At 50.2% G+C, this 142,227-nt stretch overlaps 2 protein-coding genes and 1 long non-coding RNA gene across 5 annotated transcripts; 1 reads left to right on the top strand and 2 right to left on the bottom strand.

Moving 5' to 3' along the window:
- Window positions 1-12,363: 12,363 nt before the first annotated feature.
- Window positions 12,364-17,777, bottom strand: LOC133077329 (uncharacterized). The gene is made up of 3 exons (XR_009697699.1): window positions 17,564-17,777; window positions 13,431-13,526; window positions 12,364-13,219 (listed from the first exon to the last, which is right to left on the bottom strand). It is a non-coding gene; the product is annotated as an uncharacterized LOC133077329 (long non-coding RNA).
- Window positions 17,778-32,003: 14,226 nt separating this feature from the next.
- On the top strand, window positions 32,004-89,071 carry NDRG1 (N-myc downstream regulated 1). 2 transcript variants are annotated; one of them, XM_061172240.1, is made up of 17 exons: window positions 32,004-32,140; window positions 34,628-34,791; window positions 45,012-45,092; window positions 48,441-48,476; window positions 62,192-62,297; window positions 64,268-64,388; window positions 67,831-67,893; window positions 68,681-68,741; window positions 69,833-69,919; window positions 72,214-72,270; window positions 75,053-75,156; window positions 76,709-76,765; window positions 77,589-77,640; window positions 78,872-78,919; window positions 80,039-80,074; window positions 84,045-84,096; window positions 87,076-89,071. In XM_061172240.1, the coding sequence occupies exons 3-17, from the start codon at window positions 45,030-45,032 to the stop codon at window positions 87,255-87,257; spliced, it is 1,125 nt and encodes a 374-aa protein (XP_061028223.1). In that variant the 5' UTR covers window positions 32,004-32,140; window positions 34,628-34,791; window positions 45,012-45,029; the 3' UTR covers window positions 87,258-89,071. The 2 variants fall into 2 exon arrangements, with proteins under 2 accessions (XP_061028223.1, XP_061028222.1); XM_061172239.1 differs by lacking the exon at window positions 34,628-34,791.
- Window positions 89,072-96,285: 7,214 nt separating this feature from the next.
- Window positions 96,286-127,147, bottom strand: CCN4 (cellular communication network factor 4). 2 transcript variants are annotated; one of them, XM_061171687.1, is made up of 5 exons: window positions 126,904-127,147; window positions 110,287-110,566; window positions 103,575-103,835; window positions 100,246-100,439; window positions 96,286-98,513 (listed from the first exon to the last, which is right to left on the bottom strand). In XM_061171687.1, exons 1-5 carry the CDS (start codon window positions 126,973-126,975, stop codon window positions 98,214-98,216), a joined length of 1,107 nt encoding a protein of 368 aa, XP_061027670.1. In that variant the 5' UTR covers window positions 126,976-127,147; the 3' UTR covers window positions 96,286-98,213. The 2 variants fall into 2 exon arrangements, with proteins under 2 accessions (XP_061027670.1, XP_061027671.1); XM_061171688.1 differs by lacking the exon at window positions 103,575-103,835.
- Between the last annotated feature and the right edge of the window lie 15,080 nt (window positions 127,148-142,227).

The following is a 142,227-nucleotide window of genomic DNA, read 5'->3' as shown; positions in this document are numbered from 1 at the left end:
TGTTTGATTTATTTTGCTATTGATCCTACAACTGGACGGGGCTTGGCACGGCTGGCTCCTCTCAGCTCTGCATGTCTGCTCATCAGCGAGCAGTGGGTGGAATGGGCTGCAGGACCCACTCCCAAGGTGGCCACTCACGCGGCTGGCTGCCAGGAGCCAAGCCAGAGCTGTTGGCTGGAGCCTCAGTTTTCTACCTCGAGGCTTGTCCATATGGCTAGACTGGGCCTCTGACAGTACGGTGGCGTCATGGTGGTAGGACTAGATGCCTGGCAACTGGCTTCCAAGAGAGCCAAAGCAGAAGCTGCTAAGGTCTCTGAAGGCTGAGCCCTGAAACTGTCCCAGTGTTACTTCTGCCTCATTCTATCAGTGGAAGCAGGTCACCAGAGGAGCCCAGGTTCAAGGGGGAAGGGAGCAAAGGCATGAATACCAGGAGACATGGCTCATTGGAAACACCAAAGTAACCTTCGGCCACAATGAGAAATTAAACAAAATCCCAACAGAAAAACTGACAATGGATGAGAACAAATAATTCACATAAGAAATACCAATTGCCAACACATGTATAAAAATATATTCAACCCAACATAATTGAAGAAATACACATTTAAACTTCACCTAATTTTTTCCCACCCAAGAATGGAAGCGAGTATTGCCAAGACTCATAGACCATTGTTGGAATAAAAATTTTCTGTAAATTTCCCGGTGGGAAATTTTGATAAGATGGAACAAAAATCTCTAAAAATAATGAATCTTTTGATTCAGCAATTCCACATTTAGGATTTCCCAGAACTTTTTGGTAAGGAAATACTCAGAAAAGCATACAGTGTTGTTTAGATAGTAAAAGATTGAAAGGAAGTTGACTATCCATTAATCATGGACCAAGTAAATAGTTGCATTGATTTAGTGGAACACAATGCAGTAAATATCTTAACGAATTTGGTGTTTATGCCACTGACCTGGCGTCAGAAAATATTTGCCAACCTTTCCTACCTCACGTCATCCAGACCTGACCATTCAGACATTCAATTACTCATTCATTCCACAAACGTATTGAGTGAACATGGGGAACAGCAATTATGCAAGATACAGCCCCTGCCTTAAAAGCATTTTCACAGTCTTTGGAGAAAATGTACAGACATATTAATTGTTAAGTATAACACAGTGTAAATGGCATGGATAAATATACATTGACAACCCCACCTCTTTTATTCAGAAGTTGACCAGAGAGGTCCAAAAATGAGTTAAATAGTACCTAGTGCTACTGAAGGTGAAGGAAAACAGGCCCTAGTCGTGAGCATATTAATTGGCATATCACCCTCATCTTCTGATAGAAACTCGGTTAAATAAATTATTACGTATCCGTCAAATGGAACTCTATATAACTCTGAATAGAGACTGACGTATCTCCATAATATTGTTATAAGAAATAAAAAGATTTTATTTTATTTTGTTTTGTTTTATTTATTTCTTCTAATTGAACAACTTGTATACCATGTCCTCAGTTATGTAACACATATAAAAGGGAAATTTCTAAAAATATAAAAAACCGTTTTATGGGTTGGAACACCTGGGGAGTGGTCTTAGGAGGTGGAAAAAAAGACTCACTTTTCATGTGACACCCTTGGGCACCGTATGGACTGAATGTTTGTGTCATATATTGAGATCCTAACCCCCAATGTGATGGTATTCGGAGGTGGGGTCTTTGGGAGATGATTAGGTCATGAGGTGAAGCCCTGGTGAATGAGATTAGTGCCCGCATAAAAAAGACCCCAGAGGGCTTCCTCACCCTCTTCCACCACATGAAGACACAGTGAGAAGTTGGCCGTCTACCAACAAGGAAGTGAGCTTTCACCTGCCAGGGCCTTGATCTTGGACTCCACAGCCTCCAGAAGTGTAAGAAACAGGTGTTTGTTGTTGAAGTCACCCAGTCTATGGTATTTTTGTTCCAGTAGCCTGAACGAACTGAAACGGGCACTACAGGATTTTTTTGGATCCAGTATGTGGGTTTTATAAAAATATTGTAATAAAATATTTAAAATGTATCAAAGACAGTGTTTTCATTACAGTATCTTACTATTGTCCTTTAAATTCACGCATGGTTTGATCCCTTTGTTCATTGATTCATTCAACAATTTGGTGGCAGTCACATCCCAGGTGGGAAGATACAAAGGAGAGAACACTCAGAGTCTAGGTAGGGGAGACCCCTCAGGAATGGGTGCCAGGAGGGGTCACATCAGGGCTGCAGGAGGGCTCCAGAGGCAGTGATCTCCTCAGTCAGCCAAGGGCATGTTTTAGGGGCCATGGAGCCGGCAAGCAGGGGGTGGGGGGCTTCAAGGAGAAGGGGACATCTGAGTCGGGCTCTGAAGTGTGTGTGAACTTGAGCCAGGTGAGGAAGGCCAGGCAGGAACCTTGGCATCCAACAGCACAAACAATTAATGTTTCCAGTTCAACTGACCTATTTAGCAGTAATGAGAAATTCACAAGCCAAAGGGAAGAGAGAAGAGAGGAGAGGCATCCAGATTGGGAGAACATGTCAGGCATTTTATAACTTATCACACAAGGAACCACACCTCACTTTGTTTTGTTCCGTTTTGTTTTCGTTTGTTTGTTTTTAACAACGAGAACAAGAAGCTTCTCTCACCATCCCCAGTCACCATGGTAACCAAAGACCCTTCCGCTCAGAGTGATGGCTTTGTGTCTTCTCTCCCAGGATAGGTCGGGAGGCTCACAATGCCATGACATCCAGGCAGCGTTCCCATGAGGACAACCCACACCCTTCCTTAGATGCTGAAACACATTTCAGTGTCACAGTGGCAGACAACCAAGAGTTCCGGGAGGGCCTTTCAAAATTCTGTCCTTCAGGGTCCCAGTTAATAAGCAGATGTAATCATGGCTTGGTTCCTGGAGGTGTGACCTTGAGCAAGTCACTTTCTCTCTCTGAAGAACAAATATCCCAGGACCAACCAACTCTCAGGATTGGTCCAAAGATTCGTGTGACATTGTCCCACGTCAGGTGCCACCCATCTAAAACTCATCATCATCTTGTATCTCAGATCCTCAGCTTTGTCCTTTACACCTCTGGGCAAATTTTCTCTGCCTGGGGACCTGCTGGTGATAGCCACTCAGGCTGCACTCTGGTCACTCTGTTCTCTTTAGCATCTTTCAGCCCCGTCTCCTCTTAATGATTCCCATGGCCGCAGCCTCAGTTCAGTTTCCATGGTCTCTCCCTTTATAACCATCACCCACTCTCTCCCTGCTCTGTGCTTCCACTACACAATGGAAGACATCAAGCCCTTTTGAAAACACAAATCTATGTCCTCTCCTGCTTGCAGACCTTCAGTGGTTCCCAGCTGCCCAAAGGGCAATCAAAATTCCTTATGAGGAACTTCCCTGGTGGTCTAGTGGTTAAGACTCTGTGCTCCCAATGCAGGGGGAGCAGGTTCGATCCCTGGTCGGGAGCTAAGATTCCGCATGCTGCCAGGCATGGCCAAAAAAAAAAAAATCCTTATGAGAGTCTACAAGGGCCTTCCTGGCTGGCCCCCATCTACCCAATTAAACTCAATTCTAGATTTTCCAACCCCCATATTATGCCCAATAAATCTATTACTAATCAGTCTTAAACACGCCACATTTTCTCGTGCCTCCATGCCTTTGCTCTTCCCACTGCCTGGAACCGCCGTGCCTTCTAATCCTTCTCTCTGTCTAAAAATGTTATCTCGTGTGGTGCTTCTTGAGCACCTTCCCTAACACCTGCACCCCCTGTGCTCACGTCACTTTGGAGGCTACCTCAGTCATCCAGTGGGCACACAAGCCTGTGCTGAGTTTTCTCTGTACCCGTCTCCTCACTGACCTGGAGCAACCCGAGGGGCCTGGCTGGGAGAAGGTGCTCGTCAAATGAAAGACAGATGGTCCCGGGCTGACCCGGTGTCCGAGGAGGGAAAGACTTTTGCTCACAGCTCAGACACAGGAGTCCTGTCTGGGAGCTGGCACAGCACGTGGAAGTGACCGTCATCACCCTCCTCCCTGGAAGTCACTTTTCCTCCTGAGGCTATTTCTAGACATGTGGAACGTTTGGGGTTTAGCTTCTTTGCTTTATTAGAATAGAGATTATTTTTTCTGAGTAAATGTATGTCCCCTTTCCGTGAACAAATTTAACCTTAAATTAATCTCATGGGACTTTCGTGGGCAAATGAGCCTTAGGAAACATCTGGTGAGTGGGTTCTGTGCCTGCTTTGCGGATGGGGAAGCTGAAGGTAAGTCTGGCAGACCTGGGGTGGCAGTGCCGACGGGGGCGGGAGCAGGGGATGGGGAGGGGTGGTCAGAGGGGATCTGGAGGCCTTCTCAGCATGCCTCACTCTCCAGGGCGTCCTGACTCACACCCCGCAGTGCCTGGGGCCCCAGCCTCCAGGGCAAGCTGCCCTGTGCTCACGGGACCCTTTACAGATCCCCAACACTGCCCCCTCGGAGATGGGACTATCATTCTTGCTTTTACAGATGGGGAAACAGAAGCTCAGAGAAGTACAGGGTCCCTAGGTTAGCCGCACAAGGGAACTCAAACTGAGGACTTCTGCCTCCCAGCCGGGCCCCTTGCCCTGTAAAAGACAAATACATGCAACCCGTATCCTGAAGAGCAAAAACCCTTAATTATTTCTAAAGCCATTTAAGGGCAAAGACACATGGATATTGCTGGTGTTTTAAAGACCAGAAGAAAGTGCAGCCTAGAGGCCGGGGAGGAATTACTGGAGGAGCATCAAGTAACTTCCCTAAGTGATGTTTACATGCCTCAAATTCCACCATGACCCTCTACCAAGGCACTTCCTCTTCCTGACCTACTTATCTCCTAGCAAAAATGAGCGACCCCATGCCCCCCTTTAAAAGTAATCCTGTAGTATCTTGAAATCAAAATCATAGTATAACCTGCTTTTACATATGATATTTTTTCTTTAAAAAAAATTTTTGTTTTATATTGGAGCATAGTTGATGTATGATTTTAAGAAAATATATATGATGCTCTAACTTTAATACAAAGGAGGAATAAGAGGAAAATGTTTTGCAATACACTGATACATATTTTGATATGTAAATGCTCGGGCAAGACTGTACTGGAAAACATAACGAAGCAGTCAGATTGCCTACACCTATAAATAAAAAAATCACCATGAATAGTTACAGATACAGACCAACCTGGGTGTGTTCTATTGGTGAGGAAAAGCACTTCTGGGAGTGATGTGATTTTCCAAAACAGTGAACAACTCTTAAAAAGACCCCAGAGCCAACAAAGCACAAATTTCCCTCAATTTACATGGTAGCTGCATCCTAGAAAATTCAGGGAATATTAACTCTATGCAAAAACCCCTTCAAGTGTCTATGCAAAAGAGAAATGGGTTCCAGGCTCAGACCATTATGAAAGACTGTTTTACTTGTGTGGATGTCCAGTGGGAGATTTTTAAGTGGGGTTATCTTTGTTGTACAATAAACCGCGCAGGGTATGATAGCATTTCTAGGTGACTCACATTAGCCAGATCATGATGTATGCGGGAGTGAGAGTGAAGGGGAGAGGTAAATAATGATAAATAATGATAATAAAACTAATCACCACAACTTGATAATTTTTATTAGGTGTCGAGGCCTGTTCTAAACTCACTGAATCCTCACAACAACTCTATGAGGTTGGTCCCGGTATCACGCCCATTTTACAGATGCGCAATCTGAGACATGGAGCTGTTACTGGACTTCCTTGAGGTCACACAGGTAAATGGTGTTTAGTTCAGCACAACAAATGCCCACGAGCATCTACTGCATACAAGGGCCAAGCTAGGCAGGGAGAGTGTGGAAATTAATCAGGCTCAGAGCTCACAGCAGAGGGAACTAATGTTTACTGAGCACCTATTATGTGCCAGGGTCTGGGCTGGATAGCATACCAGTAACACCTCCAAAACGCATCTCGGCTCTGTCCCTTCCCTCCACGTGACCTGCCCACCCTAGGCTGGGACCTGGCACTGTCACCTCTCACCAGGACAGCTGCGGTGGTTTCCTCCTGATCTCTGCATATCCAACCTTGCCCCACACCTGCACACAGCAGTCAAATCATCTCCTGGCTCCCCTGCCGAGGACCTCCGGGCCTCCCCTCACCCTGGAAGGAAACCTGAGCTCCTGGGCACACCCACCAGCTTGGGGAGCCTCCCTCTCAACCCATTCAGCCCCTCCTGCCTGCACTCCAGCCCGCCCGCTGCCTTCCTTTCTCTCCTTTACCAGAACCTTCCTTTGTTCCACCCCATCTGCAGGGGACGTTTCTTGTCTTTCAGGTCTTCTCAGCATCTCCTGGATGGTGCTTCCAACCACCCCCTCTCACTCTGTTTACCTTTTAGCTCACCTGGCTCTCCGGGTCATCTTGTGATACCACCCATCTCCTCCCGCTGGTAAGCTCCACCAGGGCGAGCACATGTTTTCCGAGGCTCCGTTGGAGTCTTCGTGCCTGACAAATGGTCGGCCTCAATGCAATGGGCAAAATGGATGAAGTAATAATTGAAAAATAAATGAATCCATGCATTTAATCTCCGTACAAGCCCTGCAAGGGCCTTTTAAAGATGGGTGCCCGTGGCTGCCGCAGATCACCTCCACTGGGACTGGATTCTGAACCAACCCAGCTTTTCGGAGTGGTCCTCCTGCTTCCCTTCCCCAGCCTTGGGTGGTGCGAAGGGACTTTCGTAGGAGCAGGGGGGCACCCACATGTGCACGATGCTGGCAGCCAGGTGGGGAGGCCCCTGGGGGTGCCACCTGGACCCCTTCTCAAAGTAGATTCCCCAAGCTTGACTCACCTTCTTCCCACGAAAGTTGAGGAACCGCCTTCAGAAAGCTCTGCAGACTCTACCACGTCCTTGAGCAGCAGAGCGGGCCTGCTTTATCTTTGCCTGTGAGAGGCAGCCCTGCAAGAAGAGATGATTTCTAGCTTAACTTTACGACTTAATAAAACCCCCTTGGTTAATCCCCGTGATGCTTCGTTAAGCTAAATCTGACTTCTTGGGGCCCATTATTTCTTTAGCTAAAATCTGGGATTTGCCTAATTTCAGCCAGAGGGCAACACCCACAAGCCCAGAGTAGAGAGTGAAGTCATCAGCTGGGAAAGGGAATGGGGAGACAGGACAGATGAAGCAGGAGGGAGTGTGGAATCAGACTGCCCAGCTCCCATCACCTCTCTGCCGAGAACCTTTCCGGAAGGTGCTGGCTCCTCTGACCTCGGTGTACCTCACTGGGAAATGCAGTGGCCAGGGTGTGCCCATCACTGTCATGTCCCTGGATTGCTGTGCAATTAGAAGACAGGATGGCATGAAGCAGCCACCCCTCCCTATGCTAAGTCTTTCCTACATTATGAGACCCTGGAATTTCTTCCTAAACTGGGAACATTTATAAGCACAAATGGGATTGTTTCTTGTTCACCGAAGGAGCAAGCTTGAACCTTGTTCTGCCTCATCTTAGGAGGGCAGCCTGTTGGTCCAGGGCTCGGGAAGGGGACTTAAATATTCCCTAGAGGTTAAGACCGGGAAGCAGGCACAGGAGAGGGAGGAGAGGGGAGGAAGCAGGGGCTTGCATATTTTTCCCAGATTTTACTGTTTGCAGAGTGCTTTCACATCCTGGGCCTCATATTAAGTCTATTATGTGCTTAAAGACACAGAGGCACAGAGGGTTTAGGTCACTTGCTCCAGGACACGGTTATCAGGAATCCAATCCAGGTCTTCTGATTCCAATTCCAGGCTGTTCCCTCCTGCTCCAAGCATGTTCCAAGATCATTTGGCATCTTAGCTGGGGATGGACTATGGGTGTAGCCAAGAGCGTGGGTTTTGACAACACAGGACTTGATTTGAGTCCTGACCCTGCTCCATTCATGACCTTGGTCCGGCCACTTCACCTCCACGAGCCTCAGCTCCCATCTGGAGAATGGGGTGATAATGCATACTCACAGGCTGCTTGTGACGATTAAATGACACAAATGTCTGAGCCTGGCACATACTCAGCGCTCTGTATGAAGCAACTGTCTTCCAACCCTGTTCTCTTCCTCGAATGATGGACGGTTTAGATCACTCATCTTTCTCCTGCTGAAACCCACCAGAGCGGTGACGATAACAGTGATTTGCTCCTGAGAGGGAATCTCAGTTCTGCCCAAGTCTTATCAAAGAAGCTGTCGCTATACCCCTTTCTCTTCTTTTAAGATGCAGGTGTGCAGTAGAATAACGTCTTATTACCAGCTCACCTGGAGTGAACACGCTTCCATTCCCACGAGCTGTCTAATGAAGTGGTCCAGTGAGTGCTAACAGCAGGCTGCCTGTTCCTCTCCTAGCCAGCCACGGAGAGAAAGTTCTTTAACTTCATTCTCCCTGGTTGAGTCAGCTGTACATGGGGATCATGATCTGACCCACCTCATAGGGCTTCAGTGAGGAGTAGGAAAGTTAACACATGTGTTTCATAAAACAATTCTTGTTATCCGCCCCCAAAGCAGAAAGCATTTTACATTCCCACTGTTATTAGTGATACCATTATAACATACAGACACTAATGATAACACCCGTGGCAGAAGACGTTAATGCCCACCCCATATCTACCTGATCTTTTCTACTTACTTTGGGACCCTCTATCTGTTTCTGGTCAATGGACTATGAGAAAAAGTGACTTGTGTCAGTTTCAGGTTATCACACCTGCTCCCTTTTTTCCTGCCATGGCAACCTTGCCTGCCACGTGCTCCCGAAGGCACAGGTGCACACAAAGAGACAAGTCTCACTAACAGATGTCAATGCAAAACTTTTAAATAATACATTAACAAATGAAATCTAGCAACACATTAAAAGAATGGTGACCAGGTAAAATTTATCCAAAAATTTTAGAACGTGTTAAATATTATAAAATCCCTTAATATAATGTATTACATTAATTGATCTAGAAGAAAACATCATAAGATTATGTTTATAGAAACGGAAAATCCATTTGAAAAATCCAACAACAATTTGAATTTTTTTAAAGTAATAAGAATGGGTGGATATTTCTCTAACATGGTAAAACGTGTCTCTCTCTACTCAAGAGGAAACATAGATGCAATCCTATTAAAGGCAACATTAACAAGGATATTCACAATCACCGATTTTATTTAACATCTTTTTTTTTTTGCTTTTAAACAAAAATTGATTATTAACTCTCACGACTCTGTTGTATTTGTCTTAATTGAGGTACAAGGCAATTAATTACACAATTAACATTTCTAAAAGAAAGATAGAGGGAGAAATTTTGGAAAGGAAAAAGTAAAAGAATGACTGAAGAAAATATGATTGTATATCTGGAAAATTAAGACATTCGGATGAACCACTACTACAAATATTATGAAGATTCAGTAAAGTAGTCAGGTAAAAATTAATATAAAATTAATAATTTTATACATACCTATATACTTTTGAGAAAACCTTTCTTTCTTAGTCCCACTCCTCCCTTCTATAGGATGTTCTGAACACTGGGGGCTAGAAGACCAAAAACTACGTTTTCCAGGCTCCCTTAGCAGCCTAGTTCCTATTAGGTTCTGTCAATAGGAGGCTTTAGCAGGAGATTGGAGTTGTCGGGGCGGGAGAGACATGACAGCGGCTTGGATGGGGCAGATGAGAACTTAAGGGACCACACTGCATGGCCCTCACTGGGGGTCTAGCACAGGCAGCGCATGGTCTCCAGTACAAGAGGCAGGGCAGGTTCTGAGCTCCAGCCTTTATGTTAACAGCTTCCTGAGCTCAAGGTAAAACTTTTTCTCTCTTGCTTTTCGACACATCCAGTAATTTTGAATCTAATTCCCGTATGAAATCCCTTCAAACCAAAATACCTAACAGAATTTCTTTTTCCTGACTGACTAATCCTGACCCATAAAATAGATATAGGAGAAGAAAAAAAAAAATCCACGAGCAATCACAATAAAAAGATAAAATATCTAGTAATAAACTTGAAAAGAAATAAGCAAGACCTGTTATGGAGGTAAGTATAAAACTCCACTGAAAGACACAAAGGTTGACTTCAACAAATGAAAAGACATACTCTGTCCTTGGTCGGGTAGATTTCCTTTCACAATGATGGCAATTCTCTCTAGGTTGACTTCTAAATTTAATGTAATCTCAATAAAAATGCCAAATTTTTGTTTTAGTTTGAGAGGTAGACTAGATGATTCTAAAGCTCATAATGAAGGGGACTTCCCTGGTGCAGTGGTTAATAATCCCCCTGCCAGTGCAGGGGACACGGGTTCGAGCCCTGGTCCGGGAAGATCCCACATGCTGTGGAGCAACTAAGCCCGTGTGCCACAACTACTGAGCCCGCGCATCACAACTGCTGAAGCCCTAGCGCCTAGAGCCCATGATCTGCAAACAGAGAAGCCACCACAATGAGAAGCCCGTGCACAGCAAGGAAGAGTAGCCCCTGCTCACCGCAACTAGAGAAAGCCCGCGCACAGCAACGAAGACCCAAGGCAGCCAAAATAAAAATAATAATAATAAAGAAAGAAAGAAAGTTCATAATGAAAACAAACAAGGAAAAATCTGGTTAAAAAATAAGAACAATGAGGGAGGTCCAGCCCTATCAGATATTAAAACATGCTATGAAGCTCAATAATCAATTACTTTAATTATTGTTAATTAAATTAGCATGGCACTGATACATAAATAGTCAATCCAATTGAACAGGATAGAAAGTTGAAAAATAGAACCAAATATATTCTGTACCTTAGTATAAGACAAGATAAAGGTGGCCTCTTAAATCAGCAGAGAAAGATAGTATAAGGGATAGTGAGACAACTGGGCATCTTCCTAAGCATACCTTACTTCATACACTATCATAAACTCAAAATGGATAAAATACTTAATAGTAAAATTGTAAACCATAATAGCACCAGAAGAAGATATGGAGTAAGCTGGCTTATTTAACTACGGTTCAAAATCCAAGGTTCATAAAATAATCAATTGATAAATGTTACTATATAAAATCTTTTAAAATTTCTACATAGCAAAACAAAAACCCTTAGCAAAATCAAAAGACAAAATAAAACAAAACAAAAAACAAAAAACAAACCCAAACTGGGCAAAATATTTGCAACTTATGTTGTAGACTAAGCTTTTAATTTTTTAAAAAAGTAAAGAGCTCTGAAATAAACAAGAAAAAGACTAAAACCCCCCAAATGGGTAAAAGATACGAATAGAAAGTTCATAGTAAAAAACATAAATGGTTTTTGTTTTGGTTTGGTTTTTGGTTTTTGGTTTTTGGTTTTTTTGTCTGTGCAGCATGCAGAATATTAATTCCCGGACCAGGGAAAGAGCCCTCACCCCCTGCAGTGGAAGCACAGAGTCTTAACAACTGGGCCACTAGGGAAGTCCCTAAATGGCTTTTAAAAATATTAAAAAGATGTAGAGCTTGACACAAAATAAAAGATAATTAAATTAAAATAATACTGAGACACTATTTTCACCTGTCAGATTTACTTAAAAATTTAAATATTTATAATACATTCTATTAGTGAGATTGGATGGAAACTGGTTCATTGCTGGTGAGTGTGTAAATTGGCACAAACTTTATGAAGGGCTATTTGGCAATACTAGCAAAGTTATAAAAGCATGTACCCTTTGAACCGACAATCCCACTTCCGAGAATTCATCCAACTGATAAACTCACTCAGTTACTATGTGACATGTATTACTGCAGCATTATTTACAGTAAAAATTTGGAAATGTACCTGATATCTATCAAGTGAAGACTAATCAAATACTCTAGTTATCCATTCGATAGAATTTATGCAATGTCAAAAAGAACAAGGACTTTTTTTTAATGTTTTATAAAGAAAGAGCTTCAGGATATATTGTTACTTGAAATAAACAAGGTCTAAGGTGATATATACAATATGCTAACTTCTGCCTAGTAGAAGTGGGGTGATAAACATATATGTTCAGATATGAGAGTGTTTTCTCTAGGAAACTAGGAAAGACTTGCACAAAGGTAACAAAACTGGTTGTTACGGTGGAGGGGAGGGAACTCAATGGTTGGGACAGGAGCGGGAATAAGAAATTTTCATCTGTACCTTTTTATATTGCTTATTTTGTTAAGCTATTAAAATTTATTCCCTATTCAAAGTTACTTAACATGAAAACATTTGCGAAATTAGCACAAAGGCAATACAAAGAAGAAGGGGTGCAGGTGAGGGGGAGCGACGTCTCCTATGCTCCCACGAAGAGCCTGCTTTGGCCCCCCAGATGCTTGGCCCACAGGCGAGAAGCTGGTGGAGAGAACACAGGTATTAACCCTCCCAGTTCTGCTGGAATAAGCAACATGCACCATCCAGGCAGCCCTGAGTCAGCATCTGGCCCTGCCTCTGCATGCAGAGAAATGACTTTCAAAGGTGAGTCCATGGAGGACGTGCTTCTGGCCCAAGCGGAACTGTCTGGGACAAAACACAGGCATTTCCCAACCCCTGGAAGAACCACCCCATTGTCTGGTGAAAGCCAAGGCTGTGTCCCAGAGTCAAAGCCAAATGGAGACCAAGAGGTTGCCTGGGTAACTCTGTGAGGCCCGAGGAAAAGAGAGCTTCTGTAATGGTCTAGTTGGAGGGTCCACTCCTTTGCCCCATGGGAACACAGTGTGGCTGAAAGGAAGATTCCAGCTGTGCCACTTAACAATTCAGTACACTTCTGGCAAGTCACTTAAACTCTCAGAAACTCGATTTCCTAATCTGTAAAATGGGTATCCTCTTGCCTCGCTGCAGAGTTGTTGGGGGGATCAGAAACAATGTGTGTGAAATGCTTAGTCTTCTGTGCTCAGTTCTGGATAACTTAACACAGCATCCATGTATCAATGTATCTTTCACTTCCAGCTCTGCCTGGAGAAGGCCTTCACCAAGGGAAGGTCTCTGAGCTACTACCTAGCTATTACCTAGCTTCATGAGGTTTAACCAGATGATAGGAAGGGACTAACCCAGGGATGGAAAATACCCCGACATGTGTATATGGTCACATTTCTACCCTATGCCCAGGGCAGACATCACTAGTTGACATGAAGGGCAGACATCACTAGTTGCTATGACGGGAGAATTCTTAACTCAGTGCACTCCAGGCAGCCGTTTCTCATCCACCGCCATGCAGGAGAGGTGAAATCCATTTATCCATTCTAGACAGATCTCCGAAGTCCCGTTACAATCTTGCTATCTCTGATATCTCAGATTCTATCAGAAATTAAAATATAAAATAATTTAAATATTTAATTAAAAAATGAAAAGATATTGCCACTTCCAAATTACTTAACATTTAATTCACATTCAAACATTTCTCTTTGGTGTGATGTGGACCAGGGCAGGGAGCAGAGCTTTCCTGCAAGGCACTGCTGCACCTGGACGTGCTGTCACTTGGCCTGAGCTCTGCCCCTGTCTGGCTCACCTGTGGTCAGAAGATCACGTAGGACAGATACACATCCTTCTCCACTTGCGCTCTTGAAATAAATTCTGTGTCCTCTAGGGGCCCACTATTGTGGCCCTGAGGGGGTGGGTAAGGGAAGGAACAGAGAATATTTATTAAGTACCTACTGTTTGACAGAAAATTGTATTTTATATCTTAGCAACATTTTGAGGTAGGTATTACTATCCCCATTGCACACGTGACAAAATCAAGGCTCAACGAGTTAAAATGGCTTCTTCCCCAAGGTTCCAGGGCAGGTAAACCAAGTGAATGAATTTCCCACCTGTTTAAATAACAGATACGAGACAGGACAAACCCTTCCAAACTAAAACTGTCTGAGCCAGACTTCTTTTTGTCCCTATAACTTAAAGTATTGGACAGTTTGGGGGCATAGAGTGGTAAAAATTTTTTATTTGAATGCACATGGTTTCATGGTTAGAGGTTGTGGTGTTCTGATTCCTGCGGTGTGGGGGAACAGTCAGCCCAGTTCCCCCTAGGCCCACCCACATTTCCAGAGAATTCTCTGAGCTGGCAAAGGCTGGAAAGTCAAGGGAATTCCCCCAGGTGCCTTTTCCTGCCTGGCAGCTCTCTGCCCCCTTTGATGAAGGCTCAGCCAAGAGCCCTGGGCTGTCCCATGGTCCAGGCCAGGCTGACTCATGGTCACCTATGACAGAAAGGAAAGCATCATCATTATCATCATTATCTGACAAAAGCTGATCCTGTGTCCATGCTGGGGCCTGGGTGCTCAGGGCAGGATCTCTACAGGAATATTCCACTGCCTGGACCTCACAGTGAGCTGTGTGCTAAGTACTTTATATGATATATCTCACTTAATCTGCACACCAACCTTATGGGGTAGAAGTTATTACTAACCCTGAACTGAGATTCTAGAAGGTAGAGTAACTGGTACAAGGTGATCCTTTAGAAAGTACATCTAAATCTATAGCCTTAGCTTTTGACTAATTCTCCATGTGGCCTCTCTGCTAAATAGGTTTCTCTACTAGAGACTTGGAATAGTTTTGTCTAATTCTGAGTAATAGAAAAAAAAAAACCCCAAATAACAGTAGTTTAAGCAATATAGAAATTTAATTCTCTCTCATGTCCAAGGTGTCCAGAGGAGCTGTTCAGGGCTGGTATGGTGCCCCATGATATCAATAACCCAGGTTCCTTCTCTCATGTTCTATGCTACATTTCATTCCTAAGGTTACTTCACGGTCCACCATGGCTGCTGGAGCTCCAGCCATTGCATTTCATTCTTGCCATCATTAAGGAGGAAGCAAATTAATTTGTGCATGCTTTCTCCCTTTAAACATATTCCTTAGATTTCAACTACTTCTACTTAAAACTTAGTATTGCTCCAAACTTAGTCACATACAAGAGAAATGGAAATATATTTATTTTGGATGGTTTTGTGTTAAAAACTGGTGTTCTAGGATGGAGAGAGATGAAGAGAATGGATAGAACCCATTCTCTCTGGAGTGGAATGGGGCAGAACAAGCAAACAAGCTTGGGCTAGGAATTAATTTATTCACTGTTCATTCATTCTTCAAACAAATATGCACAAATACGTCCAAAAGGCTTACTTTCTGCTCATTTGGTTTTCCATCCAGGGGATTCGGGGTGACTGAGGCAGACCGCATCCCTGCCCTATAGGCTCACAGTCCAGTTGGGTGTCCTAGCTACGACTTTTGAGCCAGTTTTATGGCTTCAGTAAACCACATCCCTTCTCTGATTCTCAGTCGATCCTCGGCTATAGAATTCTTGAATCCTGTAGCTCATATAAACCTCCCAGTTAGAATATTTTCTGACGTGATGTCTCTGAGACGTGGGAAAAGGTAGGACCACAAAGAACCTGGCTTCCATTTTCCATTTTCACCCACTTGCAGGGTTATTGTTTGAGTTGAATGGGTCCTGAGGGGAAGCACCCAGCAGGGTGTCTGGTGGAGAGCAGGGACTTTTCTTCTGTTTACATGTCTGTCGCTCTGCTGCAGGGGAAGAGAGGTTCCATGGCCTTGTAAGGAGGTCCTCTTGGAGCCTGAGAACTCCCAGGGAACGTGGGGTACCAGGCTTTGGAGAGCTGTGGTGAGGGGGCTTGCAGGACACCAGCCATCAGTCCCTCACACTGCCTCCTGGTGCCCCCTACTTTGGGACTCCTCCAGCCTCAGGTTAGGGGACCTCTGTGGCTCCGTCATCCACAGTGGCAATTCTCTGTAAGGGGCAGTACTTGGCCCAAGCACATGGATTCTGGAGCTGCCTGCCTAGGTTCAAATCCTGACTCTGCCACTGTGGCCCCCAAAATTCATGTGGTGAAGTCCTAGCCTCCAGGACTTCAACATGGGACTGTATTTGGAGACAGGGTCTTTAAAGAGGTAATTAAGTTAAAATGAGGTTATTAGGGTGGACCCTAATCCAATATGATTGGTGTCCTTAAAAGAAGAGACATGTATATGTATGGCTGAGTCCCTTTGCTGTGCACTTGAAACTGTCACAACATTGTTTATTGGCTATATTCCAATACAAAATAAAAAAATAAAAATAAAAATGAATAAGATAAAAAAAAAAAGAAGAGAAGATTAGGACAAGGAGATACACAAATGGAAGACCATGTAAGGACACAGGGAGAAGACAGCCATCTCTAAGCCAAGGAGAGAAGACTTAAGAAATCAATCCTACCACACCTTGATCTTAGACTTTCAACCTCCAGGACTGAGAAAATACATTTCTGCTGCTTAGGCCTCCCAGTCTGTGTTCCTTTGCCATGGCAGCCCTAGCAAACTAATACAAGCGGTGTGACATCTTTTCACATAAATTCTGTGTCCATTTCCCTCATTTATAAAATTGGGGTTACAATAGGATCTCCCTCATAAGAATGTTTTGAGGCTTTAAACACAGAATATATTTAGAACAGGGCCTGACACAGAATTAGCACTCAGTAAGTAAATCTATAATTATGATGATGATTACCTGTCCCCCTGCCCCACCAGATTTCCAGGGCAGAGATCCCCTACCCATTTCCCAATGTCTAGCACTCAGTGGAATACAGAATACTCTCCTCCTAGAAGGGAATAGTGTTGGACAAATGGGTGAATGAATGAATGCCCTTTCAAATGCTTCTTGGAAGAAGGCAGGACTAAAATTGTTTTCAGTTGTTCTCTCTCTATTATCTAGACGGAAATGCTTAAAAACAAAGTCAGTGCCCAAGTGTCAAAATGGGGGATTTCTGTATTTGGGGGAAAGGAGAGGCAGTGACACTCAGTCACCGCTGCCCAGCAGGTGACCTTTACCAGACATACCTGGGCCTGGGCCAGAGGCTTACCTGCATCTTGTGAGGCTGACGCAGAGTGCATGGGGGATGTGACCAACGAGCAGGACATGACCAAGCATGCGAGCAGGGTGAGGATGTCAGAGAAACAGGCGAGACACCCTTCCAGCTGGGCTGCCTGTTAGCACAGCGGCCGGCACCTGCCCTGGGCAGACACAAGGGCCTGTCCTCTCCAAATGCCCTGCATCCATCTTTCTCCTTCTTTTTTGCGTATTGAGTTTCGACCCCCCCCCCCCGCCCGCCAGACCCTCCCCATTTTCTGGTCGCTGATCTCTCTGCCCTTTTACCTGTAATCCCAAAGCCAGTTCTGTGAACCTAAGAAAGCAATGGGGAAATCTTGGATTCCTACAGAGAGCAATTCTGCCTCTTAAATACCTATGATTCTGCCCAGAGTTGGAGGCTGTAGTTGGCAGAAATTTCTGGGAGATAATGAGATTTAAATACAATTATATCAGACATTAAAGCCAGCCACCCCAAGCCAGCCTGCCATCCGGCAATGCATGCATCCTTCCATCAACGTTTATTAAGTGTCTTCTCTGTGCCAGCCAGGCTCTGGATGTTGGGGACACACTGGTCACCAGGAGAGTTTTCTCAAAAAGCTAGCCCCACAAAAGGAGAGACAGCCCTGCAAACAAAACATTCAGGCTTCATTGCAATGTTGCCATCACAGAAAACCTCCTTTAGGGGTGCCATGGGGGGACATGGCAATGGCGACCTTCCGGATGGCATCCCGGAAGGTCTGAGAAGGAGGAACCCACAGATGTGTCTCAGAGAACAAAATGACCACAAATACCTTCGCAGGCCAGGTAGAGACTGTTTGTATGAACGCTTCCTCCTCGTAAATTTTAATTGTCTCCCATGCTTCTTCTAAGCCTCTTCTTCCATGTTGATAGTTGGAAATTATTAAAACTGTCCCTGAAAAGGGCGGAGGGCTTCACCTGCCATCAGGCAGAGTAGAGAAAGTTGTTTCCCAGGGAATTGTCCAGATCAGCGGCGCCCAGTAGAACTTCCTGTTATGATGGAAACACTTGCTGTCTGGTGCAGCAGCCACTGGGTCACGTGGGGCTATCATAAGCCCTTGAAATGTAGCTAATCTTTCACTTCATTTCATTGCAATTAATTTTAAAATAGCCACACATGGCTACTGGCTATTATATTAGAAAGCGCAGGGCTGGGCATCAAGGAAGCTGCCTCCTCAGACCTGCATCCACCCTGTTTCCTAAGGCACACTCTCTCCAGGAGCGCTTCATGCCCTGGTGCTGTGTCTCCTGCGGGGATGCGGGCACCCGGCTGCAGGTGTGGTGTTGACATCTCTGGCCGCACACTCAGGCGCACAGGAAAAGTCCATTTCCTTATTTTCTTTTTTTTTTTTTTAAATTTTATTTATATAAGCACATATATCTTTTTTTTTTTTTAAGGGACGTGGTTATTTTAATTAATTAATTAATTTATTTTTGGCTGTGTTGGGTCTTCGTTTCTGTGCGAGGGCTTTCTCTAGTTGCGGCAAGTGGGGGCCACTCTTCATCGCGGTGCGCGGGCCTCTCACTATCGTGGCCTCTCTTGTTGTGGAGCACAGGCTCCAGACGCGCAGGCTCAGTAGTTGTGGCTCACAGGCCCAGTTGCTCCGCGGCACGTGGGATCCTCCCAGACCAGGGCTCGAACCCACGTCCCCTGCATTAGCAGGCAGATTCTCAACCACTGCGCCACCAGGGAAGCCCTCCTTATTTTCTTTAAGTCAGATAAAACCTGACTGGCAGTTGCCTTTTTGCCAGCTCCGGGGGAAGTTCAGTCTCAGCCCTGAGTGGGCACCCAGCTCTCCCACACCTGTGCCACAGCAAGGTTCCAGGGCTGGGTTATGCAGCAGCCAGACACTGGGTAACCCAAGCTTCCTTCCGGCAGGGGATGCCTCCTGGGCACCAGGACCCTCTGGAGAGGGTGGGTTGAGGATACTGCGGCCCCTCCCCCTCCTTAAGACATGGGGTCAAAGGTCCCGGCTGCTAATAGAACCCTAGACTCTGCCTGCACCCCAGACAGAGAGATCTTCCCCCTCTACCTTCTAGCTTCTCTCCTTCCCTTCTGGTATTCTTAGCCAGAATCAAAATTTTACTCGCTTCAGGCTTTACCAAAAAAAAACCAGCAGGGGTTGTGTCTTGCTTTGAGCCCAGTAACCCCAACTCTGGGTCAAGAAGGCACAAAATGGCCAGGTTTTGTTCCCTAGAACCCTACTGAAAAAACTTTAAAAGAACCCCACTGTTTAATATTGCAATTAATTACACTTCTTCATAAAACTGTGATGCCCCACAAGGAGAAGAAAGCGAGAGGCCAGGAAAAGACATTCACAGCACAGGGAACAGCACGTGCAAAGGGACAGAGGCCCTTAAGCTCCGCGGCAACCAGATTCCAGTGGGGCAGCCTCAGGGTAGTTCATCTGAATGGTGGCAGCTCACTGAGTGTCTGCTATGTGATTATTCCCGCCAATCCTCGCGACTTAGATGTCGTCGTGCCCATTTCAAAGATGAGGAAACTGAGGTTCCAAGAGGTCAGACGATTTGGCCAAGGTCTCCCAGGGTCTAAACCCAGGTCTCACGGACTAGAAGCTTCAGGTCCTGCAGTCAGCCTGGGAACGGACGAGGTAGGCGAGGAGCAAGGCGGAAGGTGAGACAGCAGTTTGCCTTGGGAACGGGGTGTCCCAGTGGGGAGAGGCCCAGCCCTCAGCCAGGGGGCGCGTCAAGGGAGACGGCCTAAAATCTGAATCACCCAGGTGATGCCAGAAACCGCTGGCCCGTCGGTGAGTGTGCCCACCTTCCCCAGCTTCTATTAATAATCAGCCACAGGAAGCCACCCACGGTTATGCACTTAATGATTAAACACGTTGTCACCCCTTCCCAGAGTGCAGCCCTACTGCCCCGGAGCAGGCAGGAGTGACATCACCGGCAAAACCCTCCCTCCCTTTGAGAAGAGGTGGTGTTGGCTGGGATTGTGGGAAGACTGGATTCAGAGTCACAGGGCCTGGGGCCCGATGTACTCTCTCTGATTGTCAGGTCCTCCATCTACAGAGAGAAAGTGTTGGCTCCAAGCATCTCCCCACCAACATTACATACAAGAGTGTTTGTAGAGCCTCTTGCATTTAGAAGGCACTTGGTGGTTTAAGAGAAAGAATGTGGGTTCGGGGACCCTCCAGACGCAGTGGTTAGGGACAAATTTGGGAGCCAGACCGCCTGGGTTTGAATCCCAGCTCTACTATGTACTAGCTGGGCCGTCTTCGGCAAATTACTTAATTTTTTCTGCCTTGGTGTTTCCATTTATGAAGTAGAGATGACAAAAATGGTACCCTAAGTCTTAGAGATGTGGTGAAGATTATGATTATCACATGCAAATGATTTATAACAGTCCCCAGTACCTTGTGCTTAACAGGTATCAGCTATTCACCTTAGCCATGAATCCTTGGCCCAGGATTTTATCTGTTTGAGGCTCAGCTTCCCCATCTGCAAAATGGAGACAACCCCTACTCTGAGGTTAGACTGCTAATTGTAGGAGATGATGTATGTAAAGACCCTGGTGTAGAATTGACATTTAGTCACCGAAAGCCCCTTCCCCTCATTTTTTTCCTTCTAAGAATCATCAGGTTAGACATTCTGAGTTTCCATCAGGGAGAGCCTTCTGGACAGGTGTGAAGCAGTCTCTCCATCAGCTTGGATGTGGCACCAAGCAGCAATGGTACCACTGCAGGAGAAGAGTGACATTCTCCAAGAAGATTCCCAGATCGAGACATAATATTTCCCAGATGCCACTTAAGAGTGATGGTCATTCCGTGTACTGGAAAGAGTTGCTGATGGTGCCAGGCCCTCCAGAGACAGCAGGTTCTTGGGAATCAGCCACACTGGTTAGTCTTCCTAGCTGTGTGTCCTTGGGCAAGTCACCTCCCCTCTCTGAGCCTCAGTTTCCTCGAGTGTAAAATGGGGATTATAATACTTGCTTTGCAGTTTGCTGTAAAAACTAGAAATAAAATGCGTAGTGTCTAATGCGGTACCTGGTATATAATAGGTGTTCAATAAGTAGTCTCTAAAAAAAAAAAATAGAGTTCAAATTCTTTTCCACTTTGATTGTTCTCTCACTTGCTGATTGATTTGGTTGTTCTCTCCTCTTGTCTGCCGAGGATCATGAGGCTCAGAGATGGGGGTGGCAGCCTGGCTCTCACAGCTCTTTGTTAGAGCCAAAGACTTTGTCTAAAGTAATCATACAGAGTTTGGCTTCAAGCCTGGGAGCTGAAAAATGGCTCTGGACGTGGGGTAAGAGAGAGGAGGGGTGAGATGGGATTTTTATTTCTTAGGGATGAATACAGAGATGGGACAAACTCTTGAGATGACATGTCTTAATAATAGGACCTCTCACTTCTAATTCTGGGAGGCCAAGTATAAATACATAAAATAAATGACATCATTCGGCCTCATCAGCAAACAAAGATGTGCAAATGCGTTGAGACAATGAGGTGCCAGCTTTCACCTATCAGATGGGCAAACAGTCCCGGGGCGGGGATGTGCCCATGCACGACTGCTGGGACCCCACCTCACACTGCCTATCGGAAGGTGGTTTGCAACACTGTATCAAAAGCCTTGAAAAAATATATATAAAATACATATTTTATATATATAATAATTATTTATATAATATATAAAATATATATTATAATTATATACATATATACACACACACACATATACATATATATACATATATATATATATATGTATATATATACCCGTTGGCCCAGAGATTTTGCTCTATAGCTTTATACAATGATGGGTTTGGGGAAGCATATACAGGGATAGTCATCCCAGCAGAAAACTGGAAACACCCAAAATGTCCATCAATCTGGGACATGTTTAATGAAGTGTGGTCCATCCATGTAATGGAATAAATACTATGTGTCACTAGGGAGGATCTTATAGCCTCGTGGATGGCGGTGATGGTAGTGGGGAAACAATCCAGGGGGTGGCCATGGTCCCTGTCTTACGCCGGGCGGCTGTCATATTCATGGGTGTTCACTTTATAATTATTCTAGTCTACTGTACACTTACATTTGATGCATTTTCTGTTTTATGATGTTGCATTTTATAAGAAGAAAGTAAAAAGATGTATGTACCGATTTTTTTTTTAATTAATTAATTAATTAATTAATTTTTGGCTGTGTTGGGTCTTCATTTCTGCGCAAGGGCTTTCTCTAGTTGTGGCAAGCGGGGGCCACTCTTCATTGCGGTGCGCGGGCCTCTCACTATCGCGGCCTCTCTTGTTGGGAGCACAGGCTCCAGACGCGCAGGCTCAGTAGTTGTGGCTCACGGGCCTAGTTGCTCCGCGGCATGTGGGATCCTCCCAGACCAGGGCTCGAACCCGTGTCCCCTGCATTGGCAGGCAGATTCTCAACCACTGCACCACCAGGGAAGCCCTGGACCAATTTTTTTAAAATGCAAAGGTGTCTATCATGTATGGCTTTGTAAAAAAAAAGCAGATTATAAACATATTTATCTTTATATATAAAACATATAAAAATATAGTATGATAGCATTTTTAAATGCTGTCATCAAAATATCTATTTGCAATTAAATGTTATCCTACGATTGTAAATATACATTTACCCACACATACCCATAGGAAAATGTCTGGAAGGACAAGCACTAAAATATTAATAGAGATTATTTCTGGGGGGTGGTTTGTTTACTGAATTTTCTGTACTTTTTTTTTGGTTGTATGTATATATGTATTTAGCGCTCCTCTGAATTTTCTAATACTTCTACAGGGGGCGTTAGTTTCTGAAACGTTTTTTGTTTCTTACTATGGAGTAACACCCATTCTATAGCACTCCCTGGTTCATAACAGGCTCAGTCCACTGCCACGGTCCACTGCCACTGGTGCTCACATGCCGAAGGTTAAGTCAGCATCTGCCTGGACAAACATGCATTTGGACTTGATATAAACAAGGGCTTGTTTGTCTGTTGTGGGTGGACTGAGCCACTCAGGCTCCATCCCCCGCCCCCGCCCCGACATGGCTCTGGGGGCTCTGTCCCCTGCTTCCCTGGAAGGCTGGGGGACTGTGGTAGCCACTTTTTCTCCTCTCCGGACACTCCCCGGCTGTCTTCCTCCTCGGAGACAATCTGCTCAGGTCACCGGCTCCCTGTCCAGCAACCATGCAGCCTGCGGGTCACCAGGGCCACCTTCTCAGGCCTAGGCCAAGAGTTGGATTGCTTTGTGCTATCAGCCCAGTCTGGGACTCAGCTTCCTCATCTGTGAAATGGGGCTAAAAGCGCCCACACTGCCCACAGAACAAGTGGCACTTCCCTCTGATAAGTCTGTGCTCTGCACTTGTAGAAAGAATACTAGGTACAAACCTGTCCACCTGCTCAGGTGAACCTGGTTGGTTTTTTTTTATTAATTAATTAATTTATTTATTTATTTATTTTTGGCTGTGTTGGGTCTTTGTTGCTGTGTGCGGGCTTTCTCTAGCTGTGGCGAGCGGGGGCTACTCTTTGTTGAGGTGCGCGGGCTTCTCATTGCGGTGGCTTCTCTTGCTGTGGAGCATGGGCTCTAGGTGCACAGGCTTCAGTAGTTGTGGTCCACAGGCTCAGTAGTTGTGGCTCGTGGGCTCTAGAGCGCAGGCTCAGTAGTTGTGGCGCACGGTCTTAATTGCTCCCCGGCATGTGGGATCTTCCCGGAACAGGGCTCAAACCCGTGTCCCCTGCATTGGCAGGCGGATTCTTAACCACTGCACCACCAGGGAAGCCCCGAACCTGGTTGGGTTTTAAGTAAAGACTTGTTTGTTTTCCCGCCACATCCCTCTGTCCTTTGCTTAGGAACAGGGCAGCTATGCCTTGTCTGCCTTGTACCTTGAAAATGACCTAACTTCTCCTGCTCCAGCCCGCTCTGCCCTGTACATGCTCACGTCTGTCGTCTGGTTCCTTGTAGCTTGCAGGGGGAATGTCTGCACCTTGTTCCTCCGGGTGCATTGCAGAGCCCCCTCCTCTTGCACGTGATCCTGATGGTGGTCAAGGGCACACGTTGCTTGAATGCTTGGGTGGGGTGAAAATTTCTGTCTCTGTCCAGAAAGAGGGAGCCACAGGCCCCCTGCAGAATCAGGGCTGCGCTGAGCTGTGCTTTTGGACGCTCCCAGCAAGCGGTGAAGCTAAGAATCATTCAGGTTTAGCTTCAGAAAGCACTGTGAGGGGGGAAGAAGGCAGTAAACTCCCTTTCCTAATTGTAATAACACTGGGCCTGGCAGGATAATTTTTTGCCGCTAGGTCCAGGAAAGGGGGGTGGTGGTGGCTGAGATTTAATTTAACAAAAGGAATGCAAAGTCATGTGATACTCCTTCTCTAATCTGGCTGGGAAGTAAAATTCATGGTTGCTACCCAAAAAAAATCCTTTTGCATTTCTTGACCTGGTCCCAGGTGATGGTAGGTGGGGAGCTGTCAGCCAGGAGCCCCCAGGGACACCTATCAGACTCTGGTCTAACTTCCTACCAACTAAGACAATCTAAAGTTTTGCCCAGAACATCAGCGAGCACCTGCAGAGATAAGGTAAATGCAGACTCGGAGGCAAAAAGAGCAGATTAAAGTTTAGGAAATGCCAAAGAACCATCGTATCTCCTGAAGCTGGATGATTAGTGGTTGTGTTACTGTACTCAGGTTCAGCTGCTCGTGGCTCAAGAATCCAAAACTGAGAGATAAGTGTTGAGTAAAAGAAAAGATTGCTTTGTTGAGGAAGCCTGCAATTCTGGGGAGGAGGTGGACTCATGTCCCCCTCAAACCAACTCCCCGCTTCCCAGGTTTTGCTCAGAGATTATACAGGGAAAAGAGTAAAAGGGCTACATGCTAAGGAGAGGTTGTAGGGTATGTGATCAGCTCGGGGACATTCTTCTGATGGGTTGGTGGGGAGGTAATTGGGAGTCGGCATCATCAACCTTCCGGTTCCGACCTGTGTGGGTCTACGTGCTTGTGGGCAGCATATGGTTAACTTCTTCCACCTGGCGGGGGTTTCAGTATCTGCAAAACAGCTCAAAGGATATGGCTCAGAATATTATCTATAGCCCTTGAGGAGGAACTAAAAGTCCTTGACTTTGTTTAATGGGTAAACTATTACTATTGGGTCTTGCTGGATTGCTTTCCTTTGCTTTTTCTTGTTTCTCTGATTAAATTTATGCTTTGGCTAAAGTTTTCCTACAGACAAGAGGCAGGTGGAGGACAAGGGTGGCGGGTGACTGTCCTGGGAAGGCCCCATAGTGTCCTGCTTGGTTACAGTAGTTTTAAGTCGACTGTCTGTACATAAGTTCAAATCTTCTTCCTCCTTTCCTCCTTCCTTCTGTTCAATTAGCAAATATTACTTAAGTTTTGCCTGCCCTGTACAAAGTAGTGTGGTCCCAAGACAGAGAATCTGCTGCTCCTTTTTGCAGGGAGCTCTGCCTACAGAGGTACAAGCAAAGCACAGAGGATGAAGGAGCCAGAACGGCTGGGCGGGGCAGGCAGGCAGGTTAGGCTGGAAAGTGCAGTTGGAGGTGGTGGTGGAGACAGACGGTCAAGCCAGGAAGGTGGGTGGAGAGTGAAGGGTCAGCAACTTCAGGATGAGTGGCTGCCAAACATACATGCAGGCTCTTCAAAGCTCCCATGATCTCTCAGAGAAAATAGGGGAAGTTTCCCAGGGTTCTGTCCTCCTCAGAGTTTAGGAGTTCTCTAACGAACTGACCTAAAATTAACTGACAGCCTTCTGATTTACTCTAGAAAGGACCCATCTGAGAACAAAGCCACCTGGAGTAAAACTGATCTGGGAGATACTGAGAGCTAGAGAGACAGAGATCTGGTGACACCAGGCCCTGGATCCAGCCATGCCTGAAGCTAACACTCCTCTGGCTATTACTGCTACATGAGCCCATAAGTATGTCCCCCTTTTATTGCTTAAGCCATTTGAAATTATGTTTATGCCACCTATACACTGACAAGAAAGGAAAACGCACAATGCTCTGGGGGCAGAAGGTGGTAAGAGCATGCTTATCCGTGCCTAGTCTAATGGCTGCCTGCTTCAAATACCCCTTTTTCAGGAGGGTTTTTCTAAAACCTTGAGAGTAGGTGAGATCTCGGGTCATATAGTCTTCTAAGACTCTGTGTTCTTAACAACATTTGTAACAATTCCAATTATAGAGTCATGCCGTTTTCATCTCTTTATTGCTAGCACTTCACATAGCGCCTGATGGATTTTAAATGCTAGACCAACTACGTATTGAATTTTTTTTTAACATCTTTATTGGAGTATAATTGCTTTACAATGGTCAGTTTCTGCTTTATAACAAAGTGAATCAGTTATACATATACATATGTCCCCATATCTCTTCCCTCTTGGGTCTCCCTCCCTCCCACCCTCCCTATCCCACCCCTCTAGGTGGTCACAAAGCACAGAGCTGATCTCCCTGGGCTATGCGGCTGCTTCCCACTAGCTATCTATTTTATGTTTGGCAGTGTATATATGTCCATGCCACTCTCTCACTTTGTCACAGCTTACCCTTCCCCCTCCCCATATCCTCAAGTCCATTCTCTAGTAGGTCTGTGTCTTAATTCCCGTCTTACCCCTAGGTTCTTCATGACCTTTTTTTTTTTCTTAGATTTCATATGTATGTGTTAGCATACTGTATTTGTTTTTCTCTTTCTGACTTACTTCACTCTGTATGACAGATTCTAGGTCCATCCACCTCACTACAAATAACTCAATTTCGTTTCCTTTTATGGCTGAGTAATATTCCATTGTATATATGTGCCACATCTTCTCTATCCATTCATCTGATGATGGACACTTAGGTTGCTTCCATGTCCTGAAGTTTTAAAAAAAGTGAATCTAGTTGGAGAAGAACAAGAGAGGTTTACTGGAGAAGCTGATATTTGCCATAGCCTTGGAGGACGGTGACCCTGTCAGGATGGGCTGTGTTGGGCTGCAGTGACAAACACCAGTCAGGATGGGCTGTGTTGGGCTGCAGTGACAAACACCCTCAGAATGCTAGTGGCACGTGGCAACAGGGTTTATTTCTTCTCCTTGTCACACGTCCACTTTGGTCAGCTGGGGACTCTGCTCTGAGTCTCCTCCTTCCAGGGCCCAGGGGATGGAGCTTCTACCATCTGGAGTAGTCAGTGTGGCTGGGCGAAGAATGACCAGGACAGGAGGTGGATTACAGGCTGGCTGTTAAAGTCCCCATCTGGAAGGGACACAAGTCACTTCCACTCCCTGTTCACTGACAGTGAAAACCATACCTATGTGCCTAATTTCAGGGACGGTGGAAGAGCTGAAATGGGGGTGACCAATCTGGTGGCATCTCAGCTCTCAGCATCTCCCAGATCAGTCTGCTCCACACTAGCTTTGTCCTCAGGCAGGTCCTTTCCAGATTAAATCAGTGTTTTCCCCAGATGAGTGACAACGCCAGAGAAGGGGGTGTAGGAGGGCTTTCTAGAAGGAGAAAAGAGCTTGGCCAAAGGTTCAGAGGTGAAGGCGTGACGGTCTACTCAAGGGAAAGAGGTGAGTAACCCAGTGACTGAAGGACGGAGAGAAAAATGCGGACATGTCGGGGGACATCTCCGTTGACACACGGGGGGAGGGGTGGTGAACTTGGCAGGCAGCGAGAGCAAGAGAAGGTTTAATTAGGCAGGACCTATGATTTAGGTTATTCAAGATGCCAGCCAAGCATGGGATGAAGGGAATGGAGAGGGTAGATGACAGAAGTGGGGCGGCTGGTGGGAAGCCGGGCAAGAACCACTGCAGGATCATCCCAGAGTAGCTTCATCAGGGCTGCCCCGAGCCGGCAGGTAAGTAGGTCTCTCTGCAAATACATGAAAAATATTTGTTAAATACATATTAACCGTGTACTGGGTTGAATCCTGTCACCGCTGCCCCACCCCACCCACCAAATTCATTTCCACCCCTCAGAATGTGACCTCATTTGGAAATACGGTCTTTGCAGAGGTAATCAGTTAGGTTCAGATGAGGTCATGTTGCATTAGGGTGGGCCCCTCAGCCAATATGACTGGTGTCCTCATAAGAAGAGGAGAGATACAGAGACAGAGACACAAGGGAAGAAGGCCATGTGATGACAGAGGCAGAGATCAGAGTGATGCAGCTATGGGCCAGGGAACACCAAAGATTGCCTGCAAGCACCAGGAGCTGGAAGAGGCAGGGAAGGATTCTACCCCGGAGGCTTCAGAGGGAGCAAGGCCCTGCTGACACCGTGATTTTGGACTTCTGGCCTCCAAAACTGTGAAACAATACATTTCTCTTATTTTAAGCCGCCCAGTTTGTGGTAGTTTGTTACAGCATCCCTGACAAACTATTACAAACCAGGAGCAAAGAGACCCTGATTTTTATGGGCCAAAAGTTGTATACCTCTTCATTTCTGTTCAAAGTAAAAGATTCATTACATACCCTGAACATAGGCTAACACCTACCCTCTTTTGGAATTGTTTTCCTTTTGCAGATTTTCCCCATTGCTCACAACCGGACATTATATGTCAAGGATGCTCTCAGAGGACTGGGAGAATGTACATAGGTCCCCAGATAGAGATCCTTCCACTTGGGCTCCTGAAGCAAGTAGAGAGATCCCTTCCCCTCCCAACAAAGTTTCCAAGCAAGGCTGCATAAAGTAAGGAGAGTTCAGGAATAAACATTTGCATTCACTCATTCGACCAATATTTACTGGATTTCTGTATGAATCAGGTACTTTGCAAGATGTCAGGAGAGGTGAGATGAGATGATGATGGTGATGATGATGATAGTGATGGTGATGATGATGAGGATAATGATGGTGATGATTATGAGGATGATGATGATGGTGGTGACTAACATTCTCTCAAGGGCTTTCTATGTGCCAGGCACTGTTCTAGGACTTTTCACAGGTCCTTTACATGTAGTAACTCATATTTCTTACGACAACCCTAGAAATTAACTCTGTCATTATGAGTACATCTTCTCGATGAGGAGGCTGAGGCAGGAAATTATAGAACTTGCCCAGGGGTGGAAAGCTGGTGAGTGGCAGAGATGAGATACAAATGATCTGCAAAGAGATGAAAGTACTGGCTTCTGAGGAGGAGGGGGAAGTAAGAAAGTTGGGGGGTGGGGTGTGGAGGCGGAGAAGGCTACTGTTTTTCCTAACAAGCTTTGTAGAATTGTTAAGCCAGGACTGACCCGTGAGCAACTTGATAAATTAAACACTAAAAAGTTAAAGGAAGGGGAGATGAGAAAGTGGAGACTATGTGGATGGGCATCTATTTACAGAAGTTTGGGGAGGAAGAGGGAGAGGTTAAGGCTACGGTAACGGTAACCTGGGGTAAGAGAGGATTGTTAGGATGGGTCAGTGACTGCCGTGAATGTGTACTTGTTGATTAGAACGACCCACAAGAGAGGGAGATATGGATTCTGGAGAAGCTCGAAGATGGGGGGCGGAGCCCAATACTAGAGCTGGGGGATGCTGGGTTTTCAGGGACACTTTCTCATCTTAACGGGAGGGGAAAATATGGAACTGCAGCAGTGGGCTCATAAAATGTGGTCAGAAGGTCTGACGGCTCCTCTTACCCAGAGGAGACGCAGAGAGAGGCAGGGTAACTGCCCAAGGTACCACAGCTCCTGGGTGTTGAAATCAGGCATTCTTCCCCTGAACTCCAGCTTTCTCTTGGGTCTCTCTCAACCCTGAGTACCCATGAACTCCAAGAAAGAAGGCCGGGAATGAATGATGCCTATGGTCCTTTTAGTTAGAATAGTCTATGAAAAAAATTTTGGTGTTGCTAACTAGAAATTTCCAGGGACATTAGTCCAGAAAATCCAGTCTCATTCTGTGATGGCTTTGCAGCACACGTGCATTTACTAAGCAAACCTAATTCTACTGCTGACCAGTGAGAAAGAGAAATAATTTAAACAGTTCAATACAATTGCACCCGCATTTGGCTCTGAGAGCTTCTGCTGTCTCAGCTGGCCTGGGCTGGGGGATGCGGAGGTGCAGGAAGCTCTCAGTTCCCTGGGGCTGCTTCACAGGATGAGCATCTTCTACCCCTGTGTGTGCAGCCAGGGTTGCCCCCAAGTCAGTCCTTCCTACAGCGAAACGCAAGAAAACTGCTTCATCTGGTACTCAGCGCATCGCAGAAACAACAATGCACTGCAGCACTGAAGGAAAAAGTGGCTGTGTTGGACCCATGAGAGGGAGTCTGGGACCCAAACGACACCTACATCAGAACTTTTCCAAGCTGATTTGGACTCTGCAACGATCTCCTTTCACCCTGGTCGAAGAACGCCAGCCCTCTCGGAAAACTCTACTCCCCTGTAGAATTCTTCTTTTCTCCTCTCTTTGCCTCTGGTACCTTGGCTCCTCTGTCCTCTCACTTGTTCTCTGCTCATTGTCTTGCAGAAGGCTGGGGCTCCTAAGCACAAGCCTAGCCTCCCATTGGGCAAATCTGGCTGCAGGTCTGGGCTGTGCTGTGTGCCCCACCCCCAAGTCTTCCTCAAAGTTTCCACTTGTTAATGAAGGAGTAGGCAGCCTATTCCACTTTTGAACTTGACCTTCTATATTTTTGCCAGGTAATAAACCATAGGGGCTCAATAAATGTGTGTTCAAAGTCAAAATGGGGGAGGTAAGGGAAAATGGATGTATGTGAGTGGGGTAAAAGAACGCTGGCCTGCAGACTGCTAGACCAGGGAGGCTGTTCCTACAGCAGGGCGGATCTGGAAGAGGCAAACTTTTTGTTCATTACCATGTCCCCAGAGCCTAGAACAGAGCCTGGACAGAGCAGGTGCTCAATCCAGTTACCCAGTGAATGAGCTCAGCTTAACCTTCTCCTTGTGCAGATGGAGAAAATGAGCCTTGGGGCTCCTGTGCTATGAACCCCAGGGAAAGGACCTTGCCTTTTCACTCCTTTTCCCAGAAGCTGAGCACAGGACCTGGCTCACAGCAGCGGCTCAATAAATATTTGTGGAATGACAGAATAGGTAAATATCAGGGCCCATGCAGGCAAATGGGACGCACAGAGGAGACGCAGGCCCCTGCCCTGAGCAAAGCCTGGGCTGGTGGAGGGAAGAGGTTTACCACCGGCAGGCAGACGGAGGGGGAGGGGCGCAGGTCCCTGCAAACACAAGTCTGGGCAAGGGGCCTGGGGACAAGGACAGGGTCTTTTCTTCACCCATAAAATGATGCTCTCTCAGTGCAGTGATTCTCACCGGGGCTGCACAGTAGAACCATCTGGGAAGCTCTTAAAAGACGTCTGGTCTGCCATCCTTGAGATTCTAATCAAACTGTCCTGGGGTGGAGCCCTGGCACGTACCTTATAAAAAAGAGTTCCACCGGCATTCTGATCTGCAGAGCGGCTTGAGAACACGGAGGCAAAAACCAGAGAGCAGACAAGGCAGCTAAGCGTGGAAAGGGTGCTCAGTACAAGTTCTGGGATCCAGGAGAGGAAAGAGTGAGAATCCTCCCTTCCAGCCAGGGTCCTGGGGGCGGGGAGAAGGACGCCGGGGTGGGAAAGGGCGGGTGGGCTCGGAACTCGGGAGGCGGATAGGAAGCGGTACGGGGGGCGGGGGCGGGGCGGTGTCCAGGCTGTAGGATGGGCTGAGCAAGACGGACGTGACTAAATGGGAGCGTGCATTTCAGCGGAGAGCTGATGCAACACGGCAGGGGCATGGGGTGAGAGTCGCGGGGAGCGGGTCTCCGGGAAGCAAAGGAGGCAGCTAAATGGGGTTCGGGAGCTAAGACCTGGAGGAAGTGGGGAGTCGCCCGTAAGGGATGTCAGGGCGTGGCGCGACGGGACTCGGAAGAAGAAACTCTGAGATGGAGATGGTCACACAGAGACACACGGAAGTCCGCATGCACACGCACGAGCGCGCACAGGCACACGCACCCGCGCACAAACGCATCCCCGGTGCACACACGCCCGCTGCACACGCCGAGGCCCCGGCCTTCCGGACGAAGGAAGGGACAGCAGAGCCTAACGGCCGCCGGGACCGGAGGCCCCTCCCCGCCGCGCCCCTACTCGGGCTTGCGCAACAGGCGGCGGCTCCGGCGGGCGCCCGCCGCGCGCTGCCCCAGCACGGCCAGGGGCGCCCAAGGGAGCAGGAGGAGCGCCCGCTAGGAGGGAGCGGCGAGGGGTGTGTCCCCGCTGCGAGCTGGGCCCGGGAGGGCGGGGGCGGGGCGAGGCGCGGGGGGGCGGGGCCGCAGCGCCTATAAAGTCGCCCTCCTCCGGGGCATAAACAAACCTCCCCTGGCTCCCAGCTCCGGCTCGGGAGCGCAAGCCTCTCGTCGCCGCTCTCCTCGCTCCCTCTGGGCGCCGCCAGCCTAGCTCCGGCTCTTTTTGCTTTTCTCTCTCAACCTCAGGTAAGCCTGACGCCCTCTTTCCGCCGGGCGGGGAGGGATCGGTCGCCCGTGGGTGCTGCTGCAGCTCCTGGACCGCCCTTTGTGGCCCCGCGGAGCTGCAAGTGCTCGGCTTCCCCGTGGCGCGAGGGCGAGAGCGAGCGGGGGCTTTGGGGGCGCGGGCACTGCCGGAGTGAGGGGTTTCGATTCGGCTACAAGAGGGAAAAAAGGTCCCCGTTCACCTTTCCCCTAGCTGAGGAAGTGGGATCCTGGGGGTCGGGGTCGGGGGTGGAGAGGCTCGGGGCACACCTTGACCGCGCTCCCGGGGCCCTCCCAGATCACAGCTGGCGCCGCGGGCCGGGGGGCGAGCTGGAGCTGGGAGCAGGAGGAGGGACCAAGAGTGCGTGTGTCGGGGGCGGGGTGGCGTTTGTCCCTGCAGTGGGGTGTCTGGGGAAGGAGGGGTTGAGTGCGCGTGTGTAGAAAGGCGGTGGGCAGGGGTGAGCGGCGATGGGTTTGAGGCGGGAGAAGGGGGCGTGGGTGTGCCCAGAGTCAGGGTGCGTCCGAGGGGCGGGGACCCATTCAGCCTGGAAGCCGGGGTGGGGCGCGCTTGTGTGTGTGTGTGTGTGTGTGTGTGTGCGTGGTGGGGTGGGTCCGAGGTGTGTCACAGCGCGTGTGACACGGGCGGGAGCGAGGGTGGCAGGGTGCGCCCCCCGAGGTGGCCCGGGGTGGGCACTGTGGCGTCGCGGAAGAGGTGGCCTGGGCCGGAGGGGTCGCTTGGGCATCTGGCGGCCCTGCGTCGGCCGGGGCTTCGAGTGGCGTCATTTTCGCCTCCGCCCACCCTCCCCCGCTTCGCCTCTCCCCTGCCTCCCGGGCCCGCCTCTCCTGCCCTCCAGGAGGAGAGCAGCTGGAGGCGCTCGGACGCTCCTCGGCCATCCGCCGCGGTCCCCGGTTCAGCCGCGGGCAGGGCGTGTGCAAAGCGGTGGGCTCCGGGGCAAACGCGCGGTCACCGCTTGGGCCACGTTAGTGGCTCTTTTCCTTACCCCTCCCCCCCACCCCAGCCCACCAGTCCCACCAGTCCCACTCGCCCGTCTGTCGCCTCTGCTGTCAGACGTCCCTGTGGGTCCGGGGCAGCACCGATTTGTGGCTTGGAAGGGGGAGGTGCCTGGCAGCTGGTGGGGGAGGGAGATCTGGTGGCGGAGGGCCCGGTTGTCTTGTGCCGGAGACCAACTCTTCTTCGCAGATGTCCTGGGCGCTTCAGTTTGAAGTTTGTTTGGTTCCTTTGAGTTACTGGGAGAGATGAAAGATTCAAAGAGAGTTCAGCCAGTGGCCACGAAGGAGGGCTTTAGCCTCCTCCTAATGGCCATTAGCCATACTTCACCTTCTCCTAAAGAGCAAAATATCTAAACACAAACCGAGTTCTTGCTATGAAAAGTGCAGTTTCAAGGCACACCTTCCAGCACAGCCTCCTCCTGTATAGAAATTCTGGAATCATTACTGAGTTTCACAAACGTGAACTGAAATAAGCAAGGTACAGAGAGTGCCAACCCCGGCACCTGCCTTCAAGGGGCTCACCAAGTAGGGGAGAAATGCAGGTGCGGGTGCAGCCCCCAGCCCTCTGTGGTGGTAACTGCTGGAGCGGAGTGGCACAGGGTGGGAGTCAGGGGAGGAGGGGAGGTAGAGGTGGTCCGGAAGTGCTGGGAAACCTCCAAAGGGACAGTGCTCTGGTGTAAGGATCCAAGCCTGGGATGTCCCTTCTTAGCTTTGAGGGACCTTGTCTCTCATTAGAGAGTGAGAAGGAAGGCGTTGCCTGCCTCACCCCATCACTTGGCACCTGGCCCAGGGCCAGGCCCTTGGGCGGGGATCAAATACAGACGCTGAATGAATTGAATGGCTCCTTCCCTTCTGCCCCACTCCCCGATGATCCCACGGGTAGCCAGCATCCCACGGAGGCAGTAGACCTTTTGGTGGTAGCATGTGCCTGGGCTTTCCAAGGAGACCTTGGAGCATCTCTTGGGGTCTCCTCTGCTGAGAAGCAAATCCAGGATTACTATCCATTGGTTTGATAATTTGGACTGGAATTAAAAACTCACACAAGTTACTGGTCCAACTTCTACCCATTTTACAGATGGAAACTGAGACAGGGAACGACTTACCAAGGATAAGCCGAAACTGGGAATCGGCTCTCCAAGACCCTTTCCAGGGGTCTCCTGGCTGGGATTGAAGGTGGTGAAAGGGGGTCTCAGTCTTGAGAGATTTATTTTCTGCTGTCAGAGGGGCAAAAATAAATTGGATATTCACTGAGTTTCTGGTGAGGAAACTTTCCAGACAGAATGTGGGTGATTGATTGATTGATTTTCAGTGTGAATTGTGTGTTCTTGAGAGATTAGCAGACTCAGTCTAGTGAGAAAGGGCTGCAGCCCCGCTAAGCAGTGGTTGATGGGTTTTGGGCTGCCTCCTCCAGCTTGGACCCCAGATCTAAACAGAGCTGGACCCCCCTTTCCCTCCCCTCAGTGCATTGAAATCTGGCTTGAGCTGCCTCAGCAAGGATGGGGAAGAAAGATCGCATTGTGTTTTTCTGATGGCCTGAAGCTGCAGTTCTTCCTTGGGACCCAACTCCAGAGAATCCCATCCAAGGCGTGACTCAGAAGGCCCTGTGCTTCAGAAAGGAAGCCAAGGTGATGACTCAGCATCTGAGATTCTAGCAAGGAGGGGGCCTGACTCAGGCGGAGGGGGCCGGGGAGGGACAAGGCCTCTCTCTCTTCAGATCAGTGGCTGTATCCTCGCATCCCCTCTCGTCCTTGCAAGAGCTCTGCTTGGGCTGTCTTGGCTCCATTGAATGGCTGAGAAAACCAAGGCCAAGAATGTTTAAGGGACTTGCCTGTGGGCCACGTGACTGAAAGTGAGAGAACCAGACTTAGAACCCAGAGAGTCAGACTTGAAAGCCTTTGTTCTTTTTCATGATAGCATGTTGGGGTGATTGCGTAAGGGCTTGAATGAAAAGTACAGAGACGCAATCAGGAGCTCTGGGCCTCAGTTTCCTCCCCTGAAAAATGAGAATAACAGACACTGTCTCACTAGGATGTGTAAATATTAATTGAGTTAATCCATGGAAGGAACTGAGAACAGTACTCGCCTGTGAGGACACCATGAGGGACTTTGCTGTCAATCAATTCCACAAATGAAAAGGCATTTCCTTGGCAATCAGTGGCAGGAACCTTTGTTCTAAACTTACCCAGACCAGTGGGAGCGCCTGCAAATGCTGGACTCATGTTTTGCTTCTTGAGGTTTTTCCAAAAAGCTAGGCTTGGGCTTCCCTGGTGGTGCAGTGGTTAAGAATCCGCCTGCCAATGCAGGCGACACGGGTTCAAGCCCTGGTCTGGGAAGATCCCACATTGCCGCGGAGCAGCTAAGCCCGTGCGCCACAACTACTGAGCCTGCGCTCTGGAGCCTGCGAGCCACAACTACTGAGCCTGTGAGCCACAACTACTGAAGCCTGCGCGCCTAGAGCCCATGCTCCGCAACAAGAGAAGCTGCCGCAATGAGAGGCCCGCGCACTGCAACAAAGAGTGGCCACTGCTCGTCTCAGCTAGAGAAAGCCCGCGCACAGCAACGAAGACCCAACGCAGCCAAAAATAAATAAATAAAATAAATAAATTTATTAAAAAAAAAAAAAAGCTAGGCTTATGCTGAACGCATAAAAATGTAATGGGAACCTTGTCTGAAATGCAGATTTCCAGGCCTAGTAGGTCTGGGATATGCCAGGAATCTGCATTGTTTCAAAGCTCCCTGGGCTGGGCTGGGGGTAGGGTGTACTGAAGGCAGCCAGAGTTGAGGATACCTGCTCCAGAATAATGGGTAGGGGGAGAGGAAAAGAAAGGGGTGGCCACATTTCTCATACTCCAGGGTCTGGGGACACAGTACTCAGTAAGTAGTTCTTATCTGGCTAACGTGACTTGCGATTTCAGGGCATCGCCCGGTTCAGTTGAGATAGGAGACATCCTTGCCATTTCTCAGGTCAGAAAACTGAGGCTTGCGCAGGTCACTTGCTTGTCCAGAATCAAGTGATGGGGTTCTGTTCCACGTGAGCTGCCCTGGACCTTTCCCTGTCCAGATCCTTCTGGACCTGTCTTTAGAACTTGAACTTTGTTTCTTGGATTCATTTCAGGCGGCCCTTCCTGCCTCCCTGATCTCAGTCTGGTTCCAGCCCTGCCCTTCTACTTGCTCTTTCTCTTTATGTTTGGAGACAGAGAGAGGTGGGTTGGCCATTTCTGCTGCAGAGCCTGGGGAGGTTAAATTCCCTGGACACTCACTTGGCCCCCTGCTGCGCCAGCCCAGGCATGTCGGAGGGGGGGTGGGCAGGAGGGGTGGGAGGCTCTGATCAGGTGTGCATGGAGCCCAGCTCTCCAGGGTGGGCGCCTTGTGAGAAGAGACCTGGGTAACCCTGGGAATCTGACTTGGCACTGCAGAACAGACCAGATTACAGAATTCGGGTCCACACATAGGTCTCTCTTTGACCCAATCTTTGACTTCATCATTTACTGAAGACCTGCCAACCCCTGCTCACCTGGGCTCCATCTCCAGGCGTTTCCATTCCAGCAGGGCTGTTCCTCCAACAGGTGGTAGGAAATGGGGCTCATTAGCAATCTGGGGGCCTTATCTTTTATAGAATTTTTTTCCTCCTTAAACCTGTGGAAACCTCTGTACCTATAAATTTTACGCCCATGTGCAGCTCTGCTTAAAGAGGTGGATGGGGACCGGGGTTCCATCCTGTTCCCCCATCTTGACCCCCGATTCCACCCTGTTGGCTTTGAGGAGGTTCTGGGCAGCCCTCTCTGAATGTGGGTGTGAGAGGCATTCTTAAGAGGCAGGTAATTCTGAGGACTCTCTTAGCTGGGAGCCCTCACCTCCTTTCCCCTCTCCTTATTAATCATTGAACTTGTCTCTTTTCTTCAGAAAGCCCTCCCTGGCCTTCCCCTCCAGGCAGGCAGGCTGGGTTAGGTACCCTTCTTGGATCATTCTGGGCTGTCTCCTTATTCACCCTTTTCCCTGTAGACCTGAGAGCCTGGCACTTAGTAGGCACTCAATTAATGTTGGTCCAAAGGAAACCCCCACTTATTAAGGAAATAACTTGGGCCCTCTTGTGTAGGAAAGGTCGGAAGGCCATCCAGAGGGTAGAAGCAGAAAGACCAGTTCGGGGAAGGATCCCGTCAGTGTGGCACTCGTCCCATCTCGGGGACAAAGGGTTTTGTAGGAAGAAACTACATCCACATCCAATGCGAACACTGGCTCCGTCTGTGTGCTTTCCACAAATTATCTCACAGACCATCCAGTGCCGCCCATGCTTGCCCCGCAGATTCTCAGAAAAATCCTCTAACCCACCCAGCATCCTCCTTTGGACTTCCGTTATTCTGCTCATCCCTGCAGACGGTCTGATCTTCTCTCTGCCAAACACGTAGCTGGGCTGCCAAAACTCCGCTGAGAACCTACAGGAAGATCCTGGGTGGTGTTGCAGGGAAGGGGGTGGGCGAGGACCAAGTGCTGGCCCCTCCCTCTTCCTGCTATTGTGTCCCAGACACACTCCCTGACCTTCTTGCTAGTTCTGTGCTCTGGCCGAACACAGACAAGTTCCGTTTCAGTTCTAGACTGGTACCCGGGGAATGCACGCAGCTGGGGTGTGTCTTCTCTTTAGTGATTCCTTTTTTATTCTTTCAATATCAGACAGTTCGTTGAATGCTGCTGAGGTTCAACCCCCATGCAAAGCACCAGGGGCCTCGAGGAATTCTGATTGTCTGATCTTCTTTTCCGCAATTGTGTTGTCACTGTTTTATTGACTTCCGAAAGCCCTATTTTTGACTTCCCTTCCCCTCAACTGGGGAACTTTCTTGAAGGTCCAGTGAGTCCAGCCATATTTTTTACTAGGTTTATTACTTAAGAAAAACATTGAGAGTTAAGGCCACCAAGTTCCTCACCCTCCCCAGAGCCTTGGATTTCGAAAGGTCCAGAAAACATCAAGAGAACCCACGAACTGCCTGGTAGCTTGGCGTCAAAATCTCTTTGGCAAAGAAGGGACCAAAGAACGCGTTCACAGTAAGGCAGAGAGAGGCAAGGCATACCCCAAGGCTACTTTCCTTGAGGTTAATGCAGACGGGGGACTGTTCTCTGGCACCTTCTGGGGATCCCTGTATTCGGGGAAGATGTTATGGCGACAGCAGCACCCATTGATCCGCCCGCCCCCCTTTTAAATTCTGTTCTATAAAGAGCCCAGTGTGCTGGAAAACACACCGCTTTCATGTGGCTTGGAAACCAGGCGTGTTCTGGAGCAGACAAAATCTGGACCACTTGCTGACCATCACAATCGATGCAAACTTATCAACAGTCGCTCCTGGGCCCTCTCTCTCTGCTTCACTGAAGGACTCCAGGAGGCTGTGGTCTGCCCGCCCCTGCCCTGCACACCTGCACCCACGTCGAAGGATGGAGCCTAGGCCTTAAGGGAGTCACATGGGCCTTGGCGTTTGAGCCTCAGGTGACCCATCTGTAAGCTGGGATGATCAGATCCACATTCTCCCAGGGACCTCCTTGAGGAACAGGTAGAACAATGCAGTGAACCCTTTTTCAAAGTATTGGATTTGCCATGTCAGGAAGGCACTCTGGGGAAAAGCTAAACACAGAAGCCCTTCTGGGTATTGTGACGGGAGAATAGAAAAGTCTAAGGCGTGGACTGGCCCTCTTGTGGTGGCTCAGGGGGGCTGAGAACCTACAGGAAGATCCCGGGTGGCATTGCAGGGAAGGGGGCCTCTCGTGGTGGCTCAGAGGGGCTGAGAACCTACAGGAAGATCCCGGGTGGCATTGCAGGGAAGGGGGCCTCTCGTGGTGGCTCTGGGGGGCTGAGAACCTACAGGAAGATCGCGGGTGGCATTGCAGGGAAGGGGGCCTCTCGTGGTGGCTCAGGGGGGCTGAGAACCTACAGGAAGATCGCGGGTGGCATTGCAGGGAAGGGGGCCTCTCGTGGTGGCTCAGGGGGGCTGAGAACCTACAGGAAGATCCCGGGTGGTATTGCAGGGAAGGGGGCCTCTCGTGGTGGCTCAGGGGGGCTGAGAACCTACAGGAAGATCCCGGGTGGCATTGCAGGGAAGGGGGCCTCTCGTGGTGGCTCAGGGGGGCTGAGAACCTACAGGAAGATCCCGGGTGGTATTGCAGGGAAGGGGGCCTCTCGTGGTGGCTCAGGGGGGCTGAGAACCTACAGGAAGATCCCGGGTGGCATTGCAGGGAAGGGGGCCTCTCGTGGTGGCTCTGGGGGACTGCTCATGGTAGAGGGAGAAACACATGACTCCCCCAGCTGATCCACACAGGAGAAGCCTCTTGGGCACACATATAGCCCATCCTCAGCACATCCTTACCCTGGGGCTGGGTGCACGGTATGTGTGTCTATTTAGAGCAAGCTGGTGTCATGGTCAACTGTCCCCTTTAAGGTTGCTTTAAGCTGTGCCATCTTGATGCTTGGTGACTTGGGGTACATTTCATAATCTCTCTGTGCTTCCATTTCCCTGTCAGACTGTTCACGATAAGGTCCACCTTCTAGGGTTGCTGGAAAGCTCAAAGGAGGGACAGAGTTTGGAGCCCAGGAGGTGCCATAGAAGTTCTTGTTGCTGTGATCCTGCTGTGTTTGTGCAGGGTTTTGACCACTCTTGCTGAGATGGGTGCATCTTGGGGCTCCCAGAGCACATCCTGGATGTTTGTCTGCTGGACACCCCCGCCCTGCCTCGGGGAATTCTAGGGGCCCAGCAGAGCTTGCAGATAGGTCCCCCTGTGTGGCTTGCTAGAAGAGTGCCAGAGCTGGAGGGAGACTCCTGTTTTACGGACAGGGAGGGGTCGAGGCCGGGAGGAGAGGTTCTTCCAGGTTCCCAGGGCCGATGGATCCAGGCAGAGCCAAGCTGCATGGGGCCCTGGTAGGACCCCAGGGTGCACGGCCCTTTTGTCTGTGTGCAGCACCCTCCCGCCTAGGCTCCCATCCATCCTGAGTTTTGGGGACCATGTGCTGTCCATAGAACACACGCCACATATTTTGTAGATGGGAAGCCAAGGCCCAGGGAGGGGATGAATGACTTGGGGAAAGTCATGTGGCAGGGTTCCCATGCCCCGACTCCTAAGCAGTGTTCCTGCTGCACTACCAGGGTTTTTGAGAATCCCAGGCTCTGTGTCCCCTCGCTCTCCCGGTGACTGGTTAACAGCTCTCACGTGACCTCATTGCCTGAGATGCCTCTGCCCGCTGCCTTCCCAGTCCCCGAGGTCACCTACTTCCCTCCTCTGGACAAATCTCAGTCTTGGCTTCCCTGGAACCCATGAAGTCCAGCTAATTGCTGACTGACTCCTGCGTCTGTTGAACTGGAAAGGTATTTGCCCGCCCCCCTTGGGCCTTTGTTACTCATTGACCCGCGTGATGGTGCATTGGGTCTGATTGCTGGAAACCGATGTGGCACCTGCTGAAGGTCTTCTCTGTGTCCCCTGCTTGCTGGGCCGCTCGGGGACTAAGAATGTAAAAAAACATAGACTATGTCCCCACAGATGTCCGCGGTCTCTGAGGCCACCAGAAAAGTGCACTGATTAATTAAGCAGCTATTTGCCAGATTCTGTGTGCCATAGTTTCATTTAAGCCCCGCTGCTACTCGCTGGGAACAGGAGTTGTTATGCCCTTTTTATGGATGAGCAGACTGAGGCTCAGAGGTTAGATCACAGAGCCAATCAATGGTGATGCCCAGGTCTGACCCTCAAGTCTCCCCGCCTAGCTCCTGGCTACCTTTCACTTCTGCGATGTTGGTTTTCTCAGAATTCCTTCTGGGCAAGTAGGTGGGAAAGGAAAATGTGGTATAAACCAGTCTGGCAGCTGGCGTTGTGACCTGGAGCCCTGTTTTGGGCACGGAGTGGGGTTTTAGCAGAAGGAGGCCTGTCCCAACCTCATTTCCTGTCTGGAGCGGCTTCCTTCTGTGCTGAGACACAGCTGGCAGGTACGGCCCCATCTCCATGCTACAGGCTGGAGCAGAGGGCCGGGAGTCGGACTCCTGGGCTCCCACCCCTGTGCCCTGTGCGGCCTGGCCCTGTCACCCCCTGTCCATTGCATGATTGCCTCAGCCCTTTTCAGTCTGACACTCTGCGCTGGGACTTTTCAGGAGGCCGTGGAGAAGGGCAGGGACGGGCATCCAGCGCTCGGCCTCAAGTGCAGGGAGAGAGCTTGCTGAGCCAAGTGGGGCCTCAGGTCGGCTGCGGGGAGTGACCCTGGGTGTGACCCTCCGAGTGGCACCTGGAGGGGGCGGGGACACCAGCCAGAGCACCCAAATCAGGTCACCTCCCATTGGTCCCTGACTTGTCACATAGTAGAGTTGTCAATGGAGCTATCAGGGGTCCTTTCTCTCTTTGCTCAGTGCCTGTCGCATGAGAACCTACTGTACGGGAAAGCCACGTCCGAGTAAATCGCCGTACAGTCCACGCTTCTTGGAACTCAGATGGTCTTTGAGGGCTAGTCTTGCCAGGGGGCGGTGGCAGATGATAGGAAGGGGGAGCACGAGGGGCTGCTGGGAGATGTCCCTGGCTTCACCCAAAGCATGTCAGCTTTCTTCTGAAAAACAATCAATTTTTATGTACTGAACTTCCTTATAAGGTTTCCTTGAGGCAAACAGCTTCTGAACCAAAAGTTTGCGAAGTTTTTGGATTGAGGCAACAGAGACAGGGTAAGGGCTGGCCTCAAGTGGCCTAAGTCGGCAGAGCTGGGTGGCAAGCAGGCTGTCTTCTTGCTCCTCTAGTAGCTCAGGGAGGGCGGTGGGGGGAGGGGGAAGGTTCAAGATGCACCTTCTGCAGTGCATTTGGGCAGCCTTGGTTATTGCGGGCAGTGACCTAGATGGAGGTCCTGGCCAGCTCTTCCTGTCGGGACAATTGCAGTTACGGTTATCAGCTACAGGCTGCCCCGGGCCTGCAGGCACCCCCTGCCCCGGACAAGGAGAACTGGAGCGTCCCTCTGCTTTATCTGGTCTCCCTGCAGACTTCAGGGTCCTGGGGACCTCACTAGCTGCTTCTTGGTCTAGGCCAGGGTGTCTCAGCCTCTTCCCTACTGGGACCAGATAATTCTGCTGCGGGAGCGTCTTGTGCGCTGTGGAATGATTAGCAGCTGCCCTGGCCTCCACCCACTAGATGCCAGTAGCATCGCCCAGTCATGACGATCAAGAATGTCTCCAGACAGCGCCAAATGGGGGGGGAAAGAATCACCCTCGTTTAGACAAACACCGGGCTACCTCTCTGTGGGCTCCGCCCTGAGCCTCCCCAAGGCCCTGAGCACATGGCGGGTGGGGCTCCGGGAGGCCCCATCACCCAACCCTCCCAAAGCAGCGATTCTCAAATGCTGATGTTTAAGGGATTCGTGCCAGTTTTCAACCCACTGTCTCTTGGGGTCTGGGAAGCTGGGTTGTCGGAAGGAAATGAAGGTGTGGAGTAAAGAGATTTCTCTGGGAGCATGTTTGGGAAGCCAGGAAGGCTGGACTTGAACTATTTCTTGTTCTGAAAGAGGATGAGGGGGCAGGTGGAGGCCAACACTCTAGTGGAGTCACGGCATCTGGCAGCCAAGGAGACCTGAGCACACCGGGCTGAACTGCAGCCTGGGATGAGCCCTTATAAATGTAGACCTGTTTTCAAAGCGGTTCACTCCTGTGGTCTAGTGATCGTGTAGGAGTGAATTTACGTACAAACATTGTTCTGAAGCTGCACAAAAGCCGTTCATCTATCTATTCAACAAGCGAGTTGAGGCCTGACTTTGCACCTGGCTGTGATGCTAGGAGCTACAAGTAGGGAAGGGAACGGGCCGGGTAGGCTACCTGTCCTAAGGAGCTCGCACATGGGGCTGAAGGAGGCCTGCCTGGGCCCGCCCAGGGGGTAGCGGGAGACCCCGACTTCATCCCTGGCTTCTGAAGGAGCCCCTGTGAAATGTAAAGTCCTTTCCCTCTGAGCACGAAGGGTGGCATTGCCAGAGCCCCGGGCTTCTGGAAGTCTCCCTGGGCTGTGTAGGCGAGGTGTCCCACGGCCAGGGTCTCGGGACCACGAACACGCTGAGTTAGCAAGGCCGACAGACCTTGGCTTTTCATGCCTCCTGCTTCCAAGCTGGCAGCTACCCAGCAGTGTTCACAAATATAAAACCGACTTTGTTTTCAGAATGTTCTGGAGCCTGGACTCCAAAGGCTGCATAAAGGCATTCTTGTGGGGCTGGTTATCTACTGGGGAAAATCGTGCCGGGGCCCCGGACCCGAGCGTCCCAGGGGATCTGCCCACGGAATGCCATGTACTGGTGGCGCAGGGCTGGGTGCCGGGCGGCCCCGGCTCTGTCGTCCGCTGACCTCTGAGAGGTGTGTCACAAAGAGGGCTCTTCTGGGTTCGGGGAGCTGGATCTTCAGAGGAGCCCCGGGCTGGAAGTTCAGAGACTTGCATTCTCTCTCTGGCCGCTAACATCTGTGGGGAGCTTGGGGCGAGGTCCCCATGCTGGAAAGGAGCAGCATGAGGGCCGAGATCAGGCGGCTTTTCACCAAGTACCCAATTTGGAAGGTCTGGGTCTGTGACCTGAGGGTCCCTGGCCTCCTCCTGTCACTTATTCTTCACCCCATCTCGTCGGCCTCTGCCTGCAGCACGGAACCCTCATTCTGGGCTCTTTGTGCCTCACCCCGGTACTGGTGGGCGCTTTGTTCTCCCAGTTTGACTATTCATCCGTAACAAGAAACGTTTATGCCACCAGGTCCTTGATTAGGCACCCAGGTGTGTGCTCAGTAACTGTCACCACCCAAGCCTCGCTCCCCAGGGAGTCGATTATGGTGACATTTCCACCGCCCGAACTCTGCTCAGCTGAGCTCTTCTGGTTCTTCTGCACTTGCCTGGGTGTCAGAGCCAAGGAGGACCGCTTCTGCCCCGCCCCGATCTCTGCCCCCATCCCTGCCCTCCCCACCCCTGCTCTCCCACCTCCGCTCTGGCTCGTGAAGTGCTTTTTGCCTCGAAAGTCCTTTTTCTTTCAAAATCCTCTTGGGTGTTCAGTGTCAGACCCCTTGGCTTGAGGTGTTCCCTGCCCCCTGCCCCTCTTCCCCCCAGCAAGGAGCAGAGTGCCCTGCACAGGGGTGGACGCGGGGGCATCTGCGTGGCCGCCCCTCTGTTGGGGCCCCTCTAGTTTGAGGAGGAAGCTAGTGCCACGCCTGCCTGTGGCGGGCCTCCGCGACCTTCTGTCCCCTTTTGGTCGTCAAGCTGGGGCTGCCTGACTTTGGGCTCGGCGATGTGGGTCTCCTTCTAAAATGCAGGGAGGGCTTCCCTGGTGGCGCAGTGGTTGAGAATCTGCCTGCCAATGCAGGGGACACGGGTTCGTGCCCCGGTCTGGGAAGATCCCACATGCCGCGGAGCGACTGGGCCCGTGAGCCACAACTACTGAGCCTGCGCGTCTGGAGCCTGTGCTCCGCAACAAGAGAGGCCGCGATAGTGAGAGGCCCGTGCACCGCGATGAAGAGTGGCCCCCGCCTGCCACAACTAGAGAAAGCCCTCGCACAGAAACAAAGACCCAACACAGCCATAAATAAATAAACAACTAAATAAATAAAATTTAAAATGCAGGGAGAAACGTCCTCGGTGTGGTGGGTGGTCCTGGACTGGGTGTGAGGGCCTGGTTTTGAGTGTAGATGCGTCCGTAAGCCTCAGTTTCCCATCCTAGGAAATCTACTCCCCTGGGTCCCCAGGGGCGAGAGTGGGATGGGATGGGGCGGTGGGTAGGAGGTAGGAGCTGCTGGGCTGTGCAAGAGAAGGCTTGCTCCCTGGCCTCAGATTTGCCCCTTTCCGAAAACATCTGTCAGCAGGAAGCGCTAACCTCCTACTCTCTGTTCCTTTGTAGGCAGGTGACAGCAGGGACATGTCTCGGGAGCTGCAGGACGTGGACCTCGCTGAGGTGAAGCCTTTGGTGGAGAAAGGGGAGGTGAGTGGAGATGCCCCTGGCTAACCCCATCCCGTGCCCACTCGTACACGGGCATACGTGTGTGCACGATAGGAACACGCATGCATGTACACTGCCACGTGTGTATACATGCACACACGCACACATGTCCACTGCTTCCTGGTTTCCACAGGTCACCTTGTCCCGGAATGCAAAGGGACAAGCAGTACCAGTTCAAGTCCCAGCTTGGCTCCCGAGGGCTAAGGCACTGTGGCCAGGCCTCTCGCCCGCCGCTGGCTTTTCTGCCCTCGCCTCACTGATCTCATCTGTGAAGTAAGGACATCGAACCAGAGTTCCTCTAAGCACCTCCACCTCTGGCATCCTGTGGTTCTAGAACCTGCAGCATGAAGCCCATTGTCCATCGACTCTGTCTGCCCCATAGTTTAGAGGTTAAGGCCACATACACTGGGACCAGACTATCTGGGTTTAGATCCTGCCTGGGACACCCTGCAGCTTTGTGACCACTTGCAAATCCTTCAAACTCTTTGTGCTCCAGGCCCCCAACTTTAAAAAACAGTGACACTAGGACTTATGTCTTGGGGCCAGGGTGAGGATAGAGTGGGTTAATTCACGTGGAGCCGTTAGAAACCTGTCCGCCCTGAAGGGGACCAGCTTTGCTCATGAGCTTTTGTTGCTACAATTATTACCATCTTTTTGGCCAAACCTTTCAGGTCTACAAGGCCTCCCTGTTGGAAACAGAAGCCCCTGCCCTACAGCCCAGCCTGGCATGATCCATCCTGGACCGGCTGTGGATGGATGTGAAAAGCCTTTTCATTTACATAGTTGACACTGTACTTTTAAACTATGTTCATGTCCCAGTTCTCACAGAGCCTCATAACTGCCGGTGATGAGACACCTTTTTTAAAATGTAAAGCTCAGGTTCAAAAGTACAGTTACTCTAAGGTCAATTAAATGCTTTTGAAAGTAATAATTAGCATGCATGAGCCACGTCCTGTGTGCCTGTCTCTGGGCCAGTCATACTTCATGGATTTTCTCCTGCTAAACGGAAGGATAAGGCTGTGGTTGATTAGAGACTAGATTCATTGCTTGTTCCCATTTTACAGAAGAGGAAGCTGAGTCTCCAGGAGGTTAATTTGTCCTCTTCGGTCGGTCACATGGTTACAAAATGTGGGGCATGGAGCCAAGCTCAGGCCAGCTGCCCCTGGAATGGGCTTATTTAATTCCTTTATGACGCTGCTAGTGGCTGCTCTGTTTTAGGTCCATTATTTCATGAACTTTTCATTATGAAGGTGGGAGGCAACTTTCTATTTCTCATTATATAGATAAGGAAACTGGTCTTGTTGGGAAGGGAATTGCCCAAGTTCATTTGGGTAGGTGACACAGCTAGTATTAGAAGCCAGGCCAGGCGAAGCTGCAGAATGCTTGAGATCATTCCCATGCTAGGGGTCTGCAAACATCTGCTATAAAGGGCCAGATGGTAATATCTTAGGCTTTGAGGACCACATGGTCTCTGTTGTAACTACTCAGTTTTACAGTTAAGGCATGAAAGCAGCCCTAGACAATATGTAAGCAAATGGGCTTGCTGTGTTCCAATAAAACTTTATTTACAAAAAAAAAGGTGGAGGAATGGGGAGGGCCATAGTTTGCCAACTATAATACTATTCACTATTCATGCTCCAAATCCATTTCCTCTTCTGTCTGAATCTTTGACACAGTATTGAAAAGCAAACAAACATACAAAAAAAAAACCCCCTAGGTGATACAAATACATATCAACATATTCTTATCCCTTTTGAAAAACCATATGAAATAGTATACCATGCTTTGCTTTATTTATTTAACCACTTATGTTGGAGACCTTTCCAACATCAGTCCATAGAGCACTTGCTTCTCTCTTTCCAATGTCACAGTGTTCCACCACGTTTATTTGACCAGTGCCCTGTACGTGGACACTTGGGTCCACGTTACCATTACCAACAGTGCTGCAGGATGTTCATACACTCGTTGGATCTTACATGTACATCATTTCATACACATGCAGGTGCAGCGCTAAGGTAAACTCCCAGGTGGCATCGCTGAGTGCAAGGGTAAATGCATTTTTAAACACAGCATTTATATATTTTAGGCAGCACAGTGCTACCCTTGGAAAATTTTACTTCTCAAACATCTAAAAGATTATCAACTCCAGGTTACATGTCAGTCTGTCTCTAAGTAGATATTGACCCTTTCTTTCAAGGTTTAGATCGAAGTAAACCTTCCAATTCCTTAGATTGACTCAGCAAAGCGTTTTTAATTAGGTTTGCTATTGGGAAGTTCTTCCCGATGTCTGTCCTCAATCTGGATGACCTCTGCACTCTTGTTAACATATTGAAGGTTAGGGTTGTTCAGAATAGTTTTCTACTCCCTCTTAGCAACACACACACACACACACACACACACACACACACACACACACACACACACAAAGTACTGTTGGCCACATTTGCTTCCACCTGAATTTATCAAGCTCCCTAATGTTCTTAACCCCAGCCCCAGGGGGTGTGAAGCTATTTTAATCTCCCTCAGCAGGCGGCTGTTACAATCTTATCTTCCAACCCCTGGCTGTCCCAAGGGGTCCTCCTTCCCCTTCCGTCACCTCTTTTGCCTTTTGCTCTGCTGGGCTGTTTTCTTTCATGGTGGGTAGTGGTGGGTCTAGCTGGGCCTCCGCTTTCAGGGGGTGTTTGAACTCCATCTCTGAGCTGAGAGGAAAGCATGCCAGTAACATCTCTTGGAAACTTTGGCCCAGGGTGGCTCCAGCTCCAACTCTGAGCTGTACTTTCACTGCTACCCAGGGGACAAGGGCCCCTTTCCTGTCTTCCTGGGCTTGGCCTGCCACTGTCAGCTCTGGTGAAAGATGGAATTTGGGCTGGACACTCAGAATTGTTGGATTGAGGGAAATGCTCTGTTCTCCTCTTCCACCCATGAGAGATTGGATTTTAATCTAGATGATGGGCTGTCGTGGAAGAAATTTAAAGGCAGTAACATGGTCAGGTTTGAGCTTTAAAAGTGTAGCACATAGGTGGAGACAGAGAGATCAGTTAATAGACAATTACAGTCCTGTATCTCTCAAGCTTGTGGTCAGCTTAGACCTTCAGGTCTTTTTTCACTAAGGCTGTAGTCAAAAAGGAATCCATCTACTGTGTCTACTTTTCTGCTAGACTGCTATTCTTTGAGATGAAATGTCTCTCTCTGTAAGGCATTAGAGAGGCCCCACAGAGGACATAGGGTAGATATAACAGACTCAGGGCATGGAGAGGTCCGTGTGTTCTGACATTATTTCTCTGCCCCGGGAAACTGATGAAACTGACCGTCTCTCTTGTCTTTCCACAGACCATCACTGGCCTCCTGCAAGAGTTTGATGTTCAGGCAAGTAGAAGATGTGGCTTCCCTTCCCCCTTTCCTACTCTGTCTTCTCTCTTTTCCTCTTTCTCCCATTGGTTAGATCAGTGTTCAGATGTTAGGGGTAAGGGGAGAGAAGGAAGTGGCCTCAGCTGATTCCCCACCCTCAGTTTCTCTCCCCGGATAGAAGCGCGTTTGAGTTCTGGCCATGGGAGTAGGAGCCAGTTACCCCCTGTGAAAGCAGGACAGATATCCAGCCCCCTTCAACCCTGCAGAGCTGGGCAGAGCTGTGGGGCATGTGTGGAGGAAATGGCAAGACACTGAGTGGGCTTGGGACCCTGCGATGGGAGGGAATGGAGGAAGCAGAGGCTTGATGTTCTGGGCTCTGACTGGGAAAGTGAAACCAGCCTTCTCTGTGGTTTTCTGGCTCCATCTCTGCTCCAGGTTGACATGAGAGCAAGGTGGGAGGTGCATCTGAAGGTTTGTCCAAGAAAAAGTTTTGGGGAGAATGGGTTGGCCTCTCATGGCCCAGGGGCGGGTCAGAACCTCAGGAACTGTAAATCCTGGACTCATTATCCCAAAGCTGCATGGGCCCCATGCTGTGCCAGGTCCTGGGGGTGGAGCCGGAAGCCTGAGCACATCCGGGTCTTGTGGGCTTCCCGGAGAAGATAGGACCAAAGACAGACCAGATGCAGGCCGTTGCGCTCACCTGGACCTCTGCCTGCACATCACGCAGGTGCCCCGGCTTCCGGCCCATTCTGAGCCCTGCGTCTCCATCGTACCTTTCACCCCCTTCCCCCCCAAATAGCTCACTCATCCTCCTGAATCTCGTATTTCGACGATCGGCCCACCATCCACCAGAGGCTGGGAATCTTGGCGTTGTCTTTGGAAGGAAGGGGAAAGAGGGAGAGGGGTTGGAAACGTTGGCTGGTGTGAAATCAGGGAGGTGAACGTGCGAAGAGCACACTCAAGGTGTGTGGGCCTTGGTGCACTTACGCGTCATCCTGGCTATACCTGGAGACCACCCTGACCCGCGCCCGTGGAACCCACGGGGTGTGTCCGAGGTGTTGGTTTCCGTCTGGCCGTTTGTTCTCTGAGGCCAACACATCCTACTGTGTAACATTGACTTGTTCAGAGCGCACTTATTACACCACCACTGTGCACCAGGCCCTGGACATCCAGACGTGTGGCACCTGAACTCTGCAGGGGACACCCCACTGAACCCCAGCAGCGCTATGCAGTCGGGATTGCTGTCTCCATTCTTAAAGCTGGGGAAACAGGCCCAGAGGTTAAGCGTGCCTGGCCCTCAGTTGCACGGCTAGCACAGTGCCCTGTGTGATTTGACCGTGAAACCTGCTTTTACAGCCTTCTAGCAGCGTCTGTGTCAGGGCCAAGAGCAGGCAGCCTGAGCAAGGGTTAGCAGCCTTCACGTGCCATTTACTTAAGAGCGGTGCTGGCTTGGCTTGAAGGCGACTCTGTGAGCTGGCAGGGATGCCGCCTGCCCGAGGGAGGCCCTTCCAGCCTGGGGCCCTCTCGCCTCCCTCGCTGTCAGTGGGCGTCTGGGGCAGGCTGCAGGGACAGCTTGGGCTGGGACAGGTCATTTCCACCCCAGGGGTTTGTGATTAAAAGCAGCTGAGCCTGGAGATGCCCTCTCACCCCCCAGGAGCAGCTCTCTGACTCATCAGCCCTGGGTTTATAGCATCACTGCTGTCCCAGCCTCTCGGTGCATCTGCAGTGGATGAACTCAGATCAGGGCTGCCATCTCCCCATTTTATGAATGAAGAAACTGAGCCACCCAGACGGTGAAACTTGCCACAGTCAGGCCACAGCTGAGATGTCATGGCATCTTGAACAAAAGCATCTTTTTTTCCCTCTTTTTTGAGTCAGGCCAACCGGATTTAATTCTAGCTGACCCTTTCAAGGTTTGTGCCCTTGAACAAGTTACTCAACTCTTCTGAGCCTCCCTTACCCTCCATCTGTAAAATTAATAAAACAGTAAGAATGATTTTGAGCCCTTACTATGTGCCAGGCGCTGTTCTAAGCATGCTGCCTTTAATTTAATTTAATTTAATTTAATTTAATTTAATTAAGTTCGCTCATTTACTCTTTGCAAGAGCCCTGGGTGTGGGTTCTGGTATCATCTTATTACAGATGAGTGGTGCCTCCAGGTCATGCAGCCAGGGAGGCCCCCCCAGACTTCAGGGCGCCCTCCCTGTCTCTCCCGGCTGTAACTCAGACACCAGTGCTGTTCACAGCGGCGCTTAATACTCAGAAAGCAGAGGCCACACTCTCTGCAAGAATGCAGGTTATAGGCATGGATGGACATGTGGAAGTGAGCCTTAGACTCCGGGGTCTGGGAACCCCCTGAGCCACCAGCTCCCCCCTGCACATGTCCCCGGCGGTGGGAGGAAATGTGGTCAGACCTCCAGGCACACTTTCTCCTCTGGGGTCACTGCTGGTGGGGGGTCAGCGGGGTGGTCTTGACTGAGTCTGCAGAGCTGGAAGCCAGGCCACCCGGTGGGCTCAGCCCACCTTTGTGCAGAGGAACAGAGAGGGACCTGGGATGGGTAGGACGGCTCCCTGGGTCTAAGACTGAGCCAGGAGGGGGGGCTGTGAGTAGCTCAGGCCCCAGGACAATGGCTAGCCACTCAGCCCCACCCATCACCGACCGTGTCTGGTTCGTTTGTCCCACTGTGACTCAGACTGTCAGCTCCCTGCACCTTCTAGGCCATCAAAGGATGGGGGGACCCGAACCCATCACTTCACTGGCTGCATCGGCACCCAGAACACAGACCTTGGTCTTCAAGGAGCGCTTGGTCTCATGGGACATGGCCTCTGGTTCTACTCTTTGTTATACGTGTTTAAGAGGAAGAGAGTCAGGGTTCGGAAGTCACTTGCCTGAGGTCCCCTGCAGTGACAGGAAGGTGGCACCAGACCCCGGGCCTTCCCTCTTCCAGCCCTGAGAGCTTCCCGTTCTGCCCGCGCCTGATGAGGCTGGTTTAACGGTGCTTCCTGCGAGCCAGGCCCTGTGCTAAGGGCTTCCCAGCCAATATCTCATTTAACTCCTCAACAACAGCGTAAGCAGAGGTACCGTTATCTTCATCGTTCAGATGGGAAAACTGAGGCCGGAGGCTGGGACTGGACATCACACGCAGGTCTGTCTGAGCGGGAAGGAAGCCCGTGCTCTTACTGTGCCGTTCACGGGCCGAGGTCTCTGCCTGTCCCGTCCCCGGGCCAGAGCTCCGCCCGCTGGTCTCTTGTCTCACAGGACACTGGGTACATCGGGGTGCTCTGGGAAAGTGGGAGGTGAATAGGTTGTCTCCAGGGGTCCCAGGTTTGGCTCACCCAGCCCCACAGTTTACAGCTGGGGAAACTGAAGGGCAGAGAAAGAGGGGAATTCTTTGTCCAGGGTTGTGAGTGCGGGGAGCTGAGGGTGATGGCATCTGATCCTCTGTCTGACCGTTTCCCACCCTCGTGAGAACAGGGAGAGACGAGTGACAGGGCAGTAGAGCTGCAAAGATGCAGCAGCTGTGGCAGCCACGGCCCTGGCTGTTTGATGGGCTCTGGGGGCTGTGAAGCTTGAGTGGCAGCCCCAGGGGCTGGCTGATCATTCGGGGCTGGGCTGGGCGGGGCCCCGGGCAGGGAGACTAACGTACTTTCTCTGTCACTGAAATGTCAGCTCTTGGTCCGCTCCCGCCACCGAAGCAGGTATCCCCTCTGTGGTTTTGTCTTCCTGCAGCAGCCTTGTGATGTCCCTCTTCCCCAAGGTCAAGGCCACAGATTCACCCAGACTCGAGAGCCGGGTTTGCCCTTTCTTGGCTATTTGACCCAGAGCAAGATGCTTTACCTCCCTTCAGCCTCAAGTTTCCTCATCTGTGAAATGGGGAAAGTCGCTCCAGCCTTGTGTAGAGAGGACAGTGACGGAGGGGAACCCTGATGTGATGTTTCCCAATCAGTATTGGTCCAATAACACACCCGGCCTGCCAACTGTATCATGAAGTTTTTCCAATTTTTATTTTTGTGTGTGTGGTGAAACACATACAACATAAAAGTTACCATCCTAACCATTTTTAAGTGTCCACACTTCAGTGGCATGAAGTACATTCATAATATAGTGCAACCATTACTTCCATCCATCTCAGAACTCTTCCTTTTTTAAAAAAATTTTTAAAATTAATATTTTATTGAAGTATAGTTGATTTACAATATTGCATTAATTTCTGCTGCACAGCAAAGAGACTCAGTTATACAAGTTTATACACTCCCTTATTATATTCTTTTCCATTATGGTTTATCCTGGGATATTGAATAGAGTTCCCTGTGCTGTACAGTAGGACCTTGTTGTTTATCCATTCTACATGTAATAGTTTGCATCTACTAACCCCAAACTCCCAGTCCCTCCCTCCCCCACCCCCTTCCCCTTGGCAACCTCCAGAACTCTTTCCATCTTGCAAAACTGTAACTCTGTCCCCATGAAACACTAATTCCCCATTCCCCTCCCCCCAGCCTCTGGCAACCACCATTCTACTTTCCGTTTCTAAGAATTTAATGACTCTAAGTGGCTCACGTAAGTGGCATCGCACAGTGTTCGTCCTTTTGTGATTGGCTTATTTCACCTAATGTCATGTGAGATAAGTTTCATCCACGCTGTAGCCTGTGTCAGAATGTCTTTCCTTTTTAAGGCTGAATAATACTCCTCTATATGTCTAGACCGAGTTTTAATTATCCTTTCGTCCACCAGTGGACACTTGGGTTGCTTCCACCCTTCTGCTGCTATGACTAGTGCTGCTGTGATCATGGGTGTGCAACATCTGTCCAAGACCCTGCTTTCAGTCCTTTTGGGTACGTACCCAGAAGTGGAATTGTTGGGTCCTATGGTTATTGTAGATTTCTAAAATTTTGGTCATTCAAGAACCCTGGAAAACGTAGTTTATCTCTTCTCTGTGAAGATAATTCCTCGCTTTTGTGTCACTCTTGACAGTTTGCCAAGCACTGTTATGCGCTCCCTTCTCCAGGCACGGGTAGTAGGAAGAGCAGGGAACAGGGATTTGGGCCCTGCGCAGGCGAACTTGAAGGTGGCCAAGGCCGGGGTGGGCGGGCTGCCACATCCTCTCAACATCAGCAGAGCGGCAACCTGAAGACCACAGAGGTTAGCCTTGGCGAGGGGCTGGGGAGGCAGGATACGACTCATCAACATCATGCCCCAGCCTGGGCTGAGCCCTCCCAGTGAATCCCAGAGCTGTCCTGGGAGGTGGATGCATTTTCCCAATTGTGCATTCCTTTGTTCCTTGAACAAATGCCTGCTCTGTGCCTGGCATTGTCTTAGGTGCTGGGGATACTGGAGTGAGCCTGACAGGCAGTGAGCCCTCTTTCCAGGGGCTTCAGTTCTAAACGAGTAGCTCAGCACCGTTCCCAGTGTGTTGCCCGGTTTTGCTTTCCTACTGCTCACAACGAACTCTGTCTTCAGCTGACAGATGGAGAGCCTGAGCGCAGAGAGGTTCAGTCGCTTGCCTGAGGTCACGGGGTGGGAGGGGGGTAGGGCTAGGATTGCACCCAGCCTCCCGGCTCCCTAGAAGGGGGAGGCAACGCACATAAAGGATTCAACAAAATGACAACCCCAGCTACTGTAGGGGCTTGGAGGACGATGGTGCAGGTTGATGAGATGGGGCAGGTCTTCGGTTAAGGGGTCGGGAAAGGCTTTTGGATGAGGTGACATTGGACTGAGACCTGAGTGATTGTGAAGTCATATGACAGGAGAAGATTAGGGACCGATCACCCATGCAGAGGCATTGGCACATGCAGAGGTCCCTCTGGCTTGGATTCTGAGTCCTCCAAGGGCGAAATGAATTCTTCCTGTAAGCTGTTAATAGGATCCATCTCACAATTGAATCACAATATTTGAGCTGCATCCGAGTGCCGAGTGACACTTTGTCATGGTTGTTTCCAAAAAGATCTTTGGATAAAACTATATTCATTTGGATTTGGCTATTAGATCTGGTTGACTCATGATATCTATGAAGGTTTCCTCCAGATTTCCAGCAGTCTCTAAAATCGTGGGCGTGGGTCGCTGAAGGATGTCCTTCAGAAGATGCAGTGCACCGTGATGGCTGATGTTCTCGGGGTCACAGGGCCGGGAGCAGAGACTGACAGCACCTTGGTCAAGGGTGGCTGCAGAGCGTACCAGCCCAGAGACTCGCCCACACACCCTGACCTTGGATTCACGCGGGAGCTCCTGCAAAATGACGGTCTCCTGCCTGCTGTGGGCTTCAGCTTCTCTGATCAGCCAGGCGAGGGCCCAGGCCTTCCTAGGGGCTTTTGTTGAATCTTTTAGGACTTTGTACCCTCATGCCCGCTTGACAGATGAGGAAACTGAGGCTTTCCCATGGCCAGCGACTGTGCAGAGGCCCCATCGAACCCAACTCTGCCCCAGATCAGCTCTTTCAACCACGACATGTACTGCAGTGCTAGATTCTAGGTCACCTTTGCAATTTCTATCAAAAAAGATCTGGCCAGGTAGATAGTCTGAACAGTGCTATGGTGGGTTTATGTTCAAGCCCTTGAGGGGAAGCTGCTCTAAGGACCCGAGAACTGACATGCCTCAACGGCAGCCCACTTTCATCTGTTCATTTAGTTGGTCCTTACGGCTCATGGAATCAGGGCCCTGTCTGGGCAGCGCTTTGGGAGTTGAGTTTAAGGAGGCTGAGCTGCCTCACTGTGTGTGTCCAAAAGCAGCCAATGTTATTTTTCCAGGAGTATTTGGTGCTTCAGCATTTGACTAAATCGGGCAGACTCATTTCCTTTCCCAAAGTGGTCAAGAATTTTTTTTTTTTTTTTTTTTTTGCATGTATCAAAATACACAGTTAGCCCAGAGGTCCTCAGTGAGAAGCAGCTCCAGAGCTGCTGTCTTAGGAGACAGCTTAGCTGCCAGAGCAGATGGCATCTCGGCCTTATCTCTTCCGGCCTGACGTCACCTTAGGATGGGCAGCTCTCGAGACCCTACTTTGTCCCCCCTTGGAGAGGCTCTGGAGCCCTCAGAGCACGGAGCTGGGTGGGCAGCTGGCCTGAGGTGCTGGGGCTGCAGGAAGGAAGTGGTTTGATCTGACTCTGCAGAGAAGGTTCTGGCATCAGACTAGGCAGTTGTGTTTGCAAATCTGATGAGTGGGGAAAGTGGGAGTATTTTGGGTTCTGGTTTATTTTCTTTGGCTAGAATTCTAGAATCCAAGAATATCAGAGCTGGCAGATGCTTTATTATCCAGCCCTACGCCTTCTGCTCCAGGTGGGGAGGCTTTGTGGAAGGCCACTGAGGGGAGGGAAGAGGTGGGAAGGGAGCAAATGGGTATTTGCATGCCCACCCATTGTCTCAGGGCTTCCCTGCCAAGGTGGGAAATGATACTCTCCTTAGCAGATGAGAGACCAGTTTGGAGATCTTAAGAAACTCGTCAAAGGGTACTATTGAGATAGTCCTAAATTTGGTCCATCTGACTGTTAGATACATACTAACCGTGGGAGTCGTAAGAGCTGATGTATCTTGAGCGTTAGCTGTGTGTCAGAAACCGTGCTGCCCTCTCTTCCTGCATCATCTCATTTAATCCTCAAAACAACCCTTTAAAAGAGGTTTTGTTGCCAACCGTGCTGAGGAGACGAGGGTTTAAGGGACTTGCCCATTGTCACACGATGATGAGATAGATGGCAACACTTGACTCAGTGTGGAGCCAAAGGCCATATAACTGGGGGGGTGGGGGGTGGGTAGGGCAGTGTGGGGACAGCAGAGTTGAGTCCACTGCTTGTCACTCCCCGCTCAGGGGCTGGGTAACTTCCTTTGGCCCCAGATCTCCTCTCCTGGTGGATTTACTATTTCTAATTCCTTCCACCGGGGTCTTTAGTTATTTGGATGGTTTGATTTGATTTGGTTTCCATGGGAATCTGTGTTTGTGTGCTCACCAGGGATCTCCGGGCAATGAGCTGATGTTACCCACAGGGCCTCCGGGTGGAGGGGATAGAGGGGGCCGGGGCAGGAGGGGCAGTGCGCTGGAGGGTCTCCTGGGGTCTGGCTCCTGCTCTGGAGCTCCCAGTCTGGTGGAGCTGGGCCAGAGGGGGGACGTCTGATCCCCATTGTGTGGCTGCTGATTTTCTTTTCCCGTCTCTTGGAAGCAGATCAGCTCACAGGGAAAATGGAAATGGTGACCTTTTACGAATTTCTTTCTTTGCACACGATTGCTTCTGGTTTTCCTGCCCCCTGACTGAAGGTGGGCAGAACTCGGGGGCTTGGAAATCCTCAACCCACCATTTCCCATCCCCACCTGCCCCCAGCCTCACTTCTGAGAAAGCCGTTGGGACTGAGAGCAAACTCCGAGTGACAGATGGCAGTGGCACGCATCTGGGTCAGTGCCAAGGGAGGCTTTGCCTCTTCTGCCCTCCTCTGTGGGCTTCCTGGGAATGCCCTCCTGGTGGAGGGGACGGAGCACCTCGCCCAACAGCATCCCCGTGATGGGGCTCCGATGGGCTTCCCAGGTCGGTCCAGCCCAGGCCATCAGGCTGACCTAGTGTAGACGCCCATCTCCTGGTGTTGCAAAATAGATACAGTGGACAGAAGCGGGTTCAGATCAGCTTTCCCTCTGCTAGCCCTGCGTTCTTGGCTAGTCACCTGACTTCCTAGGGGCTTAGTCTTCTACTCTGTAAAAATGGCGGTAGTAGCACCGTCCCCAGGGTGTCACGATTGTGCCATAAACACAGCATCAGACTCAGCATACAGGCCTCCTTTGCCTCCCTCCGCTCCGTGGATGGCCCTGCTTTCCCTCTTCCTCTTTTCCCTAATCCAAGAGAGACTTTCCTCCTGATTCTTTCTTGCTTGGAGAATCGCCGTCCTCACGTGGGTTCCAGCTTCCCGCTGTATTCCCAGGCTGGCACCCTTTCCCCCGCTACAGATCATTTCCTGACTATAACTTTTCTGTTTCTCGATGTGATGACAACATTAAAGAAAGCTGAGAAACGGAGGGAGCTTGACCTCTTTGAGATCTTCTTCTCTTCTAGGTGTCCCAGTGGGCCAGGTATCAGGACTCAGAGGCCCAAGGGCCTGTCCAGAATCTTAACTCTGTTACATGCAGCTGTGTACCTTTGGGTGCTAGGCTTCAGCCCTGGAGGCTGGCTTTTGCCATCTGTGAAATGGCTGTCCTGAGAGCACCGGGGCCAGACCTGGCTTTATGGTGTTTGTCCGGTAAGGGGATGGCTGCCCTTCTATGCAAATACGATCGTGCTCCTTCCACACACGTACCCTCCCCTGTCAGTCTTCATAACCCATGTGCTCCTTACTGAATGGTCAGGACAAGATCAGTGGCTCAGCCAGGCCTCCCCTCCCCCACTGCGGGCACAGGAGATGGACCAGGAAGATGGGGGGAGGGGTTATTTCACATAAAGCTGGTGATGGGGCAAGCCCCTGGCATTTTCTCTGGAGCCTCTGTTCTCATGATTTGCCTTGCTTGCCTCAGCAAGCCTTGACTTAATGCTACGTCTGATGAGCCTAAATCAGCTTTCTTTGCCTGCTGTTCCAAAGGGTGCCCTCCGCCCTCAGGCTGTGCCTTGACCAAGGCTTGCTAGACTGAGGGGAGGGGCGGCCCAGCGCGCCAGCTGACTTAGAGCCTGGGTAAGTGTGTCATCCTCTTAGAGTCCAAAGCGTTCAGCATCTCCCTAGGGCCTGCTGGGCAGGCGGATTATGGAGGGAGGTGCAGCAGCTGGTCTCAGAGCTCTCCTAGATCATCCAACCAGTGGACTTAAACCCTGGGGACTGGTCCCTGTGGCTTCACGGTAATCGTCTCTGGGGTGGGCATCTGTAACAGCCAGCATGGAGGGAAACGCTGCAATTTCCAAAACACTTTCCGGTCCCTACTAAAAGTCTTGGGAGCACCTCCACAAGCGGAAGGGTTTGTTACTGACCTCAGTTTACAGCTGAGGGAAGGAATTCTCAGAGAAGTCTGGTAACTTGGCCAAGGTCCCATGGTGGGTGTATCATTAGAATTAATATCACCCAACAAACAGTGCCCTAAACAAGGAAATGGTTGATATTTTCGCTGACCCAGAAGGCCTAGTACAGCAGGCTGTGAATGTCACCCAGTCTCAGACTCCTTTCAGCTTCCTGCTCTGCCACCCTGAGCATGTAGCTTTTGTCCTCATGCTCGTAAGATGGCTGCTGAATCCCTGGGCATCTCACCCATGTTCCAGGTAGTAAGCAGGTGGAAGGGTGAAAAAGAAAAATTAAAAGGCCAAGTTTGAATTCTCCTCAAAGCTGCAGCAAATTCTGCTGACATCTCATTGGCCTGAACTGAATCTTCTGACCATCCTTGGCTACAAGGGAGATGGGGAAGGAGAGAATTTCATCAGGCACATTGCTGGGAATTTTGTCATAAAGAAGAGGACAACGAATGTCTGGGAGGCCCACCGACATAGTCTGCCGTAGCTCACAAAGCTCCCAAGCCAGAATTGAAAGCCGAAGAGCTGAAATCTTTGAGGACTACTTAGTGGTAGGTTCTGTTTTCACCACCTGCCAGCTTACAGGCAGTGTAGACAGTAGGCATCGGTGCCATTTCACAACTTACCGGCTTACAGGTGGTGTAGACTGCGTAAATCTCTAAGCACCTCCTCCAGGGCAGAGCAAGCCTTTCTCCCTGGGAATCTGCAGTCAGGTTGGGGAGACGGCTAAGAAACAGATACATGCCATTGTGGTAGATGCTACAAGGAAGAGGACAAGAGCCATGTGTCCTGTGTACAGTGGGTGGCAGGAAGGGCCACCCCGAGGAAGTGACGTTTGTGCCGAGGCTGTTCCAAGTCAGACACGCCTGCTGTACATTCCTGCAGTTTGGGGGCAGATGTGTATTTGGGGAGGGTGGGAGGAGCAGGTGTTATTTCTCTGTTCTATGTACCAGCGTATCCCAGCACCCGCCCCGTGGATTACTGGGTTTTGGAGATGCTGGGGAGATAAAAAGCAATCTACAGTCACATCCATGGGGACCTGACTTCCTGCGTCCCTCTTTAGAGAGTCACCGTGCACGTTGCCTATTAAAGGTTTTCTTTCTTCACGGGGCACCTGGCACACAGAGTGTTAAAACGGAGACAGCAAAGAGCGCAGGCTTTGGACTTGGACGGTCTCGGGTTCAGATCCTGCTGCACTGTTCCAGCTGTGTGACCTCGAGCAAATTCCCCTCAGTCTCCTCATCTGTGAAATGTGGGCAGTTGTTACCCAGCGGGGTTGTTGTGTGGATTCAACGGGAGAGCGCGTGTAAAATCCTCAGAGCAGGGCCAGATGCAATGATTATTGCCGTCATACTGCCCTCCCCTCTGCACCCTGAGAGAGTGGCTTTCTAGACTCTTCCAGAGGAGGTGAGAGGAAAATCCAGGCAGCCTGGCCTTCTCTTTCTTGCATGCCCCTGGCTGGATCAGACCCCTGTGAGCCCGGACTTTTGAGATCTGGCTCTGAACTTGGAAGAGCCCAGGATGGCGGTCTGGATGGTGGAGGGGTTCTGTGAGTGTTTCCAGCCACTGTTCTAGCCAGACGGGGGACCCCTGAGGAGCCCTGAGACAGGGCTTTCCCCTCTCAGGACAGGGAGTGGACCGTGCAGTTCTGGGTCCCTCAGTGCCCTCTCTTTGGGAGAACGTGGGGGACACGGGTGGGTTCCTCCCTCCAGGACACTGGGTGATTCATCCCCACGGAGACAGAAGGGCAGAATATTCCTTTGGGACTGCAGAGGACAAAGGGACGTGTCTGTGAGAGTTTTAATTCCTCCATCCAATCTCAGACCCAGCCTTCTTGGTTTGGGCCAGCGGAGAGAGAGCCCCAGGGTCGGCTGAGAACCTTGTGCGTGTGCGCGGGTGACTTAAGGAGTGGGTCTCAGGCACGGGGAAGGTCACACTTGCCTTCCCTCCTCCTCCCCGTGTGGACAGAACTCAGAGGAGGGCTGATGGGGGCCAACACCCGCATGAGGGCCCAGCGGACGTGGGTTGTAATCCTGGTTCACACTACAAGCTGTGTGCTCTTGTGGGGGGGGTCACCTCGATTTCTTCATCTGGAAAATGGGTTTGCTCAGCTCACCTGGCTCTTGGTGGGCACTTAGCGAATGTTATCCCTGCATCTCGGCGACCTTGCCACACCGGTCCACCTACACCAGGCCATTTCCAGCTTCTGAGACTGGGTTCTGTATCCTTCCAGATAAGGATAACCACAGCTGATGCCTCTTCTGCGGCACAGGCTGAAGTCTGCAGTGGTGTGAGGCCGCGGGCCACGGTCACAGCACTTCTGTGGTGCCTCGTGGGGGTGAAGCGTTAGTGGTCCGTGGGGCTCGTGCCAATCCTGGGAGACTTCACACCCGTCCTGGGAATTCTGTGGGGAGAGAGCTTGCCGAAAGGGGCAGAGTGGAGCCTGAACCCAAAATAGGTCAATGGACTCCCTAGAGAAGCTATGTTCACCATGATCATGCGAGTGTCAGGTCTTTATCCAGCAGATCCTGAGCTGTCCCAGGGCCTGAGGACGTCACAGTAAACAGGACAGAGGCAGCTTCTTCCTTCTTGGACAAATTTAGCTCTGGTCCCACGGCTTTATAATTTTAAGGCCTTCAAAGAGATCGACCAGCATCTGTTACCCATTCCCACCCCTGGGGGCTGCTAGACACATTCTGGGTGCCAGCCAGGGCTGGACGTCCCACACCTTGCCACCAAGGTGGTGCTCAGGCACCTCATTAACCCCTCTGCCCCCGCGTCCCCAGCAGCCCCATCTCGCCGGGGACTGTATTCCTCCCCAGGCTTATCTCCTCTGCTGAGGAACCCGGGGTGGTCAGCTCCCTCCCGTCTTACAGATGGGGCTCCGGGGGCTCAGAGGGCTTGGGGAAGGCAGAGCTTGGATTTGAACCCTGATGCCCCAGGCCGGTGGGGACATTGCCCAGCCTGGCCTATTTTTAGAGGGCGCCTTGTGGGTCAGCTGAGGAGACAATGGAGAATGCGGTCCCCACAGTGAACCATTGTTCCCACGGTGGCTTCAGGGCCAGGGCTCGGCCCAGCAGATGATCTGTGGTCCCCCCTGGGGGCTGGACCATTGCCCCACTGTCTGCGGATTTTTCCAGCGTTTGTATATATAGGCAGGAGTGAACAGGCACTCAGAGGAAGAGAGAGAGGGCTGGGGAGATGGGGGCTCTGTGTTCAGGGCACTCATTTTGTTGGGGGGATAAGGCAGGTGGCCCAGGAGGACCCCTGTGCTGGGGATGGGCCTGGGCACTAAGCACTCACCCTTCCCCCTGAGGTTCCATTATTCTTCCCATTTCACAGAAGCACGACGGCCACCTGGGAGATGCTTCAGGGGTCTTCAAAGAGGATGCCTGGAAGCCCCAGCATCTCTCAGCCTGGGATGGAGAAGGGAGAGGGTTTTTGTTCAAAGCGCAGATACTGAGTTTTCCCGCTCTCAAGGTGGAACCTAAAAATTGGGGTGTATTTATTTTTGAGCCAAGTTCTTCAGATTGGCAACCACTGACCTCAACGGATGGCGGGGTGCTTCCTTGGTCCCCCTTCCCCTTTCGTCTCTGCTTCTCGGAGTGGCTTCTCTGGCCAGAGAGAGCTGCCCCCCGAAGCCCAGTGCTCCCACGACCAAATTAGGAGCTTTCCTCCAACCGCAGTGAGACGCGCGCTGGGTGTCTGCAGGCTGTAATTCCAGCCACACCGTGACTGCGGGTCCCACATGACAGGCCCGTCTGTCTGTCTCTCCCCAGGAGCAGGACATCGAGACTTTGCATGGCTCCATTCACGTCACACTGTGTGGGACCCCCAAGGGGAACCGACCCGTCATCCTCACCTACCACGACATTGGCATGAACCGTAAGTTCCGAGGAGCCGCGTGTCCTGGGCGAGCCGGTTCCTGCCGGGGTTGGAGGAGACGACAGCTAGGAAGGGCGGGTGGCTGGGAGTCCGCCTCATCCTCTTTTGCCGGGACTTCCTGGAGCTGTTCTGGGGAGAACTCTTGCCACAGACTGGACGAGCCCGGAATGCACTGCCTGGGGGCTGGGAGATGCTGGGGACTCAGGAGTCCTCCACCATCAGTCTGTGTGACGGTGACTGCCTTTAATGAAGGCCTACAGTGGTTTTTAGTGTTTTCACAGGATTGTGCAACCTTCAGCACAATCCATTTTAGAACATTTTTATTATTCTGAAAAGAAGTTCTGTCCTCTTATCTATCGCCCCACAATCTCCCATACCCCCCAGCCCCGGGCCACTACTAGTCTACTTTCTGTCTCTAAGATCTGCCCATTCTGGACATTTTTTATCAATGGAATCACACAATGTGTGGTCTTTCGTGACTGGCTTCTTTTGTAATGTTTTCAAGGTACGTCCGCATTGTGCCATATATCAGGACTTTATTCTCTTTTGCTGAATGATATTCCATTGTACGGATACACCGCATTTTATTTGTCTATCCTCGTTTAATGGGCATTTGGATTTCCCACCTCTCGACTATTCTGAATACTGCTGCTATGGATGTTTAGATTGCGAATTCTTAAGATTACCAGGAAGTGTTCCCAAATGTGGGTTTTTCACAGATGGGACTGGAATAAGATCTACTTAGTATTACAGTTACACAGAACAGAAATGCTTCTGTGATGATTCAGAAGGCACTTATGGCCCTTCCTGGTCCAGTGCGTACTGCAAGCTGGATGCTTGCTTGATTTTTGATTAACAGATGGACTGAATGACATTGTTTTTCCAACAGCTTATTAATACCTCGAGGCTGTGAATGATGTCAGTCACTGAAAACCATTTTTCTCCCTCACTCTCACTTCTCTTTTCTCTCTCTTTTCCCCCCATATGCCCCCTTGTAACCATTATGTACCAGATCCGATGCTAGGTACTTTGATATATACCACCTTATTCCACTGACTCTGATGAGGACATGGAATTGCATTTGGTGGTGTTACTCCTCCATTGTTAGAGTGCAGTAAGTGCTGTAACAAAAGACCCAAGGCCTCTGTGGCTTAACATGATATATGTTTAGTTCTCACTCATGTAACAACTCAGTGGACATTCTGTGGGACACCTTCCATGTGGTGATTCAGGGACCCAGGCTCTTTCTAGCTGTGACTCCACCATCCCCTGGAGCCTCCGAGGCTTCCGTTGGCTCCTCCACACCTAGCAGTGACGAAAGAAAGAGGAGAGAAACCTAGAGGATTGGGTGGCAGGTGTTATGAGGAAATGGGGAGCCTCACATGCTATTGGCTAGAATCTGATCACATGACTGCCTCTGATTGCAAGGGAGGCTGGGAAATGTAGTCCAGAAGTGTGTCCTGGAAGAAAAGGGAAGTGTTTTGGTGACCAGCTGGCCATCTTTGCCTCAGCAATTAGGAGGCTCATCCAAGCCCACATAAGAGTGGTCCTCCTTGTTTGAAAATCCTGTGTGCCCTGGCCAGTATCCCTGAGGTGAGGGTTTAGGAGACCTAGAGAGAAAGAGAGTGTCAGTGGGGCAACCCCACCTCATACGAGGACCATCACGGCCACGACTGTGGGGGAAGAAGCAGGAGCTGGAATGGGATCCCCTCCCAGCGCTGCCTGGAAGTTTATGTCATCCACCAGCATAGGCAGGAGAGTCTACTGACCGTCTCCACTTCCACACCCACTCCCTTGCCCCATGACTTATTCTTGCCTTTTACCACCAGAGGAAAGTGGGAAAGAAAATGTAGCCATTCTTTCTTGAAAGTTCCTTCCCCCTGCTGTGTAGGCATGAAACCAACAGAATGAATACAGACTTTATTCTCTCCTAACTTCTTCCTCTTCTCTCTCCCCTGCCTGTTCTCCAGACAAAACCTGCTATAACCCCCTCTTCAACTTCGAGGACATGCAGGAGATCACCCAGCACTTTGCTGTCTGCCACGTGGACGCCCCCGGCCAGCAGGACAGTGCTGCCTCCTTCCCCACGGGGTAAGAGGAGGGAGCCTCGGGCCCCAGGACAGGGAAAGGAGAGCCATGCAGGGTGGGAACAGGTGGTGGGAGGAGGCATTAGTCAGGCTTTTAATGTTTCTTTTTTAACTGTGATAAAATATATATAACCTAAAGTTTACTGTTTTTAACCATTTGTAAGTGTATGGTTCACTGACATTAAGTACATTCACATTGTGGTGCAGCCATCACCACCATTATCTCCAGGACCTTTTAATTAGCCTAAACGGAACCCCCATAACCATCCATCAATAGCTCCCCGACCCTCACCCTCCAGACACCCTGTCCCCACCCCACCACAGCAGCCCAGCTAGGCTGGCTTTTTACTAGGGTTACATGGCCCGGATGGGACTGAAGTGGAAGAGGGTCTTGACAAGATGAAATAGTTAGGAGAAAGATCTAGAAAGTTGGGAAGAAAAATAGAGACCATAATTGGAAATGATATTGATGAAGTACGTCCTATGGGCCAGACTTAATCATCTTTATTTACAAATGTTATTTGTATTTAATCCTTACATGGCTGATGCTGGTAGCTCCATTCTCTAGATGGAAAAACTGAGGCGTGGAGGGGTTAACTGCCTTGCTCAAGCTCGCACAGCTGGTTTAATTGGGGTGGGGGTCGGGTTTCAGCCCAGTCTGCTGGCTCTAAGACTCAAACTCCTTTTGGAACATCAGGCTGCCTTGATCCCGGGTGTCTACACTGCCTGCTCCTCCCCAGTGCGTGGCTGATGTGGGCTTTCAGCTCTCGTTGTGAGGCTGGGGCAGGCTTACTGAGTGCACTGGACAGTCAGGCTTACATGGGGGAGGCAGACCTCTCGGAGGCCCCTCACCGTGCTGTGATTCAGCCCAGGTGGGACCAGGTTCTTGGGTTTAAAGTCTGCCAAAGAGGCCTTCTTGGTATCACAAAGAGATCTTTTTTGTTAGGGTTCTGAATCATCCTTAATCATTAACCTTTATCCGAGAGGAAGGGAAGGGATGCCCAGACATACGTTAAAAGAGTTAAAAGCTTCGTAATACAGCAGCAGATTAAGCGTCTGTCAGTATATCCATCTTTGCTTGGACAAATTGTTTGAAAGACTTGGGGTAACCCAGTGACTCTCAGCTCCCCACGGGGAGATTTTAAAAATATTCTGAAACCTGGGCCCCACTCTCAGGAATTTTCGTTCAGTTGACCCGGAGGCCAAGGCGCAGGGTATTTGTTCCCCTAAGTTACCAGGCGATTCCAGCGTGTGGCTGGTGGGACCCACTGTCTGAGTGGGGTCTGGCGTGGTCAGGGGTCTCCTAGGCCCTCCAGGGTGCACCCCCCTCATCCTGGGGCTGAGACGGCAAAGCAGGGATAGGGGCCCCTGGCCGGGTCACTCCCGGCTCTGGAGTCAGCTTTCTACACATGGGGCCTCGTGAGTAGAATCCTGTTGCCTGCTGGCTGTGTACCCACCCCCCAAGAGCAGTGAGGAAAGAAGCCGTGGAGTTACGTGTCTCCCCAGCTCTCACCGTTTGGGGGCTGCTGGCTCCAAACCGAGCCGTGGCCATTTCAGAAAGAAAACGGCTTCATTGATGTGTAGCCCCGCCAACCGGGGTCTTTCTGGCTCTTTCCCTTTTGCACATGCTGGTCCCCCTGCCTAGAATGTTCCCTACACTCTTCAGTCCTCAAGCTCTCCCCAACCCGTGTCCCCTTCAATGGCACTTCTTCCAAGAAGCCCTCCCTGACCACTTGGTCAGGACAGATCTCGCTGTTTCAGCCTCCCGCTCTCAGCACCTTCCCCTCCCCAGTGGTCGCCACTGTCATGAGTTACGCATATTTGTTTCTGCTGACTCGCCCCCCGGCTCCTGCATGGGACCGTGTCTGCTTTGCTCACATGGGTTCCCGTTGCCTTGCCAGGAGCCTGGCATGAGAAAGGTCCAACAACTCCTCTGTTGAAGGGACTCCTTCCTGCCTGCTCTGATTCCTGAGCCCCGAAGTCGGCATTGTGGAATGCCTTCTAGTGGGTGTCAGCCCCCCTCCCCCCAGCACCTAGACCGAGTGGGTCTTGTGAGGCATCTTGACGGCTCCCCCAGGGACCTGCCTCCAGGACCACGGGACATTCGGAGGAGCTGGCTCCTAACACAGCGTGCCGTGTGGACTCACTTTCCATAAAACGGGCCAGACTCGTGATGACAGCCAAGACCTTGGTGAAAAGGACAAACCTTTGAGTTCCTTCCAGGGAGATGGGGAAGAAAATGTGCGGGAACTCTGGCTAGGGTTGTAGGCACCTGGCCGGGCAAAGGCTCTAGGGATTCCTTCTGGAAATTCAAGGGAGGTGAACATACACTTGCTTCTGGGGAGGCAGAGGGAACAGCATGTGCAAAGGCCAAGAGGAGAGCCAGTCTAGAAATGGTAGATACTCTGGAAGGAGAACCTGCTGGCCGAGAAGGAGCCACCCTGGGAGGTGGCTTCGTGTGGTGCCAGAGGTTGGCCTCTGGTGTTAATTAATTCAAGATTAAGTCCCCATTGGAAAGGTGGGCACAGTGGGAACAAGAGACCCTTTCCAGGCCCTGCTAAGGAGTTGATGATGGGAAACTGTTGTTTCCTGCATCCAGCAAAGGGGAAGCCCTCGCCTTAATGTACAGACCCAGGCAGCCTGCAGGCTCCCTGATCACCCAATGTGAGTCCTCACCGCTGTCATCCTCCTCGGTACCTGCTGTCATGGGCCAGTTTTGAACAGAGAGGAGCTCCCCCAGCCCTCTGTTAACAGGAGGAGTGGTCCCGGAAGATGTGTGAGTCAAGACATCCCTGTGCCTTAAAATCGCCCTGGGTATCCATTTCCCGAAGCCACTGTGTCGAGCCAATCAGGGTGGCTTGCCTTCTCTGCCTTGTCTCCCAGGCTTCTTCTCAAGCATCTCTTGGGGAGAGGAGATGAGAGGGAGGGGCTTCCCCAAGGTCAGGAGGGCTTCACGGGAGGGCTGCCAGGAGACCTCCTTTGGGAAGGTAAGTGAGTACATGGGCCTTGAAATCCTGAGAGCTCCAAATCCCTGCTTGTCTGTGAAGCCAAGTCACTTATCTCTTAGCCTTAATGATATTTACAATCTTTATATGAGGGAAATCATAGCAACCTCATAGACTAGTTGTAAAGATTAAATGAGCTTACAGTGCTCATCAAATGCTTGTTGTGGGACCTGGAACATAGGAAGCGGTTTGTAAAGGGTCACTTTACAAAGTAAAAGGTGGGGGAAATAGGATGGAGAGCATCCTTGCTCAGAGGAGCAGGCTGTGTACACGGTGGGGTGCTTGGAATGGGGGCCACGGGAGGGGACTAGACTGGGGGGTCTGGGCGTACAGGGCGGTTTGTTGCACGGTCCCTGCCTATCAAGTGTGTTTTCGTTTGCACTGTTCATTTCCGCCGGGGTCCCGGCTCTTGTTAACTGCCTCTGCATGGCCTCTCCCAAGGTACATGTACCCCTCCATGGACCAGCTGGCGGAAATGCTGCCCGGAGTCCTTCACCAGTTTGGGTAAGAGTGAGGGATCCACTCCCCCACCAGCTTGCAGAGAAGGGTGATCTCTAGCTTCTGCCTCTCCTGGGGTCTTGATCTGGCCCCAGCACTGAAATCTAGGTTAATGTTTAAAGATCAGGGAAGAAATCAGCTTGTTATACTCTGCAGACACTGTTTTTCATGCAGTCTCTTTACTCCCATCTGCCTCTTGCAAGTCGGGCTTTTCTCCTTGAGTCAATCCATCACCCGATGACAGCCACCCCACCCATCCTTTCCTCGCCTCTCTTCTTTTATTGCTTTCTCTTTCCCATGGAACATTCTGGAATAGGGTTGCCTGAACCCTCAACGTCTCCCTCCAGGCCTTTATTTCTTCAGGGCTCAAGGAAACCTCTTAGTGGAGCCTTTTGTACGATGATAACACCTCCAAGTTCTTGCCCAATTCATTTTCATTCCAAGTTTTAGAATCCAAAATAAAGCTGAAGAGCGGGAAGAAGCAGTTTGGTAAATAGGCCTTCCCGTAAATGACAGCGGGGCTGTCAGAGCCTGGCCGCGGTCGGGAGAGGAGTGAGGGAAAGGCATGAGTCTTTCCAAGGTCAAGGTCTTCTGTCCAGACATAAAGCATGATGCATTGCAGATCCTGCAGGGCACGTATGGCAGCGTGGTCCCACTTTGTCTAGCCTGCCAGCCACCCTCAGCGATGCCCACGACACACCCTTGGGGAGATGAGAGGGGCGGGGAAGATTTTCAAAGGGCGCTTCCCATCGCTCACTCCTTCTGGGACATGAATTTTTATTTCTCCTTCCAGACTGAAAAGCATCATTGGCATGGGAACCGGAGCGGGCGCCTACGTCCTCACTCGATTTGCTGTGAGTTCTTTCATTAAAAAAAAAAAAAAATTCTCTCTCTCTCTATATGCACAATATATATGTTTTAAATAAAATTAATTCAAGATTAAGGAAGAAAATTAGAAAAGCACCAAAAAAACTCCCCAAAAGGAAAAAGAAATGAGCCATAATTCCATTTCCCAAAGGAGAACCACAGTGCACTTCGGGGTGTGTGGTCCAGAGTTACGTATGCACGTGGGGTGTGTGGGTGCGCACTCACGTACACACCAGCAGCTCTTTCCCTTCACTGAAATGCCGCACGAGACATGTTCCTTGATCATCATCTTCGCTCGCTTCGCAGTGATTGTGGCCAGGTCCTCACGTCACTGAGTACTCTGCTGTGCTACTTCTTTGTGATAGCTGCACGGTTTTTGTAGTCAGGGAACTCTTGGACCCTGACTAATTCTAAACTAATCAGAGATATCTGTGTTAACATGACAGATGTCACTTATGTTACTAGGGGTCCAGGTCAGGTGCTGCTGGGTCCTTTGTATCCTTACCAAACAGTTGTTTCAAAATGCAGTGATGCTCATTTTATTCAACCATATGTCATCTGATGGCCTATTATTTGCTGGACTTTGCTAGAGGTTAGGCATGCTGGCACGAATACAAAATGGTCTGGCTGTCTAGGCTCTGAGCAGATAAAATAAGGTCTCAACTGTATCTTAGGTCTCTACCTCCACATCTCTGAGAAGTAATAGAATTCTTACTGATTACTGAAGAGCTGATTAGCTTGTCTGATTCATGAGGTCCATGGTATGATGTACCCATTTCACAGCTAGGGAAGCTGAGGGGCAGCAGGGTGAAGTGACTTGTCCCACGTAGGTCTGCCAAGCACATGTGCTCCTACTTCTCCTATGGTTTCCTCTTTCCGTTCTCTCAGGAACCCCATTTAGTGTCTACTAGGCTGGAACCTCAGTTTTGGAAGGGGGGCAGTGTTGAGAGCAGCAGCCTGCTCTGGGGGTCCACACGGGTCCTCTTCTGGTACTTTTCTCAGTCTTTGGTTTGACTTTAAAGTTCACAGTCTCTCAGATGGCTAGGTTGTCTCTCTCACTCCGTGTCTCCAATTGCAGCTGAACAACCCCGAGATGGTGGAGGGCCTCGTCCTCATCAACGTGAACCCTTGTGCGGAAGGCTGGATGGACTGGGCCGCCTCTAAGGTGAGGCTGGGGGCCTGGGTCGGGCAGGGGGTGTCCCAGTCTGCAGAGGGGCAGGTGTGCCTGACTCTGCCTGGAAGACAAAATGCAAGAGACCTCTCCTAGCCCCACCCCTTCACCACCCCCAGCAAAGAAAGCAGCTTTCCTCTGCTTGGCTTTGAATAGTGAACATGACCTCAGCCATGTGCCATTCAGATTTCAATAGGACACTGTCCTATGTCCAAGCCAGCGATATCAGTGGGACATGGGTCCCGAGCCAGCTTTTATAAGGACAACCTGGGTTAAGAAGTGTTCGCTGGGGACTTAGCATATGTTGGGCTTAGATCAAGATGCTGAGAATAAAAAGATGAACAAGACAAATGCCTGTCACCCCAGTCACCTACATATTATTAATGAAAAAGAAATACATATCTGGTACTGATTCTATGCCACTTAACTTTACAATAATAATAATTAGCTAACAAGTGTTGAATGTTTATCAGGTTCTCTTTATTAGCTAACAAGTGTTGAATGTTTATCGAGTTCTCTTTCTACTCTCCATGGCTATATCTGCATGACCTCATTCCATCCTCAGTCACTCCAGGAGTGGGGATTGTTATAACCACTTTACAGAGGAGGAAACTGAGGGTCACAGGGGTTAGGAAGCTGTCTAGGGCCGCACAGAGCCAGGCAGTGGGAGAACTGGGGCCGAACAAGATCCCTTGGAGTCTGTGGTCCTTGGAATCACCTCTGAGCTGGGCTCACCGCCGGCCCCATCTCTCCATCAGCAGGTGTCAAATGCCCGCCGAGACCCAAGCACCGCAGGTCTCGGAATGCAGAGCTAGCAGGACACATCCCTGCCTGGGGAAAGGGCCCGAGCTGTCTCAGGAAGCTGTGCTCTGGCTGGGTTCCTTGTTTATCTTTTAAAAAGATTATTGTTTTTTTTTCATAAAGGTCCCAGTATTTGCCAAGGAGAGGGGGAAACCATTCCAACTCTAACAGGACAAAGACTTTCAAGCCAGGGTGATCCTGGCCTCTCATTTTGAAAGTGTGTTTTTGCCAAGTTTGGGATGGCTGTTGGGGACAGGGGGTTTGAAGGTTTGAAGGGGTCCCCCCTCCCCCTACTTCCCACCCCATCCTGGCCACTGTGATATTTCATTTCTTCCTGGAACATTCCACCAGGATGAGGGGGCCCTTTCCTCCCACCGGCGTGATATTCAGGAGCGGAACACATTCCCTGTTTTTTATTTTGTTTTCCAGCAAAGGGAATGGCACTGCAGTCGGCCAGTTTGGCTTCTTGGTAGCTGTTCTGAGCCAGACATGGGGGCTGGGACGTTGACCACTGGCTAGAGTGGAGCCCGAGGGCTGTTTGGGGGGTTTTAGTATTTGCACCGTATCCTTCCTTTCCAGCCGCAGCCCTGGAAGAGGAAGACCTCTCCTGGGGGTCTAGTGTGTGTCAGGCACTGGGGTCTGATCCTGTGACATGTGTAGTTGCCATGTGTAACCCTCACCTTGGCCTTGTGACTCTGAAGCTCCTGGCATCCTGGTTACAGATGAGAGGGCTGAGGTCCAGTGGCTCTGCTACCCTCCCAGGGCCACACAGCTAGGAGGTGGCAGACGGGTCAACCTAGGTCCCCCAGGTCTAGAGCTTCTCTCCCCTATGGGTTCCTGCCTGACACTGAAGTTGGTCCACACACATTTATGGAGCTTCTGCTGTATGCCTAGCATTTACAGAGCTCTCACTGTGTACCTAGCATTTATGGAGCTTCTGCTGCACACCTAGCATTTATGGAGCTCCTGCTGTATGCCAAGCATTTATGGAGCTCCTGCTGTATACCTAGCATTGTCGGTGGGAGCAGGTAGAGAAGGTCAGTATATTCAGAGAGAGGAAACTGGCTTAAGAGGGAAAATCTAGAGGATGATACAGAAAGGATAGTTTGAGGTAAGCAGATCCTGGCGTGTAGACTGGGAGCTCAGTGTGTGTTTAGAAGTCATGGACAGGCCCCCTTTACTGAGGACTTGGTGAGCTGAGGCCTGACAAAAGCTGGGAGGACGTGGAGTCTTTGTTCAGACGCATTTTCCCCGCATCTCCTGTGCCCCGGGCTCTGAGAGTAAGGAATTGATGACCCTGCCTTCCAGGGCCCCAGGTCCAGTAAGTAACTGGAGACAGGTAACCGCCTTCCCATCCAGGGGGCGTCCTCAGACCTGAGTGCCAGGGAGCCCACACTGCGGCTCCGCCCCCAGGGCAGTGGGATTGGCCTGACCTTGTCCGGCTACTGTGAACGCCGGCTTTCTAATCCCTGTTTCTGTCCTCCCAGATCTCCGGATGGACCCAAGCCCTTCCAGACATGGTGATGTCTCACCTCTTCGGGAAGGTGAGCAGCGTGGCCTGGCGTTGTGTTGTTCAGTCCTGTGCTGCCAGGCATGTAGAGCGCGGAGATGGCCCAGGCACAGCAAGGGGCCGCTCCGTGTGACCCTCCTGAAATAGCCCATCGTTACTCATTCACAGTCGTCACGCCATTCCTTCTCTCTTGCTCTCCCTTTAACAGAAGTCTTTTTTTAACAGCTTTGTTGAAGTACAATACACTGCACATATTGCAATTTGACAATTTTGACAAATTTTGACATTCTGAAAACCATCACTGAAGCCATCACAGATGACTAACAAAATACCATAACCCCCAGAACTTCCTCTGTGATGCCTGGTAATCCTTCTCTCCCAGGTGACCTCTGATCTGCTTTGGGTCACTGTAGATTCATTTGCATTTCCTAGATTTTTATGTAAACAGTATCAGTACGCGCTCTTTTATTTTTAAATCTGGCTTCTTTCACTCACCGTTAAATTACTTTGCGATCCATCCATGTCACTGGGCGAATCAAGAGTTCGTCCCTTTCAGTGCTGAGTGGTGTTCTGTGGTATGGGTGTACCAGAGGCTGCCTCTCCATTCACCTGTCGATGGACATTTGGGTTCTTTCCAATTCTGGGCTATAACAAAGCCTACAGCAAACACATCCGTGCAATTTGCTGTGTGTCAGCCTTGGTCCTAAGGACTCTATGACCCGTATGAGAAGGACCTTTTATTCCTAGTTATGGATCTATTTTTTTTCCCAGTTGTACATGAGGAAGCTGAGACCAGAGAGGTTGAGTGAGCTGTGTGAGGTCTCACAGCCAGAGAGAGGGGCTGGGATTGGAGCCTATGAGTCTGGCTCCAGTGTGGGTCCCGTAACCATCTGTGCCTCTGCTGGTACCTGGCTCTCAGACGGGCTGTGGTGCACTTATCCCCACTGAGCATCGGCTGAGCCAAGCCCCTGGCAGCATGCGAGTGGTGTGTGGTTCTACCCTGTCACCCGGCCAGCGTGGCCCCTGACTCTGGCTTTGTACCTCCTGCTGGGCTGGAGGATGTACTGCTCTGATGCACGGGTCTGATGTGGCCCTCAAGTTGCCCAGCTTGAGGTGACTTGCTCTGTTCACCGTGTGTGGCGCACACACCACTGTTTGCTCCTTAGCTGAAGAGTGTGACCGTCTGGCCTGTGACCATATGACACCCAGGGAAGCAGAGGTTTTGCTGGGTTGCTGAAGTGTACACTGTGTTTGGTCCTTGTGTTAGTTTCCTGTGGCTGCTCTAACAAAGTACTACAAACCGGGTGGCTTAAAACAACCGAAATATATCCTCTCTCAGTTCTGGGGGCCAGAAGTCTGAAACCGAGTGTTGGCCGGGCCATACTCCTCCAGTGGTACTAGGGGAGGATCCTTCCTTGCTTCTTCCGGCTTCTGGTAGCCTCAGCCTTCCTCGGCTTGTGGTTTCTCACTCCAGTCTATGCCTCCATCTTTGCATGGCTTTCTCTGTGTCTGTTTCAAATCTCCCTCTGCCTTTCTCTTACAAGGACACTTGTCACTGGATTTAGAACCTACCGGCATAATGCAGGATGACCTCATCTCTGGATCCTTAACTTAAATTACGTCTGCAAAGTCCTTTTTTCCAAATAACATTCGCAGAGTCCAGGAATTTGATGTGCAACATGTCCTTGGGGCCATCTTGTAGCCCACTAGAGTCCTCTTTCCTTTTTCATGCTTCCTTTCACGGTTTGCAATACATTTTCTCCACCCTGAGTGTATAATCTGAATCTGATAGCAATATGGGAAAGCTCAGAGCCAGCATCTGTATTTTCTTGGAAGAGGGGTGTCAAGCATAGAGTGAGAACTTTGCCTGACTGTACCCCAAATTACCTGGGGTATCTGTTGGTACCCCTGAGTTGCTGCAGCTGTGTTTCAATCTGTAACCCCAGCACAATTCCTCGGACTATTTTTTTCCTGACGTTTTTTGAGGAAAAGCTGGTCTCTCTGTTGCTTCAGTGACCGTGGACTGTCTTGACGCAGCTCAGGGAGACGTGGGCCCCCCTTTCTCCCTCTCGCTCCTGATCTGGTCGTTGTCAATCGCATCAGGCCCTTTCGTGAAACCTGTAGCATCCGCTGTTGCACAAATGAGAAACAGAGCAAGCTCATAACTTGTTTGTTTGTCCCAAATCACATTCCAAAAGGAACCAGGGAGAGGGAAGGCTGAGGCCAGCCTTCTGCAGGGGTCTGGTTGGCCCTCGTGGGAATCAAGATTGCCCTTCATTCCGGCAACTTCCTGTCGCATGAGTTGGTTTTGTTTTGCAAACATGAAAAACTTCTTTTCACCTCTCCCCATTAAAAAGAAAATAATAGTAATTGCTAACAGTCGCCTCGATGTGAGCTTTCCGGAGTGGCCAACCTCTGATAAATCCTACAGCTTGATGAAGTGGGTCATGTCATCCCCACTCTTTTTTTTAAAAGGGAGCTGAGGCTCAGAGAGGCGAAGCACTCGCCCAATTAAGGGGCAGTGACGGAGCCAAGAGGACTGACTTCAGATCAAAACTACTGAAGTCTGAGCCCAGAAGGGCGTGCTTGCCCCTCCAGCTTTGCGTTCCCTCTGCTGCCAGCTGATATTCAGACATCAGTCTGCATCTGGGTGCGGCTTCCGCTTTCCCGAAGGTTCCCTCAGGCTCCATAGCAGGCTCACGGAATGGGCATTACTGCCTTCACTACGTAGCTGAATAACCTGAAGACTGGTGAGGGTAGTGACCGGCCCGTGGCCGCAGTTCCCACGAACGACATTCTCCCCTCTGTCAATGCAGGAGGAAATGCAGAATAACGTGGAGGTCGTCCACACCTGCCGCCAGCACATCGTGAACGACATGAACCCCGGCAACCTGCACCTGTTCATCAACGTCTACAACAGGTACCAGGATGCCGCTGGGCCACACGATGGCCGCTTGTCAGGCTCCTTTTGTAGGTCCGGAACAAACATGGGGCAAGAGAGGAGGGATTATAAAATTAATATAAGATGCAGCCCCTGAGCAAATAGATGAACAGAACAAGCGTGCCCAGTAAGGGACCCTGGGAAGTCAGGTGCCTCCTGGAGTTTTGAGTGCTTTGCAAGGAGCTGAACTTCTACTCTAGACCACCAGGGGCGCACGCAGGAGTGGGAACAGTCATATCACAAAGGGTTTGCGTCCACGCCTGTGCCAGCGCTGACCCTAAGGAAGGTCTGGATGTGGGGAGAGCTGAGAGGGAGGGTGGCAGAGCACTGGGGGAGGACGGGAAGAATCCAGGGAGGCTGCTGGGAGGCGAAGGAGTCACTCCAAGGATAAGGACACCTGAGCATGGCCTTTGGCGAGGGTGCAGCCCTCTTAAGGATACCTGAGTGCTGGTCTGGGGCTCAGCTAGGGGAGGGGACAGCTCGGGGCCACTGGGAGCAGCCAGGGGTTCTGGAATCTCCAGGGAACTCAGCCTGCCGCTTCCACAGAGGGGGCAGGAATAAGCCTCCTGGGCTCTGTGTCGCTCACATGTTAATAACTTGACTTCATGAAGGGCATTCGTGTCCCTTTCCTCTTACCCTCCACCCAGCCTCAGTGCAGGGGGGACTGGTAATGGCCCCAGCGTGTAACCAAAGACACGGAGGCTGAGTGCTCATTTTTTCAGCAAGCGCTAAGCGAGGACTGGAGTGGGCAGGCTTTCGGCTGGGCAGTGGGCACCCAGAGGAGACGCGCAACAACCCCTCGCAGCCCCACATGCTGCGGGGACGAACTGGTGCCTCTGAAAAACCCTATGACGAGGGTGCTCTCACCGTCATTTCCTGCTGAGGAAGCGAAGGCACAGAGAGGTTCGACCTCCTGCCCAAGGTCACACAGCTAGGAAGCAGAGGCGTGTGATTTGAATGCAGCCGGGCTGGCTCCGGGCTGTGAGCTGGGAAAGGGTGTCTCATGGTAGGAGCTGCCAGGCAGGGAGAGGCTGGTGTCCGTCTACAGGGGAGAGTAATGGAGCCACACTGGGTACAGTGGGAGACCATGGGAGGGTTTAAAATGAGGGAGTGAAAGGATCAGGTCTGAGTTCTAAAGAGTTGGTTTGGTTACTATGTAGAGGACTCCGAGTTGGGGGCGAGAGTGAGAGTGAGGCTAAGAGAAGAGGCTGGACACCATTTGGGAGGTAGAGGCTCCTACTAGGGGGGAACGGGAAGCAGGGACCCTCTGTAGAGGAGGATGCGATTTGTACATAAAAGGAAAAAAGCAGATGGGGGACAATGAGGGGGGGGTCCATGAGTCCCGCTGTCTCTGAAGCCACTTCTATGGACCCAGAGAGGCTGGGGTGGGACTTCACACAGCTTGGGATGTAGGTGGCTGTTTGCCAGAGCGACCAGTGCAGGAGCTCCTGGGATTGGCTCGGTGGGAGGGGCTTCCTCCAGGGGAGGGTCTGCTGACGTAAAGGTATGTTTGTTTGTTGTTTGTCTGTAGCCGGCGGGACCTGGAGATCGAGCGGCCGATGCCCGGAACCCACACGGTCACCCTGCAGTGAGTTGCCCTTCTCTCCTGCAGCATCTCTTTAGCTGTGCTCACCGTTGCCGGCAGCGCCTTAGTTCTGAGTTTGGCAGGACTGCCCCCCTTGTGCTAGGACAGCCCAGTCAGCGAGAACTGCGTGGATTCTGCCCAGGGACTGGGCACGGCCCAGCCTCACTCGCCTTCTCCTTGTGCAGGAATTTGGTTTGTAGGGTGTCCCTGAGAGCTTGGTGGGGGAGCCTTGGATCTCAAACAAGGAATGCTAATAACCACAACTGGACAGAATTTATGAAGCACCTACTCTATGCCCAATACTGTGTGAGGCTTTGCTTCACAGAGCCTGGAGATGAATAAGACATAGGACCCACCCTGAAGTGCCCTATAAAGCTAGAAGGAAAAGACAGTCGTGGGTACAGCCACCTGGATTCCAACAGTAACAACTATGTCTTTTTATAGTTCCTTAAGTGAACCATATTATTTGACACCTGAACTTGGCACATGCCATTTTCTTTGTCAGGCATGTCATTTTCATCTCTGTTTTTGATTGCTGGCAAAGTCCTACTCATCCTTCCTTGCGGAGAGGGTGCTTGAAAATAAAACATCAGGGCATAGAAATTCTCTGGCTGAAATTCATACTAAGGTGTAAATGACTACTAACCCATTTTTTCCTAAGAATAAAGCAGAGGCTAGAGAATGAAGGTAGTAAAAGAGCCAAAGGTACTGGGGAAAACAAAGTATTTTTTTTTTTTAGAATTCTGGCCCCAGCCTGGCAGGGCTGGGAGCATGAGAATCTTTCAGTGAACCTTGTGTTAACTCCCCCTTGTCTCCCTGCCCCCAGGTGTCCTGCTTTGTTGGTGGTTGGGGACAGTTCTCCTGCTGTGGACGCTGTGGTATGTAGAAATCAACCACTGGTTTCTGTGCTTAACTCAACGGTCCAATTCTGGTTACCTTGGTATGAAGTCTCCCTGCCCACCCTCTTCCCCTCCTCTGCTCCCATCAGGGCAAGTGACATCTTCTAGATGCCATATTGGCCTTTGGTCAGAGGGCCCAGCCACCAGCCTCCTTCCCTGGTGACTGCCAGCCCTAGTTGCTTGGCAGTGGGGCCTCTGTCTCCTCTCCCAGGCCCCCTCACCTGCCGATCTGCCTCCCACTGGCTTGTTTATATGGGCGTGTTTCCGCTTGGCTTCCTGGCCAGGAGACTGTCTGCGCGTTTGGGAATCAGGTGGAGCTTTCAGACCTGGTTGGAGCCTGACCATCTGGTGGGGCAGACAGGCATCTGTGGAGCGGGGCTTAGGAAAGGTTTTCTGGCTCATTTCACCCCTTAATTCCCACCTGTGATGTGGCGGAGGCAAAACAGGACTCCATCTTTCCAACACCCCCATAGCCGAGGACACGGGAGACTTGGGGGCTAGTGGGCGGAGTCCTAGAGTAGTGACATGCCTTGTGCAGTAGGCTAGAGCAGGGTCAGCAAATGTTCAGTTAGTAAAGACCTGGGGTATCCAAATGAACCATGAATTTCTTGCAATCTAGTCCACTGGACGTAATCATAAGATGCATCAATAAAGATATATTGTTTACGTTAAAGGAGGTGATAATTCTACCGTAGGCATTTTGAACATCACAGGTTACGGGTGGGTATTTTGCCCACTTCTGGATGCACTTTTAAGAGGGTCATTGACAAATTGAAGAAAGAAACCATCTTGGTGGATATGATTTCATTTGAAGAATGGTTGTCGGGACTGGGGATGTTGAATCTAAAGAATTACTGGCAGCAGCTGGTTAAACAAGCCCATTCATTTAGCAGCTGTTTCTGGAGCACCTTCTACATTTTAGCTAATCTTCACAACAGCCCTTTGAAAAAGATATAATCCCCATTTTATTGATGAGGAAACTGAGGCTCAAAGAAGTTAAGTAACTTGTCCAAGGTCACACAGCTAGTGATGGTAGGGCTGGAATTTAAAGCCACCTCTGTTGAATCCTAAAGCCCACATTCTTTCTTCCATGACAGTAGGAATACTGGAGCTCCTGATGATGGTGGCAGAGTGGCAGGGAGGGGGGAAAATTTATGACTTTGGCTCCAGGTAGACAATTTGCAAATTTCTTCTCCCTCTTCTTGTCTAGGTGGAGTGCAACTCGAAACTGGACCCAACGAAGACCACTCTTCTCAAGGTACAGGGAAAATGATGGAGGGTTACGTTTGTTCTTTCTCAGAAATCCCTAAGTTTCCTGCAGAATTGAGTTGTGCCTGATTATGGCAAAGCTGGTGGTCAGAAATCACAGAAATGGTGAATTAATGTGTCTGTTCACAAACATCTATTGGGCGCTGGCTGGTAACCCAAGGCTGCAAAGATGAGGGGATCCCTCTCTGGCACCCCAGGAGTTTACGGGCTGCCGGCCATGGTGCTCTGAAGAGGGATGGATAGGAATTGTGTGGGCGGGGCCTGATTCTAGACAGACTCTCCCCACTGCACCACCCCGCCCTGCTGAATGGGCCCCTGGAGTTCTGTCACTGCGTTCCCGTTGGGCTGAAGGCTGCCCCAAGTTAGCTGACCTTGAGGCTAGCCCTTGGGATTTAGTCTTGAGACTCTGGGCTATAGGCTGGCCACAGCCCCACTCACTCTCACCAAGACCTTCCAGTCCTATTTCCCCATCCTCACCTCGCTGCCCAAGTGCTCCAGAGCCCTGGGCTTTGGATAAATATTCACACGTGCCTGGAATGGCTTTACGCAGTGATGGCTTTGGGTTTGGTGTTTTACTAGCAACTCTGGAAATTATAGCATTTACCAAGGGTGGCCAACCAGGAGCCCCATCAGGCCTGAAGCCTTGAATCTTGCAGTTTCCTTCTGAGGGGTCTTTAAAGAGATTGTGTGTCCAGGGCCTCATGCAGTGAATTCTTTTTGGTCAGACAGACCCTGGCCAGAACTTTGCAAGTTCCTCAAGTTCTCTCTGGCACAGTTTCTGCCTCTAAAGTAGGACAGTCGTCCCTTCCAGGGTTTTTGGGGAGCAGAGTGAAATCATCTACAGGGCCTAGCACAGCGCCTCGCCTGTTGTAAGCTGCAAGTAATGGTTGCCAAGAAGGCAGAGTTTAATGCCGAGACGGATAGTAACCAAAGCAGGCGTGCCAGGTGAGGTGGGTGTTTCCCCACCTGTAACATGTCCAGGCCCCCCTCAGCAAGGCAGGCCTGGGGCAGGGCAGCAGGCAGAGTGGATGCCCATTTGGAGCTGGTCCACAGAGCCAGCATCCCCTCCACTGAGGCCTTTGGCACTAACCAGCTTTCTTTCTCCCAGATGGCGGATTGTGGCGGCCTCCCACAGATCTCCCAGGTGAGTTACACCTGTCCCCACTCCCCAGGTGGAGGGCATGTGCCTCTGTGACCTGTTACCCCCCTTTCCCTCACTGCCTGCTGGCCGCCCACCTTGCTATTACCTCTGATGACACATTTGGACCTGTTACCGTTTATAAAAGGCGCTTGCACGTCAGGACTTACTTGGTCCTCCCCCAGAAGCCCCTGTGGAGTAGTTGATGCTGGCGTTCACAGGGGTGAAGGGATTTGCCAAGTGGACACAGCTTGGCAGTCATGCACCAGAATCTAGGTATGCCTGACCCCAAAGACCACAGGCTTCCGCTGGAGCCACAGGCTCCTGGAGCCCAGGGCCAAAGCAGGGAGCGCAGAGAGGAGATGGACCAAAGGGTGTGTTTCTGTGTTTGTGTCTGTGTGTGTCTGTGTGTGTGCATGCACATGTGTATATGTGTGTATGTGAGTATGTATATGTATACATGTATGCATATGTGTGTATGTGAGTATGTATATGTATACATGTATGCATATGTGTGTATGTGAGTATGTATATGTATGCATATGTGTGTATGTATATGTATACATGTATGCACATGTGTGTATGTGAGTATGTATATGTATACATGTATGCATATGTGTGTATGTGAGTATGTATATGTATACATGTATGCATATGTGTGTATGTGAGTATGTATATGTATACATGTATGCATATGTGTGTATGTGAGTATGTATATGTATACATGTATGCATATGTGTGTATGTGAGTATGTATATGTATACATGTATGCATATGTGTGTATGTGAGTATGTATATGTATGCATATGTGTGTGTATGTATATGTATACATGTATGCACATGTGTGTATGTGAGTATGTATATGTATACATGTATGCACATGTGTGTATGTGAGTATGTATATGTATACATGTATGCATATGTGTGTATGTGAATATGTATACATGTATGCATATGTGTGTATGTATATGTATACATGTATGCATATGTGTGTATGTGAATATGTATACATGTATGCATGTGTGTGTATACATGTATGCATATGTGTGTATGTGAGTATGTATATGTATGCATATGTGTGTGTATGTATACATGTATGCACATGTGTGTATGTGAGTATGTATATGTATACATGTATGCATATGTGTGTATGTGAGTATGTATATGTATACATGTATGCATATGTGTGTGAGAGTATGTATATGTATACATGTATGCATATGTGTGTGAGAATGTATATGTATACATGTATGCATATGTGTGTATGTGAGTATGTATATGTATACATGTATGCATATGTGTGTGAGTATGTATATGTATACATGTATGCATATGTGTGTATGTGAGTATGTATATGTATGCATATGTGTGTGTATGTATATGTATACATGTATGCACATGTGTGTATGTGAGTATGTATATGTATACATGTATGCATATGTGTGTATGTATATGTATACATGTATGCATATGTGTGTATGTGAGTATGTATATGTATACATGTATGCATGTGTGTGAGTATGTATATGTATACATGTATGCATATGTGTGTTTGTGAGTATGTATATGTATACATGTATGCATATGTGTGTATGTGAGTATGTATATGTATACATGTATGCATATGTGTGTATGTGAGTATGTATATGTATACATGTATGCATATGTGTGTATGTATGTATATGTATACATGTATGCATATGTGTGTACGCACATATAAACATATCAATCATTGTAGTGCGTTTGCTGCACGATAACTGTCCCCTCCAAGTCTCCACCCATAAATACCACACCCCAACCTAACAAGTGAATGAATTTTTTATCTCTTCTTATAATTTTCTATCATTACAGTTTTGTACTCTATCTTACAATGAAATACTTTGCGCATTTTGGGTTGTCTTTTCCACCAAACTGTGCCCTGCCCCTCTTTCTCCCTCCAGTCCTGAAAGGGACTTCAGAGCTTCGGTAATCCAGCGATTTCTCAATCGGATGTGTGCCTTCTTCTAGCTCTAGGTGCCCCCCAAGTCCTGACACGTCCCCCTGAGCTCCCTGGGAGCCTCCCTTCCAGAGTGAGCACGCACAGTGGCCTTGGATGGCTCTCTTAATTTCTGTTTCCAGTGTCTCTCTCTGCTCCCACTGGCAAAGAACAAAATATTTTCAACTTTTTAACTGCTGTTGTGTTTTGCCCGTTTGATAGCTGGAGTAGCCAGAGAAGGATGGGATGTCTCAGTTTCTGGAGGGAACAGATGGGTTTCCAGTAGAGCCCTGCTTAGATGTAAACAGGAATTAATACCTGCACACTAGTGACGGAGCCGTTTATCCACCCAGCCTGCTTGACACTCCTACTGAGACAGTGCAGCTTAAGTTGGCTGCAGAGAAGGGGCGCCATTTTTCTTTCCACCTATACTCCCTTCCTTCCTCTCTCCTTTCCTTCCTTTATTCTTTCTCTACTTGAAATGAGAAAAATCTAACTCTATCCATAGTTAAAACACGTTTTCTATGTCATGGCAGGAGCTGAGCTAGCCCAGGTTCCCAGGAGAGCAGCCCAGTGGGGACCAATAGCTGTGTAATCCCTCCTCCTCCTGCCCTTGCAAGTTGGGTGTGTTTTTACAAAGGGCGTTCCCATCCTTCATTCCATTCAATCCTTGCAACAGTCTTTAGAGGGTGGAAGAGCATGCCTTCTATCACAGTCACAGAAGGGGAAACTGAGGCTAACTGATGGGAGAGATTGCCCTTGATCAACCAAGGGGAGCCGAGTTTGGGCCCAGATATTCTTTTCCAAGCCTGTCCTCTTGTTTCTGTCCGCCATGTTGAACACAGATGTCCCTGCAACTCTCGTCCCCTTCTTACAATCATCACGTGACCCCCAGAGGCCAATTGCAGCACAGTCTCTTCTTTAAATGTCATTTGGCTCTTTGAGAACAGTGGCAGGAGTTGGTGGAGGTGGGCAGGGACACTCCCTCCCCGATGACTGCTCACCAGTGAAATGAGAGGGTGTGAGAATAGACCCAGGACATTGCATTTAAGAGTTGGAATTAATTAGCCTGCGAATATGGCCTTCACCTCCCGTTTAGATTAAATTAAATTTTTGAGATTAATTGGTAGAACTGGGTGTGTTCTCAGCATTCCCAACTCATTTTACTTAAAGTAGCCCAGTTGATTGATTGATTTGTCTGTCCACCTATCCATCTATCCATCCATCCATTCATCCATTCATCTATTCTTCCTTCTTTCCATCTTTTTCTTTCCTTCCATCCATACAGCCTTTCTTCTTTATGTCCATCCATCCTTTCTTTTCATTAATCTATCCATCGTCCTTCCTTCCTTCCTCCCTCCCTTCCTTCTTTCCTTCCTTCCTTCCTTCCTTCTTTCCATCCATTTTTTTTGTTTTCATCTATCCATTTATCCACCATCCTTTCATCCAGCCAGCCAGCCAGCCAGCCTGCTATTGAGGCTGAGAGTAAACTGTTATGGGGTTTGGAAAGCCCTGGGTTAATATACAAGACCACTGATTAATCATAAGACCTTGGACGGATTATTTATCTCTCCAAGTCTGCTCAGCTGTGAAATGTATGTGAAGATGGTACTAACCTTGTAAGGTTGTTGTCGGGAAGATGAGATAATGCTGCAAAGCCCTTAGCACAGTGAGTGGCTATTACATTCTAGACCCTGAGTTGGACACATCACTTTATCCAATGATGTCTTCTTTAGAGAAGCCCTCAGGAGTAGGTGTGGCACTCTGCCCATATTTTATAGGTGAGAAAACTGGCTCAGACAGGTCATGTAACTTCTGGTCAAAGCTAATTTTGGTCTCCATAATTATCCCATAGTCTTCCCTTTACTTTTGTGTTTTGTCCTATCAACCTGAGGTGGGCTTCTGTCTTGGACCAAGCTCTTTAATGAAGGTGGCCACAGGCACAGCTGCATGATCTGGACCTCTGGTGACTGACCGCACTTTCCCTCTTTTCTCTTGCAGCCGGCCAAGCTTGCTGAGGCCTTCAAGTACTTCGTGCAGGGCATGGGATACAGTGAGTATGGCCTTTCCTAGCAGGCGGTGGGTTGAAGGGCAGGTGTGGGAATTGGAACCAGGTTGGGATGAGTACAGTATTCTGTGTCACCTTGGCCAGCTTCAGCTTTTTTGCAAACTGGGCAGGTCAGGGAAGAAGTATTTAGGTGTGTGGAGGATGGGCAGCAGGGCAGGGGTTCTAGTATCTCCTCATACCATAGGGCCTCATTCCCCCTCCATTGTTGAACAGAAGCTGTTTCACACCAGGGAATGTTTTAAGGTTTAGGTGAGGATTATCCCTCTGAGCACCAAGAAGACAACAAACAATGAGACCATGAAAATCTTTTTAATTTTGATTACATACTTTCTAAGAGACTTGTAGTGATGATGGCGATGCTGGTAATGGCAATGATGATCATGATGATGGTGGTAATGGTGGTGGTGGTGATGATGGTGGTGATAATGATGATGGTAATGATGATGGTGATGATGGTGGTAGTGATGGTGGTGATGATGGTGGTGACGATGGTGGTAGTGATGGTGGTGATGATGAAAGATTAATAAATCCTTTATTTTTTTCTTATGTAATCATCACAATAATCCTGGGAGATACTCTTATCCTCATTTACAAATGATGAAACTGAGGCTTTGAGAGATTAAGTAAGGAGCAGAGTGGAGATCTGTGAAAGTTCTTTGAAAACTGTAAAGCTCTGAATAAGTGGGTGATAAAGTCACTGACATTCAAGGCAGAGCATGTCTTTGCTAAATCATTAGATTTGGGAATTGAAGGATAAATAGAAGCACAATTAAAGAACTTGGAGCTTCTTGCGTTATGATTATAGTTTATTTACAGACATTTATTCACAGACACATTTTCAGAAATGCAGTCCCATGACCAGGACAGACAACACCAAGTGTAAGCACACGGCCGGGCAGCAGCCACCGTTGGTGTATGTTGGTGTGTCAGCCACGGTTCCAGCCCTGATGTGGTTCTTTGGGTTCTTTCTGTCTGCTGCCTGGAATTATAATTCATGTGCCCACCTTAACAAGGAAGTCTGAGCGTCTAATCACTTCCCCCTGTTTTTTTTTGCTGAGGCTTAAACTGTTTGCTCATTTAAAATAGTAATGTTATGTTTGGTCAACGGACTGCAGTCTTAAGGTTGGCCTCAGCCGTGTTTAGTTTCTAGAGTGGCCGAGCCTGATTTACATGCTTCGGACAGGATCCCTGTCCCAACGTGCCCTCTTCCAACAGAAAACATCTGCTTGTGGGTCTCCTGCCTTTCCAGCCTCTCTCCCTCCGAGAAAGTGTGCAGGCAAAGGCAGTAACTAGAGAAGGCCTTCATTTACCTTGCAGCCATGAATGGCAACTCGTTTGTCTTGGACCTGCCCTGGGTTTAGATTTCTGCTTTGAAAGTGCTTTCTGGGGAGAAAGGAAGTGAAAGGCAGGCCTTGTTTTTCCCCCCACATAAGCTTCTATTTCCAGAAAGCCGAAGCATCCTGCAGGTCGTAGGGAAAGACAACAGAGAGAGCTGGAGGCATCAACCAAAGACAAAGTAATCATTCATTTGCTGAGTGCCTGCTCACGGCAGTGGGCCAGTATGATGAGCCCTCAGCATCCATGACACCATGCTAGGGTCACCAGAGCCCTGCCAGGTCAGTAAGCCCCCAGATCTGGGGTCAAGAAATAGGGGCTCAGAGAAAATATGTGAGCAACAGATGTAGGGTTGATCCCGATTTTTTTTCTGGATTCAACAACTAGCTCTGTAAGAAGAGGATTCAGTACAGCAAGAATGAATTCTGTCTGTGGGTGTCTGCCACAGAAAGCCAACACCTATGCCCACTGAGCGAATAATGTAACCCCTACATGCCTGTGTATTTATCAACTGCCTCAGTGTGTGATATCCATTATTCAATATGGCCTTGGCAATGATGCTTCAGTTGGGTGGTGTAGTAGTTTCCCAGGGCTGCCATAACAAATCCCCACCAACTGGGTGGCTTAAAACAACAGAAATTTATTCTCTCACAGTGCTACAGTTCTAGAGGCTAGAAGGCCAAAATCAAGATGTAGGCAGGGCCATGCTCCCTCCAAAGATCCTAAGAAGAATCCTTCCTTGCCTGGTCCCAGCTTCTGGTGGTTGCCAGCAGTCCTTGGCTTGTAGCTGCATCACTCTGATCTCTGCCCTGTCTTCACATGCCTTCTCCCCGTGTGTACGTGTGTCTCCTCTTCTTAAGAGGAAACCAGCCATGGTATTAAGAGTTCACCCCAACCCAGGGTGACCTCTTCGTATCTAAATAGATCTGAAAAGACCCTATTTCCAAAGAAGGTTACAGTCTGGGGTTCCGGTGGACATGAATTTGGGGGGATGCTTCCACCCAGTACAGGGATTTTTTGTCTTCATTCCACCTTTTAAGCCACCTGCTGTGTTCAAGGGCATTTTAGATCCTTTGGAATGGCCAGTGCCGTTGACAGTACCTGGGAGCTCACAGGTTTCCTGAAGGAAGAGATGACAGCTGACCCCTCTATGTGGCCTTGGTTTCCAGCCTGTGGTGTGCAGGGATTAGCCTGGCCAACCTTGACCGTCCTCCCCGCTCTGGCAATTGTTGACCTTACAGGGTGGTGGGCACACACCCCGGCGCTGCTACCAGGGGGTCAGGGGTAGTATTCCCATTTTATAGCGGGGGCTGGGGGCTCAGAGAGGGACACTCCCAAAGTCCCAGAGCTGGGATTCAAGTAGCAGGTAGCAGACAGAGCTGGGATTCAGACCATTTGTGGGTTCACGCCGCCGTGGGATCGCAGCAAGTCCTCACTCCCCCTGGGTCTTGCGCTCTACCTCTGTGGGCAGACACAGAAACTATGGGGAGCCCAGCAGCCGGATGGCTGCGAGGATGGACAGGAGCAAAGGTGCCCAGGTGGGCGGGGCACACAGCAGGCAGCATCCCCGGCGTGCAGGTGCCTCCAGCGCTGGCCCATCCCCTCACGGGTCTCTCTCCTCTCTCCCAGTGCCCTCCGCCAGCATGACACGCCTGATGAGGTCCCGCACAGCCTCGGGCTCCAGCGTCACGTCCCTGGAGGGCGCCCGCAGCCGCTCCCACACCAGCGAGGGCGCCCGGCTGGACATCGTCCCCAACTCCGGCGGCACCGGGAGCAGCGCAGGGCCCAACTCCACGGAGGTGTCCTGCTAGGTGGCCTTGGGGACGGCCGCCCCTGGACTCTGGGATCAGTCGCTGTAGCTGCCCCTCCTCCGGCCCCTCCCCGCCCCTGCCTGCCAACCACATGTAGCTCGGTATTAATCCAAAGCTTATTTTGTACGACAAAGTGAGATTGGGTTTGTGGAGGGCTCCCTTTCCGGCGAGGGCGGGGCGGGGTGGACCAAAGGGAAAGAAGCATCTCAGTGTCCTGTTTCCACTAGCGAGCGGCCTAGAGGCCACTCTCTTACCCTCCCTCAGAGACACCAAACTGCCAAAAACAAGAAACACAGAGCAAACACTTGATCAATCCAAGGCTAGGCTGACCTGAGCATCCTGCCGCGAAGGGACGTTTTGTTGGAAGCCCAGCCCACCTACTTCCTGTTTCCTTTCCAACTAAAGAAAAAACAGACCCAGATTCTGGAAACCAAACCCTTTCTGATTTGGAGAGGGGGAGTGCAGGGAATGGTGGCGAGCTCTTTTAACAAAGCCAAACAGGAAGCTGGGAAAGAGGTGGAATTTATGCGGAGGCTCGGAAGTGTTTGGAAGAGCAAATCTCTGTAGTGAACTTGAAGAAGTAGATTTTTTTTTTTTTTTAAACATCTTTATTGGAGTATAATTGCTTTACAATGGTGTGTTAGGTGGATGGAGTTAGAGTCTGTCATACAGAGTGAAGTAAGTCAGAAAGAGAAAAACAAATACAGTATGCTAACACATATATATGGAATCTAAGGGAAAAAAAAAAAAGAAAAAGTAGATTTTTAACGTCTGTGCATATACACACACTTTTTAGTGCCGATGCCAGAAGACTGTTTTTCTGGCATTTTTTTAATGGACAACAGAAGCAGGCGACAAAATCTCCCAGTTTTTCAAAGAAACGGTCTTGGCAAACGTTTGGTATCGGGGGTTTGAGGCTTTGATTCTGCTGCCTGCCTCTTCCTCCACGTCGCCTACTTCCTATCCCAAATACATGGACGGGTGATTATTTCACTCATGGGGAAGATCATGTAGATTTGTAGTTGCTTCTTTGAAATGGAGGGCTGTGCCTGGCTGTGATGCGTCTCCATGCAGTGGCCGGGGGAGGGGGGCAGGGGCATTGGGGTGGGGTGGTATTTTTGGTTATTAGATGTACAGGATTCCTCGTGGTCATGATGGAATCCAGTGCAGTTGTGATTTCAGTTGATCCCATCTGGTTCCCAGGAGTCATGTGTGATTGAGTTAAATCTAGCTTCCAATCTTTTGACAACCCGGGTTGAATCTGAACTTGACTGCCAAACATTTCTGACCTGGTGACCTTCCGGGATCTTCAGATAGAACTCTTTGCTCTTGTAGGGGGTGGGGATTCCCTTGGGGAGTGGTGGCCCAGAAGATGCAAGGATTCTGGAATGTGTATTCCATGGGATTTCCTTCCCTCTCCTGCCTTCCCCTCTTCCCTGCCCCTCTAACCTCTTGCTGAACGGGGTGGCACCACTGACATTTCTGGGCAACGTCAGCGTAGCTGTCAAGTTCCTGTACTACTTACTGCCTTTTGATTTTGACTTTGGCTAACCGTGGATCTTCTTATAGGAAGTTTGATCAGAGTGAAAGGAACATTGTGACTCAGCCGCCGGGGCCTAGTGGTTACTGGGAGGAATAGTCAAGCCTTCTAGGTAGCTTGGGGGGATAATGGCTCAGTTTATCTGCGACCTACCCCCTGGGAGGCAGAAATGGCTGAATCAGAACAAGAAACTGTTGTGTACAAGTCTTTCCAGAGGAGTTTCTTAATGAGATATTTGTATTTATTTCCAGACCAATAAATTTGTAACTTTGCAGTGGCTTGTGTCTTTTTCCTCCGCCTGAGAGGTCGTGCATTGGGATGGGTCTTACCTTACCTGGGGCTTCCTACCACATGTCCCTCCCCTTTGGAATTCTTTGCTTTAGAGAATCCCTGTCCAGTAAACATATAATACGAACCACAGATGTAACTTCAAATTTTCAAGTAGCCACATTAAAAAAGGTAGAGACAAGTGAAATTAACTTTAATAATTTAACCCAACATATCCAAAATGTTATCATTTCAACATAGGATCAATATAATTATTAAGGTATCATGCATTCTCTTCTTCCTCCTAAGAAATCCAGGGTGTGTTTTACATCACAGCACATCTCAATTCAGACCAGCCCTGTTTCAAGCGCTCAATAGCTGAATAATACAGTGACAAAGGGATCAAGCTTTTCAACCTATAATTAGAAGGAAACATCTTTTTTTACATTTTATTTTTATTATAGAAAAGCATGTGGAAAGACCACCCAGTGACAATCCCTGTAATGCTTCTGGCCCTTGTATTTTTTTAAAAAATGTAGACACAACAGGTTTCAGTACAACCTCCCATTTCTATTTAAAATTAGTTTAAAATTTACAAAACAGTTGCAAAGATAGTACAGAGAGTTTCCATATACCCCACCTCCAGTTTCCCCTATTATTATTAGCATCTTATGTCACTACAGTGCATTGGTCACAACTAAGAAATCAACATTGATAGATTACTATTAACTAAGCTCCATACTTTCTTGGGATTTCACTAGTTTTTCCCTGTTGTCCTTTTTCTGTCCCAGGATCCCGTCCAGATACCAGGTTACATTTCGTCATCATGCCTGCTTTGCTTCCTCTGGCCTGTAAGAGATTCTCAGACTATCCTTGCTTTTGATGACCTTGACGGTTTTGAGAAGCCCTGGTGGGGCGTTTTGTAGAACGGCCTTCAATTGAGGTTTGCGTATATGGCTTTCTCATGGTTCAGCTGGGGTTCTGAGGTTTTGGAATGAAGACCCCAGAGGCTCAGTGCCATTCTCATCACCTCGTGCTGTCAGCATGATGGGGCAACGTGATTTAACACGGATGAGGTTGACCTTGATCGCCTGGCTGAGGTCGTGTTTGCCAGGTGTCTCAACTGTTAAGTTACTTTTTCTGCTTTTCCATACTTGTTCTTTTGAAGCAAGTCCCTAAATGCAGCCCACACTTAACACCCCCCTCCTTTTTAAACAACTATCTTACTGTTTATTATATTGTTTTTTTCTTCACGTACCTTGAAGAGTTTCTTAGTGTAAGTAGCTGTAAACACTTTTGCAGCCCGCATCATCGTGCAGCAAGTGCCTGGGCAGGAAAGAATGAGGTGACCGTGTGTGGTGTGCAGGTCAGGAAGGGAAGCAGGAAGGGTTTTAACGCATAAAATACAGCACATAATATTGCCAAAGAAACCACTGATAGTGAAGTGTAATTCTCCAAATGTTCCGATTGTGTGACATTTCTTTATTAATAAGTTAAACAGCGATGTGGAGGCAGGTCTCAATATAATTTCAAGGTAGTGACGAGCGTAATAGCACTTCGAGAAAACTGCCACAATTGTGGTAAGAAAAATACATGTGATTTCAACTGGTGATATTAGGGTTGTGGCCCACAATGCCACGTTGCAATTAGAGATTAGTAAAAACAAAGATTCATTTCCCCCCCATCCAAGCACATGACCCCTGAATTTAATCCATGGATCCCTGGTCCAAGGACCCGAGGTTAAGGAGCCCTCCTTTAGATGCAGGAGGAGAAGCATGTAGGCTCATCCTTATTCTACATTCACAGTAAAGGCCTTTTCTGTGACGGATCCTGTGTGAGAGTCAGGAACAAAGGAAAGGCAGGCATAGAAGAGCCAGCAAGGAATCACCATGGCAGTGGGTGCATATGTGGCACAGAGACCCCCTGGACCTGCCACGATCAGCTCCTTGGAGCTCACGCTTCCATCGAGAGAAATGAGCTGTTGCAGGTGTTCGCATGTATCAGGTGCTATTTAGAGATGGTTTGCCCAGAGGCTGCTTGGCCAGCTGGGGATCTATTTCTGTTTTCCTAGCTGCTTATTTAGGTTTCGATCCCCAGACCCTTGGGTGTCAGCAGCAGCTGGGAGACCAAGTGTGCACCAAGATCAACCACGTGCAGGCTCTACAGGGGCAACAGAGGCCCATCTGCCACCTTCCTCATTCCGATTCTCAGACACAACCTCACTACTGGTCACTGGATGGGTCCCTAGATATAGCCTAAATCCATCTTGGGCTTCTCAGGCGGCATGGAAACCCTTCAACTGTGTTCCACGTGGAATCCAAGGGCAGAAGGGGAAGTGTGGCCTTATGGGTTTGGAGACGGGATTAGGGAGGCGGCCCCGTGAGCAGATGAGCCTCCTTCTTTGTAAGAACAGATTTCCCTGCATCTCTAAAGCATAAAACGATGGGCTCCTTGACCTTCTGGTTCTTGGACCTGGAACCAAATGGGTCTTTGTGTCTTTCAAGGGTAAGAATTGGATGGGACCAGCTTGATTCTAGTGTCCACTCGCTGTCCAATCAACTATGAGCGTAAGAGCATCTCGAGATAACTGCCACCATTGTGATAAGAAAAATATATGTGATTTCAACTGGTGATGTTAGGGTTTGTGGCCCACCTTTAGGTCAGAGGAGACGCTGCATTGCAATCAGAGGTTAGTTCACACTACTCCCGTCCCCTCCTCCACATACACACGGCAGGATTCCGAGTAATTGATGTAGCTGTAGCCGGTGAATTGCTATGTCCTTTGCCATTAAACCCACTGACAGCCAAACTCCCTGTTGCAGGAAAGGCCCTTCCTCATTCCTGCTCGGAGAAATTTCCTGAACACCCCGCCCTCCCCAGGAAGCACTGACCATATGACCTCGTGACAAGGGCACCCTGCAGAGAATACATCACTAATAACAGTAATATGTAGCGTTTATTATAGTTTCTTTTCCCTTTTTATCTTTATCTGTGAGGATGAGTTATCCTTGCTTCACAGATATGAAAGCCAAGGCTCGCAGAGATGAAATGGCTTGTGCAGCCATTTCTAAAATGGATTACGTCCCTCTTGTCTGGAAAACAGTTGGCTGAGAGCATGACTAATGCAACCACCTATTGACGTCTTGGGACTGTAGAACATTGGTTAGTTCCTGGGACTAATAAACTGGAGGACCTTGTGGCTTTTATTGCCCATGGGGACATTTGTCCCTCCATTAAGTAGTCCCACCCAGGCAGTGACCAGCCTTTACCGTATCTTTCATCTGGTTCTTAATTCTTCTGTCTCCTCCTTTGCCGGCAGGCTGACATTTTTCTCATTGCCATCAATAAGCCAGGCTTTAGCAGCTTCCTCTTCCTCTTTATGGGATGGACTAAGAAACGCACTTTCGCTAGTGGTGTATGAAAAACAAGATTTAGCATGGAGATCTGGAAACATTCTTTGCAGCATATAATATACGAAACCATACATGGGCTTGGTGCCAGCTCTTTCATCTCCTTAGAAATCATTTTTGCTCAGTTCTACATTGGCGAGAACCCAGGTTCAGCTGGAACTGGGACCTCTGAATACATAGGATGCTTCTGTATTTTCATTTCATCGGTGGAGGGTGAGAGAGAACACTGACTTCTCTGCTATGTGCTTTTTAACCTTCATAATAAAATGCTCTGGCCATTTTCCCTGAATCCCATTTTCCCAAAACTTCAACCACCTGATATCATCAGAAATCTTTCCCAGAGTCTACACATTCATCTTAATTGGAGGCATCCATTGGACTCCACGATCTGAATTCCAATTTTGAAAAAAGTATGTTTCAGGATAGAAGTGTACTTGGAAATGATTCATGGGGCAATTATTTTTGTACTGGAATGGATTCTCCCCTAGACTTTATTATAATAGCATAACGTGTTTTGGGGGGATTTGGATGAGGGGCATTTAGCTGGAAGGTATCAAATGCATCATTCACTTCACTTCCTCAGCCATCTGCACATCTGTTCAAAGAGCTGAGCGTGTGCTATGCACTGCACTGGGTTTGGGAGACACCCTTCCTGCCTTCAAGAAGCTGGGGGGCTTAATCAAATTACAGCATAAAATGAAAACATAAAAATAAAAAGTTAAGGGATCGAGAAGCATAGGATTGAAATATTAAAGCATTCAACTGAATATCGGTGACACTTTTTCTTTACCTTTGCGATAGGACTAAATAGGTAAAATATGCAGACACAAACACTGACTTCAATTCTTACCATCGCCTTGCGGGTTATTCCCAGTTCATAAGGAAACCGACTCAGCTAAATAATAGATGCGTTTGTTAAGTGCTTACCATGTACCAAGCGCTATTCTAAAGCTTTTCATGCATTTTGCATTTTGGTTATCACATCATCACCCCCACAAGGAAGGTACTGTCATATTTTGCATTTCACAGCTGAGGAAGCTGAAGCACAGATCGGTTAAGTGAGGAATTCCGGTAAAGAATAAAGGATATAAAGATCCACCGGACTCCCAAAGTCAGAACTGGTCCCATTGCGTCATGCAACCTTCCTTATACTTCATTTCACTCCCCTTGGTTCCCAAGGCAGCTGGCAATAGATCTCTATCCACCTATCCCTCCATCCATCCAACCCCTGCTACCCAGTCCCTGACATGTACAAGGCTCAGAGGATGCAGTCATGGTCTCTGACCTCCAGGTACCCACAGGGCAGTTGGGGATATAAAAAGGCATTGAATAAATGAGTAAGTGAATGAATGAATGAATGCCAAATGTTCACTTTATATTTACATGAGATGTCTTCCGGCCTGGACACATTTGTACCCCTGGTGTTTTCTACATGCCAGAATTCATATTTCTCAGTGCATTTCCAAACTTTTAGCTATTTTTATTGTCATGTATAAAATATCTGGGACCTAATTTCCACCATCTGCACATTTATTGAACGTGTTCAATGTTCCATCATTGCCTCATAATAACTGAATATACAAGAAAACTCACCCAATCCAGTAAGTCACTTTGCTGATGATTTATTGCTTTAAGGCGAAAAGCTATAAACAGGGAATTTGAGCAATGAAAACCCTTCACATTAAATAAACACGTTCCATGCTACACAAATCATGAGAAAAATGAGGACTGTTGTAAAACATGACAGATTGCCCAAGTGCTATTTTTCCTCTATTGGGAAATTCCAAGACATTTCTTCATATGTATTTTTTAGTCACAAAAATGGCAGTAGGAATACTTAAATATTAAGTCATAGTCTGAAAACAGATACACACACACACACACACACACACATATATATACACATACATACAACACATATGTATATGTGCAGAAATACACAGCTGGCCATTCTGACCATTCATGATTCCCAGCTCTGCAGGGTTATCATTGCAGTTACTTTGGATCAAGATAAGTCTTTAAAAATCAGTGACCTAATTCAATATAATAGTCACAGGCTGCATTACCTCCCCACAACCTCTAGGTATACACAGTACTTACAATGTCAATGAGAGTCTAGACAATCATATCACTTGAATCTACCTTCTTTGATCACTCTCTGAATCACTTTCAAAGTTAAAATTGCAGCTATTGTCAGTAAAGCACGTCTTGTGACTTTTGATTCGGGTGTCAGACTAACCTTGGTTTGCAATCCTGGTAATTCATTAGCTGGTAAGACATTGAGCAAATAACTTTTTTTTTTTTTTTTTTTTTAAAGGGAACGCTATTTGTTTATTTATTTATTTTGGCTGTGTTGGGTCTTCGTTTCTGTGCGAGGGCTTTCTCTAGTTGCGGCGAGCGGGGGCCACTCTTCATCGCGGTGCGCGGGCCTCTCACTGTCGCGGCCTCTCTTGTTGCAGAGCACAAGCTCCAGACGCGCAGGCTCAGTAGTTGTGGCTCACGGGCCTAGTTGCTCCGCGGCATGTGGGATCTTCCCAGACCAGGGCTCGAACCCGTGTCCCCTGCATTGGCAGGCAGATTCTCAACCACTGCGCCACCAGGGAAGCCCCTGAGCAAATAACTTAACCTCTAATAGCCTCAGCTACCTTATTTCTAAAATGGGTAAATGATAATAATGCCGTATCTCATAGGTTTGCTCTGAGGATTAAATAAGACAGTGCAGTAAAGCACCCAGTATAAGGCCTGGTAAGTGCTCAACAGATGCTAATGGTAAGGTTTAGAAGCATCAGTGGTTTAGTAAATTCAGGTCTCCTCTTTCCCCTACACACCTACACACACAAGAGATGTTCACTCCAAGCACTTACATGAATTTCTTCACCAAAAGTTGACAAATCTTTAGCATACCTTTCCCTTCCCCCAGAACATGGGGTCACAAGGGACTAGAGTGGCAAGCTTCCTGCTCTATTTGATCCCCCCACCAACGCGACACTCCGATAGGGCTCATTCAGGCTCTCTCCGGAGGCCTCCCCAAGAGCAAGGCAGAGTGGAATAAGCTGGGATTTGGGTTGCTACTTTGGGGGGGCAGATTTCCCAGCCTCTTTGAGTCCCAGACTTCCCACTTATAAAACGGGCAAGAGATGCTTACTCAAAATCGCTGCGATGATTAGTACTATAATTCAAAACTTAAGAGTGCTTGGTACCAAGCAAGCGCTCTAAATAAAGGGACAGCTTTTCATTATGATTATTATTCTTAACTTTTATTGTCTCAGGGCACACCATGGCTGGGCCCATAGCTCCTTCCCCATGACTTCAAAACATGGGGCTGAGACGTTCCCTCTGGGGCCTGCATAGGATAGATCTATTTCTCAAACCGGAGCATTCCGGCCACACCATCCCACCCATTCCCAGGATAAAACCCCCAATTCCTCCAACCAGGCTTCCTATGATCTTGGAAGCCACGCTCACGTTCCCAAACTGGGAAGCAAATTCAGTAAGAACCTAGCTCTCGGGTGTCTGCTGAATTTCAAATGGGGTCAGCGTTCACCTAGTCCTTGTAGTTTGTAGGTGGCAGGTGATTTCACTCTACGAAAATCCAACATGTTCCATGTAGACTTAGAGAAGAGATTATTCATGGGGTAAATTCTCTTCACACAGGAATTCTTGTTTTGTTTTGGGTTTTTTTCCAATAAAAATGTACATTTCTTTCAATAGTAAATGTCTTTCTATGGCATTTAAGATTTGGCTGATAAAAATCACATTGTCATGTACCTTTGGAAGAAAGAGATCTTCTGAATACAAGTAGGAACATGTACACAATTTCCTTTATTCATCAAATACACATTGAGCACCATTGTATGCCTTACATCGGGCATTCAGGAGGTCACCGTAAGGAGGGCACATTCTCAACCCTTTTTCCCTGTCTAGGAATACCTCTGCTCGCCACCCAGATTTCCCTCACGAATAACCACACCATCACTCAGTCTGCAGCACTGGGTAACAAAATCATCTTCAGCCACATATGAGAGCTGGTTCTGATTTGAAGGAGGGAACGATCTGTAGGGGATTCATGGATTTTGGTTTAGCCCAGATTTTGTTTGATGCTTAGGCACGTAAATAATCTGAAAGTCAGACACTCTCTTCTCTTGTGAAAAGAGCTAGAGACACAACAATAAGAACCAAAAATGATGCAAGAATCGCCTGTCCTGACATGTTTTCCTGCTCTGATACATTTGGAAGCTCTAAAAGTAGAGGGAAAAGATGGGTTACAGAGTCAATTCAGCTTGGATTTGCATTCCGACTCCTCCACTGACCAGCTGGGTGACTTCAGTCAAGCTCCCTTGCCTTTCTGAGCTTCTGTTTCACATTTGTAAGAACAGAAATAATAACGGGCACTTTTCAACACGACCTCGAAGTTTCCATGAGCTAGTGTTAACGGTTACGTAAAGCACTGAGAACAATGTCTGACACAGAGAAGGTACTATATAAAAGAATTATAGCAGTAAATATTTATATTTTACTAATAAAATAAATAATAGCCTCATTTCCATTACTAGCAACTTTCTCTTCCTTTTGTTGAATAGCTTCAAGCCCTTTCAGCTTTTCATCGCTGTTAAATATACTTCTGTTTTGAAACAACTGGTTAACCTCTGTCTTTGCACCAGAACTGGGTTTTATGGGTCAGTAGACCCACAGTCTGTGAAATGGGTCACTGAGGCAGAAAGAGACATGTCCTGGGCCCAGGGACCCTTGCCACCCTAGGCTGATGCAGACTGGACCTACTTCTTGGTTTGTGAAACTACTTCTTGGTTTGACCCACACTCAACCTGGACCCAAGGCTCCCTAAGAGCACAGGAATGTCACAGGGCACCATTCTCAGGGGTCAGAGACATCACCCCAGGGGACTCTACCAACTCCCATGAGCCCCCATGCAGGGAGAGGAGCCAGATGTGAGGAGCCTGGCCGATTGCCCAGCGCCCTGCCCTGTCCACGAGCAGCAGATTCAGGGCTGGGGTCAATCGCTCCTTCTGAAAATTGGCTGACCTTGTTCTGACCCTGGAGTATTGACTGGGGACTTCTCCCAGGAACAATAAGGAAGTTTACCATCTTGCATTTCTGACTGGGATGAACCCAGTGTACACCCTTCACAGTGCAGGGGTGAAGAGAAACCTAACCTCAACAATGCCCAGAATAATGGATACAATTGTTCATTAAAAAAACCAAACCCAAACAGCCATTCACCTCACTTGGCAAATGTTGGGTGAACTTGGGAGGCACAAATCTTTGGAATGAGAGATACTTTGGTGTGCGGTGGTCAAAACTGTCGATTAGAGTAGTTCTAAATCCCATCTATCCTTCTGAATGGACCCAGAGAGTCTTACGATTTGGTATTTAAAGAAGGAATTAGTGACATTGAATGCCTAGCTGATTCTGTTCCTTGAGACTTGGGCAAGATCCAGCAGGACTTCCAGTGACTTGGACAGGCGGATCAGGCTTGGGTATTGACCAGAACAGCTGGAGACAGGCACTTTCCTTGGAGTGCACGTGGAATTGTCAAGGAGAGGACCCATGGTCTGGGCTTGAGCGGCACCACGATGGGTGCTTTGGGTGGTCGGAGACAGGAAAGGGGGCCACGGGTCCGGATCAGGGTAAGGTGGATAAAAGAAGGCTCAGTGTGGGCCTCAGAAGGCTGTCTCCTTTACAAGCATGGGGCCAGGCCTCGAGCTCATGTTTTGTGCCTGCCTAATTGGCAATTTCTGAGAAGTCAGGGTAGGAATCCAAGTCAGCAAAAATATCGTTGGGATTCCGACAGCTCAGATTGCAGAAGCAAGCATTAATCCACAGGGCCTGGCGGGAGAAGCCAGGCCCGTCGGGACACTGGAAGGAGATGTCGATGGTTTTGGACTTGTAGGGGATGCAGCACCTGTCGTCCGTGCAGACCCCACAGTACTTGGGCCGGTACGAACGTGTGCTGGTGCAGCCGGCTAGCGTAAAGTTCACGGGCACTTCTGGCTGGTACACGGCCAGACACTTCTTCCCTTCCTGCAGGAAAGGAGGTTTCAGTTGAGATGCTCAGAGGATCAACAGCCACTTTCTTCCCTCCAAGCCCTCAATTCTTCCCTTTTCACTCTCCATGCACTCCGCCTTACTTTCAGATTTGCAGCATCTTCCAACTGGGAAGGACCACCCCAAATACAGCAAGACCCAGTCATATTACGCAGGAGGAAACGGAGCACAGGACGGGACTGCCTTGCTGTGGTGGTACCTCTCAACCTGCGATTTCCCTTCTCTCCTGTGTTCCTGCCTTGCCAATGCCCAGTCCCTGGCCAGTTTCACTAACACGGGATGCCTTTGCGGCTGCTTTAGCCAATCAAGTACCCCTCGCTGGTTAGGGGCAGAACCATCATGGCCTCCCTGATTGGGGGATGCATTTTACCCTAAACTCCTCCTCCTCTGCCTCTGACAGACTCTCACACACACCCTTTCCATGCAATTTATTCATTCACAATCCATGCAACTGGATTGGCATTATCTAAAGGGAGTTCTGTCTCTCCACAGGGCTGTGGGCCACTCGAGGGTGGGGCTCTTTCTGTGTCCCTGCAGTCTAATTCTGTGCCTGGTACATAGTAGGCACTTACTAAACTCACTGAATGAATGGTTGTCGGGGTCTACTATGTACCGGCACCATGCCAGAAATGGGGGTAGAGCAGATCCAGGCGATGTGGGGTGGGTCTGAGGCTTGTATGATTGATCTGAGAGCTCTCGTAGGCACATAATTATGGAAATGAACTTGGGTGGAAAGCATGAGCCAACAGCAAGGGACGTGAATTAGTTCAGTGGTGAACCCACCTCTACCTCACGTGCACCGTGCATTCACCCAGCTTAGGACTCTGCTCCTCTTTGTCCTGTTGCTGGTAAACTTCCCTTCCATGTTTTCAGTTAAGAGATGTTTGCTGAGTACCAAGCACCAAGAATACAAAGGCTAGTAGGGCAGGGGAAATAATCAGAGAGGAAAAAGAGACAAGGGGAGGAACTGTGGGAAGCTAGGCTGTCTTGTCTGCTGGACAACCCTCTCCTCAGCATCCTCAAGAAACCACCAATGCTCCCCAAATGGAATCAGTGCTGAGTTTTTCTTTCTCTTTATTTTTCATGTGACACCAAGGCAGATGACCAGTCCTAAGGCGTTAGCAAGGAGGTCCTGGGTTAAGCAAATCAGATCCGTTTCTAACTCCAAGGACCGGGCCTTAGTCTACTGTGGTCACTACACCCTTGATCCTTTATTTTAATTATCTTTGACTCTCAAAGCTGGAAGGAATGTCTGAGATCAATTCTGGTGTTTTACCAATGAGGGGACTGGGGCTCAGAGAGGCAAGGAGATTGGCCATGGTCACACGCAGTCAGCAGCAGATGGGCATTTGACTCCAGCAGTCCTGAGTCCCGCTGTCCCCTACCGCCCCGTGTGGCTGTCACGTGAGTGGGGGCTGGCCCAGGAGCAGTCGGTGAAGGGTCCTTGGAATCACCACAGGAGAGCACTTCTGAGGGACCCTGGGATCTCTCCAGAGTCACCTTGATTGTAATAACATGGTCACCACTTCCACTGAGTGAAATTCACAACCCACCAACCCAGTGACACATGTTATCCCAAGAAACTGCTACAACGTGGGCTTAATTATTATACAAACGGCCCCCCACAAGCAAGCTCAGGAGCCGGGCTCAAAGCCAGGCTTGTCTGTTACGTCCGAGACACCTGCCCCACCCTGGGAGGGGGACCCACCTTGATGTGTGGCCAGAGGTCGACGTCACACGGCCGCAGGTTGCAGAGGCGGCTCTCCTGCTCAGGCCAGCACCGGGCATTGACGCTGGAGATGCGGGTGGAGACCCCCAGGCCGCAGCTGGTGGAACAGGGGCTCCAGGGGCTGGTGTAGGCTATGCAGTTCCTGTGCCATGGCTCTATCTCATCCATGACCGCTGTGGATGGGAACCAGATGCCCTGTGAGTTTCCAGTCTCTGTCAGCCCCCAATTCCTGTCGTCACCGCCCTAAGGGCTGGGGTCCCTGTACCTCAGGCAGGAGAGAGGTGGGCTGTCCCTCAGCACAGGAGGGCAAGTTGCCTTCTAACCAGCACAGTTTCCCAGGGAGAGGAGGACCGTTCTGAGCTCCTTATACCTCTCCGGAGGGAGGATCATCTTTAGAGACAAGTGGACCTAAGTTCAATTCCTGCTTGACCACCGAGAGGCTGTGTGATTCTAGACAACTCACTCTGGGCCTCAGGATCTTCACTAGAACAATAACATCTGCCTTGCAGGGCTGGTACGGCAATAAAAGGGTCCAGATATTGACTGAGTACACATCAGGCATCTGCAAGGTGCTGGGAATAAAAGGTTAAAACACACTGTTCCTGCCCCTGCAGAGATTATGTTATGTGGGGAAGGTCAAAGGGAAGTGCCTGCACTGTAGTACTAGTATTTCATCTGGGCGATGCTGAGGGCATCGTGGTTAAGGGGACACACAGGTTTCAGAGGCAAATGGCCTGGGTTCAGCTCTGAGCACCACCACTTAGTAGCGGGATAGCTTCCAATAAACTAGCTCCCACCTCCGTGTCCCCACCTGTCAGAGGGGTTGACAGTAGCACCTCTCTCCCTCCTGTCCCAGGCTGGGGACAGAAAAGATGGGTTCAGACACGTGACAGCGCTCAAGCTGTCCCTGGCCCTTAGTAAGCCCTCAGTAAACGTGAACTGAACCCCGACTCTTGGCTGGTTCTATCAATGCGTGTATCCTGGCATCCAGAACATGGAAAATGGAGTGAGCTAGAGATGGAGGCAGGTAAAAAGCCAGTAAGACCAAAATGAGATCTCACAGAAAGATGAACACGATACCCAAGAGAAAGACTGGAAGAGGAAGCCAGTCCAACCTGGCACACACATGCATGGAAACCAGAGAGAGGAACGGGCAGAGACAGTACGTGTGCAGGGGGAGACGGATGAATGAATGCAGGAATAAATGAGTAAGAGGAAAGGACGGACAAGACAGAAGAAAGAAAAAAGAGGCCTCTGAGGACAGAAGAGAGGAGGGTCCGGGCTGGGATGAGCTGGGGCTGCGAGCAGGGACGGAGAGGGCAGTGGGGAGGGATTTGCTTAGAAGGATGAAAGGGCTTTGGTTTCTGGGTCAGCCACTCGGCAGGGGCTCTGCTTGTGCTCGGTCAGAACGGGGTCACTGGGCCACACACAATGACACGATGGGCAGACAGCCGCTGCCCTGCACCCTCACCCCGTGACCCTCCTGTGCTCTGCCCTGGGAGGCCTGCTGGGGACAGAATTTCCCCGGCCACCTCCTCCATGGGCAGGGGATTGCTGCTTCAGGGGGCTGCTCAGCCCCGGGTGGGGCACCCCAAGCCCCATCCAGAGAGGCTGTGCATCCCTGAACTGTAGGGGTGGCAGTACCACCCTCCTTCCTGGTCCAGTCAGACCCCTGGGGGCGGGCAGCCTGGGGACAGGTCTCTATTCTGGCCTTTACACTCCCCTCTCCCCTCCCCTCCTCTCCCCTCCCCTCCCCTCTCCTCCCCTCTCCTGTCCAGTTTGTTCTTCTCTGAAATCCTCCCTCACTTGGCTTCTGAAACCCTCTTTCTCCTGTATCCGTCCTGCCTCTTGGATTCGTCTTCCTCAGCTTCATTCTCTCTCGCACCTTACATGGTGGTGTCGCAGGGCCACATCAGTGGTCCTCCATCGAGGCAATTTTGCCCCCTAGGTCACAACTAGCAATGTCTGGAGGTATTTTTGGTTGTCACTACTTGGCTGGAAGGCGCTACTGGCATCTAGTAGGTGGGGGCCAGGTGTAAACCTCCTCCTACAAAGCACAGGACGGTCCCCTCTATAAAGAACGATCCCGTCCAAAATGCTGTCAGAACCGAGGTCGAGAAACCCTGCTCTACGCAATCTCTCTGAGCAGTCTCATGCACTTATAACTTTAAAAACACCACCAGTACCCTCAGAACGCCCAAACTCCATTGCCATTTCTTCACTCCCTCATGTCCACTTGCCTGGTGGACACTTTCCTTCTAGAAGTGTCCTCATCTGCTGTCTTCCATGTCGTCAGACCCTCCTGGTTTTCCCATTACATGCTTGGCTCTCCTTCTCTGTCTCCCCCTCGGTCTCCTCTTCTGTCCTCCCTCAAACATCAGCCCCCCCCCACCTCTGCCCCAGGCCCCCCCAACACATTACCCCTAGGCCATCAGCAGCTCTAGGCCGGAGACTTCCAGAGCTCCCTCTCTGCCCCATCTCCCTCCTCCAGTGCTTCCCCCGCAGGATGCTCCTCTGGGTGATCTCATGGGCAGGGCACCCAGCCTCTACCTCAACCTGTCTCCAGCAAGGGGGCTCTCCTCCCCAGAAGTACTCCCTGCATTCTGTCCTAAGTAATGACGAGCCCCGGGAGTCTCTGTTACTCCTCTCTCTCCTTCCCCCCACCCGTTGTATTGACGCCGAGCCCTTCAGTCTTACTTGTCCAGTTCCTCTTGCATCTGTCCCTTCCTTGATACCTCTGCTCCCACTGCCCCAATTCAGGTCTCCTCAGCCCATATATCCATCCATGCATCCCTCCATCCATTCATCCATCCATATGACGAACATTGATTTGGTACCAGCTGAGTGTCTGGCAGCGGCTAGGCTCATATAGGCTGTGGGTGAAACAAACAGGTCTGTCCCTGTCCTCTGTCTCCGGAGCTTCCTCTGGCCTGGCTTACCTGGCTGAAGTCTCACCTGTCCACCCATCCCCCAGAGTGAGCGGGAAGCCATCCACTCCCTCTCTGCCCTTCCACCTGCTGCTCAAGCCTAAGGAGCCGCACGTGTCTGCTTCCTTTCCTACAAAGCACTTCCTCCTTTTACGCATGGAGGATCCCATAAGACAGGTGGACAGGTGGTCGTAGTTCCATTTTACCAGTGGAGAAATAGGGTCCCGGAGGAGATGTGACTTTCCCAAGGTCACACCGCTCCTGAGTGGTGGACTGGGGACTGGGGGCCGGGGGCTCCTGTCAATCACAGGTGGGCGGTCAGAGCTCCGGGAGGGTCCGCCCCCCCGACCCCAGGGCCCGCGCCCCGCGCCCAGCACCCACCGAAGGCGCCCGTGTGGCGCGGCGCCGTCTTGCGTGGCCTCCTGGCGTCGTCGTCGCACACCCACTGCTCGCAGCAGCGCCCGGGCACGCTCACCCGCCGGGCGTGGCGGCACCAGACGCGCGGGGGGCGCGCGCGGAGGCAGAGCGGCGTGCAGCCCACCGCGCCGCCCACGCACGTGCAGTTGTACTTGCAGTTGGGCTGGAAGGACTGGCCGTTGTTGTAGCGCACGCCGTCCAGCACGCAGCCCACGCCGACCACCTCTGTGGACACAGGCGCCGAGGGTCAGGCAGGTGGGCTCCGGCGGCCCCCCGCAGGGCAGCCCCGCCCCCGCTGGACCACGCCCCCCCATGTTCCCGTCGTAGGGGAGGGGCGAAGGCAGAGCAGTGTGAAGCCCCTGGGCCCAGCCGGTGTGGGGGGAGTTCGGTGGGACCTGAGCGGAGGGCGCGCCAGTTCATTTAACCCGCGGAGAAACCCGCAGTGCCAGTCTGGAGCGGGGTGAGAGGCCGGGACAGGGAGCCGTGTGGCTAGCCCCTTGTCCTATCCCATCAGGTGGCACAAAACCTGGTCCTAACAATTTTCTGCCTCCAGGGTCACAGTTCTGAGCCCAGCAGACGAGATGTAAGGGCAATTCGAACACTTTGAAACAAAGACTCAGTTCATTCAATGCAAATTTATAGAGTCGTCTAGGTGCTGGGGATTTAGTAGTGAAGCAAGGAGACAAAAAACCACGCCCTCGAAGAGGTTACATTGTAGTGGGGGACAGAGGAAAGACAACGGACCATCTAGAATGCTGATGGGGGCAGTAAAGCAGTTGATGGGATTGGGGGGGGCATGGTTTGCAGATTTAAACAAGGTGGGCAAGCAAAGCCTCACGGAGGTGAGGATGCTTCAGCAAAGATGAGAAGGAGGTGAGGAGATGAGCTGCCCAGGTCTTGGGGGAGGAGCCTTCCAGGCAGGGAGGGGCTGTAGGCGGGAAGACCCGAGGTGGGAGCAGCCTGGGATGTGGGAGAGGGCAGGGAAGGGTGAGAGAAAGTCAGGAGGCAGGAGATGAAATGAGAGGGGGCTTCCCTGGAGGCTCAGCGGAAAATACAAAGCTCTTAGAGCTTAGAACTGAGGCTGGCACACAGTAGGTGCTCAATGAGTAACTGTTGAATCAATGATATGAATTATGTTTCACAAAACACTCGTGGTGCTGAGTTGAGAACAGACTGATGGGGTACGGGTGGTGTCAGGAGTCCACACTAGGAATCCAGGTAAGAGGTGGTGGTGCTTGGACCAGGGAGGGACAGCCAGGAGGAGAAGGGCTCAGCTTCTGGGTATATTTGGAAGGACTTGCTGACAGATAGGATGCAGGATGAGAGGAGAAGCATCAAGAAGGACTCCTAGTTCTATGTCCTGAGCCCTGGAAGGAGAGGGATGCTCTGTCCTCAGAGGAGCAAGGTTGGGGTGGGTGGACTCAAGTTCCTCACTAGACACGAGATGCCTGGTTGACATCAGAATGGCCGTGTGGAGCTGGTTCTGCAAGCCTGGAGTTCCAGGAGAGATCTGGGGCTGCTGGGCCCCCACCAGCATTCCCACCCTTGATGTCGGGTCCCACCCTGAGGGCAGTGTCTGGAAGTGCAAGCAGAGAGCCCAGGGCGGCAAGGGCATTCACCCGAGGAGGGCTAGTCTGCCAAGAGTTCCAGCTTATCTCCTGGATTCACCTGAAGGTGAATCATCATCATCATCATCATCATCATCATCATCTCTGTATCTAACAGGAGTGAGGGTTCTTGGTCGCCTGACCTGCTTTGTGTTAGGCTTCCTTGCATTGCTGACTTCATCCCATAAGGAAACGATACCACATCATCACCTGCATTTTCACCTACAGCAAACCTGAGTCTCAGCGGTGTTGAATCACGCACCTAAGGTCACAGAGCTCGGCTCAGCGGAGCAGTGAGGGCAGCCTGTGGGAATATTGGGGTGACTGCTGGTTTCCTTGGGAGGTGATTGTGCCGGAGAAGGTACAGAAAGGAAAGGCACCAGCACTTACTGCCCCTCTGATCTGGAGCCAGGCCCCATCTGATATCTCATGCGGTCCTCGCAGTGACTGCCCTAGGAGAGCTTTGTTTCCTTCCTTTGGCAGAGACGGGAACTGTGGGTGTGGGGTTAGTGCTCGAGGTCACCCAACAGGTGACTGATGGAGCTGCTCCCAAAGCCTGGGGGCTCTGACTCCACCATCCATTTCCTTCCACCAGACACCGGTAAAGGAGGGGAAATAGGAAAACAAAACAAAGCAGAGGAAGCACTGGGTGAATCACTCATCTTTGCGTTCTGAGTCACCCCTGGCGGCGCCCTATTGCTCCAGGGAGTGTGTGCGTGTGCGCGTGCGCGTCTGTATTGGTGGAGGGGCAGAAAGGAGTGCTGAAGCCCGTCTCTGCCCCTCTGTGTGGGAACTTTTGGTGGAGAGGGCAGTGCTGGGTGCTGGGAGCCCTTAGCACAGTGGTTCTCGACACCAGCTGCACGATGGCACCACCGGGGAGCTCTTTAAAATTTTGATGCCCACACCATGCTCCAGTATATGAGGGTGGACCTGGATTTCAGTATTTTTATTGTTTTGCCCTTGGTAGCTCCCAGGTGAATCCAGTTTGCAGCCAGGATTGGGAACCTTTGCCTCTAGAAGTTGTTCACAGTCTCCTGGGAGGTTTAGGGGATGGGGACAAGGGATGGATGGTATGTGTGGTGGCTGTGGATTGTCCCATCAGCGGACTCTGGCACCCCTTCCTGATTCGATTTCTTTCTGACTAATTGAAGGACCAGGTCCTGGCTAGATGGGGAAGCTGGCTGAGTTTCCTTCACCATTCAGACTTGCAAGTCCAGGCATGAACTGGTGGGCTTTCATTTTATTGACAGACTTCAAGGAACTCAAGTCACCTTGCTGTGCCATCTGGACCTTTACTCCCCTTGCCTCACCCCTGGAGGACTGTCACCTGCCTGGGAACAGGAACAGTGGGCCATGCCTTGTAACCCCATTGCTGTATTATCACTAACCTGTGTTCACCATGTGAATGAATCAGTGGACGGATGGATGGATGTCAGGTGGGGTGAAACCTGCTCTGTATTGGGCTTCTACCGTGTATCAGGCACTCGACATTCTAACCACCCAGAGAGGCAGGCATTATTAATTCATTGCATTTTTCCTTGATGAGGAAACTGACACTTAAAAAGGTTAAGCAGCTTTCCTAAAACCATTGTACTAGTTAGTTACAGCACTGGGGTTCGAACTTAGGTTGTCTAGCTCCAAACACCATGCATGGGTCTTCTACTCCCTCACTCTTCAGATAGGCGACTCTGAGCTTGGAACCAGCCCTGCCCCCAAACTCTGAGGATGACCATGGACAAGGCTAAGGGAACTTCTACAAAGGAAAGTTGAAGCACATGAGACAGTCACCAAGAGCAGCCGACCACATTTTAGGCTTCAGCCTCAACCCCCACACGAAGCTGGTTGGATCAAGTTCCTTAAGTGACGTGCCCAAGGTCACGTAGCCAGTAAGTGGCAGAGCCAGGAGGCAAAACCCAAGTCTGTCTGCCTGTAAATTTCATAATCCTTCCAGCAAACCACACTGCCCTCAATCCTGACCCAGCTGCATTGAATGCAGAGTCATGTTTTGTCCACCAAAATAGCCAAACAGTTTAATTCAGAGGTCACTCTCTGCCCACAGATGTATTTAGTTTGGCCCATGGAGTGTTTTTAAAAAGAGTTTTGAATGTGTTGCCAACATTTACAGATCATACACAAATCTGGATTTCTTTCTGGATTCACTTGAAAACTGAGCAGACTGGATCAGACCAAACTCACTTTTCTGCCTGGCCTCAGTGGCCAAAGCTTGCAGTCACTAGTTTTCCGTAACCCCTGTGATCCTCTCTTTGAGTTATTTGTGCCAGTGTTGCAACTGCTCATTTTTATTTCCTTGTCCTGGCTTAACGACACACACATCTCTAAGGACAGATTTAGCCTGTCCTGGGGATCGTCCATTGGTTGTTGGCCATTTGCTGACAGATTGTGTGCGCAGAGGAACTCTTCTTTCTCTTTCCCCTCTGGCCCCGAAGCCTCTTGCTCTCTAGCGCCTCAGACCCTGGACTCTCTTCTTTCTCGCATTAGGGTCTCATGAATTCAGACTCTATGGCAGCATTTCCGGGAAGATGTTCAGTAGAACACTGGTGAATTTAGTGTGTGTGTGTGTGTGTGTGTGCACATGTATGCATGCTGTGTGTGTATCTGAGTGAGTGTGTGTGGTGGGGTAGGTGGGTGATTGGGTAAAAATCTGCCTGGAAAAAAGTGTTCACTGTGCAAATAAGTTCAAAAAGAAAAGTCTTCTTATGACAGCTCTCTTTTTGGAATTTGACAATGGACGTGAACGTTTAAAACCTCTGAAAAGTCCTGTTTCACTTATTGAACCTTATTTGTTCCAATGTCTGTAGACCTATATGACCAGAGAACCCTTGGCAAGTGTAGTACTCATTACAGTCTCCTGAAAACCACAGTCTTCTTTTCAAATACGAGGAATGGAAATAGAGACTCATGATGAGGGGGAGCCAAGTGAAGGCAGGAGCTGACATATAAAGAGAGAGGGCTGGGGGTGGATTGGGAAGGTGGGTTTCCAGGCCCCTGGTGGTAAAGGCAGGCAGGATAGGCAGTTCCAGGGTCTGTACAGTCTATGGGTCCATGAGAGAATGTCTATAAATTTGTAGTGCCTGGCACGTGGTGAGATATCATTGCAACTTTAGAGAATCGTATAGTCACAATGAATTTCCTTTTAATGACCTTAAAGAACAGCTGTAAAAGGGGAAAGAAATGATGAGACAGTCTCATAGACGTGGAGGGGATTCTACTGCAGGAAGGCTCAGCCTGGTTTCCTTACCTGGGTACGGGGAGAGAGTATATGAGTGACTATATACATTAGCAGTCACTCTCAAACCTGAGTATGAGAATCACCCAAGGAGCTTGTTAAAGTTGTAGATTCCTATCTCCACTTCCAGAGAATTGGAATGAGTAAGTCTGGGGTGGGGCTCAGGAATAACATTTTTAACCAACACGTCAGATGATTCTATGCAGATGGAATCTGCAAGTTCTCACTGAACAGAATTTTGTGGGGCCAATAATGAGTCTCAGTAAAAGGGGGAAAAAATGGAAAGATGGCAGAATCAATGGTAGTTACTTGGAACGCTAAAGACAGATGACTTGGTATGAAAATTGAGGCATGAACTGAGGTCAAAAGAGCAGAAAGTGCTCATAAGTTAACCATGACTGTTTTGACTTGGAATTTTGTGCATAACCCTCATCAACAACCCACTTCAGGAAATATAATGGGTTAATGAGGATGAGAGAGTCTGCTGTGTGTGAGTATGCAGTGGGGTGTATTAGAATCACAGTTATGGGGAAAGCTTGATTCAGCATTAAGGGAAGAAGGGAGTTCTTGGGTTTATGAGGCTTTGTGTAACTTTTCAGAAGTTAGGCTGCTGCATCATGATGCCTAGTGACCTCTTTTCATCATGCTGGATCAGGTGTCTTGAATAAATGCTTAGATGATTCAAGCTAAGTGAATAACAGTCCAGATAGAAGCAGGAGACCAGAAGCAGGAGATCAGGTATCTTGAATAAATGCTTAGATGATTCAAGCTAAGTGAATAACAGTCCAGATAGAAGCAGGAGACCAGAAGCAGGAGATCAGGTATCTTGAATAAATGCTTAGATGATTCAAGCTAAGTGAATAACAGTCCAGATAGAAGCAGGAGACCAGAAAGTCCCAGAAAGGAGGTCTCTGAGAACAACAAAGGAAATGGTAGAACCCTGTGAAGAGCAAACAAACAACAAACAGCCTCTCCCGCGGCATGGGGCTATTATAAGGACAAAGAGTAAAGAAAAAGCAAAGGCAAATAGAAACCCCAGGAAAAACAAAAGACTTCATAATAAAGGAAATTCAAACAAGTACACTATCTCATGTCACAGTGAAAAACATTTACATAATCCTAATATTGTAAATAGTGGTTTATAACCAAAAATATGACAATGATATTGGAAGATGGGGGAGATGTCAGTTGGTATTAAGGAACTCAGACATTAGCTATCATATAGGATCATTCACAGATTATCCACAATTGATATTTCAAGCCAATCAATATATAACAGAAGACATGTATTGAGTATTTGCAACTACCAGAAGAAAAGGCTGAAAGTTAAAAGTGACTGTAGTAACCAGAGAAACATGGGTGGGTGGTAGGAAGGGATGGTTTCAGGCTGCTGGTTTTTATTCTTTCAAGGCTACTAAATGTTTTAAAACAATGTTATTTTAATTTACAATATTACTGAAATATCTGGAGCTCTGCAGGGTCCTGGTGCCCCTGGGAAGTCATGGGCATCCAGCAAAGAGTTCTACCTCTAAGAAACAGAACCAGGCTTAGGTCTTGACTGGTGGATCCCTCTTCTCTGGACTCATCCATGGATGGAGAACAGAGAAGACAGCCAGGTTCTGGATGCCAGAGGAATGCAGCATCCCTCCCTCCTCAGGAAGAGCCCAGCCTCTGGCCTCTAATCATGGCCTGGGCTAGGGGGCGGGGGGTATTTCCTGCAGAACTGGAGCCAGGCCAGAGGAAGGGCAATGGGTGGGGGGCCCTGGGCCAGAGTTGGGGGTGCTGGGGGCTGGCCGGATGGTGCGTGTGGGGTGTCACTTACGTGCACATACTCCTACTGCGTACCTCGGGCTGTCCCCACTGTAGTCACAGTAGAGGCCCCGGTGGGGGTCACAGACAGCAGCCTCTGTGCAGTTGTCCCCGAGTTGCTGAGCACACATCTTACAGCATTCGCAGCCGTCTGTGATGAGGCTGACCCCCAGCGGGCAGCGGGGTGGGGATGGCGGGCACTCGCACGGCCACTTGCAGAACTGGGGGTGTGCAGAGGTGTCCTCCAGGGGAGCCGGGGTGAAGCCCGTGGCCGTGGGAGCTGGAGAGAGGGCCTGCAGGGGAAGGGCAGACATAAAGGGAGCTGCCAGGTAAGGGGTTCAAAGGCCAAAGGTCTGCAGTCACCTTCCCATCTTCATGGTGTTCAAAAGGTTTACACGAAATTATGTTTCTCCACCATGCTTTTAATAGCCAGACGTCTCCTTTCTCCTCAGTGCAACCATAGGAGGAGCCGGAGTTCAGAGACTGAAGCCAGTTGCCCGAATTCCCCAGCTGGTAGGCCGGGGCGCAGGGGGCAGACTCTATGTCAGATCTCTGAGCCCCATGGGTGTTTCCTTCCCTTCTGATCTTCCCGAAACCTGGGAGGTCCGTGAGTTGGCCTTGATTAGCGAAGAGGGAGCTACAGCTTTGAGTAAATGCCTTCTGACGAGTCACGCTGTGAGGCACGGCCCACACCCCATCGCTCTTTTCAACCGGTTGTTCTTTTCTCTGCTTCCTAAAGATCTACCCTCTCCACTGAGGTTTCAGGTGTACAGCACAGTGATTCAGTTATACATACATACATAGACACACACACATATATGTAAATTCTTTTTCAGATTATATCCCCTTATAGGTTATTACAAGATATTGAGTATAGTTCCCTGTGCTATACCGTAGGTCCTTGTTAGTTACCTATTTTAGATATAGTAGTGTATATCTGTTAATCCTAAACTCCTAATTTATCCCTCTACTCTCCTTTCCCTTTGGTAGCCATATATTTGTTTTCTATGTCTGTAGGTCTACTTCTGTTTTGTAAGTTCATTTGTATCTTTTTTTTTTCAGATTCCACATATAAGTGATATGCATATTTAACATCGGGTTTCAGGCCGCTAATTTTATTTTTATTAATTTTCTTCTTCTTCTCCTTCTCCTTCTCCTTCTTCTTTCCCCTCTGAGCCCCAGGAAAGGGCTGCAGTGGGTGGCAGCGATGTCCAGCCTCGTGGCTCCTGCAGCTGGCTTGCTCTGCCTCCGTAGGGAAGGGAGTCATGCTCTTGTTGCTGGTGCAAACCATGCAGAGAGGGGTCTTATTTTGCACTAAGGGTAATGGACCACCACTCCACCACTTCCCCCACCTGCACTCCTCCCCAGAACCCCATTCCCATTCCCCAGCCCATATATTCATCTTTATGCTGGCAAATATGATGGATAGGACAACAGGCCAGCGGAGAAGGAGACAGAAGTCCCAAAGAGCCCTCCTTGCGCTGAAGATCAGGCAGATAGAACGGGAGGCTGCTCTGGGACGCCGGCCAGTATTAGGAGCTCCCAACTGCCTGTATCTCAGGGATCCAGTCACCCGCCCGGCCCCTCCGGCTGCCTTCCTGAACGGCCCTCCTGGCCCCTCACTCTTTATACTGGAGGAAACCTAGGCCCAGGGAGGAAGGGAATTGCCTGAGGATAGAGAGTGGAGGCTGCATTTTACCACCCCCAGGTGGTGGTCCCTGCTGGGGAGCCTCCTGTCTGGAGCTCCTGAATTGTGAGGTTAGCGGAGGTGGAGCCAGGGCTTGTGCGGGGTGCCCCACGGGCCAGCTCCTCCGTCTTGAACCAGAGCCTGCTCTGTGGACTTACAGATCTGCGCTTCATTCTTTGAACAATAGATGCTGAGATATTCTGACAGATTCCTTCTTTTCCTGAGGAGGAAACCGAGACCCAAAAGGCAGAGAGACACATCCAGGATGACACGGCCCATGTCAGGGCCTAGGCACAAATGACTTTCCAAGCTCTCATTTCTGGGACCTTTACCTCTGCTCCCTCTGGGCTCTTTCAGTCACTCCACAAACATTTGCTGAGCTAGCTCACCGTCTCTCTTAAGTTTTAGGCATTTGAAGATGAAGTTAAAAATGTCCTGTGCTTGTGGCACCACAGCTTATAGGAGAGACAGACATTAGAGGTGGTTTATCACAATGTGAGGCTGTGTGTGAGCGCTGGGCACCAGGGCAGCCCCGGGAGCTCTCTGACTACCAGGGCAGGAAGCTCTCTGCCGAGGTGAGTGGTGTGCATCCTTGAATGCTTGGCTGTGAGAACCAGAGGCCGGGAGAGATGGTCCAGGTTGAAGTGTTGGATTAGTTGGGCTCTTGGTTCTGTGCTCGGCACATAACAAGTGCAGTAAATATTGATTTTACACATTAAGGGCCTTTGAAAGTCAAAAATGCAAACCTTGATTTGAGGCTTTTGTCACCTCTAGGCTTGGTTTCAGGCAGGTTTGCTGGTGGGGAGCAGATTGCTCTGGAGGCTGGCAGGGCTGGTCTGTGCTCATCTGGAAAGCATTTAGGTTATCTTCCCTTGTTTGCTTTTCCTCGAAACACAACGTGACACACAAAACCCCAAACCCCCAAATCAATGAAACCACACACTCACACATACACACACACACACACACACACACACACACTCACATACCCTCATCTTTCTGACTCTATGCAGAGAGACTTTTCCTTGTCAGTCTGTGACAGTGGAGGCCTGGAGCTTTAGGAGTCCCCCAGACCATCTCTGACAGTCTCTAGACCCTCAAGACCTACTCTTGGCAGAGGAAATAAAAAAGCCCTCTCCTCCAGGAAGCCTTCCATGCCTTTCTCAGGTTGTATTAGAGGTGCTGCCTCCCTCACTAGAATGTGAACTTGTGAAGGGCAGGGTCTGTGCCTTATTTCTCTCTGTGGGCCTGAAACACGGCTCACGGCCCACAGCAGGGCTGTGTAAGTGTCGCCTGGTGGGATGGATGGATGGGGAATTGTTGACTCTAAGGGGCTTTGGTGTCCCTTGATTTTTCAGGATCTACCATCTTGGAAGCTTTTTTCTCTGCTCTAAGTTTGAGTGTCAAGAAAACAGCATGGAACCCGAGACAGTCAGTGTGTCCTTGGACAAACTTTCTGAGCCTCAACATCCCCATCTGTGAAATGGCCACAATAATGCCCCCTCGGGAACTGTTGGGAGGGTGGAGGCATTGTGTATGCAGAAGCACTGTGTATGCAGGCCTGGCAAAGGGCAGACGCTCGAAAGCACGACTTTGCCCTTGCGCTCCCTTGCTTGTGCGCCCCGCCTCGCACCCACACAGCCCAGCACAGGACTTGGGGGTCTGGACACTTTGAGCTGAGCTGGGATGGGCTGGAATCCGGATAGTAACCACCTCCACATGGTTACTATCCATCCTGCTGTCTCCATACCAAGTTAAAGCTCCCCAGAAGGAAGCCTCCTTTCCAAGTACATGCCGGGAGCCCCAGGGCACCCAGCTCCTCAAGGGGAGCTGCAGAGAAGTCTCCCCCCTTGGATGCGGGAAGCAGGTGATGGCACCGTGGGGCAGTGGCGGGAGCGGCTCTGGTTCCCCTGAGCCAAGCCCTTGCTGTTGGCGCCATCTAGTGGTAGGAAATCTCCCATCCCTAGAAGGTCCTTGATGAGAGCTGTGGGGTGGGAAGACCTTTAGACCCCAAGGCCTGAGGACTCCTCATTTTGGTGCATGACCCTCTGAATCCCGACTGCCTTGTCCAGCACCCACACCCCAGGGAAAGTGACTGCACACACACACACACACACACACACACACACACACACACACACACACACGCATCAGCCACCTTGAATACCCAGGATGGCACTGCATGTCCACCTGCCCTTGGTCATGGTACAGGGACTATTGCAAACTCACTGCTCTATGGGGCTACAGCATTTTTTATAACAGCAGAAGCTAAGGGTGAAAAAAGGGAAGGAAAACAATCAGAAAGCAAGGAGACTATCTATCGTCTGGAGAAAGCCAAAGAGAATCAAGAACAGCCTTGGGTACTTCCAAATTGCACTTGTTCACATAAGAGTCTCTTTTACAAGGTGCTTCTGGATGTGGACTCCCTGCGGACACCAATGTGTTTACAGGAAAGACAGGAGGGTGGGGCTGTGCCCTGATGCTTCCCGGGCTGGGCACCCAGGGCTCAGGCTCCTACCTGGTTCTGCCTGCTCAGCCCCTCAGCTCCCGGGCTGAGCCCATTGCCCACCTCCATCCTCAGAGACCCCAAGGCAGCGCCTCACACAGTCACTTCCTACAGTGGCTCCCAAACTTTGCCGCATGTTAGAACCATCCAGAAGCTTTGATAAACACTGATGCCCAGCCACTGTCCGCAGACAGCCTGATTGAAGTGGTCTGGGCAGAATCCTGGGCACTGAATGCAGCCGAGGGTGAGAAGGGTCCACTTGCCTAAGGACCTTGTTAAGATACAGATGCCTGAAGCCCACTTGGAATATTCAGCTTCAGCTCTTCTATGCTGGGCACAGAATTTATATGTTGACCTGCACCCCTGGTGATTCTTGTGAGAATGGGAACCCTCGTCTTAGAGAACTGGGCCAGGGGAGGGTACGATAGGGAGAGTCTAGGCCACTTTCCTTTCTTAACATGACTTTTCTAGAACTGCACTTACATGCCTAACCTGCTGGCAGCTTGATCAGCCTTCCACAAAACAGTCCAGGCCAACCTGCAGAAAACACACCATTTTTGGTAAGCAGGCCTCATGTAGTTAATTGAAAATGATGTACTTTGCTTTTACTGTTTTGTGAGAAAGACTGAAAAATGAAAAAAATAAAAAAGGAGCAGCTCCCCATGATAAGACCCCTAAGTGTCTGCTGGGTACTGAATGAATGTGTCCCCTCAAATTTATATGTTGACGTTCTAACCTCTCTAAAGGTCATGGTTTTAGGAGGTGAGGTCTTCGGGGGTGATTAGGTCATAAGGGTGGAGCCCTCATGGATGGGATTAGTACCCTTATAAAAAGGATCACAGAGAGCTCCCTGGCTCCTTCCACCATGTGAAGACACAATGAGAAGATGCCAGTTATGAAAAGGGTCCTCATGTAGAATGTGACCATGCTGGCCTTGATCGTGGACTTCCAGCCTCCATAACTATAAGCAATACATTTCTGTTGTTTGTTAGCCTCCCACTGTGTGTGGTTTCTTATAGAAGCCCAAATGGACTAAGACCATGTCTGCTACTTAACCCTCTGGGCAAGGAGGGTAATCAGTAGGCAGGTTAAAAGCAATGAATCAATCCATTTAATCATATTTATTGGACAAACTTAAGCAGATTAAAATTAAGAAGGAAGACATTTTTACAACAATGAATGGTGGTAGGCATGGGAGCAGAGAGTAGGAGGCTGGCAGTGGTGGGGTGCCACCCTGAGACCTTAATCATCCTGATCGATGATGGAGCTGGACCCCACCATCCTCTGAGAGTGTGTGGTTCATCGATGAACAGGGCCCTGGGACCAGGAGGAAAGGGCAGGGCATCTGCAGTGAGTGGAACCCATTTCCCAAGGCTCTGTGACCTGGGGTCGTGCTCACCCTCTCTGAGCTTCAGTTTCCTCATCTGTAAAATAGTAATGATGACAGCATCCTCCAGCAGCCCTAATGAGCACTTATAGTCTTACCCCCATTTTACGGATGAGGAAACTGAAGCTCAGAGAGCTTAAGTAACTTGCTCACAGTCTCACAGCTTGGAAGGGGTCTCTGAGTGTCCCCAGAGTGTCCCTCCAGAGGGACTTATCACCATGCTGCCCTACTCCTTCATTCCTTCACATTCATATCCATACATTCATTCCTCCATCCTCCCATCACACACATGCACTAAGCATCTCCTGCGTGGCTGGTGCTCAGATGAACAAGGCGTGGTTCTTACCCGAAGGCAGTCACAGTATAGACACACACGCAAGATTACAACACGGGGTGGTGAAAATTGTGATTCAGTTGAGCCCAAGCTTCCAAGCGTCCCCTGAAGAGGAGATGGGAGCCTCTCGCGGGGCTTTGCAGGGACAGATTGCCCTTTCTTTACTCCTAGGTGCCCAACACTGAGCCTGGCACACCCTGGGCTAGTGCTTCATGAATGGAAGGGATGGTAGAGAGCTTGGCTTGCCCACGTTTAGGCGGCCACACCCAGATGCTCCACCAGGGGGCAGGGTTGAGACAGGAATGGCCTGAGCCAGCCTCAGCTGGGCCCTGGGGGTTTTAGGAAAGGGCTGCCCTGTCTGGAAGCAGTTTCTGTTTGCTCCTTCCCTGAAAAGAGAGGCCTCGGTGGGCAGTGGGAGAATGTGGACACAGACCTGGGTCCAGAGCTGGGGATGCCCTGTGGTCAGCCCTCTCCGACACTTTGCTCTCACTTTTCTGGTGTAACTAACAGGCAGCCACCGTGTGAGCTGGTGGACACATTTTCTGAGCATCTCCTCCCCCTCCGAGGATACCCCTAGGGGTCTGTACCCAGGACCTGGTGGGAATGCCCTGCAGGTGGGGTCACCGTCTTGGAAAACTCTTAGCTCAAACCCCCCCAAGGCACCTGGCCTGAGGTTTGGAGGACCCAGCACTGCCCAGAGCCTTCCATGCTCACGCCGGTTCCGATGGCAGGATCTCCAGGGACCTGAGGCCCAGCACTGACTCAGCGCTGGCCAGGCTGCACGTCTTGGGAGGTGGAAGGTTTGTAGAGCTTTTCTGCTAATTAGTTTTATAAACATGCAGTCTTATGAACGTCTGTTTGGGAAAGTCGACTTTATATGGAGAAGGTAGAGAGGGCAGGAAGCCAGATTTCTTTCCAAATAACGAGCCCTCATGAATTTGTTCATTCATCAGATGAATATAAAGCATCTACAAAGTTCCCCGTATAAAGTCTCAGGGAGCGCCCAGCCTCCCCAGGAGACAGGAGTATGAAAAAGGCAATTGCATTATAGAGCAAGGATCAGAAAGCAGCCCCCAGGGACATCCCGCCCACAGCATTTTTTTTAACAGACTAGAACGGGTTCTACGCTTTTAAAAAGCTGTAAAAAAACAAAAAAGAAGATCCCATGGAGAGCCTATAGTCCACAAAGCTTAGAATATTTACTCTCTGGTCTTTTTTAGGAAATGATCACTAACTTCTGTTATAGAGTGACAGCGCTATTAATAAGAGCTAACCCTGACGGAGTGCATAGCAAGTGGCGGTCATTTCTACCAGGGTTACGTATAATCAAATTTAAAACGTGTTCATTCTTTTTTGGAGATGTGTTCAAATATTCACACTGTTGGGAGAATAATATAATGAATCTTGCATACCTTTTCCCGCTTCAATAATTATCAACCAACCTCTGTCCATCTCCTTTCCTCTATTTCTCCCGCCTACACATATACTTTTTCATTCTCGAGGATTTCAAAGCAAATCTCAGACATCATGTGATTTTACCTGAAATTCTTCAGAGAGTATCTCTAAAGTATGGAGAATTAAAAACAAAACAAAACAATTTTCACACCAATTAACTTAGTTTGGTTACAATTTTGTAATTTTCCCTATAGCAAATACTTAGTCCATATTCAGACTTCACTGATTATCTCAAAGCTTTAAAAAAAATCAGATGGTTTCTATGAATCAAGATCAAAATGAGGTCTACGTGGTCTGCGTTTTGCCTTTTATGCCTCTGTTACTAGTTTCCATGCTAAGTCATCTAGTTGTTGTGAGAACCCTAAGAGGCAGGCTGCTTTTATAATCATCTCCCCCAGTTTACAGATAAGTAAACGGAGCCACAGAAAGGTCAGATCATTTGCCCAAGACCATTCACAAGTGGCAGAGTTGGGATCTGAACCAGTATCAGTCTCTTAAGGCATCACACCCAAGGGCCACACGGTGGGGTGTCTCAGCAGTCTAGGGGCTATGAGAGCAAGGTGAGAAGGGAAGGGATGGGGCCGTGGAAGCAGGGAGGGCTTCCTGGAGGAGGAGCCATTTGCTCTGCATCTTTAAAGGATGAGTGAGAATTGACCAGAATGGCAAAGAGAACATCCAAGCTGAGGAACGGCATGAGCAGGGGCATGCGGGTGCTGCAAAGTGGCATGGAGCAGGAATGACCAGTGGTCACCATTGCTGGGGCTTAGGGTTCAAGGACACGGGGAAGGCAAGCAGGCGTCACGACCAGAGGACCTGAGGGCCATGCCTGGGCCGTGTGCGCCTGCTGGGGGGAAAACAGGGATCTCTCCTGAGTCAGCCAACCCATTGTGCCAGCCGATGACCAGAACAACCCTGCAAGGGCAGTGCCGATGGTCCCCATTTGACAGATGGTGAAACTGAGGCCCATGGAGGTTCGAGACACAGCAAGACAATTATATACTCTGCTCTGACTCTGGGTCTCGTATTCCCCCAGCAACCTCTAAGAGACCTTGTTCTTGCCTAATTTCCAGTTCATTCAACTCACGAAAAGGAGCAGAGAGCCTTCCACATCCCAGGCCTGGCTGTGGTGGTGGCCATGGCTGACCAGGGAGGGGACCAGCCCTGGAGCAAGAGCCAGTACAGACACGGGGGGAAGAAATTGCCCTGTGTTGAGCTTAAGCCTATTCTGCATACAAGGGAAGAGCTAGCAGCCGTCCAGTAGGACAGAGGGAACCGTCTTCAGCCCCTACGGGTGGACCTGTAGGTGGGAGGCCCTGGGCTGCAGCCCTGATGCTGAGACTGTGGCCTTGGACAAGCTGCTTGCCCCCCTGACAGGGCAGGGGCAGGTGGGCTGAGGCAATCCCTCTGGCGCTGTCTGACTCTGACCATCGGCTCACTGAGCCGGGCCTCAGATAAGGCCTCCCCTCCCTCCACCGCCTGGAGCCCGCCCCGCCCCCCCTTCCCTCCTCCTGGATGGGGCCCTGTCTCAGGTGGGGAGGGCAGAACGTGGGCAAGAGGCTCGGGCACAGGACACCCTGAGGAGGGGTCCTGCCAGCCCTGCGTGGGGAGCTTGGGGGTGTTCTTGAAGCGTGGATCGCAGGGAGGTCATTAAAATGTGTGCCTCAGTTTCCAAGTCTGTAAAGTGGGGGTGATACTCAGTGAGACTCAGTGAGCTCCGTGTGGTCCTCAGCCCCCAGCGAGGTCCCAGCAAGGGCTGGTGCTTTTGATCCTTTAAGAGCTGAAGGTTGCAATTGTCAGGATGTGGCTACTTGGGTTATAGGGCCAGAGACAGCCGGAGTGAGTGTGTGTGTATATGGGGGGAAGATCTGAACACCAAGGGCAGCAGTAGCGAGGACAGGTAGATGGCTGCAGCCCCCAGTCCGCGCAGCACCCACCCACCAGCTTCTGCTGTCCAGGAGCTCTCAGAAAAGCCTAGGAGACAGCACCCCAACCCCAAAGCGCCCTGATCATCACTCTCTCATCGCGGCCCCCAAGCTCCTTCTCGACACACGCTCAGCATCCAACCTGCATTCTCTGCCTCTGTCGCTGGGGCTCTGTGAGTCGGGCTTTTAGGTCCCTTGTATGGATGAAAAGCTGAGGCCCAGCCCGGAGGTGGGGGGCTGGCTCTCAGCCCCAGGTGGTGTGCCGCCATCTCCCCTCGGCCACCACTCCATCCTGCCGAGAGCACGGGCAGAGTGGGTTTCTCGTCTCCACTTTCAGATGAAGAAATCCAGGCTCAGAGATGAAACCAAAGCCTGGGCTGGAAATCCAGGCTCAGAGATGAAACCAAAGCCTGGGCTGGAAATCCAGGCTCAGAGATGAAACCAAAGCCTGGACTAGAACGGGGTCTTGTGACTCCTTGCTCTGTGTTCAGGAACCACGCCCGTGGCTATGGCTCGCTGATCAGTCCTCTTAGTGACCGGGTCCGAGTGGGGAGCTGGAGGCCCTGGGTAGGGAGAAAAGGGTGGATGATGGCACAGGTTTCTCACGGGGCAGATCGAGGCATCATTCACGGAGATGGGGAGGCAGGTGGGACTAAGCTCTTAATGGTATTTACAAGGATACTTCTCGAACTTGCAAGGCCTCAAGGATTGACTGTGGTGGAAAGTATCAAAACTCTGGAGTCCTGGATGGCTGCTCAGCCCACTCGGTAGGCTCAGGTGAGCCGGCACTGGTCTGGGCAGCAGCGTCTGGGCATCCTAAGGACCAGGCCTGACCGGGCACCACTGAGATGGCGGGACCCTTGGAGATTAAGCTGGTGGTATGATTTCCAGTTTTATGAGACCAGGGGTACGCTCTGAGGGTTGAAAGAGGAGACGTGGGACAAAGGGAGAATATCTGGGGACACCTTGAAGGGAGGAAGCATATCTAGAGGGACATTCCAGAGCGTGGGCCTTTGGGGTGTCAGGCCAACCATACTCTTAATGAAGAGGCAGCAGCATGAGTTCCCTTACAAGAATCATGGCACCCGAGCCCTGTGGCTGCCCACCTGGTGAATGAGTGTGGCCCCTAGGAGTGGATCACGCCTCCAGCTGGAAGCAAGTTTGGGGTCAAGTCCAACCTCCTCATTTTCAAGATTAACAAGTGGGCCCTATGAAGGCAAGTGGCTTGTCTAAAGTCACAGTGACGACTAGCTCTCTGCGCAAGTCCATTATTCTGCCCCCACAGCAGGACCCGAGTCCCAGCTCTCTCAGAATATTCCTCTACCCTTAGACCACTTCCTTCCTCCTGCCCCTTTCAGCCCTGGGCGGGCTCAGGGCACACGGCCCTTCTCTCCACTCCAAGACTCGATGCAGGATTATGGGAGGGGCAGGGGAAGACCCCTCCCTTCCTGTCCTTTGGGCCTGGGCTCTCGTTTCCTCTCTCTTCCCCCTCATACCACCATCAAAGCTGAGCAGAGCCAAGGCCCCTGCCCCAAGCCTGGACTTGCCTCCAGATTAGGGGGATGGGATGAGCAGATTTGATCACATCCCCTGGAATGCCCATTATTCACATCTGAGAGGCCCAGTTCCTTCTCTGATTCTGTCTCTCTTCCCGCCCCGCCGTGATGGAAGGAGGAGGAGTAGGAGAGCTGGTAGGTTATCAGGATGTCAAGGCTGGAGGAGATACCAGAGTCTCTCTAATTCGATGGTTTTGGAAACCATGTGTGTGTAAGAATCTTCAAGGTGCCAGTTAACGTACAGGTGCCTGGGGCTAGGGGTGGGAGGTCTCCCCAGGAATTCAGGCTCAGGGCCCCAACATTAGATTTTTTCTTCTGCAGCCCTCTAAGCTTCCCTGTCAGATTTTCAACACATTCATCTGTGCTAGGAAAAAAATCTGTCTCCAACACGTGAACCATCCTTGTCGGTAGGGACTGAGTTAACCATCTATCGCCGCATCTATAGAAATAGGAAGGGGCTGGGCACATAGTCACACGGTCAGCATCCATGGAACAAGCGAGTGGATGGGCTCTGAAAATCACTGTCATTGCCAACCTGACTCAGGGTTGTAAGACGCAAGTCTCACCTTCCAGCATCACCATCACCACCATCACCATCACCATCACCACCACCATCATTACCACCACCAGCACCATCAGCACCATTATCATCAACATTATCACCATCACCAGCATCAGTATTTCTTTCTCCCACATGATAATCCAGAAGTGTTCATTGACTCCCTCTAAATGTTCTGGGAAGCTGGCCAGGATGTGGAAACCTCGAGATCTTCCGGAGACCAACCCAGCACCGAGCCCAGCACAACCCACCAATTGCTCTGCCCCTCCTCTTGCCCACCTGGCACTGAGCCTGGGGTCGTTATAAACTCCTGCTCACTTGCTCGGACCTGGCACCTGTCTGCAGCCAGTGCTTCTACTCAAGGTGGGATGCCCCGCCCCTGCTGTCTGGAGTGCGGATCAATTTTCATTTCCGCTTGGGTGTGCTGGGGCTTCATGTGCTTTACCTCCCTTTATTCTTTAAGCCTCCCAAGAGGATTAGTACCCAAGAAGTGAGTACTAATATTATGCCGTTTTACAGATGAAGAAACTGGCTCAGAGAGGCTGGGTTACTTGTCTGAGGGTGCACAGCTTGCAAGGAGAGGAGCTCAGTATTTTCCCTTCCCCACCTATTACGACCGTTCTATGTACACTTGTGTCTTTCCAGGACAACACTGTCTAGTAAAACATAATGTGAGTTCTGGATGGAATTTTACATTTTCTAGCAGCCACACTAAAAAGTAAAGGTGAAATTTATTTTAATGATATATTTTGTTTAGCCCAATATATTGAAAGTATTATCATTTCAACATGGAGTCAACAGAAAAAAATTATCATGAGAATTTTACGGTCTTGTATTCACACTAAGTCTTTGAAATCCGGTGTGTATTAAAGGCTCAGCTGGGACCAGCCACATCTCAGCTGCCCAGCGGCCTCATGTAGCAAGTGGCTACTGGTTGGACAGTGCAGGTCTGGACTACAATGAGCCTGCCTTGTAGGTGTGTGGTTTTCAAGGCAGCTGATATACGCAGATGCTGGGGACACAGCGCCCAGAACACAGTGAGCGCTGGATCGGTGTTAGCCCTCATCATCATCCATGTTACCGGGACAGAGTGTGCTCCACAGGAGTTGCTGAATGAATGAACAATGTACTGAAGCCTCGCCCGTAGACGTCTGCAGTGTTATACGGTTCTCTTGTGAGCCTTCCTACCCTGCTTTACTTCCCGGCTTGTGGTCGGCATCCCTCCCAGCTCCTCCCACGATCCCACCCTGGACCACTGCCGGCTCACCTCCCTGCTCCCATATGTAACCTACAGTGTGTGTAGCAGCCCCTTGCCTCCGCTCAGAGAGATGGCAAAGTTTCCTGGCAGGAATTCCAGGGTTTCTGTTTGTACAAAGACAGCCTCCTGGCGTTTGGCTGCTTTGCAGGCGTGGGGCAGGGGCCTTTCCTGAAACCTGGGGAGGTGATGCCGCTGACAGCCTGGAGGTACTGACCAGCCCACGGTCAGGATCGGGTCTCCCAAGGAGCACCGTTCCCGTGCCCATTCCAGAGGGTGAGCCCTCACCAAGGGCCGTGCCCAGGTGGAAAATGCCTGTCCGAGCCACGCTCTTGCCAGCATCCTAGACAAGCAGTGGGCGGGAGGGGGCCCAGAGCTGGGAGCAGAGTGTCCAATTTGACGGAAGAGGCTCTGAGCAGGGAGCTGGTGGGTGTGCGGTTTGAAATGCTAGCTCAGATCCCAGCTATACACAGGAAGTGTAAAGAAGCCATCTCGTTTATGCTCCTGCAATCTTTTAAAAGGGATGTGCCGCTTACCCGGGGCCACGTTATTCTGCAGTTGGTCTGAGGGCCTGAAAGTGGGTTTGCATTTCACACTCAGCCCACGTATCCTCAGGCACACACACACACACACACACCATGGGGCTTTATACCTTCAGACAAACCACAGTCACTTACACATGCATGCTTATACCCCTGTGCACACCAACACACATTTCTATGGGAGAAGGTATATGGGTCTCAGCTGTACACAGACAACCAGAGACCTAATGTGTGCCCTGGAATTTATTAGCACAGCGTTCATGTACCTGGTCACGTGCTTCTGAGAGGCTTCCCTCAAGCAGCCCTGTGTTCGCTCCTCGGCAGCGGGGAACTTGATGGGGCTCAGGTTGTCAGCCCCGATTAACAAGAGAGGACAGGGAGGTCCGAGTGGTTAGGGCACTTGCTGGAGCTGGCTCAGCCAGTGGATGACATCACTTCTGCCACCTCTCATTCCAACGTATGAGTGGCTGTTATCTGCCTCGCCAGCCTGTAAGCTCAGTAGGGTCACGGACTTTGTGCTTCTCATGTTTGCACAAGTACATGGACCAGGGAGGCAAGAGGCTGTATTATTGAGAGCTGACCTAGGTTCAAGTGTCAGCTCCACAGATTACTAGCTGTGTGACCTTCGGCAAATTACTTAACCTCTCTGAGCTTTAGTTTTTATCTACAAAGGAAGTTGATTACATCTGCTTAATAGTATTGCTATGAGAATTTAGGAGATGCTTAATAAATAATCATAAATGTCATGTGGATGGACTGAGGAAGGTCTTACGTATATAAATATATAGGCTTTGGCGCAGTGCTTGGCAACCCCCCCCAAATGTAGACCCTCTCTCTTAGCACAAGGGAGGTACTCACTACATGTAGAAGGAAGAAAAGAACAAAGAGATGGAAAAACAAGGTCTGTCTGTAGCTTACCTTTATCATATGTTACATTCCTGAGTACACTTGGCTATGTTTCTGAGCTCACTGCCCTGTCCTGCTCCTGGATTTATCTCTTCCTGGGTTGGCCTCTTCCTTCAATTACGGAACTTTTCGATAATGTTTTACTATCTGACAGGGCAAGTCCCCCCTCACAATTCGACTTCCTAGAAGTTTTCTTGGCAATTCTCATGAACTTTTTCTTCCATATGGACATCTATCATCATTTTTTCCATTAAAACCTCAGTGGGACCTTGAATGGACTCACATTCCCTTTATGTATGAGTTTGGGGAGGATGGCCACAGATGGAACTTGGCTCTAAAGGGAAGTGCAGGTTGACGTTTGTCTCCCAGCCCTCACTGGGGGGTTAAGGCTCTATCCGGAGAGCTCCTGAATCAGATAACAGTGTTGCAGGGGGGAAGTATGGGTCCCCACAGAAGGTCCCCGGGCAGGGGCACAGAAGAGAGGTACCTTGTCTCCTCCCAGAAACCTTCCCTCCATCCTGCTGCCTGGGTCTGTCTGGACTCCCAGCTCCTGTGCTGTGGGTCCCCTCGGCTGAGCCTGTGGACCTGTACCCCCTCTTCCCTAGCACAGGTTGCTCTGAGGAGGTACCCGGGGTTCCCGTGTACTTGGACCCCCCCCTACATACTTCTCTCTTCCTCCTCCTCACTCAGACCTCACTACCCGACCCCTCTCACCTCTTCTCCATCCACCCCCTGTCCTCCCAGACATTGCAACCCTGAAATAAAGGCTGATATGGCGTCTTCTGGGCGCTCCAGTTTTCAGGAAAGTTCTGGAAGAGAGAGTGGGATTTGGCAGGAAAAGATCTGAGTTTGAGCCCTCCCACTTATTAATTGTGAGACCCTGGGCAAGTCCCTTATTTGCCCTGTCTCCATTTCTTTCATTTGTAAAATGGAATTAATATCCTTTTTTTTAAACTTTTTATTTTATATTGGAGCATAGTTGATTAACAATGTTGTGTTAGTTTCGGGTGTACAACAAAGTGATTCAGTTATACGTATACATGTATCTATTCTTTTTCAAATCCTTTTCCCAGTTAGCTTGTTACAGAATATTGAGCAGAGTTCCCTGTGCTCTACAGTAGGTCCTTGTTGGTTGTCCATTTTAAATATAGCAGTGTGTACATGTCAACCGCAAACTCCAACCTCCCTAAAAGTTCCCTGACCAGGGATGGAACCCGTGCCCCCTGAATTGGGAGGGCAGAGTCTTAACCAATGGACTGCCAGGGAAGTCCCTTCTTCTTCGTCTTTTTTTTTTTTGGTAGGATGGTTCAGCACCAACTACAGGCAGAAGCCGCACAAGTTATGGAGGATTTAACAGCAAGTCACCCAGACGCCCTCCCTGATCTCATTAATGCACACTACCGTGCTTGGAGGAATATCCATCACCCAGCGCCTATGAGCAACTGGCCTGTGGTCAGCCGTCAGCTCTCAGCCTCAGATCTGGTTGATTCAGGACCAGCGTCTTTGAGCCCACGGGCAAGTAGCTTACCCCCAAGCCTCAGCTTCCTCATCTAGCAATGCGGCACATCAATCCCCAAGAAAGCTGTCCGTGGGAGTGGGTAATAAACTCCCTCTTGCCATCCTCCCTCGTTCTCTTGGCCTTACTACTGGCAGCAGGCCCTGGCCCGGGCTGTGGGATCTTGGATTCAGAAGCTCTTCACAGCTGCCCACCTCCTGCCCGCCCCGTGCCTGCTCCATGCCCCGAGCCAACCGCCTGTCTCTGTGCTGCCACGTGTCTTGCTCCCTGGCTTCTCGGAGGTGCAGACCTTCCTCCCTTCCCCTCCGTGTGCCTTGGGATGGAGGTGGGAGAGAGAGAACCCTCAGGGTTCCCCTGAAACAGCGGGCTTCCTCTGCAGACCCGAATGTACATGCTTCATAAACTGTAGAGGGCTGTGCAAGCCCAAGGCGGCCGCATTTGGGGTTAGAGAATCAGCACAAGCACTGTTTGCACAAGTAAGTGCTTTTGTTGAAAGCTGATATTTTCCCTTCCAACTTTTCTTGGCCTTTTCTAACTCCCCCACCCCCCCACCCCCTGCCTTGTAGCATCTCCGACACTTGGAGACTCATTTTCCAAACTCAAAGACTAGAAGTCTAACAACAGTTTTCCTTACTTTATGCTGCTCAGAGAGGGTGAGTGACTAGCCCAAGGTCACACAGCCAGTCTGGGCAGACCTACGTCTGGAGTCCAGGCTCCCCGACTCTGTTCCTTCTAGTGTCCCTTTCTGCTGCATTTCAGGTGGGAATAAAGGGCGTGGAAGTCCTGTTCGTTTTGTTTCCCCAGGTGCTGGCCCTGCTCCTCCCTGTGCCAGGATCAGCTGTCCCCAGCAGCCCTACTCCTCACCCTGGGCCTCGCCCTTGCTCCTCAGTGGACACCTCCCCGCCCCCTAACATTCCAGCCCTTCTCATCCTGCCCACCCATGCAGCAGGACTGGTGGAGATGGGAGCTGGGACCCCTCTCCGTGCCCCTCCGGGCAGGACTCACCATGGCCAGGGTGCTGCCCACTGCTCCTACTGCTGTCACTGCCACCAGCGTCCACGGCAGGAACCACCTCATGCCTGGAGGTCAGTGGCCAAGGCATCTACGGAGCAGCCCAGAGGATCCGGCCACCTCTCGGGGGAGCTGGGCCGAGACTGACCTGGCCCATCAGGAGTGCCAGATATGCCTCTTCCCGCAGCCCTTAGGGGGTTTTATTAAAGCAAGATCTGACGTCAGGGTTAAGGACAAACCCTGCATTTTCCTCTGAAAAAACTTTTCCTGCCTCTCTCTCTCTTTTTTTTTTCCTTTCTTCCCTCTGTCCCCACCTCCAGCCCAAGCTTGGCCAGCCTCCCCGGCTCTGACAGCTCTTAAAGGGAAAGTTACAGGGCTATGATTTCACATCAGGGCGGTAAATTCTCACAGAAGGAGCCGGGTCATCCTGCCTAGGCATTTCTCAAAGGTGGGGAGGGGGAGATGGTGGGAGGGTACCAGGCAGAGGTGGAGATACAGTTACAGGGGCCAGCGCTGGCAGGGGCTTTGAAAGCGCTCCCAGTGGAGAAAATAAACTCCCTTCCATTCCCTCCGGCTGCTCCTACTTCTGGTTTGCATTTGTCATCTTTCACTCCTCTCTCCCTGGCTGCAAGCAAAGGAGGGTGGCTTTAGTCCACTGATCATGAAATGGTATGAATTCACAAATGAGCTCAGGGCTGGGGCACTGGTTACCATCATCTCCTCTGCAAATTAAAGCTCTGGTTTCCAGTTTACAGGCGTTCCCGCCCCTGCTTTTAGCCGGAAGCCCTTTGGTACTGGAGCTGTCGCCCCATGTCTGGGCGCTTGTTATCCCTGGTGGGTTTGGGGTGCCTGGCTTTCACCCCTTGCTGGACACTTGCCACACTGGTGAGGGGTCTCCTTTGGAGCCTGGTCTGCCCTCGTCCAGCCCCCTCATCCCCACGTGGACCTCAGCCACAGCCTCCTGACTGGTCCCCCAGCCTCCTGTTCATTACGTCCACACTTCTCAGAGCCACCAGAACAATCCTTGGCAAATGGAACCAAGGTGATGGCGCTCTCCTGGCTCCAGCCTCCCAAAGCCTGCCCATTGACTTAGCATGGCATTCCCAGTCCTTGCGTGGCCTCCAGGCCAGCAGCCTCCCTCATCTCTTCTCCTTCCATTCTCCCTCCCCTGCACTACAGTCGGCCTCGGTGGACTCCTTGCTGTTCCTCTCACACCCCAGCGAATTCCCATCTCTGGACCTCAGTGGGAACTCTCTCCCCTGTGGTTTTCATAACAATTACGCCATCTCTTCCCTTTTACTGTAACATATACAAGGGGATGCTGAACCATGTGTGGCTGCTTGGAGGTGGTGGCAGGCTCGTGCCTGTGGAGGGAGATTATGACCATAGACACGACCCCCATAAGAGGTGACTCTGATGATCTCTCCATTCATTGACTTAGGGGTGGGCCTCTCACTCAATTCTGGCCAATGAGACAGAAAGAGGACTCTGCTGGGGGCTCCTAGAAAGGACTCCATTCCTCAGGAGGAGAAAAAACTTCTCTATGCATTCTCTTTTTTCCTTGAGTTCAAAGTTGATGGCTGGAGCTGCAGCAGTCATTTTGTGCATATAAGGCACAAGCTGGAGGATGAAAAGCCAACATGCTGAGGATGGTAGAGCAGAAGGAGGGAAAGAACCTGGGTCCTTGGAACTTAAGGTGTTACTGAATTAAACCTGGACCTTCAGACTTCCCACTGTATGAATTAATTTGATGACTTATTGCTTAAGCCATAGATTAAGAGTAATTTGCTCATATAATCCTAATTAATATACGGGATTTGTAGAAATCATGTACGTAAAGTGGTAGTGGGGTATCTGTCACAAAGAAACTGCCCAATAAACATCAATCCTCATTTTCTTCTCATGAACTCACTTGATGCTCTTAAAACAAATTCCATGAGGCAAGCACTGCGGAAAAGTGTCATTAAAGGAATCACCCAAAGTGTTAGGTGCTAATCCAGGTTCAATGACCCTTTTTTTAAAATTTATGGCTGTGTTGGGTCTTCGTTTCTGTGCGAGGGCTTTCTCTAGTTGTGGCAAGTGGGGGCCACTCTTCATCGCGGTGCGCGGGCCTCTCATTATCGCGGCCTCTCTTGTTGCAGAGCACAGGCTCCAGACGCGCAGGCTCAGTAATTATGGCTCACGAGCCCACTTGCTCCGCGGCATGTGGGATCCTCCCAGACCAGGGCTCGAACCCGTGTCCCCTGCATTAGCAGGCAGACTCTCAACCACTGCGCCACCAGGGAAGCCTTCAATGACCCTTTGATGAGCACCAGGTATGTAGAGGCCCTGTACTAAGAGATAGCTCATCACCACAAGGTGGACGGTATTACTACCCCATGTTATGGGGGAGGGGAAGCGGGAACTCAGAGATGCCAGGTGATGTCAGGACATGCACTAAATTAGGGGCAGGAGGGGGGCTGGAACGAAAGTCTTTGAACCCTGACAGCGACTGAACCCTTCCAAGCCGGCTTCACCCACTAAAGTCCCTCAATGTTCTGTAATAAGAGTGAAGCTGAGGCCAGAGAATACCAGGATCGCTTTTAGGAAGTCTGATTGCAACAAGCACTTGCAACAGATACCCCAAATCATGATCGAAATGCTGGCCCCTTGTGCCTGCCGGTGAACCTCAGATGGCTCAGCTGCCATTTTTCATTGCCAAGGAAACCTGGAGCGAGCCGACACGGTGAGCCAGGCAGGGCAGTGGGTTAGTAGGGAAAACGCCTGGGGTGCCGCCGCAGCTCTGCTGCTCACTTGTGGGCCTTGGACAACCAACAGTCTCTCTGTGCTCAGTTTTGTTTGCTTGAAGAAACAGGATCATATTAGTGCCTACCCTGTGTGATTGTCAGGAGGCCCCCTAAGCAGACAATTTGGTGTGTCCCAGCATTTGCGAGTAGAGGAGCCAGGATGGGTCGCAGCCCAGGCTGGTCTGATTGGGTGGCCTTGTGCCCATCCTACGTCAGGGCTTAGGCATGTTGGCAGACCTCGTGTTGCAGCCTGGGTGTGTATCTGGGGTCAGCCTTGGTGAGTGCGGGTCCAGGGCCTGGCACTTCCCGCTCATGAGCTGGGCAATCTCTAAGTGACTGGCTGGTGGTGACCGGAACAGTAGCTGCATTTATGGAGCATCCATCGCGCCCCTGGAGACACTTGCCATTTCACTGAATCCTCATCTCGGGTCATCTCATGCCCATTCTACAGATGAGGAAACTAAGGCATGGAGAGATGAAATAAATTTCCCCAGCCATTTGGCTCACGCATGGCAAAATTGTTATCAGAACTTAGACCTGTGTGACTCCAAAACAATTTTTTTTCCAAGTAGACCAAGCTGCCTCATGAGTGGAACCAATAAGGGAATAAATGCAGGAATGAATGAATACAGTAGCTGGACAGATGGATGGGCAGATGGACAAATGACTGAATGTGTGGGTAGATGATTCCACTGTTAGGAATATTTCATTTCCCAGGTCTCCCTAGGATGGGTTCCTCATTTTTAGTTTTCCGCATCCGTGTCCCCCTTCTCTGACCACTCTGCCTAACTCTTCAGCTCCATCACCCACCGGCTTCCTTCACTGCCCTGGCCCAAACACCACTGCTTGTTTGTTCAGCTATTGACTGTCTCCCTCCTGGGCTATGAGATCCGCGGGCGAGGCCAGGCCTACATCTGCCTACCTCTCTAGGCTGAAGCCCAGCAACACGCAGAACCCGGCAGAGCATGTGTTCAAGGCGGACTTCAAGGGAAGGGCCAGATGAATGAAGGAAGCAGACGAATGACGTGGTGATGGGAGGGACGGATTGAGGAAGCAAGGAAGGAAAGAAGGAAGGAGGGAGGGAGGAAATAAAAGGAAGGAAGGAAGGAAAGGAGGAAGGCAGGCAGGCCTAGAGGAAGAGACCAACAAAACCACGTGTCTCTGCTCCTCAAAGTCCCTGGAAGGCTGCGTAGCACATAGTAGGTTTTCAGAGTCCATTTGTGGAAAGAGGAAGCTCAGGAGTACAGGAAAGACGGGGCTGAGCTGTGTCTAGTTGACAGCAGGAATGTGTGGTGGGGCTGGGTGACAGACTGCATCACCCAGGCGTGGGGCCCAGGGCCATCGCACAGGGTTATTTATCTCCTTGTCGGTAATTCATTTCTATCTGCGCTGCAGAGGGTTCACGGTGCACTGCCCAGGCCACACAGGGCCCCTCTGAGTCCAGCACGTGCCTGCTCCCCCTCATCCCTATTTCCCACGCCTCTCCCCACACCCGACGACAGGATCCACATCCCTGAGCGATGTGTATGTATATGGCCTTTTAAAGTATGGAGTGGTTGTCAATTTAATAATCGCGTGTAAAGCACTAATGATGCGGGCTTCCCTGGTGGCGCAGTGGTTGAGAATCTGCCTGCTAATGCAGGGGGCACGGGTTCGAGCCCTGGTCTGGGAAGATCCCACATGCCGCGGAGCAACTGGGCCCGTGAGCCACAATTACTGAGCCTGCGCGTCTGGAGCCTGTGCTCCGCAACAAGAGAGGCCGCCATAGTGAAAGGCCCGCGCACCGCGATGAAGAGTGGCCCCCGCTTGCCGCAACTAGAGAAAGCCCTCGCACAGAAACGAAGACCCAACACAGCCATAAATAAATAAATAAATAAATTAATTAATTAATTTTAAAAAAAAAGCACTAATGATGTGCTAAGCTCTGCTCTGAGAGTCTCTCAGGTCGGTGCTCATGTCATCCCCTCTTTACATTTGGGGAAATCGAGGCACGAGGAGCTAAAGGACCGTGCAGGAGGTGACAGCAGGTACGCAGCAGAGAGCAGATTCATGGCAGAGAGTGGACACGTGTGAGTTTGTACTCTAGGTAAAGGGCGGGATGCTCCAGGCCCGTCATTTCTCCTTTTCCCTGGTCTGTTCCGGTTTTCCGACCTCTCTGGCTACCTCTTTCCAGTGTGTGGCTTCTGACCGTCGCCCTGGTTTCCCCAGTGTGCGACCTTTGGGTCCCGTTTCATCCCATCCCCCTAGTGGGGGGCCCTACTGTGACCTCCGACTCCCCACCTTCCAGGCCTGCTGGGGAGTTTCTCTGGGATTTAGGCCTCACCCTTAGCTGTTCCTGTTGCTGATGCCATTCCCATGTGGCAGATGGTTCAGGGCTGCCTGCACAAGCCTGGGTCAGTCTCCTGCCCCCTGCCACTCGCCTGCTGTGTGACCTTGGGGAAGTCACATAATCTCTCTGTGTGCTGGCTTCCTCATCCCTAAAACGGGGATGAGAGAGGTATTGATCACTTCGAATTGCTCCTGGCACAGAGTAAGTGCTGTGGAAGGATGTATTAGACACGCTTAGCTCATAGTAGATGCTCAATAAAGCCCCTGGTCCGTGATGAATATTCTTCTTTGGACTCTGGGCCGGGAGTGCTTCAAGGGCAGGGTCTGGACGAGGGCATCCAGGTCTGGGCCCTGCAACCTGGCCGGACACACAGCAGGCACTCGGGATGTATGTGGCGGGGAGGACAGAGGCTGGGATGGGGACAGTGTCAGGGCTCTGGCCTCATCCCCCGAGGAGGCCACAGCCCCACTTCCGCCTCTCCCGGCCGAGGGTCCCCGCATCCAGCTGTTCGTAAGCTCTCCTTCGGTCTGAGCCCAACGGTTTCTCTAACAGACCTCCCAGAGCAGCTGTAAATAAATTCCAAAGAGGGGCTGGCGGAGGGGGTTTCAGAACAGAGGCCTGTTGAAAGCATTCCGACATCAAACAATAAGGCCTCCTTGACCAGAGCCAGATGAACAGAGAATTCCAGAGACTCTCGGGACCAGGCATCCAGAGGCCCCGGATCTGCTCACATCTTGTTTGTCATTTATTAGTCCCACGAATGTGCACGGAGCCCACACAGTATGGCGGCACGATGCCAGCTCCTGGGGCTACTCAGATGCACACCCCACACCCCGGCCGGGGCAGCAGAGGCCACTTCCGCCGAACCAACACGGCTGCTTTAGAAAGCAGAGGATTTGGGGCTGGTCTGCTCTGCCCTCCGCCTCCCTGTGATGCTGGCTCGGTGGCACAGGTGGGGCTCTACCTCTCCCCCTGGGGCCTAAGCAAGAATGGGGGCACTGATGAAGGGTGACCCTGGGCTCCAGGTCTGCTCAGATGCCAACAGGTCAAGGTAACTGTCCCTCCTGCCCCAGCCTAAACAGCTAGGGTGGCTCTGGGAGGGTCACTGGGCAGCCCCTGGCCGGCTCCACAGCTGCTACTCATTTCTTGAGCCGCGACTGACTTGGGCAGAAGCTCACCTCTAGCGCCAGCCTTGGCTACAGGTAGGGCCCCCAGGGAAGGTGGAAGAGAAGAGCAAGGGCTTTGGGGTTAGGCGGGCCGACGTCAAACTCTCGCTTTGTTATGTACAAGCTGGGAGATCCTGGGGAAGCCACTTCACCTCTCTGAGCCTCAGTTTTCCTATCAGGAAAATGGGGGTGATGATAATAGCTACCTCCCAGGGTTGTGATGGAGACGAAGTTAGTGCTCAGCATGTGGTAGATGCCGAATATATGGTTGTTATTAATATTCCTCTTTGCTCTTCATCACAGACACTCTTCCAGTGTCCTCTGCCCGGGTCACCTTGATCCCTCCCCTCCAGCTATGAGTCTCCTGTCCTCAGCAGGGCTGAGGTTGGGACACAGCGTCCCCTGTTCTTCACCCCGCCTCCTCCAGTGAAAGCTCCCAGTCTTCAGGGCGAGTGTTTCTGCTGGTCTCTTTGATGAAATTGACTGGGGGTGTGTGCAGGTGAGGAAAGAGAAATGAAACCGGTGAGACAGAGGCAGCAGTGCCACCTGGCCTGACTCACTCCCTGCCGGCCCCTGACAGCACCCTGGGAATTCTCCCCTAAAGGGGAGGCGGGGTCCCCTCACTGAAGACCCCTTCAGAACCACATGTAAATGCGTCCTGAACTCTCCCACCCAGAGACCCCCTCCAGCCCCGGACCTGGGCTCCAGCTACAAGGATTCCCGGGCAAAAGCAAGGCGCTGCTGTGGGTGGTAGCAGGGACACAGGGTCACAGGACACCCTTGTCATCTCTACGTCCCCTGGGAGCTGGCCCTTTGCTAGGCATGCAGAGTCATTCAATGGACGTTAGTTACAAAAACAAAGCTCCCTCACCCTCTTATAAATGGATAATGCCATCTATTGCATGGGATTTCTGTGAGCATTAAATCAGAGAAAGTGCCTCCGATCCCTGGGATAGGAGCTGACACAGGTTGCTTCTATGTGTTAGGTTCTCGCCCAAGCTCTCCCATTTTTTTTTTTAAGACTTTAGTTTTTAAAGCAGTTTTAGGGTTAAAACAAAATCGAGAGGAAGGCACAGAAATTTCCTATATACCCACTGACCCCACAAACATATAGCTTCCCCCATTATAAAGATCACTCACCAGAATGGTACCTTTTTACCAAGGATGAACTGACATTCATGCATCATTATCACCCAGAGTCCATAGTTAGGTTCACTCTTGGTGTTGTACATTCAATGTTTTAGACAAATATACAATGACATATATCCACCATCCCAGTATCACACAAAGTAGTTTCACTGCCCGAAAAATCCTCTGAGCTCCGTCATTCATCCCCTTGCCTCCCTAGCCCCTGGAGACCCCTGATCTTTTACTGTCTTTGTAGTTTTTCCTTTTCCACAATGTCACACAGTTGCAATCTTATAGCATGTAGCCTTTTCAGATTGGCTTCTTTCACTTAGCAATATGCACTGAAGTTTCTTCCTTGTCTTTAATGACTTGATAGTTGATTTCTTTTCAGTGCTGAATAATATTCCATTGTCTGGATGCACTAGTTTATTTATCCATTCACCTACCGAAGGACATCTCGGTTGCTTCTGAGTGCAGGCAATTATGAATAAAGATGTAATACACATCCGTGGGCAGGTTTCTGTGTGGCTATAACTTTTCAACTCATTTGGGTATATACCAAGGAGCACAAGAAACTGCCAAACTGTCTTCCGAAGTGTCTCTACCATTTTGCATCCTCACCACCAGTGCCTGAGAGCTCCTGTTGACCCACATCCTCACCGGCATTTGGTGTTGTCAGTGTCCTGGATTTGGGCCATTCTAGTAGGTGTAGAGTAGCATCTCACTGTTGTTTTAATTCATCATCTCAGAGCCACTGGACAGGCAGCCGCTAACATCATCCCCATTTTACTCAGGCGGAAACTTGTGTTCACAGAAGTAAGTCATGACCCAAAGTCACATGAGGGGTGGAGCTGGGGTTTGGACCCCAGGATGCTGGTGCCCTTGCCCAGGTTTATGACTCTCTGAGGGAGGAGGGGCTCTCGGGGCTCCAGGGCTCTTGAGTGCTCAGACGAGGAAGAGCATGGTCTGGAGTCCTGGGCAGGTTTGGTGAAAAAGCTATGTGCACGCTGGACTGTACAGATTGCACTGGGTTTGGGTCGGCAGCCGGCGGGAAGGAAGCTGGGTTCCCGGCTGGGAAGCAGAGAGCAGCCCTGCTGTGGAAAGGAGCATCATGTTACACTTGTCCTTGGCTCTGAGGCTTTCCAAAGCACTCGTGGAAAGAACATTCAAGAAGCAGGTCCCATACCAGCCTGTGCCAGGAGACACCCCAGCATCTGAACCAGGCTGGGGGAGCCACTGTGTCTTCATTCTTGAGCCCCTGGGTGTCTGACCCACCTCAGATGCAGCCCAGGGTTGACTGGGCATTCTTGAAAGGAACTGTGCATGGGATTCACCTGGAAGCTTTTAAAATGTACACATTCCCAGGACTGCCACTCAGAGGTTGTGAGTCAGTGTGTCTGGGAAGGGCTGCAAATTTGCTTTTAAACAAACACTTCCTGGTGAGTCTGAAGAAGGGCTTCCTTGGAGCCTGATTTGAAAAACTGGTCCGAGTAAACAAGCCTGTGCTGTGATACAAACTGGCCTGGACCTGATCCCGGGTACTGCCAGTGTTTCATCTTGGAGGAGCTGTGGACATTCTCTGAGCCTCTGGTGTTTTATCTGTAAAATGGGGTAATAAGGTACGTTCCATTGCGGGTATGAGGATGAAATGAAAAACTGTGTTAGTTTTCCAGTGCTGTTGTAACAAAGGACCATAAACTTGGTACTTAAAACAACAGAAATGTATTCTCTCACAGTTCTGGAGGCCAGAAATCAGAAATCAAGGTGACGGCCAGGCTGGACTTTCTTCCAAGATTCTGGGGGAGACTGTCCCTCGGCTCTTCCAGGTCCTGGGGGGCCCCATCGCTCCTTGGCTTGTGGCCGCATCACTCTGGTGTCTGCTTGTCTTCACATGGCCTCTCCTCTCCTATTTGTGTGTCTGTCCTCTGTGTGTCTCTTATAAGGGACACTTGTCATTAGATCTGGGGCCACCCAGATAATCCAGGATTATCTCACCTTGAGATGTTTAACTTAACGGCATCTGTAAAGCCCCATTTCCTAAATACGGTCACATTCACATAACATCTTATGGAAAAACCCAAACGAACTTTTTGGCCAACCCAATATCACTTTGGCAGTTACCATTCAACCCACTATATTTGAAAACTCTCAGTACAAGTCCTGGGGCATCACAGGGGCTCAATAAATATTCTCCTACTCCCGCCCTTTCTTGCTTCTCTGTTGGTAAATTCTGCTCTTTCTACCTTCAAGTAAATGCACAACCTGACCACTTCTTACCACTTCCACTGCCACCATTCAGGTCCTGTGACCTGGGCTCACCAGGGACAGTGTCAGCCCTGGGAGAGTCCTGAGAAGGGCTGGTAGCCACTCCAGTGGCTGGGTATGCAGCCAAGGCTGGACCCGTAGGTGCAGGGCAGTGGCCGTGGTGGAACTCGGGGCCTCACCAGGTACAGGGGTGGAGTCTGGCTGGCCCTCAGGGGTGTCGGGGCTTCGAGAATCAACCCAGCTGCTCAATATTTCCTGAGGGTGTGGAGCAGATCAGCACCCCTTCCGGGACTCAGTTCCCCATCCATGTGATGAAGAGGAGGCCTCCACTCTGCAGCCTTAAGGCCCTGGGCTCTGTATTTGAATGACATCTCTACTGCGTAGGCAGCATTGGCGCAGAGGAAAGAGAGATTATCAAAGGTTCCAGCGGAAAGTGGGGTTTTCTAGACATGAGGGACCAATGTCCTTAACCGTGTACCCAACACTGTCCCTGATGACCTCCAGCCTCATCTCCCACCACACACGCTTCGCTTTCCTCTGCCCAGGCCTGGCTGATGTCCCACAGGGCCAGGTTGCACCCTGGTCTCTGCTCTTCCCACCGAGCCTTTCAGCAGCTTCTTTGCTGCAAACCCTTACTCATCCTTCAAGCATCTGCTCAGGGTTTATGGCCCCCAGCAAGCTTCTGTATCACTCTCGATTCAGAGGGGGAAAGGAATTGCCACAAGCATAATGGGAATACAGATTCTATGCATTGCACAAAGGAATTTATGGAATGTATTCTGTATGGGAATTTCGGCATTAGTGCTCACACAAATGAGTATTGAACAGGGAGGAATGGGGAGAGGTGAGGTCAGGGAACAGTCCCTAATCAGTCCACCAGATTTTGATTTTGACCCTGCTACCCGTCATGACCCCCATGCCCACTGGGTCTCTGGCAGTTACTGCTCTGAGACTCTGTTATCCCCATGGGACACAGGGCGCACATTTGATGGGAACACCTCCCAACTGTCAATACCGCCCTGCAGGATACATTGCCATCAGAGGCTTTCAAGGATGCTGGAGCTCCCTCACCAGTGTATATCCCAAAGGCTTGACGAAGGAATGTCCACTGAACTTCCTGGGGAAACTAACTCTGGGGTGGGTGAGCAGATTGCATTAAAAAACCCATTCCAGTAATCCAGCCTCCCTAAGTGCATCACGCAAGACCAAGGAAATTCTGGCATTTCAGCTTTGTTCTACTTTGACCACCTTTGAGCCAGTTTCAGTGAATTTACCAAATAAACTGTTAAAACTGCTCACAGGGCTTCCCTGGTGGCGCAGTGGTTGAGAATCTGCCTGCCAATGCAGGGGACACGGGTTCGAGCCCTGGTCTGGGAAGATCCCACATGCCGCGGAGCAACTGGGCCCGTGAGCCACAACTACTGAGCCTGCGCGTCTGGAGCCTGTGCTCCACAACAAGAGAGGCCACGATAGTGAGAGGCCCGCGCACCGCGATGAAGAGTGGCCCCCGCTCGCCGCAACTAGAGAAAGCCCTCACACAGAAATGAAGACCCAACACAGCCAAAAATAAATTAATTAATTAACTAAAAAAAAAAAAATACTACTCACAGCTGCTTAAGCTGGCATGTTGAATCCAGAATCTCTGGTTAGTAAGATCATGTCAACAAATAAGACCTGATTCAGTATCATGTTCCTTTCACCCTGATTCAACATCCTTATGAATCACTTACACACAGATGACCTAACTGCCTGTTGATATAAATTAGCAAAATTTTACAGGTGATACATCGCATCCCTTAGTGCTGCTGGAAAATGCATCTGGCTGTAAATCTAGGAGCAACGTGAGCTGGTGGAGGTGGACCTCGGGGAGGATTGACACTGCCCCACATGCAGCCCCCTCAGGACCCTTCTTCATAGGTTCTACAGACAAGGGAAGATGAGCCTCTCAGATGGGGAGGAAGGGTTGTTTCTACTTGAAAAGGAAGCTTATAGAATTAGGGACTCTGTGGTCCTTGGAATCTTCATTGGAATCTTCCCATATGTCCTCATTCTGATATCGAGGGTCCCATTTTCCCAATTCCTCCTTCCTTGCAAGGCTGTGAATTCCATTTGCATTATAATCCAGCTGCCCCAGGATTTGGTGTCGGGTTTGGCTTTCAGAAATCTCAACCTTGTAGCTACACACACACACATACATCTACTGGTTTGCGTCCTTGTTCTAGGGAGAAAAACATTCTAGACACATGACATTCTGCTATATCCTCAGTTCTCCCAAGCTCTGGATGGGGAATGCAGGTGTCTGCCATGGGTGGTCCTGTCTGTCAACTGTTGGAGGCTTTTTGGGGCCAAGGGCTGGGAGTCATTGCCTCCTTAAAGCCATACCTACCCCCTCCCCCGCCTTCCTGGAGATGATCCGCTGAAGATGAAGCTTGCGTGGCCAAGCCTCCCTCCCTGCGTGAGCTGGGAAGCCGCTCTGCAGAACAATCTGGCACTGTTTAATAAGATCAATAAAATAAAACAGGCATGTGTCCTATGGCCCGGCAGCCCCACTCTTGTGTATATGCCCCGAGACTTTTTCCAGGGACTATAAAGGGATACGTGGGAAGACGTTAATCTGGGTTTTGCTTGCGGTGGTGAGGAGCTGGAGGGGGCCTGGTGTCCACGTGGGGAAAATGGGGAAGTAAACGGTGGACAATGCAAACCACGGAGAAACAACGTACAAGTGTGCCCAGAGCAACAGGAGAGAACTGTGACTCCAAAGATGAATGAAAGACTTAAACAGGGAAGGAGGCCTCCAGCCAGCACCGCTGATGTGAGTTAAAATCAGATGCACACAACCACACTCTTACAAGCATCGGTACATATTCAAGGACACACGCAGAAACGCTGCCTGCGGCTGGAAGGAGAGGGGACGAGAGAGGGACCAGGAGGAAGAGGGACAAAACAAACCAAGAGAGGAGTTTTGAAAGCATTGATGAGAGGGAGTCACAGACCTGAAAATACAGTTAACCTGGGGGCACGCCAGGGCAACAAAACAAATGTAAGAGAGATTGAAAAAAAAGAAGGGGGAAGAGAAAAAGAAAAAGAGAAAGAACAGGTAAAGGATGCAAAGAACAGAGGAAGGAGGAGATGGGGTAGGAGAGGGAGGAAGAGAAGCGGGAGGAGGGGTGGCTGGGCAGGAAGGAAAATGTATGTTTGCACAAAAACTCTGTGGGCTGGTTGCCGGCTGCTTTATTTGTGAATAGTCAAAATCTGGAAACAACTGAAATGCCCTTCAACGGGGGGATGTTTAAACCTACTGTGGTCAGCCACACCATGGAATTCTATTCAGCAATAAAGAAAAGAACACGTTAGAAATTGGTCACAGAGAGGAAACGGAGCAAGTAGAATTTGGGGGGAATGTTCCACGTTCCAGGCACTTTTAAGTTCACAACTCATTCTATTTTCACCCAAACCTATGACACCAGGTATAGTGATGCCCATTTTACAGCCAAGGAAACTGAGTCTCTGGGAGATCCCACAGTGTACAGTCTCCTAGGGCTGTCATTTAAAAAGTGCCACAGGGTGCCCGGCTAGCTCAGTCGGTAGAGCATGAGACTCTTAAAAAGTGCCACAGACTGCATGGCTTAAATAACAGAAATGGATTTATTTTCTCCCATTTCTGGAGGCTGGAAGTCCAAGATCAGGAGGTCAGCAGGGCTGGTGTCTTTGAGGCCTCGTCCTTGGCTTGTAGAAGATGCCTCCCTGTGTCTTCACACGGTCTCCCCTCTGTGGGTGTCTGTTTCCCAATCTCCTCTTATAAGGACACCAGTCACAATGGATTAGGGTCCACCCTAGTGATGTCATTTTAACGTAATCATACCTTTGAAAACCCTGTCTCCAAATACAGTCACGTTCTGAGATCCTGGGGGTTAGGACTTCAACACATCAATTTTAGGGAGGGATCCAACCCAGCAGATAACAAATGGCTGGTAATCAACAGAGCTGGACTTGAACCCAAACCTTCGGGGCCGTTCCGACCTTTGCCCACCCACAGATGACCCAGGTCTAAAGTACACACAGCGTGATGCTTTGCTTGCCCTAACGTCCTCATGAGCCTGTCTGTTTTGACCGTGTCTGAGCGACCGGCCTGGCCCTGGTTCTCCGCGCGCGTCCTTGCCAAATTCCCTTGAATCAATCATCAGGGCAGATTCTCCGGGGACAGGCAAGCAGACGTGGTGAGTGGCAGGGCCTTGACTCAGCCTAGCAGACCGTGGACCGGGGTTTGGGGAAGCCGGGTGGCTACTGGGTTTGTGCACAGTCCTCTGAGCTGCAGAGCTTGTTCTGGGGGATGAACGGCCGATCTGCAGCAGGGCTGAGACGACCTCTCTCCCCTGGCCACAGCGCTCAGCTCGCTTCAACATAGAGGCCAGCCGGCTGGAGTCCCACACAATTCCCTGGAGCTCTGAGCGTGTGGGAGGTCCCAAAAGTCAGACAGCGTCCCCGGTTTGGCATCTTTTCCTGCCAAGCCCGTCTGGGACTTTTGGAGATGGCTATGATTTCTTCCCGGTACCTCTGAGCAGCGATGTTGGTCTCTGGGCATCACGGTCCTTGAGTGCCAGATGTCTCACACTCTCCCCCAGTTCTGTGTCCAGTGTGTGTGAACAGATGGAGACATAGATGTCACTGTGGGGAAGCAACATGACAGCCTCCTGACCCTTGCCCTTTGCTCTGCACCAACTCAGATGTCCTCCCCACTCTCAAATCTCTCACTAACATCTGTGTAAAGTGAGTCAATTTAACTCAACACTGTCTGCAGACCCAACCGTGAGCTAGGCCCTCACTTACAGAGGTGACCCCAAGGTGACCAAGGGGGTAAGCTGAGGTCCTGGTCACTGCAGAGCCATGGGGATCATAGCAGGTCCACATGCAACTTCCCCACATGGCAGATGGAGGTCATCCAGGCATGGATCAAGGTGAGCAAACCTGGGAAGGCCACGGGCAGGACATAAAGGGCACGTAAGGATGAATAAGAGTTTGGTTGCTAGGTAGGGTGTGGAGAGGGAGTCAAATTCCAGGCAGAGGAAAGAATGCACAGATTCACCATGCAATCCTGCATTTACTGAGCTCTTTGTTTGTACCAGGTGCCTTGTAAAGCACTTTACACATATTCACTCAATAATCTTCACCGCAAAACAAAACACAGCAGTCCTTTCATCTCCATTTTATATTTGCAGATAAATTAAACCACATGCCTCCAATTTCATGGCTCATAAGTGGCAGAGGTGGGATTCGAACCCATAGAGCTTGGCTCCAAGTCCACCTGCTTAACATGGTTCCAGTCTAGTTCTCTACAGGCCTGATGGTGATGTTCCCCTTGGCTGTTCTCTGTTCTCTGAGCACCTACTGTGTGCCAGACACTGAAAGGAGCTGGGGTCAGGGTGGCCAGTTACAGCCCTGGCCTCCCAAACATTAATATATAAAGAAATAGTCAAGTTCAATACTAAGCAATAGAGTTGCCATTGAGGCAAACTCAGGGAATTATGGGGATACACTCAGCCTGGGGGAGGCGTGGTCTATGGGGCCGGAGGTGGGTGGGAGTTTGCAGGTGGAGGAAGTAGAGATACAAAAGGTAGCACTTAGTAAGGTAGAGCAAGGGAACATG

The sequence above is a fragment of the Eubalaena glacialis genome, chromosome 17 (genome assembly GCF_028564815.1).
Source record: "Eubalaena glacialis isolate mEubGla1 chromosome 17, mEubGla1.1.hap2.+ XY, whole genome shotgun sequence".
NCBI lineage: Eukaryota > Metazoa > Chordata > Mammalia > Artiodactyla > Balaenidae > Eubalaena > Eubalaena glacialis.
Note: the sequence above shows the minus strand (reverse complement) of the source record. Positions and strands in the feature narration are given on the sequence as shown.

Coding starts and splice junctions, on each gene's coding strand:
- NDRG1 (XM_061172239.1), top strand. CDS start 45,030: ATGTCTCGGGAGCTGCAGGACGTGGACCTCGCTGAGGTGAAGCCTTTG. Junction 62,298..64,267: donor CCACGACATTGGCATGAACC/GTAAGTTCCGAG, acceptor CCTGTTCTCCAG/ACAAAACCTGCTATAACCCC. Junction 84,097..87,075: donor CGTGCAGGGCATGGGATACA/GTGAGTATGGCC, acceptor CCTCTCTCCCAG/TGCCCTCCGCCAGCATGACA.
- CCN4 (XM_061171687.1), bottom strand. CDS start 126,975: ATGAGGTGGTTCCTGCCGTGGACGCTGGTGGCAGTGACAGCAGTAGGA. Junction 110,567..126,903: donor TGGGCAGCACCCTGGCCATG/GTGAGTCCTGCC, acceptor CTTCCCCTGCAG/GCCCTCTCTCCAGCTCCCAC. Junction 103,836..110,286: donor CGCAGTAGGAGTATGTGCAC/GTAAGTGACACC, acceptor CTGTGTCCACAG/AGGTGGTCGGCGTGGGCTGC.